This window comes from Azolla caroliniana, unplaced genomic scaffold (genome assembly GCF_043228905.1).
Source record: "Azolla caroliniana isolate FFs.n. ecotype wild unplaced genomic scaffold, voAzoCaro1.0.p SCAF_20, whole genome shotgun sequence".
Taxonomy (NCBI): Eukaryota; Viridiplantae; Streptophyta; class Polypodiopsida; order Salviniales; family Salviniaceae; genus Azolla; species Azolla caroliniana.
In genome coordinates, this window is record NW_028230455.1 from 12,727,937 (window position 1) to 12,872,115 (window position 144,179).

Here is a 144,179-nt window from a genome sequence, read left to right on the forward strand (position 1 = left end):
TGGTTTCACATATTCACATTCCACAACCTGATGACAACCTCAAGGGTAAGACAATCTAAATGAATTTTATATATTGTATTATTATATGGAGTACTAATAATATGTGGATAGGTTAAACAAATATTCGTTGTATAGTGATAATTACATTTCATAATGAGCATTGTACTTTGGTATGGTATTTTAAACTTCAAAAATCATAGCATTGAAACATGTTAATAAGATATGAATGTGATGCACTTTAGTCCCTAAGTTTAGCCCCAAATGTACAAGCTAACACATGTATTATGAACTATTAAACATGGGGCATTCAATATTGAACTTATGCATTGAGGTTACATATCCCCTCCAAAATATGAAGAATTTGGAATTTGATGTGATCATTCTAGTCAATTGTTTGTTATCGAATAGCAATTGTAAAAGAAAAGGCTTCAAATTACTCTAGGCTAAACTTTGGTGTTGTCATCATTAAGTTGTGGTAAATTGTCCGTAGTTTCACATTCTTTATTCTAACACTTTTGTTTGTCCTCAAGCTAAATGTGGTAAAATGTTGCCAAGTTGAAATACTATTGCTGCCATTTGACATAGATGAAATAATGTTTCTTTGTCAATGTTCAAATTATTGGGAGTGAATGTCAACAGAACACATTAAAGGTGGTTACAAAACAAGTTGTGTTTGCATAAGAGATATTGGAAGATTGAATCCCAAGTCTCAATATTATTGACTAGGTAAATAGAAAATATCATAAATGTAGATGAATTGTGAAGAAGATAAAGCCATCGTATGTGTGGATACCTGAAAAAGAACGCATAGATATGTCCATGCACATACCATATTAATGATGTCTCAGTTTAGTGAAGGACAAGTCATAATGTGTGAGATCATTGGCTAGTAAAGGGGAAACGAACATTCAATTGCAATTCTTTAGGGAATATGATATACATTCTTTTACCATACCTATTACCAAATGACATTTCATGTGTGAATAAAACGAATGTTACATAGTCAACTCACATCAACATCCAACTATGCGTGCAAGTATTCATTCACCATGCTAAATTCAAAATGTGGTTGTCATGTGATAGGTCACTCCAACCTTCTACGAAATTATCCATGTAATAAGAATGAGGTAGTAGAACACTAACAACTATTTGTTCAAATTTCTTGGAAACAATGCATGAAATGATATCCTCTAACATGCATATTCAAAAGGAAATTAGACTTGTGATTGGAGGACATTGAATCATTATAATGTTGAGGAGTTTCTAATACACACTATGAAGGTAAAGCCATGGTATGACATGTGTAGCCTTTGAGAAGGAAGAGAAAATGTTTTGAGAGAAAGTCACTCAAAGGGGTCATAAGAACAATGGTAGAAAATGTACACCTCAATGCCTATCTCTTAAGGTTGCAATGTTTTACCACTCTACAAAAGGTTAATTCTTTTTAGAATATGCAAGTGAAGTTTTACCTTTGAATCTTGAACTTGCCCCTTCCACACACAACATGAAGTAATGTAATGTCTAACTGAGTTGGGCTTGTAGTCACATTGTGTGGTTTTCCAAGTATCAAAGCATCACAACATGCAACACATTACTACTTGCTAAGTTTTGAGGCTAAATTAAACTTTTAATCGGGGAAGTATCTCATGTAGTAGTGGAGGTCGTGGCTCTCACAAATGAACACGGGAATGATATCTCTCTCCAAGTTAAGAAAGTGTACATGTATGGTTCGATTGCCAATCTTGCTTGGGCTCCATGTGATGGTAACCTTTCATTTTCCGATATAAGATTGTTGCTCATGTTCAATCTGAACTAGATGAATCAACCGTTAAAAAAGAAAAACAAATCGACAACCTTGTAAGATGATCATCAATACACCGTATTATACACCTTTCTATTTGTGCTTGTATTTGAGTAACGTGTTTGTGTGTGTGTACATAAGCTTAATTATGCTTTCTTATTGGACAACATCATTCATTATAGCATCTTTTCTTTAATGCTTTCTTCACCTTTTTTTTTCATGGCACTCATTTTCTTGACTTTTCTACTTATTTACTTTTCTGCTCCCCTTTTCCTTGCTTTTTGGGAAATTGTTGTGTTTTGTGCTGTTTTTAGCTCCAACATAGTTATTAAATGAAACCGTTTGCTGTCTTTAATAATAATGATGATGATTTCAATTTCACTCTCTAGACCCAATCTCTCTCCATTGAAAAAACAAAACCCCATGGCTTTGCTCTCTTTGAGAGACGCACACACACATACACACACTCTTGCGTCTCCTAAGGTTATCGTGCCTTATCAATCATTGATGTAGCATTTTGTAATTAGCCTTGACAAAAGCATTGTTGGCTTAGACATTCGAAACACTTGTAAATTCCTGTCCAGCCTTATACCTATTAGATTGACCAATTTACCCCGCCACATGTGTGTTGCCTTTTATTGAAGGCCTTACTCAACGAAATCATCACTCTATTGGCATCAGAATTGAAGTTCTTGATAAACTATTAATCCCCCCAAGCCCCCCTCCCAGAGTCCCATATACCCTATTGACCTCTTCACCATCATTCTTGAGAGTGTTGATGCATCGATTGGCAACACACTGGTGACTAACATTTTTCACCATTACCAAATTTGACATGCATAATTGCTCAAGGGGTAATGTAACTCAATGGTGTTCCATAGACTTTTTGCCATCGAAAGATTTGTTCATTTAGATGGCATGCAATAAATTGTACCAAATATGTTTTGGGTTAATTGGTAAAATACGAGAATAATATAAGGAAAGAGATGTCGATGACTTTTGATATAACAAGATGATTTGGGGTAATTGCACACCATGGATAAGCATGTTGGAATGTTGGATGGGCTAATTGCATATGTGGTCTCTTTGCAACGTGGTTTTTTTAAAAACTTGAAATAGTCCCAATTATGCAATTTCCATTCTCTAGCACACTAAAGAATTGTGTAGTTTTATAGAGTATGGTGTCAATGTGTTGAGCTATAATGAAGACACCTAATTCTTAGGGTGGACTTCATGACTCATTATTTCACCATTTACTCAAATACGTTAAAATGGGGAAATCATTAAACCCTAGACCGTTTCATTGTAGCCCCAAAGACCCCTTCTCGGCCTAGGCCCTGTACATGGTAGAAATCTCTTTACTTTATGATTAAATTTGACATCTTTAACATTATTTCTAGTTTTGCATTGAGGATTATTAAAGCGAAAAGGTAAAAAATTTTAAATTTTGCTTTTAAACGCTAAATTGAGAATAAACAAACTTGTCATGTTTATATATTGTTGGTAAGGGTATAGACCTAATCAACTAACTAGCCGCAATATTAAAACTCCTTTATATTATGAAACCAATGTATTAATACTTTACATCCATACACCTAGACCTAGCTATGGAATATATGTGAAGAACCGCCACATTGGTGAGTGTAAACAACATTGATAACTATAAAATGAAGTTCTTTTATAAACGGTGGCCCCAAGTCAACAATGTCAAGCCGAGTCTTGCTCTTACCATATAACTCATGGAGTTAACATAATATTATGAAATGTGGTCATGTCATTGTTATTTACCAAATGTAGTATATAATCATGCTCTTGAGTCTACTTCATGCTAACAAAGTTAAAATCATGTTCTATATCTCGAGGCTTAGTCGTCATCATAGTTCCCTAGTATTATGATGATATTTATACTTCACAGATAAAACTCTACAATCCTTAAATCCATTTCCTCAACTTAACTCTTGGATCATCATTGGGCCAATATATACATCTTAATACTTCGAAATATCAAAACCAACCTCATGCCAACGGAACCTAGATTTTGGGGTTTCTTGAATTAGAACTGTTTGAACAATATTGCATAAGAAACTTGATTTCTTGGTACATAGAGGACATCAAAAGAAGATCTATGTGAGAAAGAGACCATCTATTATCTTAGCAATTTAGTTACATTCCATAAAGGATCTAGTGAAGTAGTGCAACTAGTGAAATTTGAACCCAAATATTGGTTGTATGGATCGTAAACAAAATTCAATCCAAAGTGTAGAATATCTAATGAGGGCATGTTTAGGATTCAAACAAAAATGTCGATTTCTTTCTTATCCTCATCCTATCTCTTTCCTAAGAATTCCCAAAATCCCAATTTTGATTTTTTAGAAATGTCTAAAGGTACATTCTATATTCGAGAACATTAAAGGTTGGATACTTTTTATGTTTTCATATAATCTATAATCCATTGGAAAATTTGATTGCATGTCCTTTTGGTTTTCTCAATTCTATTAGAACATTGTAATTTAGTTTGAACTCCATTGTGAAAAAGGTTGCATATGATTAACCGTTGGATGTGAGCTTGTTTTAGTGTGCACGATTCTAGTATAGCATCTATGTAAGCCCCATGCATAACCTTGTCCATCTCATAACTTTACATCCCCCGAATCACTCTCTCAAATGTCAACGCCACCTTTTTCAAATATGTTCATCCATCTACTCCAAATATTGTTTCAATTATTGTCTTTGCATTACACTTCTGCCAAATTGCACTCTATGCTTTAGTCTCTAGATAACTTATGCATCTTATTATGTGTACATTTAGGATGTTGAAGGTGAATATTGTTGAATAAACTCAAATTTAACTTTAGTTTATTAATTTTTGAAGTGTGCATGCGTCTTTGACATCTGTTATTTGCCTATCATGGCTACAACCTTTACAATGTTTTCAGATTAATCATTTCGTCATGTATGTAGAAATTCTACTAATGAAGAATATTTTTTTGGAAAAATAAAATAAAATCCTTGAAGTGTGCCTCGTACATTCCTAGAAATCTAGGATGTTTCATATACACTTTTTATTATCATGTTTGTATTCTCGTTGTCATATTTTAGACTTTATAAACATTGAACCTCTATATTTTGGTCAAAGACTAAAGGCCTTTATCATATGCACACACATACCTAAAAACCCGATGATGTTATTTAGTTTTATGTATAAATATGATCGATGAATACAAATTGTGGGCTCTTTGTCTAGAAGCTATCATTTCATCCAACAAAACGAATCTATCAAGTTAAACTATATTTGATAAGTCAAACATATACGATGTCATTATGTAGGCGATGCGAGTGTTCAATGCACACACTTCACGTCGTAAATGATAGGGCCTACAACTGTCATTGTATTATGCTCTCTGAGGGAGCAACAATTTCCTAATCTAGAGGCGTCAAATAGAAGTATCAAGGGTTCTTGCGGCTAGATAATCTTGATCTACGGTAGAACTAGAAAGGACCACCACTCCTCCCAAACTTAGCATTAGTTTATTAATCCTTGAAGTGTGCCTCGTACATTCCTAGAAATCTAGGATGTTTCATATGTACACTTTTTATTATCATGTTTGTATTCTCGTTGCCATATTTTAGACTTTATAAACATTGAACCTTTATATGTTGGTCAAAGACTAAAGGCCTTTATCATATGCACACACATACGGTCATACCTAAAAACTAGAGGATGTTTTTTAGTTTTATGTATAAATATGATCAATGAATACAAATTGTGGGCTCTTTGTCTAGAAACTATCATTTCATCCAACAAAACGAATCTATCATGGGAAACTATATTCGATAAGTCAAACATATACAAGGTCATTACGTAGGCAATGTGAGTGTCCAATGCACACACTTCACGTCGTAAATGATAGGAGTAGACGATAGCACATAGTGTGAAGATAACTATAATAAAATACATGAAATTACGTAAGAGTTTATTACCCGAGAATCCTTTCTAGAGTGTGATAAAGGTATAGAGCTACGAGGACCACCTGAAAGTGATGTTTTTCTCCATCATCCAAAGGACTACTTGCATTATGTTATTAAAGACATCTCCTTCTAGTGATGTTTTTTCCGAAAAATGCGAATAGTTGTTACAAGATTGAGAGGGAAAATTTTGACGTACTTGCATTAAATTGATGATTACCTAAACACATTAAATTATTATAGTAGCGCTTGTGTCTTAATGTGTGTGCATGAGTTTAAGTAACAAGACTTGAAACATTGATAACATCAAAAGCATTGGATGTGCATTGTGTACTTACGACAATCGAGTTGTTCAATGTCAGTCCTTGTTGAAAGGGAATCCTAAGTTAGGTTAAATAAATCAATTCTATGGTTTATACGTTAAACTATTGAAAACCCCATGCTTATGAAACATGGAATACTCTTTATGGATACTGATGCATGTGCAAGTATATGCTTGGATAATAACGAAGTTTAGAATCCAAGAAGTCAGATAGAATCATAAGCGAGTTCATAAACGTAGTTGAATAAGTCTTAGGGACATTGTATAGACTATTTGTGATTCCATTGTCACCAAATATATTATTTAGTAGGCAAACTTTAGACACCACAATGGTTTCTTCCCGAAGGCAATCAACTTCGTAGCTATGGAATTTTAACATTGAATCTTGATTGGCTACAATAAGCATGCCACAACATGGTCACAAATTCTTGGAGCTATTTAGTTGCCTCTTGTATTAGTTAATATTTCCATTTTATTCAAGGACATCCTCTCTTTGCACCATATATTAATGTTGGTTTCTGAATCTCCAATAGTACATTGAATATGTTACTTGGCTAGTAAAAGAAAAATAAACTTGAGGTTGTGGTGTAACGATAGTGAGCCTTGACAGAGAATATATGTTGCTCACGCCTAAACAAGAACTTTTCAGTAAATTGTAAGTAATAGTAGAACTAAGATTGAAATTTGACATCCATAAAAAAGTTGATAAGACAGTTTTCAGAGGATGCAGTCGAGTTGCATTGTTGTAGTGAGGAGTAGCGTTAACATTTACAATTGTCATTGTTTCATATACCAGCCCCTAGACATTGAAGGACACAATTCTCATATTATGTGTACTCATAGAATTATATGTTATTGCATATCCAAATCTTTAAACATCTTCTAGACAAACCATTTGATAGGAATTGAACTTTATGTTTTAGCATGTATCTAAAATACGTCATTCAAAAATTGAAATATTTTAAAGGTTTATATAATTTGTTAAGGTTTTTTGATTATGCAGTAAACTTACATACCAAAGCTCAACAATCAAATGTTTACAAAAGAAATCTTACTCTTTAATTGTTCATAAGCTTACAACTTAATATTTCATACAACTAACAATCGGCGATGGTTCGGTTCGGTTTGAGAGTGTCAAAACTGAACCGTTTTAAAATTTTGAAACTTGAACTGAGCTGAACCGAACCACGAAAACTGTTAAACTGAACCGTTAAAATTTTTTCAAACCATTAAAACCGTGGTTTCGTGGTTCGGTTTCGGTTTTCAACTTAGGTCAAAATTCAAATTTTAAGTTTAAAAATTTGTAAAATTTAAAATATTTCATTATTTTAAATTTTAAATTTTCGAAATTTTAAAGATTTTCCTAAAATGTGAGAATAAGGCTTGAAAATGAAAAGATTGTTTAAAAACAATTTTAAAAAAATTTAATTAAACCCCCCCCCCCCCCTGCTAAACCGCGGTTTCTAACGGTTGAAACTAAACCGTTAAGCCACAATTTTGTGGTTCGGTTTGGTTCAAACTGAACCATTGCCGACTGTTACCTACAACTCACAAAATGTGCTACTTAAACTTAATGAACAAATTGTGGTTTCAAGTAACTTAAGGCTTGGCAATGGTATCTTATGTCTATAACCTTGCCATGCTAAACCATGCATGTAGGCACTGTTACTCGAGAGACAAAAGTTTATAGTAGTTCATACCTTTCCTTTAAGGTGTTTTGAGGATGTCCTTCCAGGGGTTTACATTATTCAGTTGAAGTATAATTTAGGGGAAGGGGAAAGCAAAACACATGGAAATTTCAAATAGATTGAAAAATGTCAAGGGTTGTGGTTTGAGAAGTCTTTCGATATCTACCATAAGATTAAAGTGGGGTGCTTGTAATATATATGAGGTCAAAGTTAGGATAAAGTCGTCTATCTTAAGAGGTACTTTCATATTGAGTAGAAATAATTTATTTGTTTGTGCACACTTGCATGGAAAAGCTGACTTTGAAAGATGGTTTAGAAAAGGGCGGAAATTTACCAAAATACCACAACTATAGGAATTTACTGAAAAAAACATTCAACATATGAGAAACACCAAAATCCCCCAATGATACAAAACTATACCTAATTATACAAAATATGATATGATGATAGTAGTTGTACTAGCTATAAGACGTTAATGGTGGCTTGCTAATAATTTTACATCAGTTCACCTTGTGAAAAAGGTATATTTATTTGGTAGTTTTAAAAACACTAGATGGTAATTTTTGTTGGTAACTTGTGCAAGTATCTTGGTATGTTGGTAAATTTCCCTTGAGAACAAAGGAGGGGTGGGGGTGTTACTTGAGTTGTCGTGGTATCTACCATAAGGTTTTAGGAGGTTCTAGTGGAATTCAAAGTGTCAACCTTGGGAATTGATAGTCTATTTGGTACAACAAATTTCGGAGGTAGTGACGTGTGATGTGTGTGTGTGGGTCCAATGCGCATCGACGACGTATCATTAAAGTTTGGGCCAACATTCTGTTTACAGGAAGGTGGTGATGTGTGTCTGTGCGCCAAGTCTAGAATGCGCAACAAAGAAGTTTCAAAGTCAAGACATAAAAAAAGGGGGGGGGGGGGGTGAGGGGGGATTCTAAGTGAGGTTTTACTGAGACGTTAATATAGGAGATGATAACGAAGAACAAAGAAAGAGCTTGTATATGAAGAATATGTGTGCATGTGGGGGGGAGGATACATGGATTGGATGGACAAGCATGAACACGTTTTTCGCACGTGTGGATTATTACATCTTCTTCTCATGTGCCATTACTCCTCGGATTATCTTTCTAGATGCCTCCTTCTTCTCCTTCTTCTTCATTAGATTTGTGTACTTCTTTAAATAGAGTGTTGAGTTCCTTAATCTCGAAAAAAAACAAAAAGCAAAATAAAAAACAAAAAACTTCTTGAAGAGTTTTTTTTACTTCCAAATTTGTTAGATGAATGTCATAACAAATGCACCATTTTTCATGCCCACACACGCAACATGCATGTCCACGTTCCCCATATTCATACATACATACACATACGTACTTACATTCATATATGCATGCATTCATACATACATATGTAGTTACATTTCGTACTTACATATTTGTCCGCCTCTTCATCACAATCTACATGCATGTGGAATGAGAAATACACATGCTCGGCCACTCATAGTTGTGTTAAACCCACAAATGTGCCTCATCACACCCACATTCATATCCACACATATAATATAGTGGTCTCTATGCCTCCACTCTTCACTCCCATGCGCATGCTTAATTTCATGGATGTGTCTTGTCCACATCTATCTCAAATGTCATCATGTCAAGCTCGTCACTTTCATGGGCTTTCAATCAAAGTATTTGCCCCCCTATATTTCATATATACATGATAGATATCAATGTAGCAATTTGTAGATAGCATTATGACTCACATATGAAATTTGTTTTGTATTATTTTCTACATTTGTATTATATACATGCATGTGCACACACATGCACAATTACCCTTTGCCTGGGGTTTATCCAATTTACCTTCATGTGTAGAGAAAAGGCATGCACTTAAAACTTACATGGAGCAACACCCCATTAGAAAATACTTGTCAAATGATAAAAAAGAAATAATTATATGAAGGATCAGGGTAATTCACAAGCGAAACCAAGTTCATCGATCGATTATGATGAAACGGGCCACACAAACTTTTGGAGGATGAAATCACATCCAATGGTTGTTAGTTTCTTTTGTCTATTTGTGTTTTTCTTTTTTTTTTGGGGGGGGGGGGGGGGGAGGGGGGGCAAGATGCTTCCAGAACTATATGAACTACGTACGTGGCTTTCTAAACATGTGTCCCTCCCATCTGGTTTGTTTTTATACTTATGTTTACGTAACATCCTTCATGGCATTAATTACTTGTGTATTGGAGTTCTCAAAGATGCTACATTGACATTATTGTTATTATTGAACATTAGTGCTCATATCTCCATTCAAGAAACATGAAATATGTAATTGACACTAACGTGAAACTCAATTATACATTCAAACTTTATAAAGTTTGTGTTCTAACAAGACCTAAAAGTGGAATTGACCTCTTGCACTCCAATATTAAAGTGATAAGGCTACGTTGACGAGGAATTCGGATTATTGCCGATCTATACAAAGTACTAAAGATATATTAACACTAGAGAGCAAGTTATTGTGAGGAGATGTTTTTATTAAGAGACACACTCACTTACTCTTACAATGTTATTATTACCATTTGGATGCATAAGAGACACATATTTATGGTGATTATGATTGTCTTCTTCTACAAATAGAAATCTCTCCTCTCTTTAGATGTAGATGCTATCATTAGAGAGAGGAAGCTCAAGAACTGCCATCATTTATTACATTATTAGAGAGAGTGACATTGATAATAAAAAAACATGGACATTGTTATTATTGTCGTACTTCAATGAGAGAAATCTAGACTAGTTTATCACCTCATGAACAAATCCTCTTGGTTTGAAAATTTTATACCAAATTAAGGTTGAAATTAGTACGATGTAATATACAAATAATGTCAATAAAATTGTATTCAAATAACAAAAGTGGATCATTGAAATTCAATCAAAGGTATGTAAACAACCTTAATGCCTCTTGGAAAGTTCTCCGACGTGAAATGGTGAGCTTTTTTTGTTTGCATTTGACGGTGAAGTTTCTCCCGTGGCTTATTAACATATGATAGGGTGACAAGTCTACAAAATTAGTGATAAACCTAGAAGCACATTCTTAATGTTTGCATACTCAATGTTTTGTAGAAGTGACAAATATGCTCAAATTGTTTATGTGGGATTGTAAATTTACCCAGCCCACTAAAGAAGAGGAGGAACTTGGAAGGAGAAAACCCATGCTAACCTTGACCTTGAGCATTCATGACTTTGATGGAATTTTCAAATACATTAGGTCCAATTTGAGACTTTAGAATAGAAGGTAAGTTTCACTACTAATGAATATGTGATCTCCAAACTAACATATAGTAAAACTACTCATTGAGGCTAACTTAGATTATATCTTATGTTTTATATGAATAACCTAGCAAGTATGTACCCATTTAAAGTTTTTCTAGGGCTTTACATAACTAAAGAGGTGTATAGGAGGCCCAAAAGATAGATAACAAAAACCATCTCGGATGATGTACACATTGCACCACGAAGTGATCATGCAACTTTGTCTTCCAATGAGGGGTGAGCTTGAACACAAGTTCACCAAGTTAGTGAAAACATGACTTTATGAATAAGATACAAGTCTTGAGATAGAGACCACTTGCCAATTTAATTGGATAGTTCATATAGTCGTGTCAATAATTTGGAGATTCGATGCACTGATGTTTGTAATTAAGTGGTATATGGTGTAACAAATGTGTCTGAAAGTAGGGAGACTCGAATACACAACCTTATGATGAGAGAGCACTCCTAGACGCTTGGCAGCCACACATAATCTACATTGGCAATCTTTGCCATTATGTGAAATGGAGAGAGAGAGGGATTGAACCACGGAGGGAGACCAATTGGTAAAGGTTCTAGTTAGAGACTAGCTAGAAAGTGTGTGTGTGTGTGTGTGAAAGAGAGAGAGAGAGAGAGAGAGAGAGAGAGTGATAAGGTTGCTCGTCGGAGACTAGAAACTCATGTACTAAGTCTTGTAATAGTGTTGTAAGCAAAAGTTGGGCCAAGGTGCAAGGGGTACAGTAAAAACATGGGTTGCAAGGGAGTTAGCGAGAAGTTCCAGGCCGAGGTGCATGTGTTACCAAACAAAGTATGGCTTACAACAAAAGAAGACACTCCTAACAATAAGAAGTAAATTGTGTGTGTGGCCATTGTTATGATGAGGAGAGAGAATGTGTATGTCTTTTACTCATCACTAAACTCACAATCTCTCTCTATATGTATGTATGTATGATATGTATGCATGCATGTATATATATACATATATACATACATACATATATATATATATATATGTATATCTTTCTCAATCATATGTGTGTGTGTGTATATATATATATATATATATATATATATATATATATATATATATATATGACCTTTGTCTTTATTATAACTTCTTTGTATCCAAGGTATTTTTTGTTCACTAACATTGTCTCATTAGTTTTTTTACATAAAATTCTCCTAGCCATGTTTCTTGAGCTCCTTCATAATAACAAGGGCAATTTCTATAATGCTATTACTAATACTAACAATGATGATGGATATGGCTATACCCATGATTATGATCCTCAAGCCCTAATGTATGTTGTTGATCAATTGGATCTCTCTAATTATAGTAGTAATATCCATTCCTCATCCCTAGATTCAGCTAATTCAAGTAGCTATATCAATTCCTCCTCCTTCAATCCTACTAATCTCATCCTTAATTCTAATAATCCTATCCTTAATCCCAACCCTAATCCTCCTCCTCTTAATAACTATGTCACAAGCCAGGAGGCATCCACCATGAGCCATTTGCCGCGCTCAGTACAAGGAGAGCCTCATGGAATATTAATCAAGCGAGAGGCCATTAACAATGATGAGGATTCCTTATTATTATCCCCTGAAAAATCTGGAAGGAATTACAATGGGGAGGCTTGTATGATGATGACTCATGGAGGAAAGATTCATGAGGCTCCATTGATCCTTCATGTGCATGAGGACGATGAGGAGCAAATCAGAGTAGTAATCAGCAGAGATTCATGTAAGGATGATAATGATAGTAGTGATGAAGGATTAATTAGCTACAGAAGTAGTGATTGGGAGCAATTGGGCGATCAAAATAACTCCTCCTCTGTTTCTAATTCTGAGCTAAACCCACACTCAAGCACAACTACTACCACATCATCAATGGAGCATAGCAACAATGACACTACTAATTATGGCAGTAATTGTGGGCCTCATGGTTCCAATTTGGGGGGTGAGCCAAATAGAGCCAATTTGCCCATTATCAAATGTGGTGCCTATCATTCTAGTCATAGAGACAATATTAGGGCCAAATCATCACGTCCGGACATTAAGTGTGAAACGGAGCCCTTCCTCGGGGACATAGACACGCGCGACTTAAGGGAGTCCATGGGCTCGACTCAACATGTGCCCATGCCAAGTATACCAATGCCAATGGCTATGCCTAAGACCCGAACCCGCAAGAGAGGCCGTACGAGCTCGACTAGAAATAGTGAGGACTTGGAGAACCAACGAATGACCCACATTGCAGTCGAGCGCAACCGACGGAAACAAATGAATGATCATCTCAACATCCTCCGCTCGCTCATGCCCTCGTCTTACATCCAAAGGGTAATCAATCTAGTCTCTCCATGATTGTATTTTTTTTTTTGTTTTGATTTTGGTCGGGGGGGGGTGTCCTCGTGGTATATATTAAGGCCACATTCTTGTTTCATTTTATCATTTTAAAACCAAACTTAGACTTAGCTATAGGCTCGACATTAAACCTTCGGAATCATCCAAAACCTTTGGGCCTTAGGCCCCAAAGGCTCTAACAATGATGCCTCCGTTATTAATGCCATTCTTACAAGGCTTGCACTTCTTGTCCTGACATTTTCACTTTGGTCCCGAAGTATTATATTACTTAAAGTTATCTATCTAATATGTATTTGTTTCTAGGTTCCTAACCTACTTTCAAACCCGTGCTTTTTTCTACTTCACTAGATGGCCCAAGGTGTGTCTCATTCCCTCACGAAGTTACACACCCCCCCTCTCTAACTAAGTTAAGCTCCAATAGTTAGTTGTGCCACCTTTCTATTTCAATGGCAACCATTCTAATTGGAACAACATGCTCCTCATCTTTGTTTCTTAAACTCACCTATTTCTTTTGAAGGTTAGAGCTTAGCTAACCACCCTTTACCTATCCCATTATTAGTGTGTCCAATTGATCCCATTCATTTCGCGAAAGGTTGGTTGGGGAACATTCTAATTTGATTCAAGGATACATAGGCTTCGGCACAATTCTCTCTCTCTCTCTCTCACCCACAAACAAATATGCCACATGCATTCCACAATTTCATTAACTACAGTATATAATGCCTTATGATATCACCATCTCCACATTTATTATTACCCAAGTCCATCACTCTCTTGCAAATGTACTTATCCACAAGCCCAAAAGTTGAATTCCTTATGTGGCCAAAAGGTGCATGTATGTTTGACTTAGTTTCTTGACACTCTTCTCACGATTCTAATCTCTAAGGGAATTTCTAAGTTATCAATGTGTGATGTTGTTAGGGTGATCAAGCGTCCATCATTGGAGGTGCCATTGAATTTGTTAAAGAACTCGAGCAAATATTGAGCTCATTGAAACTCCAAAAAGAGAGAAACGAATTTCGAGATTCTATATCTTTGCATCAAGGAGACGTGTTGGTGGGAGACTTCAAAATGTCCAAAGAATTGGCATGTGAATCAAACAATATGGAGTGTACTGTGACAAGCGATTCTTGTGAAATGGATTCTAATGTAGAAGTAAATTTGGTTGGGAGAGTGGCTATAATAAAGGTTTTGGCTCAAAGGAAGCCACATCAACTTTTGAATGTGCTTTCTATGATCGAAAGCCTTCACCTGAAGATCATGCAAGTTAATATAACCACCATCGAAAATAGTATATTGTATTATCTCAATGTCGAGGTGAGTTACCATTCTTAACATGGATTTATATAACTATACCAAGTTTAAGAGAATGTTACTAATCACCAATGTTTATATTTGTAGGTGGAGGAGTCGTCTCAATTGACCCTTAGTGCCATCAACATAGCCAAATCCATTGAAAGTCTATTTAGGCTATTTTAGCTACTTGACTTATATATAGTTCTCAAAGTTGACTCAACTCTAAGAGTTACTAAATAGTTCTTATAGTTGAGTGAACAATGATGAACTTGTTCTATTTCTCTATTCGTTATCCTATGGCTAGTAATTTGTTGACGATTGTTTGTTGTGCATATATTAATCTAAAACAATTTGTTCAATGAATATACAAGGTATAGTGTGAGGATAAGAAGCTATACCATTAGCAATACTCACATAATATAGAATTTTTGACTTCATAAAATGTGCTCCTTGCCCATGAAATTGCAACCTTTATGCTTTTATTAATAACTAAGAGTAAATTTCATAACTAGTTAAGCATTGAATTGCACAATATATGAATGAAGCATTCATAGATTGAGTCGAACAATACTCATTCTACCAATCGTTAATTTAATTTTGTTGATAAACTTCTATTGATAGTATACTTTAACCAAGAAAGTTATGGGCCACAATGCGAATGAAAATGATGGGGACGCTTGACTTCTTTCAAGTAGCACACAAAGTAGCAAACGAACTTTCTTTAGAAAGCAAACCTAGAAAGTTGCCTTCGCTACTTCGACGTTCCTTCGTATATCTCCGGATTTTTATCCCAAACCGTTTTATAAATCCATCAATTCCAGAAAAGATTATTCTGTATATCAGTTCCCACCTATCTAACTACGAGTGGTGCTACAAGTTTATTTACTTGCCATACTTTAAATACTTCTTAAAATATTAAGTTGTTTTTTATAAAATAAAATTTAAACTTTTTTGAAATGTTAAATACTTGTTAAATACGTAGAATACGTCGACCACATCAAATTCATAGAGTACGTAGAATCCGTGAAGATTTGGAAAATGGCAGTTCTAAAACGTAGAATACTTTAGAGTATTCTAGAATGTATTCTAAATGTAGAATATGCGTTTTTCAACAACTATGTGAATCTTGTATGAGGTCTCTCTCAAAAAATGAATAAATTAGCACGGGGCATGACGGAAGGGTGGGTGGTATTCACCCCACGCATGACACGATAGTACCTCAGGGATTGGTTCTCTTTCTCGAACTTTTCCCTACCAAAAGACAAACAAATATTTTTGGAAAAAAAGGACAAGCAAACAATATAAAACAAGCTAGTTATTTGGGATTCGAGGGAGTTCGACCCGACTCAACGTGTCATGATATCACAGCCTAATAAAACTGTTGGATGGTTGCAACTAGGAATCAACATCGGTTTAGATTAAGCTTAATTGTTTTGGTCTTGTCCAAACCAAATCGGTTTAGCCTTAACAGATTTGAGAGTTTCCAAACTTGAATTGAATCGATTTCTAAACCAGTTAAAGGTAACCAGTTTAGCCATAATTGATTAAACCTAAATCGATTCCTACATCGGTTTAGCCAAGCCGATTAAGCCTTAATTGGTTTGAACCAAATCGGTTCGGTTCAGGTTGAGCCAGGCCAAACCGAGCTCAAACAGGTTAAAGAAGCTCAAGACCAAACTGAACCGAACAAAACCATCCAACCATTTCAAACCATTTAAAATGGTTTGACGGTTCGGTTCTAGCTTGAGCGGAGCCATTGTCGATTCCTACACCCCGAGGGACAAGGTATGAATAACCGTCTATACCAGGTATCGGCAATTGTTCAGTTTTAGCTCACCGGTTTGGCCATGTCCAAACCAAACCGGTTAAGCCTTAACCGGTTTGGTAGTTTTCAAAATTGAACCAAATCCGTCCCTAAATCGAGGAACTGGTTTGGACAAATCGTTTTGCCTTAACCGGTTTTGGCCCAATCTGGTTTGGTTCGGCTTCAGCCTTGCCAAACCGAGCTCAAACCGGTTTATGAAGCTCACGCCTGAACTGAACCGCCAAACCGTTTAAAACAGTTTGATTGATCGGTTTAGGCTTGAACCGAGCCATTGCCGACTCCTTGAGAGTCTGTACTATGTAGGAAGCTGGTTTTGAATAGCTCCCAAAGGCGTGCTGAAAAGAGTAGTAGTAAGTTCATTTCTAGACTACTCGCATGGGTTCGGTTCGAGCCGAACAGAGTGTGTCTGTCATATGGGACTGGAGTTCAGAACGGGGAAAAAAATGGACAGGCATCTCTCTCTTTGGCCGTTTAGAGCTCGACATCGAGATAAAGATTACTACAATTCCATTCATCAGAACATCCCTAACAGGTTCTTCATGCCGGGAAAGGAAAGAATGAGGCTTGTGGCAGCAGCCCCTTTCCTTTCTTGATTTTGTTTTTTATTTCTTACATTTAGATATAAATTTGGATTTTGATTTGGTTATGGTTGGATTCTTTTGTATTTTTCTGATGTGGTAATCTCGATATATTGAATTCGATCGTGGTTTAGCAATGTGTCTGACCAAAAAGAGCTAGAATCTAATGTCAATGATTCCTAAGATATTATTGGCATGCAGGCCTAACAAACATAGGCTAAAATTGTTCAGGACTGTCTGTCAAGAGACACTTGAATTGGTACCTAATCATATCTTGTATGTATTGGAAGCGATAGCACATGGAATTGGCCAAGTAGACAGACCTATAGACCAGAAATCAGAAAGATGAACAACAAACACGATGAGAAACTCATAAGGATTTATACAAGTCTTGATAGGAAGAAGAGGATTTGCATATACTCTACATCAACTTTCAGGGAAGTGAAAATGTTCTCTTTGCCCATCCAATATGTTCTCATTCGATCGAATCAACAAAGAATAGAACCCATTCGTGTCTCTCAATCCTCGTCAAATGTTATTTTTGACCAAGGATGAGAAGAGCTCTTTGTGCAGAACCCCCCATAACCAGCGAAAAAGAATGATCACTGCAATCTTTGCTGTACTATGAGTCTTCATGAAGGCCCCATTTCTATTCACTCGGCTCACATCCTTCTAAAGAAGTATATAATCACCAAAGACATAATATCAGGTAGAAATCTTTACTCTCTCATCACAAAATCAGGGTTGCAAACCAATACATTTTTGGGTAGCCATTTCATCAGATTGTTTTCATTTTCTGAGAGTTCGTATGAATCAGAGCTCGTATTCAGTAGGCTTATAGAGCCAAATGTGTTCAGTTATACAGCTATAATAGCAGCTTTCAATGAGCATGGCGAAGGAGAGAAATCTATTCCAATGTTTCATAGAATGCAAGAAGCAAATGTTGGACAGGATGAATATGTGTATGTCCTTGCCCTCAACTCATGTGCTATGATGTCCTCTTTATCTTTGGGAAAACAAATTCATGCCCAAATTCTTGGAAACGATGCTAAATCAGATGTATTTGTATGCAATGCTCTTATTGATATGTACGCCAAATGTGGTGACTTTAAAGGTGCACTTACTATGTTTGGGAAAATGCCAAGACGTGATTTGATAAGCTGGAATGCCATCATTGGTGCTTGTACACGAAATGATCTTAACGAGAAAGCTCTTTGCTTTTTCTACAACATGCAAAAAGAGGCATTTGAGCCGAGCCCTGTGACTCTTGTCAATGTTTTAAAAGCTTGCTCTGCTTTAGAGTTCTTGGATAATGGAAGGGTGATCCATGCTTTGGTTGTGGAAGAAGGGTTTGAGTTTGGCACTATCATTGGGAGTGCTCTTACCAACATGTATGCGAAATGTGGAGAACTCACCGATGCTTCTTGTGTGTTAGAAAGGCAACCAAATCGACATATAGGAATATGGAATGCATTAATAACTGGCTATACTCAACATGGAAGTGGTGAGAAAGCACTCAAGCTTTTTCAAAAGATGAGTAACAATGGATTTATGCCTAATGAGGTCACGTTCGTTTGCATTTTGAAGGCTTGCACTGGCATGGCATCATTTGATGATGGAAAGCTAGTCCACATCCTCATTATTGAAAATGGTCTTGAACAAGATTGTTTTATCACGAGCTCACTTATCGATATGTATACCGCAATTGGGAGCTTAAATGATGCAAGGAGGGTTTTTGATATGGTTTTAGAGCGTAATGAACTTTCCTGGAGTGCAATGGTGATAGGGTATGCTCAGCATGGTTGCAGTGAGGAGGCACTTCACCTGTTTCAAAAAATGCAGCTTGAGGATGCAAGGGGCGATCTCTTTACATTTGTTTACATTTTGAAATCCTGCACTGACATTATAGCCTTGGAACAAGGCCTGTTAATCCATTTTATTATAATTGAAATGGGAATCAAGCTAGATTCTTGCCTTGGAAGTACCTTGATTGATTTCTATGCCAAATGTAGTAGTGTCAAAGATGCAGCGAATGTGTTTGTCCACTTGCCAAAGCAAAATGTTGTAACATGGAGTGCTATGATTGGTGGATACACATTACAAGGGAATCACGAAGCCGCTCTACAGTCTTTTAAAGACATGAAGCATCAAGGCTTGGAGCCAGATGATGTAATGTTTATATCCCTTCTATCTACATGTGCTCAGATGGGATTAGTCAATGAAGGGAAAGATCTCTTTGATGTAATGACAAATGAATTTGGTCTCGTGCCCTCGGGTGAGCATTACAACTGCTTGGTTGACTTACTTGGTCGTGTAGGGAGGTTGGAGGAAGCTGAAGCTTTAATGAAGCTTGCACCAGCTGAATCCTCTTTTGTAGGATGGATGACATTGCTTTCACACTGTAGAGCACATGGCAGAGTTGCTTTGGCAAATAGATGTTTTCAACACATTATAGCATTGGATTGTGGTCATGGTTCAGCCTATGTGCTTATGTCAGATATTTACACTGGTGCAGGAATGTGGGATGATGCAGCTAGGGTATGTAAAATGAAAAACTTCATTCAAGCATGGAAGAAACCAGGGAAAGCTACTATAGAGATAAACAAGACAGTACATACATTTGTTGTTGGAGATAGAAGTCATCCACAACAAGAAGACATTTATTCAAAGCTTAGCAACTTGAACTTTCAACTACTGATGGGAGGGTATGTACCACATGCAACAACAGTAACCTCAGATGCTCACAATACATTTATGCAGTAAGCATTGAACTCATGGGGGAAATGCTAAATAGCAAAAACTGCGTTTGAAAGGTTCATTGAAGGTAGTGTCTCAAAGAGTGGGGTTGATGACAACCCCTACGAATCCCCATATATACGCAAATAAAGAACCTCTAAAATGACAAAACAATAAGCCATAGCTCAAATGATAAGATCTTGTCACCGGAACAATAAGGTTAAGAGTTCAAAGCCCCGTAAAGATAACGGAGAGAAAAATCAGCCATAATGCATAAGCAACAACAATGAAGATCAAAATATTGTGAACAAACATTGTAAAAGTATGCCTCATGGGTGATGAAGAATCTATTTTACATGTGTGGTCTCCTATTTGTGCCTCTAATGCTTAATCCCATTTTCGTATTCTATATACTCCAACCACGTGCTAGAATAATCGACACCTCAATGGTCTCTTATATGTGCCTCTAATGCTTAATCCTATGTTGGTCTTGTATATACTCTTGCCGCGTGTTAAGAGTAACCGACACCTCAATGTTCATACATGTCAATGACATTTTCTCTACACTTGCCTGCAATGCTTTAAAGCATTCCTAGTTTACTGCCATGACTATTTCTCATTTTTATTATACCAAGGATGCCTAATATGGTAATGTACCACAATCTTTCCTTGGACATGGGTACCAAGTTGAAAAAGGGAAATCTAGTTTGATTTCACAACAAATTTTCATTGGTACTTAGTAGAGGTGTCTAATAATTGTTACTCTATCACAAGATGTCTAAAATAACGATCTCCTATTCAATATGCAACTTGTTTGTCAATTGTCATGTTCATCATCTTTAACAACCCTTTGCTTTCTTTATTTTTACCATCCTTGTCTAACAAACTTAGGGACAGACACATGCAAATCATTAGCCACTCGTGGTTTGGAATTCTAGTGGAAATAGCTAAGTGAGACCTTTATCCATACCATCAACATGTTATTTTCATACATTGAGTAGAATCTGAATACACCCAAACAATAAGAGATGCCATCTCGTAACCAATAGGGATGGCTCGTTTATGGGAATGTGTTGTGCATTGCATGCAATTAAGTGAAGGGGCAACTTGAACAAGGGCTCATTACTAAGGACAAATGGACGGACGGACAAGCTACTACTAATAACAAGTGACAAAATAAAACAAGGAGAATAAAAAATGAAATCTTTGTTTTTGATATTTTGCTTATTTATTTGTTCCTTGGATGTAATTCTGTGTTATTTATTTATTTTGTTTGTAAATTAACTTCAATTTGAATGTTTTGTTTTTAGTTGTTCCTTGATGTTGTATAATTCTTTTATTTTTATCATGAGTTCGTTAACTAATATAATTTTCTCTTTGCTCCTTTATTTTATGTATAATTCTTGGGGTTTTTTCATTTTCTTTGTTTTTGTATGAACGACTAATTGTACAACATAAAGTGAATGTATGTATGTATCGGATGGAGTTCCTTTTTTGGTATTTTACATAAAATCGAAATTTAATAAATTATAGACACAAGTACCTCGGACAATGGACACGTGTCCAATGTTATTTTCTTTTAATTCCTTAATTTTCATTAGTCCAACGACGGAGAGAACTATTTACTCAAGTATTGGAGTCTCCTTTGCTCACATGAAACAATAGGGACTGGTAGAAAGAACATAAGAACTTCGAAGAAACTCCACATGTTTCAATCAAATTTCAATTCCCTATTACAAATGTGTTTCCGTTTGTATGGTTGAAATAGTCGAATCAACAACATGAGTGAACAAAGATGTCCTTACGATCCCGAACTCTTAAAAAGGTCGCGGATGAGGCGAAAGGCACAATCTCTGAGAGCCGGAAGCAAGCAAGGATGGGTCGGAGTTTGAGGCCATAATGGCATATGTCGCATGTTACTTATACGGGAGAACCAGGCTAAAAAGGAGGTGCAGAGCGACTACGAATTGGGTTGATCTGCACACGTCAATGACACCAACATGACTCATGAGACAAAAACCAAGAGACAAGTTTTTTATGAGATAATAAGTCGAGAGGGCATGATACGTCGACATGAAGTGCGTGCGTGCGTGCGTGTGTGCGTGCGTGTGTGAACAGGAACCGAGAGAGGGGGTGCATGGTCATGGATGTAGAGCCGGACAGGTGTGAAACCAAACGAAATATCAAAGGATGCCAGAAGAAACCAAAAAGAACAAAAATGTCATGGGCACCATGAAAAAAAACACAAAAAAATGAACGGTTTAGTTAGTTGGAATGAAAACCTTTTGCTTTCTCTCTTGTTATCCTATCTCTGTCTCTGTCTCTCTCTTTGTGGACCATCTCTGTACATAGAGACAATCTCTGTGGTCCATATCTCTGTGGACCATCTCCATCTCAGATCCATTTTTGTGAGAACCTTGAATTTTGCTCCACCATGCAGATGCATCACAAGTTCAAGCCCCCATCCAACCAAGACCGGCTCCTGAAGCAGCGGGTATACGAGGACGAGATCCGGGACCGGCTCGCCAACATCCACAACTATGACCACCTCATGCGGTGCGCGGAGTTCGAGATCTCCAACGAGCCCAAGATGTCGTACCGCACGCTCTCCGAGAAGCTCAGGGCCATCCGCGAGAGGCGGGACACGGACGTCCTTGGGAGGCGGGCCAAGCTCTCAGAGCTCCTTGGCCACGAGGAGGCGCGATTCGAGGAGGAGATGAAACGGGGCAGCCGCGTGAGCTTGTCCGGGCGCCGGGATTGGCTCGAGTCCGAGGCCCGTAGGATGAAGGCTGAGAGGCTGGGCCGCGAGCGGGAGGTCGCGGACACGCAGCTCGAGAGGGCCTTCCGGGACAGTTCCGATGATGTCAGGGTCCACTGCTCAAAGCAGGCCGTGCTCCGGGCTGAGGCCGAGAGGCAACGGCAGCGCGCGAGCAACCTCCAGAGGAAGGCCCGGCACGAGGAAGAGGAGAAGGGCCTCTACAAGAAGATGGAGATGGAATGGGAGAGGCAAGATGAGGTGGCCCGAGAGGAGTTGGGGCGGCAAAATGCCCGGAAACAAGAGGCAATCGACATCCTTTGTGATCAAGTTTTCATGGTCCGGAAGCTCCGGGAAGAGGAGCGAGCCGCGGTCGAAGACGACATGATCAAGCTGAACAAGAGGTGGAAACAAGAGGAAGAGGATCTGAAGAAGAAGCAATACGAGAAGAGGTGCCTCGAGGGCAGAAAGGCGCGGGAGATGCTGCTCTACAACGAGCACAACCGGGCGAAGAAGGCAGCCGTGGTCCAAGAAGAGAAGAGATACGATGCCCACATGATTGCAATGGTGTCGGAGAGAGAGGCTGAAGAAGAAAGGCAAGAGAGCATGCTCCGGGAGGCCCAGCGGAGAGAGGCGAAAGCTTATGCAGATCAGCTCAGGGCTGTGGTAGAGCAGCAGAAATGCGAGGATGATGAGCTCGAGGCGATCATCAAAGCCGAAGTTGAGGACTCGTGGCGGAAGCAAGACGAACAAACCAAGAAACAAGATGACTCTAGGAAAGCACTCCTTGATCAAGTTCATCAAGGACGCCAAGATCAAATCCAATTCAAGGGTACACTTGCTTGTTAAGAAGCATAATATTTCATTCATGGGTGTTAATCTTAATTAGTTTATTAGTCGGGTCTTAAGGTCAGATGCATACAAAATAAAAAAAGACACCCTTCTTGCTTTGTCTCTTGATAGAGTTCTTGCTGAAGGACCAAGAAGAGCAGAAAAGGGCTGAATTTGAAAAGGATCAAGCTGATGCCATATTGGCAAAGCTAGAGGATGAGAGAAAAGTCGAACAAGCGAGACTGGTAAGCACTTTGCGTACACGGATCTTCCTTGTCGTATTAATTGTGACGGTTGAAGAGATGTTTTTTTTAGCGATGAAAAAAGCATCGCTTCGATTGCTAGGATTTGATGTTTCATTGGCCGATTCTTGACACATTTAGCTTATCTTCTGCATTCCCCCATTGATCAGTCTAAACAAGAAGTTAAGGATTATTTACAAGCACAAGTGAGGCACAAAAAGGCAGAAGAGCATGTCATCCAGCAGAACAAAAGAGCCGACTTTGAAGGTTCGATACTTAAAATCTTTCATTATCAATTTTGAATTTTGAGTGTTAAGCTTATTTAAGCATCAGGAGCTGGTGGGTTTCAAACAATTAGGAGCTCTCATTATGTTGGTTTATAACATACTAAGTGTTGCTTCTTGGTTTCATTTGTTTCCCCCTTGAATGCCTACCTTAGATGCAAAAGTGGCAGAAAGTAAATATGAAGCTAGAGTGAATAAAACATTAACAGATTTGCCTCATCGGGAGCCCTACTATGGAAGAAAAGCAGTAAGATGGTATGAATAAAGTCTATTCAGCACAAAATTTTGAGACTCGAGAGATGTCACATAGTTTTGCTCGTGAGAAATATGACCTAACAAGGTTGTTTCCATTATGACAATCAAATTATTGAAATTGTAGATAACTTTGTCTTCAATATGATTGATTCACTTCTTAGCACTATGTCCAGTGAATCCAAATTTTGTTTAGCCATATACACATGAAAAAGGTTTTATAGAAGTAATATTGATAGAGGCCTGTTGCATACCCCATTGTCACTCTAAATCATAAATGCTACAAGTGAAATTCTCAAATATATAACAATTCTTTCATGCATTAAAAATGATGGTGCATGAGAGAGGTTGCCATTAAATTTAGCTTCAGAAAACAAGCTAGCAAGGATATCTCACACCATATCATTTTAATTTAATCATACAATTTTTTCAGAGCACAAACAATCTGTAATCGGAAGTAACACAATGCCTGATTGTAGAAAAACAAACAAATACAATTAATTGATCATTCTCAATGAAACACAGACAATAACCCTGTTCCACTAGAGAAACGCAAGCAAGTATCACTAATTGATCATGTAGTCTAAAAAATCATGACATTGTAGTTGTAAGCCACAAATCAAATGACTCACAATTGTAATTGAAATCATGCATAAATCAAATAAGACAAGATTGATTATGGATACAACATACAATTCTCATTTATTATTATGATACAGCTCAAAACCAAGAACCCCAAAGGCAAATAATGTAAAAAAAAAAGCAAAATCCAATTTTAAATTTATATACATTCTTTACAATTGTGTATTGTAGTAATTTTTTCATGGGTTCCCAGCATTGCTTGAAGGACCACCAATGTCGGCAACAACAACTATCACTGAAACCCTTTTTTGGAAAAAATATAAAAAAATTCACTAAAAACCCCAAAAGACAGAAATTTCCTCCAAGTAGAATTCACACTTATTCATAATGTCCATGTGCAATGTTAATATCATTCTACAAAACCATGTCTCGAGTTCAAGGGCCAATATACACATTATTTTGCTTCATCGAGTAAATCAAATTTGTCTGCATTAGGCTTCGCAACCTCAGTACCGAGGACTTGAACCTTGATTATGCTTCCAAGATCTCCTAGATTTCAAGTAAATGTGGTGGCATCATCCTCCCTTTCATCCTTATACGATTCCCTTATTCATGTTTTTCAATTTTCCCCTCAAGTTCCAAATCGTTTTTACAAACCAAGGCATGTAACAATCTGTTATGCATCATGTACCCATCCATAGTACCTCTCCATGCCTTCAAGGCACAAAACAATGTCTTTTCTCCAAAGAAATACCTTCATCAGTTTATATGCTCAACATAATGTAAGTATTTCTCCCCATGAAAATGCAAGTTTAGACTATAAAAGTTTGAGAATCCTTTGGATTCTTAATTTGAATATGGACAAAAAACAGCTAAGTTCTCAAGAAAAACTAATGAAACTTAAAACTTCGATCAATGTCACCTTCAAGAAAAGTTTTAAACCTATATTTTACATGATTTCAAGATTGAAATTCGATTCAGAATATCTAGATCATATGCTTATAAGGGCAACTCCATTAACGAGATCCTTTTCTAGGATGAGTTATATGTTTGAGAATCAATGAAACCGAAGTGATACTCAAAGAAGGGAAATGTCATTGATTTTATTCAATGTTTTGGTGGTCTGAGTGTTGCTATATGGTGCAGGTGTGTTGGGTGGCACTATCTCACTTAGTGCATTGAATGGAATAAAGATTATTCAAAAGTTGTTCCCATGTAGAATATATTATACTATTAGAAATGAGTGCACAGCCCATAGAGGCGCAAGCAATGCAAAGATTATATCACAATGGACAAGAATATGCGCAGTCACAAATGGCCAAAACAGGTGTGGAACCTAGGATGCAAGGTACAAAAGCTAATAAGAGCAAAATCCTCTCATTTGGCTGGGTGCTTGACATTATGAAATGGTCTAAAAGTTGGGGTGTAACAGATATATTAGAGCTCTCATAAGATGCTATGAAGTATTTGATGATAATAGGTGCACCAAGGATGAGGTGGCAAGAAACATTATAAATGTTAACCCTCAATGTTGGAATGTTGGGCCCAATACAAGGTAAAAATGCCAAAACTTACTTCTTGCATGCTCAGCAAATAAGCTAATTCGTGAGAAGTGTGATGATTTGTTAGACGTGCATAATAATTTAAGCATCATACTCAAAACGGCACCACGAAGGGTGAGCACATATGTGTGTGCATTATTTTTCACATAGAGGGTTTTTACTACAAAGTAGTAACCCCCATTCTTAAGGAGTCACATACAAGATGATATGTTGATTTGGCAATGATCTTACACACATTCGCATTGACTCATCAAAAAGTTGTCTTCACCCTATCAGGAGGGCAGGTTGAAGTAGTAGATTCCTATGTATATCTAGGAGTCACATTTACAAGCATGAGTGGGTGCTTCTCAGTGTCTAAAGCCACTAAAAATTGACTAACTCAAGGATATGCAGTTTTAGCATGCTAGAATGGCAAGTAGAAGCAGTATTCCAAAAATCAACCTCATCAACTAGTTTGAACCATGCTATTTTAAAGAATCACATGTAAGGCGTTTGAAGCATCAGAGCAAATGGAAACAACAAAACACACAGAAGGATCATGGTACTCACAGGTGATGGAGTCTACATGGACTCCACACCATTCTAAAAACAATGGAGAAGGCTGGCCCACGACAATTTGGCCAAGTCCCGTTCGAGCTTCAAAAGCATCGGGAAGCAAACCCTTAGATGCACGCAGGATGCAATGACAATCGCAACTTGTTTAGCTTCATGATAACCTCGTTTCCATGCACCAATCAACATCAGGTACAAAATCCGGTCACCACTATTCGCATACATATTAGTTATGCACTTCATGCTTGTAAATTATCTCAAACAAACCGTTCCACCACATGCATTGAGATCATGAGCATGGAGATTCAAGAAAAATTGAGAGTTTATTTTTATTTCAGTATGGATGACATGAATTCACCCATATTTGACTTGTCTCATACATCAATCATGGCGTCTAATTAATAATTAAACTAAAGAGACTAATTTTTGGAAATCTAGGAGAAATTTATTTTGATAAGGAATTATATATAAAGAAAATAGTGGATTAAGGGTAGTTCATAGTCGGCGATAGTCCATCTACCTTGTGCATTGCTCAACCCCTCTTTCATGAACAAATGGAAAAAGTGATGGCAGACATGACACTTACGGGATAATAAAATGGAGAGAAACATTTCCACGTAGTATTTGGTAAGTATCACTCGATCTTCATGAATTTCATTAATGATCATTGAGAGTGCACAGAACTGTAGTACATTGGGTTTCACAGACATGTGGATGGTCAACACTCGACATATCGAATCAACGGTAGCTTAATTTCTTAACTGATGAGAAAAACTTTCAGCTTCAAGCGTGAATAAAAAGCAAAGTAAAGATGTAACCATGATTCATCACCCAAAGCCCTCAATATAGAAACAGCGTATTGACAATCTTTTACATATAATTAACTTATACATTACATATATTCATTGATACATAAATACATGCATACATTCATTCATTCATACATTGAATATATGCTGTCATACACATATACACACAACACATTACATACATTCATTCATTTATATATACAATCCTAAATTACATACATACGTTCATTTAACCCTCTAACCTGCATATATACATACATCCACACATACATTCATTTTACCCTAACATGCATACATACATTCATTCATTCATTATATACATAATACATTCATGCATTAAGTATACAGTCATCCAATCCTACATTATCTACATACATTCATCGATCACATGTACAAATGTCGTTCTCCACATATGCATTCATTCATACGTTATATGTATGTGTGTGTGTATATATATATATATATATATATATATTTGGTGGAAGAAAAAAATGTGTCCTTTGTGAGTAGTTCAGAATTGATACAGTACCTTCTTAGAGAGACCGTGGAAGAGGAAACAGGAAACGGTGGCAGCACAAGAACCTGTGGAGAAGAAGAATAAAACGAAGTGGCTTCGCCTAAACAAAAAGGATGCCGAGAAACAGAAGGTTGTTGGAAGACCAGGGAAGGCGAGTGAAGACAGAAGCTCGCCATTGAAGCAGGAACACAAAAAGAAATGAAGGAAGAAGGGAGCGTATATATATATATATATATATATATATATGTATAATGTATGCATAGTACGTAAAATTCGTGTTCGTCTAGCATAACATTTTGCGAATGCGAATGTTATTCAAACATTCTTGTGTTTTTTTTTCCCCCATTTTTTTAAAGATTTGTTTTTTGTTTTTTTTCTTTTGTTTTAGGTTTTTATTTACCTCAATAATAAATAGTAAATTCAAAAGTATGATATTTATCATTCGTTGAGGGCGTTTATCATACACGAATGGTTGAAACATGCTCGAATGCGAATGCACGTGTGGTACGTATGGTTAATACTATGTATGTATATATATACATTATCATATGTATGTACTATGAATCCGAGTCTTTTTTGTGAGATTTGTTGTTTGTGGGCCATATGTATGTATGTATGTATGTACGTATAGATCGACACATTCGTGATATTCGCATTCGAGAATATGAAAATGGCCCTAACAATATTATAAAACCATTCGTTTTATAAAATAAATACTAATTTGGACATAGGGGTAGTTTGGTAAATTTAGAACTTCCAAGGGCATTCTGATAAATAGGCGAACTTCCAGGGGTATCATGGTACTTTTCCCTTAATTTAAATAAATAAATAAATTTAATTCACTAAAAAAAGAACAATCACTCATTAATAGATTATAAAAATATGATTACTATTAACTTTCTTTTATAGTGTCAAATAAAAAAAGGGAGAGTTTAACTAGCATTATTATTTACGGAGCAGCGATGGCGGGAGCAAACGTAGCGGAACAGGGCGCGCAGACATGGCGTGCAGGCGCAGGAGCAGGTGCACGCTGAGGAACGCGCGCGCTGCCCAACAGAGCAAGAGGCGCCTCTTGCTGTCCAGGCCGTCACACTGGAGAACTGCAGGTAATAAGCAGTAGAGCGTTGGCGGGAGCAAATGCAGCAGAGCGCGGAGTGGGAGCAGCAGAAAAAGGCGAGCAGGAGCAGGAGTAGGTGCACGCTGAGGAACACGCGCGTTGTCCAACAGAGCAAGAGGAGGAGCACAACGCCAACTGCTGTCCAGGTACTCTCACACACAGTCCTCCCTCCCTCCCCCAACCAGAAAACGCAAAGTAACACATTAACAAAAACACAAAAGAAAGGGGGAAAGGTAGAACAACACATACAACCTAGGCTCGCAAGACACATATCTCGTTAGGATGGGAGGAATCGAGCTTCCACCAGCGCCCAGTTTGCTTGATGAAGAAGGTGGATCAGATCTCGCCATTACCCTGTCCCTAGAGGCTAACCGTGTCTTAGCGGAAGAAATCGAACGCCTACGGCGTACCTGCTTCGTATGTAGGTTTCTGGCAGGTAGACCAAGTCGGGGCATGGTTCGGGACATGTTTCAGGTGGCTGTGTTGGAGAACATGCCGGTAATCAAGAGTGTCAGGGGTTTAGGGAAAAACTTCTTCCACATTGAATTAGGTAATGACTCGCTGGCGCAACCATTGGTCGAGCTCAAGGTACTCGAACTGAAGTACGGCAAGGTGTTGCTCCAACCATGGTCACCAGGGTTCAATCCGATCGAAGAGTTACAGAAACTCAACAACCCTAGGGTGATCACCGCAACATTTCCTGGCCTCCCTCCACATTTGTACCATCTGCTCCCTCTTTTTGGCGAACAAGTAGGGATGATATGCCCTCAAAAAGTGTCAATGGCAGACACAGTCGCGGAGGTGCCCAAGTTGCGTATCTTGGTGCCTTCCCTCCATGGACTTCCATCAAGGATTAGACTCTACTCTGAGGAGTTAGGCCTCACAGTGGTAAAAGTGGTTTATGAGGGACTCCCGGGGCAATGTTTCATTTGCAAACAGACAGGACACCTAGCTAAGGAGTGTCCTCGTAAGATTGGAAAAGGAAGCTCGGGACCACGACCCTCGGACAAAGTCGGGACAACCAAGGGTGAAGAGGCTCCTTGGCTACCCGTTAAGAAGAAGGGGAAACTTGGAGGGCTAGGTGCCTCCTCTCCCGCCCTTTTTCATGACCACCCCTTTGAAAGAAGTCCCGCCACCTTGTCACCAGCAAGCGTGGATGAGCAACCCTTGAAGCGAGTAAAGATCCTCTCCGGGAGTGCCAAGGCACCCGACCTACAGGTGAGAGCTACCAACAGATTTACACTTCTTCAAGGGTTAGGGGATGGCGACCCAGCAGTGTTGGCAGCAATGTTGTCCCCGTGCGACTCCTCACGCCTTCCCCCGCGGGAGCCCGAACTCGTGTTCTCCACCCCGATGGAGATGCAACCCCAACTTGTACCGTCCACCCCGGAAGAGAAGTTGGCACAACCCCCCCTCCTGTTGGAACGTGAATGTGGTAGTGGCCTCAGATTAGTGAAATCGTGGATCCGGACGGGCAAGCTCAAGGACAAAGAAAAGGGTAAGATAGGAAGACCAACACCTGGTTTGGCGACGACTCTGTTAGATAGAGGGATGCAAGTTGTGCCACCGCTTCGGAGCACAAATGTATCGCGGGATCTATTCGAAGCGGGTCGGGAACGACCGGCTGAGAATCTTGTAGGGGATTTGCAGCTTGCAGTGGAGACCATACCCCCCGAAACAGGTGTTAGTTTGCCCCATGACATGGGGATCGGCCCGAACATGAGCGCCAACGTCACCGTTTTCGGATGAGGATCCTAACGTGGAATGTACAGGGCCTTGGTGGAGGCCGACAACACCAAGAGTGTAGAAGACTTCAGGAGGAGCTGAATCCCCTTAATATAGGGGGCCATATTGACATATTGCTTTTGCAGGAACACCACCTCTCGCAAGAGTGAACTCAGAGCTTAGTAAACCCCTTGTCGGGTGGGTGGACCACATGGTGGTCGGCTGCGCAGGGTGACCTCCACCGAAGAGGAGGGGTCTGCATCTCGATCAGCGATAAGGCCCGATACGAAGTAACATCATATGGCACGCTGGTGGAGGGTCGGGCCTTATACGTGCTTCTGAAATGGAATCGCCTACAGATTGGGGTGCTAAACATTTATGCCCCTAACTCAGCCCCCGAGAGAGCAATCTTTTGGAGGATGCTAGCGACAACATTACCTAATGTCGAGGCTTGGGTAATGGCAGGTGATTTCAACATGACTAAACACCTGGGAGATAGGAAAGGAGGGACCCAGAGGCCTATTTATGGTGCGGAGCTGGATTCATGGGCTTTCCTAATTGGCAAAATCGGGGTGAAGGATACATAGGGCTCTTCCCTTAGGCGAAGCTCACATTCGCTGCACTTTTCTAGAGCCGCCGGGAATGCTAGGGGCGGTAGTCTTGCACGGCTAGACCGCATATACATCAGCTCATCCCTCGAAGAGCTCGGGGGCTCCTTTGCTATCTTGGCAGGTCTTACCTTTTCAGATCATCAGCCGGTGAGACTAGACCTTAACCCACCCAACGATAGCAAGGGCAGTCTCAATGTAGAGATCCCCATAAAGATCATGAAGAGTGAAGCGGTGAAGGCCGGTTTACAGAGTATATGGCAGGACACCATGGGCAATAAATCAGCCAGTGAAGATCTGCAGAAAAAATTGGCCCTCTCCTCCTCCTTTTTACAACAAGAGACCAAGCGCGCCCTCCAACAGGTTAGAGCCATCGAAACAAAATTAAGGAAGGCCGTTGCGGCAGCGCAACGGCTGTTACAGGTAGACCCTGGTTGCAAATGTTCTAGAGCTAAGCTAGAGGAAGCAAAGATGAAGGTACAGGAAAGGACTTTGGAGAAGAACCGAATGCTGTTTCGAAGAAACGCAACATGGTGGGCTAGAAAAGACGACAAGGTCAACCGACATTTCTTTCACTACAAGGCACCCAAGGGTGGTGGTGGACGTATACACGGGCTGCGCAAACCAGACGGCTCAATAACGGAGGACAAGACTGAGGTTCTGGAAATGGCAACACAATACTATCGTGACCTCCTCGCACCTATGCATGTGAGGCAAAACTTGGAGCTGGCTGATCGAATGATGTCTTGCATTCACCCCAAGGTAACCCAAGAGATGGAAGTTGTGCTCGATAGTCCCATCTCTCGTTTAGAGCTCTCGGAGGCACTTAGGGGATTGCGAAGGGGTGCATGCCCCGGCCCTGATGGTCTCTCACGAGATTTCTTCGAGATTCACTAGGAATGTGTTATCCCGTCCTTGGAAGCCGGGTTCCAAGAGATTTGGTCCTCAGGAAAGATGCCGATTGGTCTGGCTGAGGGGATGATATATCTCATCCCCAAATCCCAAGAGCGAAGCCTAGAGTTGCGCCAATGGCGTCCAATCACGATCCTTAACACGGCATACAAGATACTCGCTAAAGTCCTAGCTCAGCGATTAGCAAGCTTCTTACCGGACATCATACACGACAATCAAACTGGGTTTGTCAAGAACGGGTGTATCTTTGATAATGTGTTGCTTCTTTGGGAAGCTATGGCATTGGCCAGTCGCTCCGTATCGAGCTCGGCTATTCTGATGCTAGACTTCGAGAAGGCCTACGATAGGGTGTTATGGCCCTTTTTGGAAAATGTGATGAGAGCTTTGGGCCTACCTCAAAAATGGAGGAATTGTACTTCTGCACTCTATCGGACAGCTACGAGTAGCGTGCTGATGGCTGGATCTAGGGGACCCGCCTTCCAACTACAACGCTCAGTGAGGCAAGGTTGTCCCCTAGCCCCATATCTCTATCTCTTTGTAACCGAGGCTTTCTCCGCCTACTTACAAGCACCAACTAGCGGGCTGCGGGGATTGCCCATCCCCAATGCGACTGAAGATTTGTTGTTATCTGAATATGCCGACGATACGGTTCTTTTCTTGCAAGGTGATGAGGAGAATTTACAGCGGGCTGAACATCTTGTTGAGGACTTTTGTCAGGCGGCTAGTGCCAAGATCAATTGGAATAAAACCCAAGGTCTATGGTTCAGCGAACAGGAGACACCAAAATGGCAACCCCATGCTGATTTTACGTGGGTCCCTAGTGGGACGACTTTCAAGTACCTTGGATTTACGATGGGGAGGTCAATCCCCAAGGGAGCGCAATTGGCCCACGTACAAGCCAAAATAAGTAAGAAGCTGAACCAGTGGAGTAGATCTAAATTGTCCTTCGCTGGTAGGGTCCTTGTGGCAAACCAAGTGCTGCTCGCTACCATGTGGCACTCAGTCTCATGCTGGATTATGGACCCTGCAGGTTTGCACGCGATTAAGGCTGCCACTAGGGGGTTTATATGGCCAGGTAAGGACAACCCAAGGGCTGCCGCCAGAGTCTCATGGTGTTGGTTAACGCAACCACGGGCCAAAGGGGGGCTTGGCCTCATAGACCCCTTAATGCAGAGTCGTGCATTGCTGGCTAAAATGGTGGTTCGTTGCCTCCTGCCAGGTAAGGGGTGCTGGAAGGTACTTCTTCGCAACAGGCTGCAAGTAGGGACTCCCAAGTATGGTAGGCCTTGGCCCGACTCCTTGAATTGGTGCTGCATGAGCGGAGTCCCACCCAGGCTGGCTTGCCATTCGGAGGACAGGGTCACGAACTCCATCTTGCGGGCATGGTGCCATATACGACAGCATTTGGTCAAGCACACCCAGGAGACATTGACCGAATGGACTAGACAGCCACTATTCTGGAATCCTCATGTGCGAACGAATGACAACGCGATGCTAGGGCAACTTAAGGGCCTAGCATGGGGAAAGTTGGCACAAACAGGCCTCCTATCTATAGACGATTGGAGACGCATGGCTGATTCAGGAAGAGCCCAAGAGGACCTTTTCCCTCCCCTCAAGGGAGCTACGAAAATCCGGAGACTGATAGTTGAGGCAGTTGACAAGGTTCCGATGGGGGAGGCGAGAGAACATGCATGGTTCGGTCTCTTTGACGAGGCTGGAATGGTCAAGTCGCTAAAGGGCATGAGCGGATCGGGGAGTGATACAGTTTTTGGGGACAGCCAGAGCAGCGGCTCTTGGCACCCAATCCGAGTGGTGGCACAGATTGATAACATTTGGAAGACAGACCCGGATGTTGCTAAGGTGGAACCCCATTGGAGGCTAAGGGTATACGGTTGTCGCCCCCTTGTCGATCTGGATTGGGACCCCGGGGATTTCAGATGGAAACATGATGATAGACTCCACCACTTCTTCGATTACACCACTAAATTGGGTCGGACTTTGCAGCTGCAGCCAGGGCGGCCCCCTTCGCAACGGCTGGCAAACATTGGGCATCCCCGATGAGGCGCTCACTGCCTTCTGGAAGGGTCTTTGACGTCTCCACATGCCTGAAAAGATTAAGCTCTTTTGGTGGCAGATCGGTCATAATGTGGTGCCCGTTGGCGAATGGTTAGATAAACGTGGCGGCCCGTTAGGCTGCCCACTGTGCTCTCTACCTATTGAGTCTCTGAGACATTGTTTGTGGGATTGCCCTCAAGCTCAAAAGGTATGGGATAGAGTGACTCGCCTCCTTGTGGCATGTGAAGTTGAAGGAACAGCCTCGTGGAGCGCTGCGGCATGGATTGATCACTCGGTCGAAGGGTGGACGGACGCCGTCAATGCGGATAGTTGGTGCTATGTATGCACGAGAGGCAAAATCGTCAAGATCCGTTTTGAAAGAGGCTTGCAACCCGCATCCCCTAGGTTTCCGGAAATCTGGATGTTGATCGCAGGTTTCACCTTGTGGTATATATGGAAAGCGCGTTGCCTCAAGGTCTTCCAAGGTACGGTACGACCCCCAGAGGAAATGATCATGGACATATGGTTCGCGCTTATCAGCTGCCTACGAGGGCAACTGGAAGAGGTTTGCAGCCACTCCAACGACATGACCACTGCCCGTTTGCGCTTTTGGCAGAAATGGCGGAACACACCTATGGTGATGCAAGGCGGGAATGGCCCGAGGTGGAACTACCAGCCCCCACGTTGGTTGTTTCCTACTCACCTGCCACCCTCTCTTCGGTGTAGGCCCCAAGAGCCGACTCGTACTAGGCAACATTGAAGGGAATCGCCTTGGATACAGGTAGCTTCTTACATTAAGTTAGGCCGCAAGGCAATGTAAGTGGCTCATCTTCTTTGGCTTGATCGGAGGAAGTCTCCCCGATGTGTGTATAAGTCTCCTTATAGACTCTATGTAATAATCCTTCCTAACTAATGGGAAAGTAGCTTTACTTTGGAAAAAAAAAAAAAAAAAAGGGAGAGTTTATCGACCTTTATTTTATTTTATTTATTTATTTATGTATTTATTAAAAACGAATATTTTTATATTTATTATAGAAATATGATTAGTGTGAATTCTCATTTTTAATGACAGATAAAAATATCCATAAATTTTGGGAGAGAAGAGAAAATGAGGAATTACAATGAACCTTTATTTTATTTTATTTATTTATTAAAAACAAAACGAATACTTTTACACTTATTATAAAAATTTATTAATGTCAAGTCCCTCTTTTATTGTCCCCTTTTTATTGTCAAGTCCTTTTTTTATATCCTAGGAAACGGAAAAGGAGGATACTTGACCATGCATTCGAATACATATTGGTTTGCATTCTAATGAGAAACCCCACGAATGCGAATATGTCAATCCATAGAATGTAAAATTCGGTGTTCGTCTAGCATAGCATTTGTTTTCCTACGTTGGAAAATAAATGCGAATATTATTCAAACATTCTTATGTGTTTTTTTTGTTTTTTCCCCCTTTTTTAAGGTTTTTCTTTTTGCTTTTTTCCTTTTTTTAGGTTAATTTACCTCATAATAAATAGTTGATCCAAAAATATGGTATTTACCATTCTTCGAGGGTGGTTACCATAATCAAATGATTGAAACATTCGCGAATGCGAATGCATGTATGGTTCATACTATGTGTCAATCTATGTATGTATGCATGCATGTATGTAGTATGTCATCATGGCATGGTGGCCATATGAATATATTCTCTTCATATGACCTTTGGCTGCCTGCCCGCCCATTTGCCCATCCGAGAAATGGAAATCAAAGATCATCCAGTCATAGAATTGAGAGGAGCAGAGCTTGACTGGGTGTTTTATTCTTCAACCTGGAATTATACACGTGATGCTTCTCCCATCGATAACTCTTCAAATGAAGAAATGAAATATGTAAATGCTCGATGCGTAACGATTATATCCTATGTTTAATATGTCTAGCATTGACAATTCTCTTCCGTATTCGCTAATCTTGTATACATTTGGCACACGACCAATATTGAAAATTGGAGATATTACACCTCATAGGGATATTAAAACCAAATATTATGACATTATTTACGTTAGCATACCATGATAGATACTTGCTTTACGATGATTGGTACCAATTTTTTCCACAAAATTGGTGAGATTATTGAAGGTTTGTATGATACAATCGTCACATGTGGAAGTCTAAGAGGAACTATCCATGTGGTAGAATATTAACTATGGGTTTAGTGTATAACCTAACTTGAGTGATGAGTTAGTGTTAATAATAACAAAGGGAGCTAGTAAAAAGCAAGCCAAAAGTTATATATATGAGTGTTGGGATGTAGTTATTAGTCACGACACTCTCTTACCAATGGGTTCTTATGTATGGAAATTTCATTGACCACATGCATTGGCACTACACGAGGCTACATTTTATTTACCCCATTGCAATCAAATCATAATGTCTTTATATTCAACCCTCTTCATATAGTATAAAAAAGAACAGAACCTCGTATTACTATTTTCAGCAAACACATGAAAGAAAGAGTTTGAAGAGAAATAGATAGAGTAGCATGCAATGTGAAAGGACTCTTTCCATTTATTACTTATTTCATAATTCATTTACCCATGTAGAATTCGTAAAGTCATTCTTTTAGAGAAAGGTGTTAGTTAGTTGTTTGTGTCACAGTCTTAGATTTTGAAATATTATTGCAAAGATTTCGAATCAAAGCACAAATATTTTTTACAATGAGCATAATAGTAGGCTATTGATTTATACTTAAATTCATAAACTTTAATGCACATTCCTTTTCTTGGCTTTACCACTGTATCTGCACATCTAATCCTTTTTTTGTGATTATTATTTCCCATGAACATAGAGGCGCTTCCAAATTATGTCGTAGCATGGAATGTCTTGTTGTACATATAATGACACAATGGCACTAAAAAGACATCAATTTGGTGGCAATAAAGCACTAGAGATCATTGATTCATTATCTATGATAGCTAGGGATATATATTTGAATCACAATGTCTAGAAATAGCCAAGCTTTAATGCTAGGCTAGTTCCTTTCCCCTTGGCACAAGCGTTACATCAATAACATTTTTTGAAGATGCATTAGCAACTACAAAACAAACGAAATATCCCAACTTTCTTATGATATTGTCACCCAATAACAACCACCATTAAAATTTCCATAACATGGCTATGTGTGGTGCAAAGGGAGAAAATGATGATTCCATTCATGAAGTTGTCATGCATAGTGGTTTAATTCATTGTTGACACATATTAGTATGCCTAGAATTGGCTACACATGTACCCATAAAGCACCATTTGTCTTGGCATACTAGTGTGTTTACAGTTAGCTACACTTGTACCCATAAAGCATCATTTGTCCGAACATACTAGTATGTTTATAGTTGCCTACTTATGTACCCAAAAAGCAAGTTTAAATCTATGAACGTGAGTATGCCTTGTAAGTTGTTACTATTTGTTCATTGATATTTTGTTATTTTAGTAATTACTTTACCTAGTCCTTCGACATGTTCTCCCCATGATAGGCAATTGGGGAGATAAATGTAGACAGGCTGTCAATTGAATGAGAATCATGGGTAAATGGTGATGAAATTGTACCATTCTGATTGGGAGTTCATACATGTATTAATAATGACTCGACATTTATACTCATACGTGGATATATAGTTAATAAAGGGTTCAAACCATAGGATTCTAGAGTGCGATTGAATCTATTTATGTTCATCATTGTACCATTGCAACTAAAACAAAATGTGATAGATTGGAACGTAGTGTAGACTCTAGAGTATGGGTTTCATACTTTTTAAAAGGATATAAATTGAGGAGCATGATTGACCTACACAAAACTAATATATGCATTAAAAAATACACTACACTACACAAACCATGATTGATACCTAGAGGTCATGTTTCCATGTTGAACCCATCGCGACATGTTTCCTATTAATCTACAAAATGATAACAAGTTAAACAAACATTGAAACATTAACCAAGAGTTTATGTACTACATGTAGACATAAATGATTGCTGTGTTCATCATTGCAAACATGCATTAAGCTTGTTTTTTATAATGAAGTCGAGTGATTTCCAACATAGTGTTGTCCAAGACAAATATATCTCTAGTGTGACAAAAGTGCATTCAATAACAACAACATTAGAGGCTTACTAAAATGTACGTTTGCCTACACTGTTTAAATTATATTCTTTGAAATGTTTTGTATTAGATGATATTAACTTTCTTACCTATGATAGGTTCACATTTGCTTGTTAGCAATGGGTTGGAAAAAGGTTCTCTAATGGGTCATGACTTTCACATTCATCAATAACAAAGTAAACAAAGCATAACTTATATTTAATGACGATAAAAAATCTCCTTGATTGGTTGAACTCCGTACATATTTTTGACACGAAGTTGTGGGAGTGGGGGTTGATAGTTTTTATTTGGAGCCAAAATGAAAAAACTCTTAGAGAAGGTGTTTATTTCTTCAATTACATAACACCCTGACATTTGTCCCTTGTGATGATACATTGTTGTTAATTGAACCTCGTCACAAATGCTCTTTCCCAAAGGAATAGTATCCATGTACAAGAAGCCAACATTCTTGCATATATATCTACGCAGTGTTAGAGAAGTTCCTTGAAAGTTTGTTCTACAAAAAGTTTGCTTTGTAGGCTTTTCTTAGAGAATGTAGAATTTTCTTTTAAAAGATGATAAAATATAAAAAGTTCCTATCAAACTACCATCCAAAACTACTTGTCGTTGTTTAATATATAATTGTGATATTTTTTGTTGTGGTAAACCACATGCATCTAGACTTGTGTTACATCAACATACTCTCATAGATATACCCCATTGGCAAGCATATACACCTAAAGCAAGTCCTAAGAGAAACCATAACTTCACATATGTATGCATAATAAAAGTTTGAATATATGAATGAAAGAAGGTGAAATGTTGAACCTTGTTTATTGTATTTATATGACTTCACAAAACAAGCGTTAAGATAATTTATGATTATATACATTTGCGCACTAGAAGCCAGTGTGCAAGGGCATAATCCAAGGTCCCATAACAATAATATTGACCCTCTAGATTGATAGTCAAATAGGAAGTTAAGGTAGCAAACATGTTTTCCATGCTTCCCAACACATTAAAGTAACTAAAGATATATACTATTTGGTACTAACATGTACATAATACAAGCTTTTCAACCAATTGTGTTAAGTACATTGGCTAGATCTTCAAAAGGAGTAAAGAAATATGAAGAGTAAGTGATAAAGATTTTACTTAGGATTGACTAATTGTTAGGAGAATGATGTTAGGAGTGGTGCTACCTTAGTTATTTTATCCAAGCTACACAAAGTCAACAACTTAGTAGGCATTTAGAGAACACTGGTATGGATAATTACTCCGTTGAAAGGCTTTGCATGATGATGATAAACATGTATCTAATACTTGTCCCATATTCACCGTGAAATACCTTATTGACTTTAACTTGCTCCTCTATCTACCATTTGCATGCAATTGAGTAAGGTTTGCTCTCTCTGCATATGCTCTTCAAATCGGAAGATGAATAAGTCTGCTCGACATCGTAGTTCATCTAGGGGAATAGCGCGGTCTGATTTTGTAACACTTATCTTTGCATCTTTATGAGTATTGTTGTCATCACGTGAAGTGTTGTTGTCATGCTCGTGAGACAGAGGAAATTTGTCATTCATGACCTCCATATTATATGCTTGAAATTGTTGATGAAATGGGCTACAAGATTGTCTTGACTTCTTTTCACAAATCTCCTTCCATATAGCATCTAAGGTATCACCTTTCTTAGCACATGGTTTAGAGACAATACCACTAGGACTAATGGACCTTGATTGATATTCATTATCTTGCCTCAATACTTCGAGAGGAGATGACAACCTTGATTGTTCGATGCTTAGCGTTGAGATTGCAAGAGGAGTCGAACTAGACATTGACATCATGTGATCATGATCATGAACCTTGTTGGATGCCTTCTTTCTCTTCACTTTTTTGGTACGATCCTTTTTGAAGCACAATGATGGCATTTGTTCTTGAGGCTTTTCTTCGAATATCACCACCCCCTCATTCTCTACCACCATGGAACCAAGATTGCTATGATGATAAACCTGATTAGCTACTAATGGTACAATTGTATTGATATTGTTCAGATTAGGATAATGATTAACATTGTCGTTAGCCGCTAATAGCGAGAAAGCTTCCATACTCCCTTGAATTGGGACGTGATTAACATGACCATTAGCTACCAATGCTGAGATTGAACCAATATTGGCATGATTAGCATCGTCATTACTCGTTAATGATGGGGTGACAACAAGTGGGGCACAATTAACATGATCATTACCCGTGAATGGCAAGATGGGACCAAGAGAGGTATTATCGGGGGAGTGTTGAGCATGGCTATCAACAACTGATGGTAGGACAATGTCAATCGCGTCATGATAATCATGGGAGCATAGCTCATCAACATCATTGTCGGGGTGAACACGATGAGGTCCGTGAATAGTGGTGTAAAGAGAATCATCGGATGATTCATCATTATTGAGAAACTCGTGAAGGACAAGAGGGTTTCCATGGTCAATGGAGTTGGTTATCAGAATGAAGAGGTCTAGGACACTACCTCCCTCCTTGGTCGTGCGGTCATGATGAGTTTTCTCTTGTTTGTGGAAATGTGAGGAAGCAAAGAGGAGGAGGATGAGGGAATTCAAGATGAGAAAAAGGTCTAGTCTTTTGTTACTACCATTTTCATTGTGGGTCAAGAAGAAGAAAAAGAAGAAAAAGAAGAAGAATAAGACACTAGACATGGTGAAGATGATGGCCATAGCCATGCCCATTACCTTCACATCTTCATCACCTCTCATCTTCATCAAAACCCTAATCCCTACCCTAACCCCCAACCCTAAATATGACGAAAAAACACCCAATATCTGACGAAATCCCTATGAATCCCTACCCCTAAACCAACCACCTAACCCTAACCACATCATAAGAAACCAACATCTGGCCAAAGCCCTTAGTTTGCTGCTATTGGCGAAACCCTAACCCTAGTATTGCTTATGAAAGAAAGCCCCAGTGTAATCCTAATCCAATTCTAAACCCTAATTCAACCCAAAAGCCCCGTAAAAACCCTGATCCAAGCCTAAACTCTAATTCTGATTATCAAACCACTCAACCTTAACCATAATTATAAACAAACCTGAGCCAAAAAGGTGCCTAGATTTTATCCAAATACAATGAATATAGTGAAAGAAATGCACACCCAAGCCATCATCATTAACGAAAAAACAAAAACAAGAAACCCTAATCCTAAACCCTAAGATAACTAAAACATGTTAGGAATCATTAGAAAATGTGTTGAAAACTCTAGAAAAAAGAAGTGCAAATTTTGATACACAAAGATACCACGGCTAACAATAGTGATGGAAAAAGAAGAAGAAAATCTTTAGGCCATGAAAATGAACTCTAAAACTCCATAACCAAGTTTAGACACTCTCCATGCATCATGATCCTAATGACCCACTTAAATCTACTTGTGCATTGCAAGACTCTTGGGAATTCTCTTGTGTGAACACAAACCTTGGGCTCATCATTTGAACACAATTGTGTTGGCTCATGTTCCGTGGAGCCTTCTGGTGGATAGATACCGTTATCGGAAACACACAAATACTTGATTGCGTAATGCGCATCAAGAGAAACTATGCCATAAACATATAGAGAGATATATATATGTAGATAGATAGCTAGACAAGCACACAAGTTGTGACCTTGTTTTCTTGATAAAACATGGGGGGGAAATATCTCTATTTGTAGGCACAAGATGACACATGGTTTCAGTGAAGCTTGTGGCACACACACACACACACACACCCTTTTGGGTGGATTGCTAGAACCTAGAAAAGACACAACTTTAATTTCATGACAAATGGACAATAGAATCCAACATTAAGCTCATTCGCCTAACTCGGTAAAACCTTTGAAGTGTACACCTCTTGTGTTGTTCTTTGGGGGGGGGACTAGGCTGATGATATTTCCATTTTATTGAATTTCCTCTCTTTTTCCATTTTACACTTTTATCTTGATACATGTCGTGTATTCTGTCTTTCTTTATTATTCTCGGCACATCAAAGGATGAGTGGCTACTCCCCTGCTCAAGCAATTGGTGTCTTTTATGTAAGGCTACACTTCGCGACATTATCAAACACGCAATACAGTCTTTATCTAGGCTTTAAGTATAGTTACGTGTATGGTTCAGCTCGTCTTTTTGTCCATCACAACTTAAAGTAAGTCGATGCTCCACATCCAATGAGATCGACAACACCAAATGATTTGTGTATAGATCATTAGGGCCCTATACTAAGCATAAACTCAAATAGCTTCATTGGAGCTAGTCACCATCACTAAGGGGACATACTTTAATCTTAATCACTATAGCAAGCAAGTGGCCATACTTGGATGTTTTTTGTGACGATGTAAAGGATGACATGTATCTACCCAATTTTGGTATTATAATTTGAAAATAACCCTTATCCATTTAAGTGGTCTTCAACGACTCTCTAAAAAAGCTGCACACTATAAACTATTGTTCCCTATCTCCCTCGATGATCAAATGATTGGACACCATTGTTGAAGTATCATAGTTTATTGTACAAATCGATCTTTTGTTGATGCTTCTCTTTCATGACACCGAACAAACTCATTTCGACGATTTGGCACAATTCGCTTAAATGTTAAGATATATGATATTCTTCTAGGTTGCAAGTTGAATGTTTTGTTTTATGTTTCATAGTCTTTTGATGTGCAAAGGTCCAAACCAAATAATAATCAGAAGTTGCGCTTGCTCTTGTATATTGTCCGCCTCTTTGCTGACTTCTCACCTAATCCGGCTCCTTTCAATTCATTGCACTATTACTTAGTTGTAGATGCATACATAGGGCTCTTTTTTAACAATTTTAACAAGCACACATTGGATGCCACAAAGGATGACTTGATAATTTAATTATGTTTTGTATTGTATGAATGGAATGAATATTCAAGTTTAGGTTACATACTTGAAAACCATCATGTACAAAAATATTGTTATATTTAAAGGTTTAGAAGACGAGATAGATGATGTGATAAGTTAAAGTGACCAAAACACATTTGCCAAATATATAATGCATTTCATATGGCACTTGTGCTTAAACCTAATCGCATAGAATCCATGCTAATCGATCACAGTGTTTGGTCTAAATGTTCGTGTATTTTATAAGGCAATAGTTTTAAAAATGAATCTATGGAATCCATGCTACATAGTCAGCAATTATCAAATCAATTGTTACACATTCATTACAAATGAAAATGCCAAACATGAAAAACTTGAAGGGTCCTATGGTGTTTAATGGCCCAATAAACAAAATAATTCTAAGCAATTAGCTCTTTAAGTGAAAAAATGGAAAAGTGAACATATTCTAAAGACCATTCATACCTTTGTTTCAACAAAGTTCATACGACATGATGTATAACACAAGAAGACTTTGTAATAAAGTTTTACCTCAATATTGACATCAAACAATTATATATATATATATATATATATATATATATATATATCGCGTGGGGGGGGGGGGGGGGGGTATGTAGTGGCGCAACCATAGTTAATGGTATTAGTTTCACATAAATTTTTATTTTTATTTTTCCCTCTAAAGAGACACACCTTCGTATTTATTTATTTATTTTTTCACATAAAAATTTATTAATCACATGAACATTTTTATACAAACAATGTAACGACATTCATTACCACAATTACATGGCTCACTATGCATTTTTGCTAGCTTACAATAAAACATTCAAATAATATGGATGTATGCTTGCTTGCCAACCTGCATGTGGGTGTTTAATAGTACCTAATCTAATATTGTGATTGTTAACGACAAGTTTTGCATTTTTTAATATTTAGGAAGCCAATATAGGTGTATTGGCATAGCCTTGCTAAAAGGCATGTTATGTATTGTTTGAGAAGCCTAGTCTGAAAAGTTTGTGTTAGAGGTTGACTTTTAGAGAATAGTTTTACCTTTTTTATCGATACAAATGACATGTGTGTTAACCAAATCCAAACTTGAACATTATAGTCTTGCAAATCATTTGGCAGAGTTACCATTACAAAACGACCATCGTATAAGAACACATATGCATGTAAAGTTTTAGGCAATGGTTTCAAATTGTGTTTCAATAATACGACAATATATTTGACCTCACTTGATATTATGACATAAATAATTGAGAACAATAATGAAATCGCAAGAAAGGATAATTCCAATTAACATGGTAATCATGATTAAGAGAGAACTAGGGGTCAATGAAATTGAATGTCCAAATTGAGAAGAAACAATTTAATATAAATTGTCATAATCTCCATAAGTTGTTATACAATGACATTATTAATCAAAGATACGGAAAGACATATCTTCATATCATGCTCGTTCTTGTTTACGCCAAGATCGTGATATGTTGATGTGTTATTCTATCCATTGCATTTGTGAAGCCTTTGTTGCCTTCTTAGTGTTACCTTTTAAACCTTCTTAGCGTTGCCTTTTAAAGGCTTGGGCTACCACATACTTAATTCTGCACGTGCACAAGTTTTTATCCATGCCCTATCATCTGTTTATATATTTGAAATATGGAATTCTTGTAGGGTAATCTTAGGAATCTATAAGCAACAATGTGTGCAGATGCATAACGTATCTTATATGGCATATAAAGGCAATGATTTCACATTGAAAATTCTTGTCATAATCTTTATAATTGATATTCTACTCGTTTCTTCAACCACATTTTTGTAAAGAGTTACATGAGCTGAAATTATGTTTATCATGCATGAAAGCACACTTTCTTGCATGCACGTGCTATTCTGTGCCAAGTTCTACTTAAGAGGATATAGATACCTTGTATGGAGAAAAAATATGTGGCGGAATAAGGAATTTGGTGCAAAAGGTTTCCATGAAGTTCTATTAATGGATAAAGAATATAAAACCACTTTGGGTTATCATTCATCTTGCTTGATTATCCCGTGAATTGGTAATAAAAGAGGTGGTTCCGTTGAAAGTGTTGACGTAGATCCTCACACCTAATAATCCAACAAGCATTAAGCAAGAAAGAGGCGATTCCATCTAGCATGTTCCCAAAATTCCTCTTGCCTAATAACCTCACATGCATTAGCCAATAGCAAGAATGATGTTGTTTCCATGTTATATAAGGGGAGCCTTCAGGCACCAATATAAGATTCTCTCTAGGTAAATGTTGATTGCACATCTATGTTGTGATTTTCTCCCATTATGTTGCTCTATTAATGCCATTGTACACATAATGCTTTCCATATGAAGGATACTATGTTGAACAAGGAGGCTATGGCGGTGTTATTGCAAAAAGTAGGCCGACTTGCAAATTTTGCAAGAGAGTTGAAGTTCGAAATAGTGGTTATCACAAATTGCCTCATACATTTCTTTGAGTAATACTCTTTCCACGATTGTTTTCAAGAGGGTTTCGAAATGATGTCAAAGACATATTGTTTATTTTAGATGATCTCAAAACCCTATTAGAGGTATTAAATATGTAGTCCAATAATTGCCTACTTAGGTATAAACATGATCATCAACGGTTCTATACTAGTTTCAATCCTTCAAACACCTATAACTCTTTTTACTCCTATTGTAATCACATTTTTTAGGGATAATTGGTCCAATATAAAGTTTTTTGGAGTCATTTTATCCCCTCGAAAAACATCATAAAAAGGGGATAATCTAATCTATGTTTGTATGTGGATGTTCACGTCCCATGGTTTGTGAATACCCAATCAAACTATCTAGGATGTTGCGAAACTGTGAATGACGTGGATGCAACACTAATGAAAGCATGCTACATTTCTTGTGGAGCCTTCCATGATTACAACATTGCTTACAACTAAGGTTTGTTGGCCATAGTTTTGGCGAGCCCTTCAGGGTTACTTACTTGCAATGACTTTTTAGTTCATAAGTATAGGAGATCTCTAGGTTCATATATCTTGTTTCCACTACTTGTGTGTTATTATGTCATCTTGAGGTTTCCCACATGTAGTGTAATGCATTATAATTGATAAGAAAAGCACGTGTGCCCTAGTTCAATTTAGTCTCTCAATCGACATTCCAAAATCACTAGACAAAGTTATACTAACAAGTTCTCATATGATGAAGGTAAGTGTTCCATGGAGGCCAAAGCTCTAGCTTCACAATTCAGATGTTAAATTCTAAGTATTTCCTTAATTGTTAACAAAAGAGCTTCACAATTGAGCTTATCCTAGTGGTAAGTTTCTATTACTGCATACATATCCTCTTAATTTGCTATGTCTTCTTCTTCTCTCTCTGGGAGGCATCCCAATATTGGGAACTCTACCATATGCTCATGAGTAGCAATTGCGTCACTGTGTGGAAGAGACTACGAGAACCAAGACCACAAACACCCATCAAGAATCCCAACACTTGGCACACATATACAGAGAAACTTTACCAAGTCCCAAACCAACCACCCATTCCAATGCCTTCTACACCTCGACCTACCATGGGGACACTTTTCACGACCTCTGGGATCACAAAGGTCATAAAGAAATTACAACATAGGAAGTCCATGGACCACACAAGATTGCAAGCAGAACAAATCATATATGCGCGAGAGTGCCTAGCTCCCTTTCTAACTCAAATATTAAATTGTGCCCTCGCCGAGGGTTTTCTACCACAATGGACTATGAACATAGTGCCCCCCATACATAAAGGAGGAGACCCCATGGACCCAAATACATATAGGACCATTATGATAGGTCATACACTCGCTAAATTATATGGTGCAGTAATGGAAGCAGAGCTTAGTGATTATATGGAGACCTTAAATCTTCGCGTACTTGAACAGGTTGGCTTTAGACGAGCCTTCTCTACTATTGATCATATCTTCACACTTAGATGCTTAATTGACCAGACAAAGGCTCACAAGAAGAAATTATATTGTTGTTTTGTGGACTTCCGCAAAGCCTTTGACACAGTCCTTAGAGAGTGGTTGTTTGATAGACTTAAAAGCTTGAAGATACCAAATGACATGATTTGGGCCATCTACGCACTATATGAGCAAGTCTTCGGGTGTGTACGATGCCCATGTGGCCTATCCAACTTCTTCACTAGCACTATTGGTGTAAAACAAGGTTGCCCCCTATCACCAACTCTTTTTGGGATCTACATTGATGAGATCATGGATTTTATTGCTCGTAAGGGAGGCAACGGAGTAGTCCTTGGGGGTACACAGGTTCGTATCTTGCTCTATGTAGACGACATAGTTTTGCTCTTTGAGTCTGAACACAACCTACAAAGGCACCTTAATGCCTTAGATGACTTTTGCGCACAACGAGGATTGATAGTGAACCTAGGGAAAACTAAAGTCCTTATCTTCCACACATTGGCTCAAGTTAGAACTAAGTATCACCTAACCATCTCCCATAGCCCAATTGAGGTAGTTGGATCATAAGTATATCTCGCAGTCACTTTCAGTGCCAGCTCAGGTAAATTTTCTATGACACAGGCAACGAAGGATAGACTTATGAGAGGACATGCATCCCTCTCACTTTTAGAGAGACAATGCCACCATGCATACTTTCAAGAGCCACAGACTAAGGGGTGGCTCTTCGACTCATTAGTGACCCCCTCCCTCATGTATGCATCAGTAGTATGGGCTCCAGGTTTACCATCTTTCATGTGGATGCAATTAGAGAGACATTTGGTGATGATGCTATCACGTCAACTTCGAAGCAAATCGGCAGTACCACATGACATTATTAGAGCAAAGTTCAGTTTGCTGCTGATGTTAGAAACACTTTTCCAAGTGGTAGATTTTATTCATCGGATACATAGACAACCACAAGATAGTATATCCCGTCAAGCTTTTGAGCCATCCTAATCCCTAATGTGTCCAGATACACTAGCTCTTGGTATATCATTGTAGTGAGTTAGTTACTTGCAGTTGCAAATGGTATAAACATTAATAACCTACCTCCCCTTAAGTACAACCATGAGACTTATCAAACTTTAATATCACATGAAGACCGTAATAAAGTAATACGCCAAGAAATATGGCAAATTTACACCCGATTTAAATGGATCCACTCGCATCTAAAATGTTGTAATATAAGGACCATTTCTTGCACTTCTCTAAGTTAGGTTTTATAACACGACCGAAATATCTAGATACATTCTTATAAAATGCACTAAGGGTGGGGGGTGGCCATTGGACAACTTAGGATATCATCTCACCAACTTGAGATTGAAAATGATCATGCTAATAGAGTTCCTAGAGAGGAAAGGCTATGTAGGTTATGTCACATAGAGATAGACTCGGATGAGTATCACTTTACATGCAAGTGTCCAAGATAAGGGTGAAATACAAAGACATACTAGGACCCTCTCCCACCCTCTCCAGACTATTAGATACCCCGGATATAAAGAGACTAGGTAGGTATATCTTAGAGCTAAAACAACATAGGGAGAATAGATTACAAAGTGTTAACCATAACCCATTTAGTATTCACCAACATGTAACTAATGTAAATTTTCAGGAACAAAGGGGAGGCAATGAATGTGGACACACCTACATCACTCGGCCTCTCTCTTGGAAGACGCAGAAATGCAAAGAACAACCAAACGCTCTCAGATGTTGGGCTTCAAAGTTGCTCGATGTGGAATAGAAACGATTAAGAAGATACGGGAACGTGAGCTACGCCGCCGCCACGTAGAAGCTATGGTTGGGGTACCTTTTACATTGGGACCATGGGCCACATCCAAATCGAAACTCTTTGACCTCCCGCTTCTTCTTTTCGAGAGACTTGGATGGAAATGAAACCCGGGCTAGTATAAAGCCATTTCCTTTCTAGAACATGTTCTTTTTTTTTTTTTACTAGAAGTGTTTTAGCTTAAGCTCTATTTTATGAATGGGTAAATACCCCATTATTATTATTTATTTATTTATTTATCTATCCCCAGTTTGGTCTTAGAACACATTAATATGTATACATATATCTTTGTTTCTTTCTTTTCTCTCTCTCTCTCTCTCTCTCTCTCTGTGTTTTTTCTCCTTGGCTCTTCTTCAGTATGGCAGCATCCATGGCTGGCGAAGCTATCCTCGATAGTCTAAGTCCTTCTTCTTCCTCGACAGTATCCCATCATCCCTCCGCTTCCTGTAAGTATTATCCATTCCCTGCTCTTTTAACGGAAATGTATACATGGACAGCAGCTCTGATGATGATGATGATAAGTTCCTTCCTTTTTCTTCTTCGCAACAAAATAAAGAGAATGGACAGATTTGATGTTAATGGTATACGTTTCTTCTTCTTATTTTTCCTGTTTTTTTTCCGTGTCTTTATTTGTGCAGTGTCGGATGATCAACTCTCCATGTGAGATCTCTTTCCTTTCACCTTCCATTCCCGAAAGGTTTCTATTTTCTTTCTTCTGCGAAACTTTTCTTGCTTCTTTTTTCTGGCTCCCCTCCCCTCTCCATTTCCATAATTTCATTTCGCAAAACCTTTTTTGGATTCCATATCACTATTTCCGAACGTTTCTTTAAATTTTCGTTTGCTTTCTTTCTTACCTTCTATTCCATCTCTCCATTCACAAAGGCAAAGAATACTCTCTCTCTCTCTCTCTCTCTCTCTGTACCCTCTCCGTCTTTCGTCCGTTTTTATTCAATTCAATCTCTCTCCTTTTGCAAAGTTTTTCTGCAAACCAGTTCCTTTCATTTATTTTTTCCTAGGCGTCTGACACTGCATTATCTCTTTCTCCCTATCAATTTTTATTTTTTGCAGATATTCTCAATTATTCATTGTTTGGATTTGCTGTCGCTGAATAAAAAACCTCACCCGACTCTTGCTGTAAATGCCAGGCTCTATTTTCTATTTAGTAAAAATTTGGAGAGAGCTCTGCGGATATTGGATCAGAAGGGAGTTTATCGCATTGTTGGAGAGCCAAGCAAACGTGTAACTTTCCAGGTAATTGTTTCCTAAAAATTGTTTTCTTCATTTTTCTTTAGAAATCTATATGTAATCCTCTTTTGATGCATTGTCTGAGAGACAATTATGAAAGGTTAACTTCAGTTTCCCATAAAGGGAATGACCTCTATGAAGGTCAAATTTCTATGTAAATTATGAACAGGCGTGGAGGATGAAATCTATCAATGAATTCTACCTTTGCAAGAAAGAGTATTAACCGTTGCTATGAAACTCTATGGAGCTCAATTTGCCTTGAAAATGATAGGGAAAATATGATAAGAGGTTGAAAGATGTGTTGTGTAATGTGTGATAAAGTCTTTTGATTATTATCATTATATCTTTTATTAAAGGTGTGATCTTTTGACACAACATAATAGGTTAGTCAAGAGAAATATACTTGGTGATATAAAAGGAGACAAATCTTGGTGAAATTCTGTAGTGACTATGGAAATGAATCCCATTCAAGGTTAGGGGATATATGCCTATTCTGTATATGTAAGTATATATCTTGAAAGGATAAAGAACGTTGAATTTGATCTCTTGATGCCAGTATACACTGTAAGGTGTTTGTACAAATGCATAGTTTTTCTATGCAATTGTAGAAACATCATAAATTTTTATAGATGTATTTGTCGTCCTTGTGTGGATAAATGATATAGATAGCAGAGAACAAATTTTCATGTCACTGTATGAACCTGAAATCCCTCTTTTAGAGTATGGAGTAATGTAACATACTAAGTCATTTCATGGTCATGGATTATGTATTCAAAGTTTCGGAATCTCTATTTAGAGGACGTGGAAATAAAATCAATCATTGACTGGAACTTTTGTTGCCATCATTTATGAACGAAGTGTTTTGTTATCCAGATACCTGATTAAATCTTATACATTTGTGTTTGTATATATATATATATATATGCGAAAGACCTGTATATTTTATTACATGTTTCATATGTATGTGTTTTGTATATTTTATGGTGCATTCCTTTGATCAACTTTTACGAGCCTTTTATGACTTATAAATATATGCATCTCAGCTTGAACTGGCTTTTCTTGTTTTTCAGGTTGCTGGTGAATCCAAAGGCAATGACAAGTATCTCTGCTTTCCTAGACACTTTTGCTCATGCCATTCATTTTTCTTTGATGTTGTTGGTCGTGGTGAACAGCTTTGTGTAAGAAACACTTTTTAACATACTTTTTTTTTAAAGTTATTTGAGAAGATCTTTTATGCATTCTTTAGACCTATTTGTATGCTGGATGATGAGCTTGGAAGTTGTCTTTTATAATTGTTTGCAATGCAGTGTAAACATGGATTATAAAGGTTCACAAGCATGAGAAGAATTTCTATAATTTCTCATTTAGACCTATTTGAATGCTGGATGATGAACTTGGATGTTGACTATCGTAATTGATTGCAAGACAGTTTAAACTTCAGTTATAAGTGTTTTTCGAGTTGTATAAAAAACGTCTGTACTTTTCTCTTTTAGACCTATGGTAGTGTTGGATGGTGAACTTGGAAGTTGAAGTCTATTATAATTGTTTGCAATGTAGTGTAAACATCAATTAGCAGCAAGGATTGGTGATGCTCTGGGAATATGTCAACAGGTTACATTGTCAGATGAAGAGCTTGCTGTTTTGTTGTTGCAGTAATATCATTTAAGGTATTGCTTATTGATGCAAAATTTGTGTTTAAAAGTAGACATTATTCAGTAAATATGTAAGTAAAATATTTAACGCCATAGTGAAATGTAGGAAATTGTTCTTCCCCAGATGAACCTATTACAATCAGAAATATGAGTAATCACACCTTGATGTTTATCTTCATGCAGGAAAGTATGAAATATATTTGATGGAACTCAAGATGCATCAACATTTTATGCTGTCTTTGTCAAAAAAATTATCCCGGTTCTGCAGAGGCAGCAGCCCGCATTAAACATGTCAAAAGAACTCATACATCCTTGCTACAATGTGATAGTGTAACAAGTGTTTTCTACTTGACAATTATATATATAATTATATGCAAACAGAATTATGCATGCAATGATTAGATTTGAGACAATGAACTAATGGTTCATGTGGTTTCTAGGACATGAAAAGCAGCAGCTCAAGTATATCTGCTACCATTTTCATTTTGACGGTGTTAGAACTTGTTTCTATTTACCGTGGTGTATTTATTTCAAAAAGCACACACTATGAGGATTAGTGTAAATCATAGCTAGCTATGTCACATGCAAAGTGTCACGAAGCTCAAGTATATTTCATACTGTCTTCATTTTGCTGGTGGTATAGATTTATCATTGTATATTTATGTCAGAAAGCACGCCTTATGAGGAAAGGATTTATAATTCACAGTAAGATATTGACATCACATGCAAAGTGCTTTGAATATTTTGTGAAACAAACTAAGATCCAAATTTCCTGAAGCCCTTGCGTCTTTGCACAAATTCACTGTTACTAAACATTTATATCTTGTTTTAGCGAAGTTACATATATTAGAGATCTTGTGGTAATGAAAAACATGTGTTACTGCCATTGTTATGCAATACACCATTCTGTATTTTGAGAAATTTTTAGAATGATTTAACCTGAACTTGTCATATATCTGAGGTAAACTTTGTCATAGTTTGAAGGCAGTCCGTTCATTTGACATGTCTAGTGCATAGTGCACAGAGTGCTGCCATATTTAGTACACAGTGTAGTACACTATGCTATGCAAACTCCACTTCCATTATGTAAATTGAACTTCCATTGCAATGGATTGAAAGAAAGCACAAGCATAAAATGCTTGATTCACTCCTTGAAAGTAGTAAAAACCAATAGAATACAAGGCAATGTAGTTGAATCAAAACTCCCATTTAATGTGTTTACACAGTGAAGTACACTATGCTATGCAAACTCCGCTTCCATTATGTAAATTGAACTTCCATTGCAATGGATTGAAAGAAAGCACAAGCATTTTATGCAATGAATCAAGGTAATTTGTTACTAGTATCATCCCATAAAATATTTATTACAAATGTAATTAAGGTAATTTAGCTAGAATCTCTTGATATGCGTATATACTGGGTTTATGTATTGATCTACACAGCAGATACTTAATCAGAACCGAACCTATGTATATACAATGATGACACAAGCAATTTAATGCACATTCCACATAATATTCCATCTAAAAATCAGAGGGGTTGTTTGTAGCTTGAGATCCACCATCATACCATATAAGACCTCCAACAAATGTGCAACAATTAATTACACCAGCTGATTTTTTATTTTTACTGTACCAATAAGGATGTGTAAGAATAATAGAAAAAATGATCAAAACGAACAAGTGGTTGCAACAAACTTGCAATCAGTTAATTATCAAGATTGAGCCCATTCATTTTGCCAATGAGACAACCCTGCCTTGGATCATCTTTCTCTAGCTGCACACCGCGAGGATCCTCAACAACACATAGAGCTAACACCCCTTGTGCACTCCATTCCTCTTCCACCGAAGCACGGGCAGCATCACTAAGAGTAATTGCAAACACGGCATCATATCCACCGGCACCAGGAACCCCTGCAAATAAAACCCCCTTCATATTCATGGTTGCATCAAGCAATGTTGTCTGTGGGGGTGGTTCAACCTGTGAAAATGACAAGTTATACTGGTAAGTTAATTATATGAGAAAAATGGCAGAGAGATATAAATGCGTTTATAGTGAAAGTTATAAAGGAAATTGTCTATGAGGAAGATTCAATCTGAGAAAATACAATTGAAAGTCAAATTACTGAAGGTTAGAAGTAAAAAATGGGAGTTGAATGGATTGATGGTTTATGAAAATCATATGAGAAAGAGATTGGGATGATCTTATGGTGAAAGCTATGATAGAACTTACAGGAACTCCAGCAGCCTGACCCATTTGCTGTAAGAGTGATCGCACTTTTTGGAATGCATGCCTTGTTCCAGACAATGCTTCAGCTACTTTAGCATGTATACCTTCAGTTGCTTGCTCCTTCCACTATGTGAATAAGAAAGATAAGACTAATGATTGAAATAAATCATAGTTGCCTAAAGGAAACCATGATTGAAAAGGTCACAGAAAGACTCCCAAATTCAATGTGCTATCTTATTCTTTACATACATCTCCACATGCACATATGGACATGTCAACATATGTATATATGTGCATGTACATGCATACACAGGTGTGTGTTATTTCACATAGAAACTACACAAGGTGCCACGTTTCATTATTACTTCCAAGTATTTAAAGGTCATCAATATTGTATCACTGTGAGTTCCAATGCTCTCGTGGACTCTGATTTCATAATAGAATTCTCATCCTAAAACTATCACTTCATTAAAAGCTTACTCTAAAGCTCTGGACTCCCCAAACACATGAAGATCCTCATTTCAGTTAAAAGCAATTGTGTCATTAAAGCATACAGTACACAGAAGATATACACATGGTTATCCAGATTCCAAGAAATTAGCATTAGTACCTGTTCTGCTGATTCCTTTTCACGAACTTCTATAGCAGACTTGTATTCACAAAAATGTTCTTTCGCAATCGTCTTTAACAGTAGGAGTCCACTTTCCACATCCGTATTAGATTGCTGCAGTTTTGACCACAAAAGTTCAGCTTCTTGTGGTCGAGTCTTGCGCCAGCTCTGTATTGCCCCTACCATTGATGGTGTATGCGAACCACCAAATCCAGGTTCACCAATAATCTGTAAACCAGTACTAATAAAGCATGTTAAAATACAAATTTGGACACACAAGCAGTATGGACACTCTTTTCCATTTGCATGACTTGTAGGTGCACACTTCTAATTGTTTTGATATTATGGCAGATGATATAATGACAATTCATAATGGCAGATGATAAAGAATGCAATGTGGAAACCTAAACGTAAACAAACTTTCAACCATCAATAGGAACATTCTGTTGAAATGCCGAAGAAGATGTGAATAAAGAATTCATTCAAACCTTTCACAGGCTTCGTGAGGATCACTATACTAATGGTCAAGTAAAATCATTCTTATTCGAATAACTCCCATGATGACCTTGGTTATTTAAAGGCTGAGATAAGCTTGACAATACCTTTCTTAGAAAACAATATATTTTATGATTTTAATGTCAATGTGTTAAATAAATGTTAAAATAGCTTACCAATTGTAGTAGTGGAGGAAGTGCATATTCTTGTCTTTCAGCATCCCATTTTCCATTTATCATGGTCCGTACAACATCAGGTAACGATACATTCTTGGTACCTTCCTATTCATGGAAAAAACACAACGCATCTAAATCAGGCCAAGTTCAACATACAAAAAAAAGGAAAGGAAATGCTCAGGTCAAATGCATTAGTAAACATTGAATGCATTTATACAGGATGAAGATTATTTCAAATTATGATAATCCATCTTGTAATATGTTGCTTGAGGTTGTTAAAAAAAATAGACGAGAGTTAATTTACCTTTACAGAAGACAAAAGGGATGGAGAGAATCGCACATATCGTTGACTACCAAAAACTGCTGCACTAACATCAAAGCCACTGCCTATCTTTCCTTGTGCAAGACTATGTGCAGCTTGTGATATAGCATGCACAAGGTCAAGATCCTCCTTTTTTGATTTATGTATAAAATTTTCATAACTACAAGGAAGTTGTACAATTTGAAGGTAGTGAAGTAGTGCAGCCACAACAGCTGATGTCATAGCAGCAGAAGACCCTAAGCCAGTTTTGGCCACTTCTGGAAGAATCAAACCACTCAAATCATTTGTGCTGTTGAAGGTGATTGGGGAGAAACGAGGCAATGAAGCAAGCGTTGAGCTTGTCAATGGTAGCCCATTTGCCTCAATCTAGAGAGGAAAAATCGGAATGAGCAATATAATATAGCTCCATATGAATGAAAACAGAAACTCATAATAATCCTTCCAAAAAAATAAATATTTATAGCTCAACTTATCCACACACTATACTTATATAATATATGTGATCTTAAATAGAGATGCCTCATTGTTCTGTGAATATCTAAACAATGTTCTAGTCCTTGTATGTTGAGATCTTTGATTCTGCAAAGTCAATATATTTACACACAAGAAAGAATAGATACTATATCCATCATTCTCATCAAATTTTTATTGAAGTTCATCCTTCTCATGAAACACTCCATATATTTGTTTCAATACAGGGAAAAAAAAGCTTACATGTTTTCGATACGAATAGAAATCATTGCTCCCAAGTATTGATATCTGCAGGCCTAAGAACAATGATCGATTTAATTGTAATGTTCTATTAAGTATAGAATTTATGCCCCACTACAAATAATATAATTATTTTAACATCAAATTCTATCTTCAAAAATTGTAGTTGACATGGAGCCCAGCCAGATTGCTTGGCTCTTATTATGTAGCAGGGATAGGTTTCTGAAAAAATCTCTCAATAGGATCACTCTTTCATTAATAGAGCAGAACATGTACTGTAAGTTGGACATTTTTGTTAATAAGTCACAGGAGAATGAGGTAATCAACTGTCATATAGTAGCTTCCCTTGTTGGAAATCTTGAATGTTATCCTTTTTAGATCCATAGGGAAGGGCCTCCCTGATCTTATTCCCCATGATCTCAAATTCATTTAGTAGCATTTTCTTCTTCAAAGATGACATCTTCCTCATGCGGGTCCTATTCCTTGATATTTGATATTAATTCTATATTCCTTGATATTTGATATTAACTCTATTGAAAGATGTATTCTGCTTTTTCTCCACGATCTGCTCTTAAACTGCTTCAACCAGGTCTTTCCCGCAAGGTAGGCCAACTAGGTTTGATTTCAGTGAGCTGATCCTTGACCTTGCCATTCTCTTCCTAAGCTTACAGTTCTCTTGTATTAAACTCGTCTTTCATAGGCGGCCTCGACTTGTAGTGGTTTGGTTGGTGTGACGAGATCACAGACACAAAACATCTTGAGGAAACGTATCATGTCAGGTCTTTACATCAAAGACTAATAACCAGCCACTATAGCTATGAAAAGAAGGGGAATGTTTTATTATTATGTTCTTGACTAAGCTTATGCTTACAAATAGCAGATTTGTTGATCATAGCATTTCTTTCATGCACAGAAACTTTGAAAGAGGATTTAAGATTGAGATTACACAGTATTAGGCCATTTCTTGGAACCTCATAACATCATATACGTATTTTCTACCTTACTGATGCAACCGACTCCTCAAGCTATTTTATTGTTCTTGTATATGAGTGCAGACAATCTAAATGATTAAGATTGAGTGATATTTCCTAAGTCACTGGTTCTGTAATGTTTTTCACTACTATGCATATACAACTTCTTAACAAAGTGAATTAAAATAGTTTCATCAGAATCCTGTCCATTTAGTAAGGCGGATTTGAAATTTTTAAATATATAGAATTTATTCTGGAAGAGTTCTAATTCAATCAAGCCTTACAATTTGATTCAAAGGAAATAACCAGCGTCACATGTTTCCAGCTAAGGAAAAATATGAAAATACAATTGCAGCCCCAAAACAACTTCAACTTATGACATGATGATCTGAATTGTGTACCTTGCAATAAAAGTTCTTTAAATTCGTTTTGTTTCCCACTTTCCACATGAGTAATATAAGCAGCTACAACAGCTAATTGCAAGGATTTCTCCACAAAGGAATTCCCTTCTTCACTGCAATAAAAGTTGAACTTTTATGCCAAACAAAGCAAAGATGGAACAAATGCAAAAAGTCATTTCAGGCCACTGCTGGTCAAAAAGTCATTTCTGTGCTACACATATTACTTGTTTCCCCCTTACATATTGTCTACTTGCTGCAAATAGGCAGACTTGCTAATTCTTTAATCTTCGATACCTCCAGATGTGAGGCATCCTTACTTTCTGTGGGATAGGCTGCTTTTTGTCTGGCCCAAAACATGTTTGTGGAGATCAAAAGCATGCAGGGGGCACTTGTGTATGTGTCTTGGATTGATATAGTAGGCATTGTATACCATTTGAAAGACAAGAAACGAATGGTTCATAAAAACAATATTTCATCATAGTGCATCATAAACTTCATACTTACTTTAAAGGAGAGACTTTTCGTAATGAGAAATCTTTTAATGACAATTTATAAGTGGACTCCTTAGAAAGCTGAGGCGATATAACCGTCACATCTACCCAGGACTGCAATGTATAACAAATTATTAATAAAATTTGCATTAATCAAAGAGGAAGTGTTTTAACCTATTCTAAAAATGCTTACCCATGCCCAACTACCCTCAGAAAGTGTTGAGTAAATAGGTTTCACTATGGCAAAAAACCTGGCAGAGGTGGTGAGAACCAGGCCCGCATTTGGTCGTTCCAGAACTAAATAAGCACCTGTAAGTAGTACTTTCCCAGGGGCAGATGCAACCCTGCCAATTTTGGAAACAGACTAAGAGCATTAAATATGTTGGCACATTTCTTTTGACTTAAAAATAGAAGTTTGTAGAGGTCTTCTGTCTTATAGAACTTTAGACATTAGTAATAAAAAAAATATACATTATATTAGTGGCAGTAAAAATAGTTGTGGTATAAGACAACATTGCAAAGACATAGTTAACTGGTGGGGGCATTGGGCAAGATCATTAATAGTAAACCATTCAGGGTCACTTTCAGTCAACAATTACGACATAGACAAAAAATAGCTTTTCTTCCTTACTTTTAATGCATTTCCAATCCTACAAGTTTTGTATGTGTGCTGAATTACTTTCCAAAAATACATACTATAGCAGAATAAAAATACGTTTTAAAAAGATAGAGAGGACATACACAGCCATGTAGGATATCAATTTTCTTTTAGCATAAAAATTATCCCTGTTACAAGTGGAAAACACAAGGCAATGTCAAAGTTAGTTGCTTTACATCAACAAGTAGACAACCCAAACATTATTTCCACATTTAAAGTCAGTATTAAATAATACTCTTTAATAGAAAAGTTTGTATCTATGATATGGTGTGTGTGGGTAAGATATGAACACCCCATCACAGGATCGTACATTACTCATTACTACATAACTGTTAAAAGATAAATTTTGTTACCAAACCAAATTTTGATTTAGGATATTCTTCCTAAATCTTTTCCCACTTTAACTCTTAATCGTTACTGCTCACCTGCATGATCCAAACAAGTCCAGTTTAGTGCTAAAAAAATAGGGTATGAATGTTTTCACATATCTGTACAGGGAAAAGCAATTTAAAAACCCATATATCCACAGTTATCGAAGATTAGAGGATTTTAGACAATCTTACATAGTGATTAATATTATAATGCACGTACAAACTTATAGAATTTAAAACTTAAACTAAATGTAGTTGTCAAGAATGTTAGTATCAGACGAAACAAGTAAAGCTCTGTGGGTGGACAAGGTACCTTGGATCTGGAACTGAACAAGAATGAAAATCGCATTAAAGTTGATTTAGCTGTCAGGAATGGACACAGCAGAGGAATCAAGAGAAGCTCAATAAGCTAAGAAAACAACCTGGAGGGTAGTACTGAGCAAAACTATGAAAAAGAGTTGTGTGATACAGAATACAACACACAATCTAGGGAGTCTAATAATGCCAGAGCATCCCTACGTGCTTCTGAGATCTCTCCATTCTGGATCAACGTATGTTACAAGATCTTTCGAAAACGAAAAGTACAATCTATGTGACTTGAGAATCTTATGTTCATAGCAGGATTCTTTAGTCACTTTCATTTTTATTTACCTTTTTACTTGGTTACATTTATTTTGTTTTGTTATTCTCAAAGACAAGACAATATTTTAAGATGTAATCTCTTATTCGGTCTTATAGGCCTTTAGCCTCATAAAAGACATTAATATATCTTTCTTTTCCTTTCACGACTTTCTAGTCATTATTTATCTCTCTCAAGATATCTGAGAATGAAGAGGGCGAAGTTGGACCTAAACTAGGGAGCATCAAAGATGAGTTACAAAAAGGGTGGGCAGGAGTCGTTAAAGTGGAAGTAAAGGCAGAACTCATCCAAGACAAAGAAATTGAAGTAACAACCTAGCAATATCAAAGCTGAACTAAAGAACAAATTGGCTACAGTACTCAAAGAAGAAGTAAAAATGGAAATTGAAGCAAAAGAGTCAAGATAGATGGAGGTTGCTACGAAACAGATGCAATGACACGGAAAGGAACTTGTGTAGAATACAATTGAAGAAGAGTGGAAGAGACATGAAAGATGACTCAATGTGCGAGTTGCAGACATCCTCAAGTCACCAAATGCCACCATTTCTTTGTTTGACTAAGAATGGACACCAAAAAGCAAATCATACTACGGGGGATTGATACCCCATATTTTCCTTGATGAACTGATGAAGATGCAAATTGACCATAGAAACAATGTACATGACAATCATACATGTGCAAGGAAGGCAAGGACGATGGAGCACTCTGGACAACCTGGTAAGAATGGATGAGGTCAAAGTAGGACAAGACATGCTCCTTATTACAAAGACGCACCAAAGCTATGGGAGTTGGTAGTCGGTATACAGTTGAACCACTACACAAGTCTGGAGCATGCTCTTAGAGACACAAGTCTTATTCATTGTACTATGCTACTCCCAAAAGATCACAATATGAAGTGATTTACAACAATAAAGGAGCCAAGAGAAACAAATAAATTGAATCGCCCTACAGGGTCCAATTTAAGGACATTATGTGATACTCAAGTCTAGACAAATTATTCCTCACAGGAGACTTCAGCACCAAGATGCAAAAAAAAGTGAACTATGACAATAAAGGAATCAAGAGAGATGAAGAAATTGAATCACCTTAACAGGGTCCTATCTGAGGACATTATACAATACTCAAGTCTAGACCAATTAATCCTCACAGGAGACTTCAACACCAAGATGCAAAAGAGATAAACCTATGACATGGAAACCTAGAGATGATGCACTTGATATCTTGGGACGGTGGAGTCCAGCTGTCTCAGGATCACACAACACAGGGTATGGAAAACATCTATAAGGGCCAGCATCTTAACACCACCTAGTTATCTATGACAACATGAACTGAAGGCAAGACTCTAACGGTTGTACACATTTTTCAATGGAGGCAGCAGGTGCATAATGGATTGTATCCTCAGGATAAGGGAAGACACCCAAACCATAAAAATGTCACCATCCCACCCCACTATATCAGCACCGGTCACACTTACTTTCTATAACCCTTGCCAACACACCATCACAACCACTTCCTCCCTCACCACCGGCCTCACCCTATGCACAAACATCCTCTTTATCCACGCGCTAGCACAAACATATAGTGAACATGTCCAACTGACTCTACATCTAGATCCAACCACATCATTCAATCCTCTCACCTCCCGCCTCTCAAATTTACTCCATACCTTTGCCATCAATAGATTTCCTTACCGCAGCATCCAAAGTTTTAGTTAATTTGAAGGTTTCTCTTCTAGATTTCCTCAAAATCAGCAAGTCTGTTCAACACTTGGAAAGGCCTCAATCCAAATAATTGGTTATATCCCACACTAGAATAAAAAAACTGCATGAGGTGTCAAAGTTCTTTTTTCCTCCTAATCATCATCACAATGAAGGATATCACTCACACTTGGTCTACGTTAAGTAAGTTTTGTTGACACGAAAAAGTCTATAGATTTTCTTCCAAGTTTATAGTAGAAAAGTACCTGTTTCAATCATTGCTTGATGGAGAAGAAAATAGTTGCTGACGGTTCCATGGATCCACGCACCTTTATACACAAAGATCATCAATTTATGCAATCATACACATAGATACATATATATATCCATCTCGATTCAATAATATGTAGAGGCTAAGATGGAAATCCAAAACGATGTACAACTTGAGAAAAGAGCCAGGAAAAAAACAGAAGGAAGTCAAAACAAAGAACATCAGAAATTCCAAGAGAAGTGAAAAAGATTGATTAACTTACCGGTACAAAGAGAGAGAGAGAGAGAGAGAGAGAGAGAGAGAGAGAGAGAGAGAGAGAGAGATGGTTCTGCAAATCAGAGATTTTGAAAGAAGAAATACAAACATACATACATACATACATATATGCATGTATCCGAAATCTCCGAAACCCCCACAAGCATACACATACACACATAGACATTTATGTGTATGTATGTATGTATGTATGGAAGGATGGATCACACTTCATGCCTGGATCCTCGTTGCAACGCCTTCATCAAGTACATAATTAAATACACAATCAAAAGCAGCAGCTGGGAGATCACCTTATTTCTTCCTGTCAGCTCACAATCGTTGCTTGCATCTAGGCGTGTCTGGAGATTGCAGACAAGGAATCAAAGGAAAGCAAATCCTTCAAACTCTTCTTCCGCCATGCCGCAGAGATCAAAATCGGCAGTGCTTGCTTTGTGTAAACCCTAAACCGTGATTCTAATGTATGTTTAAGAGCCTGACAGTTCGTTGAAACCCTAAACCGTGATTCAAATGTATCGTTTACAGCCTGAAAGTACTAAATCTCTGAGTCCTTGATGCATTTTTTTTTATTTTTTTATTTTTATTTTTTATTATTAATTATTATTATTATTATTATTTTATTTTATTTTTATTATTTATTATTATGTCAGCATTTTGTTTGTCTTTTTCTATCTTGTGTGCAAATAATTTCTACGAATTTTAACGCCCCAAGTTGTGTGTAACTTCATTTTGTGTAGATATGAGCCCAGTTTCACCTCAAACCGAACCGAACCAAACCGGTAAGCAATGGTTTAATGGTTCCAAAATAAATATTTGGTTTGGTTTGGATTATTAGCCCTACAGGCCTTATTCGTTCGTTCATTGGCCAAGTTAATCAAGTTCAAGAGAAGAACGGTTTGGTTTGGTTCTAAAACTCAGATTTATCGGTTTATAAGTTTAAGTAGTTTGGTTTAAAGGTTTATTGGTTTTTGGTTAACTTTATTTTCCTTAATGCTTATTTAATTTAATGGTTTAGTTAATATTTTTTATTTTATTAACTTAACTTAAATGCTTATTTAATTTAATGTAGTTTTGTTTATTTAGTTTTTAATTAGTTTAACTTAAATGGTTCGGTTTAAATGGCTTGACAATTCATTAACGGTTTGGTTTGGTTTGGTTCGATTTCAAGGCAAAGAAACCGAATTGGCTTCATATCTAATTTTGTGTGCAAACTTTGATGAATTTTGTTGTCTTTATCTTATGAAAATTTGAAAATTGGAGGGTGGGTGCGACTTAATGGAAAAGGAATAAGCTTATCAAGCGTAGTTTTCAAAGCAAATATTGGTGGAGAACATGAGAACTCAACATGATTTTCATTTATCGATCATGTAGGGTCACGACCAAATGGGAACTTGTTTGGGTACTACTAAGCCATGCTAGTTTGTTATGAAAAAGGTCATAAGCTTCCTTCCATATATAATTGCATGTCACTTGCAATAAATGTGACATGGTATTGCTAGAAATGAGATGTCTTTCAATGACATTTGCATGCATTTTGTGATGGTTCATTGTGGCTCAAACCCCACTAACATACATATGTGAGAGTGTTGGAGTCCTAAAGCATAGGATTCAACACTACATCATCATGGTTATATGTATTTAAATTCTAAAAAATTGTGAAGATACTTGCATGACGCTATATAAGCAATACTTTGCTAGACATAATGCCTTCACATTGGGCTCGAACACAATGTCTTTTTTAAGTTACAATGTTGGAATAAAGAAAAAAAGTCTATGATAGCCCACAATCTATTAAGAGCCACAACCCAATACATTTACTACCTTTACGAATTTAAAAACCTACACTTTATTAAGAGCCACAACCAGTGTTGGGCAAAGTCTCTAGCCCCTACCGGAAATTTTCTTGGTTTTTAGGATCTTAACCGAAATTGAAAATTTTTAACCGGCCACTTTCCTACAAACGATAATGTCAACCGGAACACGTTGAAAAAAACTTTTTAGCGCATACCAAATCAAATAAAAAAATGTTTAGAACATACCAAATCAAATAAATTGCAAAATTATGGATCCAAATATATATATATATATATATATATATATATATTTCAAAAAATGTTTACAAACTTTGTAAACTCGCATAAGCAACATTTTAGATCAAATCCATGTATCAAATCTATTAAAAAATAAAGAAGAAAGCGGAAGGCTCACACACACATGCAAATCCATGTATGTAAATGTAAAAGAAATTGAGGGAACAAATATATTGCAAACAATATTGAAGGAAAAGATCAAGAGAAAAAAAGCGACGTCTATATTAAAACAATATAACAATACAAATGCAAGGTAATAATGCAATATACATGCATCCTTGTGATTTATTCTTGTCTATTTTCATCATCTTTTTGTGCTTTTTTTGTGCTGAGATAATTTGTTGTACATAATTTCCGCCCATTTTTCAACCTATCCTCCACTACATGTGTTTGAAATACATGTTAATTCTCATCTCAAATTTGTTGATTCATCTAGTTATGTTGTTGTTAGTAAATAGTATGCCAGATTTGTCTAATTTGAAAGGGCATCATTTCACTTTGGAATTCAAAGATGTTTTGTACCAATGTTTGTAGATGGTTCTCCATACTCAAATACATTTATGGAGTCACTTTGGAAGCAGTATTATACATACAATTGAATGCAACTTTCATTGCTCCTCTGGTATACTTCCGTGTACATGTACCATGGTACCATGGAGGTCTTGAATAATCAACATTCTATCAAGGTTTACAGATAAACCTTAGTCTGCAAAAAAGAACTTTAAAGCATCTCGATTTCCTGGTTATTCCTCGAAAGGGATGGAAATCAACACAATGTTATCAACAAACATATATAGTGCATCATCAGCAAGCACCCAATATCCTATATAAAGATTGAAGAGAGTATGTGATAATGGGCTCTCAAGATTCGAGCAATTGGACGTCACATTGTGTTGGTGTTTCTCCAACAATCCTAGAAACACCATCATGCAATAATGTTACAACTAGCCCGACCCATGGAAATAACGAAACCCACATGAAAATTCCTCTTTCAAGAGTATATCAACATGACCTTCACACCTCAACAACGTTAAAGTCGATGAAATATCATAGTAACCCCCTGATGATGACGAAGAAGAGCAAATCTCTTTCCACACCTAGTTCCCTTACATCTTCACAACTTCATGTTCACCCACTAAAAAGAATCGCGAAGATTCAACCCTCTTCTCCAATGCACATACTTTGTGATGATCCCACATCCATGAATACCTTTGACCAATTGTTCCCATTGGCCAAGCCCAATAATGTCTCATCAAGAAGGATTAAGTTATTAGATTACATGGGGTGTTCACCTGGTTTGTCTAGGTTAGAACGACAATATTTATGTGATGAATATCAAGATAAGGTCCCGAAGGAACATTTATCTTATAAATCACCTTTGGGCCAAATTAGCACACTACAACCTTTTCAAGGTTGGGAAAATGTCAAGGAGGTTAATGAACTTGATTTAGATGCACTTAACACAAGCTTTGGCGATCATCTGTTAGAAAAAGATAGCAGTGTTGGTACTCAAAAATCAATGTGTTACACATGAGAAACCAAGAGAAAATGAGGACATAACTAATGTGGAGCCAATTGTGATCGAGGCTTTAATGTTAGTCAATGGTGGGCTTAAGAATGAGATCTATGCATTAAAGGAAACAATTCACACTAAAAAAGATGATGGAGGTTTGGTGTTGGATGAAAATATGGCTCATGTGAATGAGCCCCAAAAAGTTTCAATAATATTATTCGATATCGATTGTAAGAAGGAGAAACAACATCCAACTTCTTGTGTGCAGGTACTAGAGTATATTTATGTCTTTATTTCTAATAACGTATCCTTTCTTTTTGTTAATTTCATAAATTTTAATATATAGGGGTGCTAGCCAATGTTGGGCAAAGTCTCTAGCCCCTACCGGAAGTTTTCCTGCTTCTTATGATCCTAACCGGAATTTAAAAATTTTAACCACCACTTTCCTACAAGCAATAATTTCAACCGGAGCATGTTGATTTTTTTTTTGCACATACAAAATCAAAAAATAAAAATCAGCACATACCAAATCAAATAAATCAACCAGAACAACTATGTCAATCACTCTAGTAAAATGCATATCAAGTTTAAAGAATTAAACAATGGACGAGAAGTTGTTTGGCCCATGTCAATGATTATATTTGGAATTCTATATGTAGCATCCAAACTCATGAGTTCATTGTCAGACAAAGGAATATAAACCCACTTTCGTTGGAACTAACCATAATGAAATATACTATGGGAGCATAATTTTTGGGATCTCTATATGCCATGACAATTATTCTCTTCCATAAACCACTTGACTAAGTTTGCTGATTAACAAGATTCATAACATTTAGGTAATTGAATGCGGATATGGATATACAAATGCTTGTTAACAATCTTCCACGTCCACCAAATTTTTTTTAACTCCAGGGTTCTCCCTAACCCAGATTTTCATTCTCAGTCTCTTGTGCAACATTATGATGGGGAAGAAGGGTGTCGTGGTATTTGCCAGGAATGCCATGACCATTACCAATGATAATTTAAATTTTAAATAATAATGGTGGAGAGTACTGGTCATTAAATAATAATCATACTAGTAATCCATAGATTCATTGATTCATCTACTACCCACTACAAATTATGTGTTCCTTCTAGTCATTGCAGGTCAGATGTTTCTACTTCCAATACCACCACCACCACTAATACTAATACTAATACTAATACTAATACTAATACTAATATTGACCCTCACTACAGAGTCGATAAACGATTGGTTCCAACAGGTCTCAACCCTCTCTATAAACTAATTCTCATATCTAACCCAACCTCATCCTTATACAGTCTCCTCCCTAAAATGCATCAATCATATCCTCTCCTAATGCATATCATCATCGATTGGCAGATTATTATCTTGACATTGGCTACCATGACCACAAAGCTCTGTCTCTCTCTTCTTTTTCTCAGAGGAGTTTGAAGATGATATGCATGTTATTGATCAAATCCCACAACATCGTGTCAAGATGACCACCATTGGGTTTTTTTTAATGTCTTGGGTGCTGAAGCATATACGATGGGGATCAGATAGAAAAACAATGAACAGAGAAAAGATTCAAACACAGAGAAAAACACATAGAAAACAGAGAAATAAAAACAGAGAGAATTCATAAGCAGAGAAAGAAAAACAGACAAGATACTTACTTCAGAAGCGAACAGCAGATTGTGGTGTAATCAGTCAGAAGCGAAGCGACAAGGAGCAACGAAGAATGAGGAGGAAAAGAAAAGCTTTGTATGGTTTTTCTAATCTATATAAATAGCCGGTTCATAATATATGAACCGCCTAAGCCGGTAAACCGGTCCCGGGATCAATTCCGGCTTTTTTGTCTCACACTTGGTGCTCATCATTATAATTAATTTAGACGTTCTTTTTTGTTAGATTGGAAAAATTCTCAATGGGAGCTATGCTACTAGTGTTAAAAACGGTTTGAAGGCAATTCTATTTTATCATAATCATCTCATTTTCTAGAAATCATCCGTCAATGAAACTCCCTTTCTTGATCCATTTCTGTCTTTCATATTCCCGATTCATTCTCACTATCAAAGAGAGTAAAATCGACATAATAACATCTAATCCTATCAAATCTCACTATGTGCCTCTAAGGTATTATTGTCCACGAATTTTTATTTTATTTTATCTCATTCACTAAAACATACAAAGTTTCAAGCTTGCCAATTGGAAATATTTATGGAGGAAACAATATCTTCTCAAACTATACCGAAATTTTGGTGGCTCTATGTAAACTCACTCGTGTGCTCCTAGAATTTCCTATATATTCCAAAACGTTGTAGAAGAATACTCTTAAGGTGAGTGCAACTAAAAGTATTTCCATATCATCTTTTGATGAATCCAACGGAACATTTCAAATTGATACGACAATAAACACCCCAATGTTTTTTGTAGTACTCACACATAACCAATTATTGTTTTTTTGAGCTTGTCTTCCACCTAGAACTTAATATGAAAATGAAACTTAACATATTAGTAAAGAAAATCAAAGCCATTGATAGCTTTGTTGGGTTACATGTCCTCAATGTACACATTAAATTATCAAGCTACAAATGTTTGAGAAAGCTATTGATGAAAGTCAGAATTATTTTTTATCAATGGAGTAGATTACAATTACTTTGTGGATTCTTGTTATGCTAGACTACCCATACCAAACACATGGATAGCACCATAATCTTCTCATTAAGGACTTTATGTCAATGTAATCTTCTCAAGAAATTGTTACCATTGTCACTACTTTAAGGACATTCATTGCAATCTTCTTGTTAAGGACTACTTGCCAATCTACTTGTATCGATGTAGCCTCCTCAAACTCTTCTTACCAATGTAATCTTCTCAAGGCCTACTCATCAATCTATGCTTATTAAGGACTATGTTTCAATGTAATATTCTCAAGAACTTCTTAGTAATGTAATCTTTTGCATGACTTTGTGTCGACGTGGTCTTCTTAAGTAAAACTTATCATTGTAATCTCTTCATGACTTCTTATCAATGCAATCATTTGAAGTACTCCTTACTAGTGTTATCTTCGTAGGGACAAGTTATCAATGTTTCTTATTAAGGAATTCATATCAATACAGTCTTCTTATGACAAACTTTGTACCAATGCCATCTTCTTATTAAGGGCTTTGTGTTGATGGTATCTTCTTATTGAGAACTTCGTATCAATGTAATATCAATGTAATCTTATTCTTAAGGACTTTATATCAAAATAATCTTCTTACTAAGTACTTCTAATCAACGTAATCTTCTTAAGAATTTCAAAACGCGTGTAATCTTCTATATGACATCTTATCCATGTAATTGTCGTGAAGGACTTATTCAATGGAATCTTCTTGAAGAGCTAACTTATCAATGAAATGTTATTTAAGGACTTCTTAGGGATGCAATCTTCTCAAGTTCTTGCACATACTAGCGAGGTTAACTCTATGGCCTCTTGTTATACACACGCTCTTCAAAACTTCCGAAGGTTTGCTCAACAAGTGGAAAAGACCTCCTCGTTCTTGCTTAGCAAACCCATCTCCCGAGCTTTGCAAAGAAGGGTACCTAATTGAAGAAAACTAGAATTGAAATATCTCAAACATAAACCAATTTGACTACATATTTATATTTATTATACTTGGGGAGAAAAACACCAAAACTTCCAACCAAGGGCATTTGGGGAGATAACGGAAATTCTAGAAGGGCATCCCGGGAAATATGAAATAATCGAGAACTCGGAAGTTTCTCGCCTTATAGATCAAACGAACAGTGACAACTTGGGTCTCGAATATGAGGCGAGAAACCTCTCAATAATATATCACTTACCGTGTTGCCTCTCCATTTGCATCTCTCTCCATGCCAGAGAATGAGAATAAGTTCTGAAAACAAGATGCAATTTGAAGGATTGAGATTGTGATAACAGATGAATCATGCAAAAAGATCAGCTTTTTCTTTATTATATCAGGATTCATAACATCCCTACCGTCGAGATCGATACGAGAATTAACAACCAAGTGGTGAAAGACCATCATCTTCACTATGATGAATCCTTTGGTGCTCTAAAACAAATGAATGGAATTTACAAATAACAAGAGGGGAGGTACCCCTCCTTGTGACTGCAGTGTTTGTATATATATATACATACAAGAGTGGCTCTAGGTTTACAATGTGCTGAAAGTTCCTAGGTATGTCAAGCAAACCAGTAGATAAGACCTAATTAATGGCATGTAAGCAATCGAAATGACATTGAATTGACAAATGCAAGGAATGCAGCAAAATAAACCAACAAACTTAACAAGATATGGAGACTTCACCTTGAAGATTGAGGAAAATAAAGGCTGCCGTCTTCGTTGTTGTCCCTGCTCTTCCATTTTATCTCTTCTTCTAGCATTTCCCTTGATGTCTCGCGAATGTTGACCTATTTCTTGCAATAATTTCAAGTCTCTATTCTCTTTCCTCAAAGAATCCATGACTTGTTCCATGGTTACCCTTTCTTCTTCAAGTGCCTTGAGTCTTTCCTTAAGTTGATATATATTATTAACTCCATCATCAACAATATTGTAGCATTTGATCTGTGAGCATTTCGCTGAATCGATTGCTGCAGAACTATAATCTATGAGTGGGCGATTTTTGTGGGGTAATAGGATTGCTTCCAGTTCTTCCTCTTCAAATCCTTTATCCGTTGTAATTTGTACTAGGCCATTACCATCCTTTTCCCTCCTCATGATCAATCGATCTTCTTCAACATTCGAATTAGACTGGTGATCAACAAATGAGGTCAAGTTAGATGCTCCATTCTGAATTTCATATACATCGTGGACACCTTCGCTAACATTCTCTTCCGCACGATCAAAACCTTTGGCACCAATATCCATACTATAATATCCTCCAATATAACTATACATATACTCATTGCTTGGGTCACGATTAGTTTCTTCATCAATTGAAGGACATGATGACCGATGTTGTTCCATTACATTCTTTTCCACATCCTTATTTATCATCACCCTCTCATTATAATTAGAATAGGGTGGTGAGCAATTTGACAAATCTTGTGGATGTAATCCAAGTTGGTATAGCTTCCCATTGAAAGAATGGTTTTGCAATAACTCTTCTTCTTCTTCACAACTTGATGAATTGGTGGTCCATCTTATTAATGGATCAATATCATTACAGCATTGATCCCTTTCAGAGTTCATCCAATTAAGGATTATCTGCTCATGATCGAGAGCTTGATTGTGTTGTTGCCAATAGTGAACAAATCTCTCCTCAAGTTGTTTCAGACGATCTAAAATCATCGATACAGTAGAATTACTCGGCTCAATCTCCTTTGCACCATTTTGCATTAAACCATGAGAATCCACATACTTTTCATGTGATTTCTGTCCTAACTTCTCCATAAGAAGACGAAGAAGAAGAAGAAGAAGAAGCTCATTTCCCCTTCTTATGCTATCTTCCTCATTCCCTTCCATGAGCAACATTTCTACTAGTTCTCTGCTTCCCTCGATCTTCTCTGCAGATCCATCGCAATATTCCGACATCATCATGAAGTGCGAGATTCTTCGATACAATGCCTCGATATGTTCCCGCAAGCCTCTGGATTCCTCTTCTTTCTCGAGAAGCACATGTTTCAGGAGATCCATAGCTTCCCGTGCGTGTGTTTCTCTCTCTTCGGCATCACATCGGCACCGCCAAGCTTCCATTAGAGCTGTCGCTTTCTCTTCCTGGAGCCGTGAGATCATCGCCATCGCTTCGATTGCAGCGGTCGAGGATGCCGCCCTCTCTTCTGCGAGCATGGTCTCAAAGTAGAGCCTGTGAGGGCTTTCTTCTTGCACAGACAAGTTATGAGCTCTGTCAGGAGGAAGGTTCTCTTCACACCCTGGTAATGTCTGAGCTTGTTTGTGAAGTTCTTCTTCTTGCTCTGATCGACAGGCTTCTTCCCAATCTCTCCTTGCAACTCCTTCTCTCTTATACTTTCTTCTTCTTCTTCTTTCTTCTTCTTCCTCTTCTCCTCCTCCTTCATGAGCAGAAACATCATCATAATTATTGCTCATATGCTTTATCCCATCCTCCATCCTCCTCCTTCAGACGACTCTGTGTTCTTTATTTCCATGGAGATAATGCTCTCGACATTATTAATCTGTGAGAAAAAGACAAAAAAAGAAGAAGGAAAACATCCTCTATGTCATCCATCACTCATAACATGAAATCTTTGAAAAAAGGCGAGGAAATTTTTAACAGAGGATAATTCAAGAAGAGGGTTTCTTTATAAAATGAAGAAGAGGCAGCATCAGAGCAGGTCCTGATGAATAAATAAAATAGAATAAAATTAAATTCAAATACCCCAAATGCGTTATACTGGAATTTTATTAATAAAACCAGATTGTGTAACGGAGAAGACTAATGTTAAGCAGAGGATTAGAATGCAGAGAAAGAGAATGAAAAAGAAGATGATAATGCATTGATCGGAAGCAAAGAAAATGTGGACCAAAATAATTTAAAACAAATTAATTAGCCGACAAAATCCAAAATACAAAAGATTTAGGTCAGCAGAGAAAACAAACAAGATCGCCCAAACAATATTTTATACCTGTGGAAAATTTAACCAATGGAATTATGGGTTTGCTTTGACATGATTCTTTCAATACTGAGCCAGAAAAAAAGAATGAAGGAAATAAGTAATGGTATATAAGTATGTCATAGGTCAGATAAGGTTCTGGCTATTGAAAAGCTCGGAAATGAGAAAGCAAGGAATGAATCGAATAAAGAAAGTGTCGCAGAGAAGAATTTCGAAGAATAAGCAGAGTGTGTGTGTTCTCGAACCGTTTTTTGTTTTGTTTTATACGAACCAACAAAAATGAGAGACAGAGGAATTATGAAGAGGAAGGAGAAGGCGCCTCTTTGGAGATGAAATGAAAGGCTTCTTATTTATTCATCTTCTTTTATACACACAAAACTTACATATATACATATCTCTTATTATTTATACATATACATACATATACATATACATATGTACATATATATGTATTATGTATACATATATAAACCCCTCTCTCTTCTTCACACATAGATAGATGTCTTACTACTACTATCATTAGCCCTACTTTATCCTCACCCAATGAGACGACGACAACAAACAAACAAACAAGAGCATCTCGATTGGTGGTCTCTCCGAATTGTTGGCGCAGATTGTCCACCCTCTGTCTCCATCTATGTCTCTGTCTCTGTCTATGTTTATGTCCATGTCCATGTCTTTGTCTATGTCTATATGTAGATTCATTCTCACTCACAACTACTGCTGGTGGCGACGTTACCATCATCATCATTGTTATTGTTTACCTTCTTCTTGTGTTCGTCATTTGCCAGTTCTCTCGAGACTTGACCCACCAAACCACTCTGCCCTATCTCTCCTTTAATATATACTTGTAAGCACCCTTGTCTAGCCATCGAAAAGTATATCAATCATCTACCTTGTTGGTTGATAGATTCTATCGACGCCAATGTATCTATATTTCTTGTCTTTATCACCCATGGAAAATCATTATCATTGCTTGTTTCTTCATTTTTGTATCCCATAATTGGCTTCAATTGTTGGCATCCTTGATGTGAATATTTAAGGTTGTAAGAGACTTCAATTGTTTTGCTCATACACAAACCTTTTGTGTATTTTCGCAATATGTGACATGTTACATGAAGTTGAAGAAGGTCTTTACACCTTCGATTTACAAAGCATTTTCTGAATATGCCACATGTACATGAAATTGAAGGTCGTTACATTTTTATGATGTTTCACATTCAATCGGCTACCTCATCCAGCTTGATATTCCACATGTTGCTAGATGTTGGCAAGGCTAAGCCATGCATGCCACATCACAACATTGCTCCTTGAAACTTCGCCCAATCATATATGATTTCAAGTCTCGACAAGAGGGTCATAACTATCTTCAATAGTGCAACCTCACTAACCTGATTGTACATTGACACCCATGTAACATGTCATCATTGGTACATTAGTTGGATTTGGATTTGAGCATTTTCCTATAGTAATATTAGAACAAGTGTTTACTTTGAAATGGTGATCATATCTTATGCTATGCATCAAATGCTACATATATTTCCCATGTGTGAAGCTATGAATTCTTTGTGCAAGTTGCTTGCTTAACATGTAAGCGAAACTTCTATTCTATCAATTTGAATTGAAACATAGGGGTGACTGGAATGAATGTTAAGACTCAAGCTAACTTATTTGCTAGCATAGCAAATGCTACTACCTAGACTAAACAAATTGATCATATTTATGTTAATAATAATGTGCATGCCAATGATATTGAACATATAATGAGCAATGACAATATAAACTTTGATTCTTTATATCTAATTGCATATGATCATGCTCTTGCATGATAGGGTTCTAGGTTGATTAATAAACATAATCTTAGGCAAAAATACAAACAAAACTTGTACATTTGCAAGATCTTTTTAAGGGTGGAATTTGTGAGACTTAGTTGTGTTGCATAAACCATTAAGTGTTGAAGAGAATGCATGCTATACATAATAGTCTTTCCATTTGCACATGAAAAGTCACTAGAGTGACCATTTTCTACAACTTAACTACCATAGGTTAACTTAGAGAAAATGAGATTTTTATTCAACATTAACATCCACAACATGGTTAGGTTGGGCTTAAATATATGCACATAAATTTCGTTTTGTTCTCAAACAACGTTAGTGCTCCTATAATGGCCACTTTCTCAACCATAGAAACCCTTTCTATTCAACGATACCTTTAGTCTTCACAGTCACAACATTTGGTATAAAGAGCACCATACAACTACGTTGATGTTGATTATTGTCCATGTGGTTTCCATTCTCAAACCCATGAAACATGGTCATGTGTCTAACAAGGGAGAAGAAAGGTCTAACTAGCCTTTATCCTCATGAACAAGAATGTGATCACCAAATTCCTTGTTTTTGTTGCTCATTTAGGATGTACTACCAATTGTTAAGGAGTTGTACTCTTGTTAGCATTACTTCCATATGAGTAGGTCATGCAATATTTATGAAGTTCCCTAAAAACTTATCATTTTTTTGTCATTGGCTAAACTTATTTGGCTTTTTCAATTGCCTAGTTAATGTTCTGTTACTTTTAAATAAACAAGTCAAAATCATGTTGTTCCATTGAAAAACATGTTTTCTACCAACATTAAAGAGCTCATCATCGTTGTGGACCCTAGAACAATAATTCCTAAATTACGTATCAAATCTTGTTCTATTAGTAAAAGAATTGTGTGTATTGCATCAACATGTATGTGACAACAATCCATTTGAATGTGTGATCTATGACTCCATTCTGATCGTAAAGTTCATGCATGCCACATCTGCAAACTGTCCTCCAAGGAAAGATTCCTTATCATCAACCTATTTCTCGCATGTGCATGTATACTTCCATAAAGGAAACATCAACCTATTTCTCGCATGTATTGCATCGACAAATAGGTGCAAATCATGTTTGTAATCGTAAATATTCATGAAGTTAATTTCAAATCCATATGTATAGTGCAAGTTCAATGTGTGAGTCAAATTGATCATGCCGGTGTTGGTGTTTTAAAATGCATACTATGTTAGTTTGATATTGGGTGTACACGGTTGGGTTTGAACACCTTGATGTTCTTTTTGTAGAATGGGTGAGGCCAGGTTTCATTTGACATTTGGTATTATGCTTGATGAGTCAAGATCACCCCCTCTTGCAAATTAAATAAGTTTGTTTATCTAAGGTGACTCTAATCCTCTTCCATTGGCAAAAACCCATCACAAGGCCTCAAAAACTTGACATATTATGATGTGTATGCATAGTACAATATTGTGATTTGCATATAATGGCTTGATTGTATGCATAGGGTGTAAACAAGATACAATTTACACAACAAAGGCACGCACAACACATAAAATATAAAATAATGATCATGTTTATATGACATGAATCATGACGCAAAAGTAAGAAAAGTTTTCGTCACTAAGAGGGGGATACATTTTTATGTTAACAAACACTTAATTCTAACTCTAATACTTCTATGAGTTTCCACCCTTATCATGTATGAATCACGCACACAATCCTTATACAAGGATGTTCAAGAATAATTAAAACTTAAGGAAGTGCCATAGCACTAAACCGTGAAGCCATTTAAAGCATTTAATTCATTAAGCTTTTTAAATTGTGGCTAAAAACTAAACCAAAATGTTAACTTGTTAAGCTCTTAAGCCAGGTTTTATGCGATTTGATTTGGCTCAAACTGAACCTTTCCCCGATTGCTAAAGCTCACCTAACAATAGCTTCCCAAAGTAAAAGATAAGCACAGTACATGAGAAAACACATGTCTATTACTCATAAAACCATTTAAGGTTCCATAGCCAAACCACTAACACCACAAGACAAAACTTGTAATCTTGCATAATAAGCTTTAGTCAATCAATGTAACACCACCACCTGCACTATATGACACATACCTTGCCAAGCACAAAAAAGGTATCATACCCTCCAAGAATATACCCACTTTAAAATAGTTTCTACAGAGCTTTGTGAAACACGTGTCCATAGCTTGCCAATATTCACCATAGTACCTTTTTATAATTCAATACATTTTACAATATTTGACACTTACACTAATCCTCATGATATTTTTTAAAGGTTATAACCATTGACACCTATATGACATTCAATTTAATTTGCCCCCATTCTTTCAATTATGCAAGAAACAACTTATAATATAATAATATGCAATTATATTCTTTGCCGGCACTTCAGTTGAGCGTGCACAATGTGGTCATATATCACACATGCACAACAACTCCCGTAGAAAATATTTGAGGTTCAATATTCCCAACTTATTGAACAAATTCATAGTTCCAAACAAGATGGATATTTCTCAAATGAGGTATCAAAGCAACTTGCTCGAGGAGAATCATAAGAATCCAATGATGTTATAAGGTATTACAACTTTCTCAATTTGGGATACCATGATGGTACAACAATTAGCATGTACAAGACATCAAAGAGGGATTGCTTCTCAATTGAGAGCACTAGGGTGTTACAGCAATCAAGCTTGTACAAAATGCGTAAGAATAAGAATTAAATATAAGAATGGCAATGATCAAACCTTTCTCTATTGACAGTACCAAAAATAAGCTTGGAGGACATTTTTGTTGCAAACATTAGGTTGTATAAGAAATGCCCTTCTCCTTACGTCAATTTAGAGCATCTCTCAAATTTTGAGATCTATCATTGGCAATACAGTACTCCTTTAGAATTTGTGGAGTTGATGTACGAGCAGAATCTGAGGCTAGAACCATCAAGAGATTTTCATCGAGCTCAAATCTCATGTACTGGCTGCTACAAGCTGAAAAACATGTTGAAAACAGCAACTTAACAAGGGCTAGTATGAGTGATATTTTATCAAATAAACAATTTGGATTTAGATCTTACAAAATAACTAACTTGGACGAGTATTTTAAACACAACTAATAAGCATCACCTTATAAAACAGCCAACTTGGTTGAGTACTTTCTCAAACATCAAATTAGGACGAGGTCTAATGTATGACAACTACTTTCAATGGGTATCTTATAGAAATAGCTAAGTTTGATGAAATGTTATAAAACAAAAAATAGCTAGCTTGGATGGATGCAATAAAACAAATAACAGGGATGAGTTTTTAGAAAACTAATTTGGGTGTCATATTATAAGAAAACCAACCCCGATGAGATATTATAAAATAACTAATTTGGATGAGGAATATGGAGCAAGATATCAGAATATAAACGGATCTGCATACATACAATCTACCAGTTGAGCCAAATGCTTCACATTTTGAATCTTCACACCATTGAAGCTCAAAACCTGTGGCAAGAAATATACATACTCTATTACATTATTCGTTAGGACTATTTGCAATAAATAAACATATTCTCTTTAGACAATAGAGCCTTTACCTGTAGGTGGCTTACATCTTCATAGCCAATATTTACAGCATGTGCAAGCACCTGGTGAAACAGGTGTTTCAGACTAAAAATGTTGGAGAAAGGATGATACAAGCCACTTCACATACCTGTGAGAGTAGAACAATCTCTTGCCCTTCAAAATCCGCCATATTAAACCTTGCGGATGCACGGATTCTTGCCTGGTTGTGAGCAAACAATTGAACTCAAGTGATTACCTATATGCTATAAACACGTAGCCTAAAGCAAAAATATGTATATCATGTAAAAGTATGGTACGCATAAAAAAACTCATTTTTAACAGTAGTATTATTAAAGTCAGAAACTACAATGGACTGGAATGGCAAAACCTATAAAGAGTTACAAAAGTTCATGATATCTTTTCACTATAGCCCTCAAAGAAAAGAGCAAGTATAGCAAAAATGTAAATTGTCTTGAAACTAGAATCTAATCAAAGTAGCATGACTGGTTTTGAGATATAAATAATGCCTATAAAGCACAGAATATGCAATGTAAATGCAATACCTAGCATCCATGCAATCAAATAGGCAAAAGAACTTGTTCAATCAAAGTGGACAACAATCTTGCTTCGTCTAAAGTGACATAAATCATAACTTAAGAGTCAAAAGAGGTCTTGGCAATAATTTACTAAAGATGTAAGACCACTTTTCCTACATAGATGGATTCATTGTTCAGTCCAGAAAAGTACAAAAGATTATAGTAGTTTAAAAATACATACCCCTATATGTAAATTTTCGTCAACATACTCCTGTCTGTAGCACAAACAGTAAAACATAAAACTATTTAACTCTTCTCATAAAAATCAAGGCACTTTATTATTTGCTAAAATATAATGGCAGGAATTATAGTACTGTAAGTTACAATATGTTCACAAACTTCTTCATATCTGTTAGACATTGAGATAGATCGATATGCATGAATACCTCTTGACGAAAGAATTTGCCAATTGTGTCATCATGAAGTGGGAATGTGAAGAACATTATGTTTGTCTCTTATGAAATAAGAGGGAGATATCATTGCCTCTTTAAGCAAGGCTTTGGCCCATTACACAAGGTAATGGAATATGAGGTCCAACAGTGCTTTGGACTTTTCTTGCTAGAACTCAAGAGACACCATCTTACATGTACCAATGACAAGATTATTTAGCCACTTTTTATGTTATTTACTTTATTTATTTTGATTTGCTGTTCTCAAAGACAAGAGAAAACTTAAGATGTAATTTATTGCTCAGTAATACAGGCCATTTTGGCCTCTTAAAAGATGTTAATGTATCCTTCTTTCTTTCTTTCTTTCTTTTCTCCCCATATACATACATAAATATATATAAAGAGGAAGAGAATGAGGCAAAACAAGAAATACACATACAAACACACATACAGACATCAATAACTTAGAGATGTTTGTAATTATTTCAACAAATCAAGAAATACACATACAAACTCACATACAGACATCAATAACTTAAGAGATGTTTGTAATTATTTCAGAACTTGGTTATGTACAGTGAGGAGGATTCATACTGTAGCAATGCTTCACTGACAACTGTAAAGACCAACCCAGCAATAATAAAGTAAGATGGTTGTCGACTCCTAATATGAATTGGCATCTGCATATGTCCAGTGTCCATCATTAAGATGATAAATTCCACAGAAAAACGAAATGGAAATTACTAAATGAATATTGATGTACCAATTGATATGCTGGTTTCAACGTGGTAATTAATTTGATTTTATGCCCATCCCGAAGTACACCAAGAGCGGCTTCATCACCCATAAATCTGCACAATTGAACACATAAATTTGTTAGCACGGACAGAGAATTTTCAGATTTATTAACCCATGGTAACTTAAAAAATTAGGGAAAGAGTTGAGTGTATAAGCTGAGCTATCAACTGTCTCCATTCAATAAATAAAAAGAATTTTATTTCCTGTAATTTAACTTCATCTATGATCTATCGATAAATTGAGAACCAAACTTCAGAATATAAATATAAGACGATACTATAATGCAAGGGAAGGACTCCAGGACTGTAACACAGCACTTCCCCACCAGGTGACCAGGGCTTCAATTCAGGAAAATAATTAAGTACTAGCATGTAGAACTTTCACCCTCGTGTACTTTTTACCTGGCACATTTTTCTATGCAGATCTTCTATTGAAAACGAAAACTAAATTGATGATTGCCTCAACTCAAGCACCTTGCTGACATGAAATGGGCCAGATATGTGTTGATGTAAACATATATTGAATTCAGCATTTGCACAACTTCACATTAAGCCAATAAATGCCATCTAAAATGTACCAGCAAGTGAGCAAAAGTTCACGTTCAGTCCATTATTGCCAAGAATTAAAGACTCAAGAACATGGTCAAGAATCAAGTTACTTTTGACTGACAAGGAAACTTAATGCAATCCTCTCTCCTCTTCTCAATGGAACTGTTGCTTCATTTGATATAGGAACTCCATCGAAGCTGAATAACACATCCCCCTTTAATGACATAAACAAGAAAATAGATTTACTATAATATTTCAGTTCCTCCAGATACCATAAAATGAAATGTGTTCTTCTAAACCTCTCTCAATATGTTTCTTGATGGTGAAGTTGGGTCGATCTTTCGAATTAAAATACCCTGTATATGATTAGATAATCAGACCATAACTTTTTGTTAAACCTCTGAATCTAAAATCAACCAATACATAAATCAGTCTTAAGCTATCACATGGAAATTTGTGAAATTCATACAAGGTTAAGGATAGGGAGAAGGGAGGAAGAAAAGAGTAAAAAGGAGGAAGGTGAGAACTAAGCACAGGTAGGAGTAAAGAGGTGAGAAGAAGCATGCCCTTGATTCAACCCTTGAGGAAAAAATGATATATGCTAGTCCTATGGTTCTTACAACAGATGTAATATATTAGTGTGACATTTCCTCCAGTGAACCATTTTATGTGAGAAGCTTCTGATGACTTTATCCATATCTTTTCCCAAAGAAATAATCCTCTCATATTTAGCACCACGTTTGATACAATATCTGATAGATGTTGAAAAGGCAAGAAAATGAAGATAGAAAATTTACAGATACTTGTAATATGCATATCTATTGGATTCGTATTTGCATGTGTACTTATGTCATAAGTTCCAATGCACCTCTATGTCAAGTTTACTATTTAGTATACAAGTGTTCAGCTTTGTGCTACACTTCGTGGTGGAATTTCTCTCATCTCCGATTCCCATGTAGCAAAGAAGTATTGAATTTCATAGCTATAGAGCAGTCTATTCCTGTTATATATAATATTACAGACTCTAAACACTAAACACTATAGAGTACTCAACTAAACCAAAACTACCTAGGAATCAGGATGGGTTAGTTTTTTGAATGAATAAGTGAACAACAGATGCAAAGAGCTTTAGAGAGTACTAAGAACGAACAGCGAACAACAGGATGGAAGAATATAGTAAAAGAACTTTAGACAGTACACAGCTTCATCTTTACCTTTGGCTCATAAGTAATAACATTCACAGTTACAAATTCAAGATGTATGATGACTAGAAAAATTGTAGATGCAGAATATGTATAATATGCAAGTCTGAAAGTTACATATCATCTTAATAGTTCAGATGGTATACCATATGATATCCCAAGAAGCATCTCACTCAGAATTACCATCCTCTTCTCAAATGCTGGCATGTGATAACCAGGGCTTATACCCATTGACCAATGCAAATAAAAATAGTCCTAATATAAAAATATAGAACAAATCAATCAAAATAGGTAAAACTAACCTTTTGCTTGGAAGACATTTTTAAGGATGCTCTCAAGTGAGGGTTTTCTAGCTTCTGAAAGATAATACCCAGCGATGGAAATCCTGTAACAATTTGCAATTGGTTAAATAAGCTGCATGGGATATTATGGACGTTAAATATTGTACAGCAGTTTGCATAAGCTTGCATATACAATTTGAATGCTGCGGATGTTCATTAAATAATACATGTTTAAAAAATGTCGATCCAACCTGTGTATTTCCCATGCATATTGTAATCTCTCAGGAAATGGTGAATAATTGGGGTTGGGATGATATATCCAATATTTTCTGCAGAAGAATTCACCTGCCATATCCATTTCAGGTAAGAACAAATGAAAAACCAACTCTTGATCGAAACAGTGACACTTACTTGGAATGCAATACCGACACAATCTCCATCATCGTCGAATGCAGGACCACCACTATTTCCTAAATAGAACATGACAGAATGAGTACTTTGTTGGTTTATTTGAGTTAAATTCCTAGATACCCATAAGAAGAGGTTTGTTTCCTCAAGGGAAATAGCTGAAAGAATTCTCAAGAGGTGCAATCCATCACATTTCAGAAATACATAATGCTAATCTCATTTATGAGTGATAGGTTCCTTAATCACCAGAAGACATTGTTAATGAAATCAGTTTTTTTGTCTTAGAAAACTCTATTAACTGCTCTACAAATCAGTTTCACAATATTTGGAAGTACGGATTGAAAAAATACATACTCTAGTGGGAACCAAATAAAAGGCAACTGTAATTAGAAACATATACATGCGGCATGGCATACACAGGATCGACACGGTTGCATATGAAATCCAAATGTCTACACTTAGTTCTAATTACTCCTAACTACACTTAGAATCAAGATCAATGGGGCCAGGACAACGTCTACTCTATGGTTGGTTGGATGAGTAGGAGAGGGTGTCAAAGCACTTCCACGTTTAACCCTAATACCTTAATTTGCACACAAGCAATTAACTTAACCTATCACACTTAACCACGTAACAATTACTTATTAAAGCACTTAACATTATAGCAAGGAAAGACACGAGAAAGAACAACAATGCAAACAAATAGAATTAAGGAAGCTTGTCAAGATTTACAACTGGCCCAAGCACATAACATGAGAGCTAAGTTTTGGCCCTTAGATTGGGTTACAACTAATGAGAAGATAAGGGAGAATTAAGCTCTAGCTCAAGTTCTCTAAAAGTGAAGAGGAAACTTAAAACACTGATAAAAGTATCTTTTATAGTTTTACAATGTTTGGGCCGTTTCACATTATCACATTAGCTTCTCTTCCTTTACCTCTTTTCCTAGAGCCATACTTATTCCTTCTCTTTTGACCAATGTCCTGGTGAATAGAAATAGTTAACATCCCTCAGGTTTATTGACAGCACATGCTTGGGTGCAGTGGTCTACAGGTAGGCGGTGAAGACATCAATCAAGTAGGATGGTGTCTAAGATGTTGATTGGGGCAGGTGCAGAGGAGAGAGGTTGGAGGGGAGGAGCAATTCGTGGACTCCTCTCGCAGATCTACTTTGTGTTATCACTTAGTGCAATTCCTTGGCAGATTGCCATCATGTAATCACTTCAAGCAATCCCATTGTGTAATGGCTTCGAAGATTGTTCTCATGGACTGGCCCTCATGGAATTTCTTCGGGAAATTCTTATTGTGGAATGGCCCTCCTGGAATTCTCTTCATAGATTTCCTTTGGGGAATTATTATTGTGAATTGGTCCTCATGGAAGCTTCTTAGCAGATTTCCTTTGTGGAATCGGCTCTCATGGATTGAAGGGTCTCTCGTGCAATGAATGGGTGCTCATGTAAAGGAAGCCCACTCGTGAACCCGATCTATTATAGCCCCTTTCTTATGTCTTGGTTGGGAGCCCATTTGTGTATCCCATCATTGACTTGTAGCATTAGTAGGAGTGATGAGGCTAAAGAAAGTTGTGACTGTTCTTTGTGGATGAGCTTGTGTGGCTGTATTATTGTCCTTCAACAACTTTTCCCTATGTCTCTTGAGTTCTAGCAAGAAAAGTCCTAGGCACTGTTGGTCCTCATCATATTCCATTACCTTGCATAGCAAGCCAAAGCCTTGTTTAAAGAGGATATGGTATCTCCCTCTGATTTCATAAAAGACATTACATTGACAAACATAGTGTTCTTTGATTCACTCCTTGATGACACAATTCGCAAATTCTTTCTTCTAGAGGTATTCGTGTATATCTGCCTACCTTACTCTCTAATTGATGTGATGAAGTTCGCAGCTGCCTTATCACATTGTGCAGAGCATAGGATAGATGTATGTCCATATAAGGTGGCCTAATGATGAATCCATCCTCTGATGTGTGTAGAAAGTGATATTTTGGGGCTGATCTATGTTATGTTGTTTTCCAAGTTAATAATATCAGTTCGGATCACTCTATTCTTTTCCACTTTGCTCATATTTAGATGGGGAGAGTCCAAGCTATATTGGAACAGGGGTAGTGCATTTATACTTATGCCATGTGACTTGAACCATTGCTGCATTTCAGCATACCAACAATGCATGTCTCCATTTTCAGCCAATTGTCTTGATGATAGAAGTGCCAACCTTGGGTAACTTCATTTAGGGGGCTCCCAAAGATGGGAACAATGTCTCGATGATTATAGGTGCTACTCCTATCTCTACCCGGATTATATCATGGGCCACCGATGCTTTGCTCCTTATCATGTGGGCAATCATTGATGTTGAGAATCAAGCTCAACTTGGTCTAGTGTGTGAACTCACCTTGAGAGTGAATAGACACTTCAACGGTCAAGAGTCACCATTATGTCACCACTTTGTATTCTAGCATTTAGTATGAGTCATAGAATCATATTCTATGACACATAACTTATGAGCTTTCACATTCTCCATGCTCCATGAGTCTTGTAGTTAATGAAGAGAGAGGGTGACTATATAAAGCACCCTCCTCCCACCTTGTATAATGTTGAGTCTTTCTCCTTTGTTAATATACTTTACCTTGCGTATTCTCTGTGTCTTACTCCTTGTCTCTCTCTCTCTCATACACACACACTGTTCATATCTATTCCGCTGCACAGAATCCATCTCTTGATTCTTTACATGGTATCAGAGCAATAGCTCGATCTGGCCCATCCGCGTGTGCTGTGTCTTACGCCGACGACCAAGAACCGACTCATCACTATCGTAGCTTCGCTACATAGCTCGCATTCGAAGAGAGAAGAATCGACATAATGAATACTCAAATAAGGAGCGTTCTCCCTACCGAGAAGTTGGATCGAAACAACTTCGCATCTTGGGAGTACAAGATGCACCAATACCTTGTCGGACAAGGCTATTGGAGCTACATCAAAGGAGCGCACGAAGACCAACCAGTCGACACCTCCCGGATACACGACATGGGAGCAAGCCGCAAGCCGTAAGCCGCGTGATGTATTGCTTGGCGACATGTGTTCACGATCACATGCTCGGCTACATTTGCGAAGCCAAGACGCCGAAGGAGGCATGGGAAAATCTACGAAAGATTTTTGCGACGAACACAACCGCAAGAAGGCTTCAACTCCGCCAAGAGTTGAACAACATTCAACAAAGGGACATGTCCATCACGACATATACCTTGAAGAATAAGGAGCTTTGCGACTCGCTCGGTTCGATAAGTGTAAATATCGATGATGATGAGATGGTGCAAATATGCCTCGGCAGCCTCGCACCACGGTTCGGCGCGATGCGAACTGCCGTTCTAGCAAGGGAGAAATCTCCCTCCTTCTTCGAGCTCCAATCAATGCTATTGGTCGAAGAAAACCATGTGCGTACAAGGAGAAATGAGTCGGACGGCCAAATGCTCTACACGCACTCGAATGGAGGAAGAGGACGTGGACGAGCGAGAGGCCGATTCGGCCAAGGACAAGGCAAATGAGGTCCGACCTATGACAACAACTCCCAATTTCAGCCGCAAAACGAAAGCCAACGAGGAACCTTCGCAAGAAGGGGGAGCTTCCACTCCGGCCCGAGCCGTCAAAATGCAACCGAATGCGGATATTGCGGAAAGCTCGGCTACCACGAAGAAGAGTGCTAAAAGAAGATGCGCGACAACTCACGAATTACACGCACAATTCCTACTACGAAGAGTATAGCGGAATGTACAAGCACAACTCCGACTACGAAGATCGTGGCGGAATGTATACACACAACTCTGACCGTGGCGAAATGTTCATGATGAAACATAGAGCAAACTCTATGTCAGCCTCTACCTCAACTAGTGCCCTCAATCCGGAGGATGTATGGTTTGTTGATTCCGGAGCCTCAAACCATATGACATCTCATAAAGAATGGTTTCTCGAACTTCGAGAGCCAGAGCGACCCGGTTATGTCAAAACCGGAGATGATACTACGCACTCGATTCGGCACATCGGCAATGTTCCGTTCGGCAAAAGAGGTAAGCAAACATACATTAAAAATGTCTTGCATGTTCCCACCATCACGAAGAATTTGGTCTCCGTTGGCCAAATGGTTGAGCAAGGGATGCAAGTACGATTCGACCAAGAAGGGTGCTTCATCGAAAAAGAGGGCCGAATCATCGCGCGCGGAAGAAGAGGGCTGGATGTTCATTCTCGATTCACACGAGATGAAATCCGCCATGTTCGCAAAAGGCACGAAAGCCGACTTCGACATAGAACTATGGCACAAGCGAATCGGCCACATCAATCTCAACAAACTCAAAGCAATGAAATCGAAAGGAGTCATCATCGGACTCCCAACATTCAAAGAGAAGGAGATTGAAGGTGTATGCGAAGCGTGCCAATTCGGCAAGCAACACCGACACCCATTCCCGAAAGAGTGGAACGTGAGCAAAGGTCTACTCGACGTAGTCCATTCCGACGTATGGGGACCGACGCAAACGACTACATTCGGCAGATGCCGATATTACGTGCTCTTCATCGACGACTTCTCCAGGCACACGTGGTTCTATCCGATGCAGCAAAAGAGCGAAGTGTTCAAACACTTCCAAAGGTTTAAAAACGAAGTCAAAAATGCCATTGGTCGTCATGTACGATGCCTTCGATCGGATGGCAGCAAGGAGTACTTCTCAGACGATTTCACGACGTACCTCTGAAAGGAAGGAATTCGACGAGAATTCCCTTGTCGACACACTCCGCAACAAAACGGAGTAGCCGAGCGCAAAAATCAGCACATCCTCGAAGTAGAGCGGGCCATGATGAACCAAAAGCATATGCCCAAGTCATATTGGGCCGAAGCTGCAAATACGGCCGTTTACCTGATGAACCGGTGCACAACATCCGGAGTGCACGAGGTAACTCCACACAAAAAATACTTCGGAAAGAAGCTGGACTTATCACACACCTGGATATTCGGCGCAATAGCATACGTGCACATACCCGACGAAAAGCGGCAAAAGCTAGATCCAAAGTCGGAGAAATGTATCCTCGTAGGATACTCACTCGAACAAAAGGGGTACAAGTGCTACAACCCCTCAACTCGAAAATCTCGAGTAAGTCGAGACGTCGTTTTTGACGAGTTCACATCCTGGTACGCACCAGAGAAGATTCCAACTTCGACCCCAATCGACGCAGAACTAGCCGAACAAGAGTGAGAAGGTGGAGATCGCCTCGAAGACATGTTCGAAGATAGCCCGATTACCACAAGGCTAAGTGGGCCACAAGAGCCCCCGAGCGATCAAAGCACATCACGGCCTAGCCCGAAGATGGACAAAGGCAAGGCAAAAATGTCGGAATACGAAGACGATCGCTTCGACGATGATGAGTCGACTCACTCACTCGATCATCACCAAGCAAAGATGGAAGATAAGAGTGGCAACGCAAGCCACTAAGAACCGATCATCACCACAGTCAAAAGCTCATTAGAGTCGAAAACCTCATTTCTCTTCTCACTCTCATGTAGGACAATGATTAACACACAAGGTTAGGTTAAAGACAAACAAAAAATGTATTGAACTCGGGACTTTGAAAGAATTAAACTTATGAGACCGAAAGAAAGGGATATGTGCATACATCGCACCCTCCATTTTTTTTTAAATAAGTAACACATGGTTAGGCAAAAAGTTAAATTAAGGAAGAACCCTTTATAAAATAGGGTGTACAACGGTGGTTACCAAGAGTTAACCACTAATACAAAACTGGAAAAGCGAAAGTAGGGTAGGGTGTCACGGATAGAGTGACATAGGGTTGATGCTTTCAATAATGGGGAGTCTAGTGGACCATCAACCACGACTACTTCCAACAGCTACAATGTCTCGAATCGGACTAGTGTTCTCGATCACTCCATCCTCCCTTTGAAAACCCTCCTTGATGCCGCCACGTAACGAGCTCGGTGATGTCGAAGACCACGACGACCCCCTAAGAAGAAGAGGAGACCGAAAAGGAGAAACAAAGGAACGATATACCTTCACACCAAAATGTCGAAACCCGAATGTCCGAAATGGGGGGCCTCCTCAAGAAGTCGAAAACCCTAAACAAAAAAACTAGAAGCCAATGTCGCTGAAGGAAACCTCCAAAAGTGAAAACTCAAAGAAGAGCAAATTGTGCCCTCTTCCCCTCCTTTTATAGGGGGAGGGCGCCTTATTTGCATTTAATGCAACTATTCCTCTTTTTCTTCAAAAAGAAATAGGGGAATAAATGCTCCTTAAATCGCGCCGCACTGACAAAGAATCGAACTTTGTACCCGCTTGAACCAAGTGAATGGCTCTAACCACTAGGGCATTCACTTTTAGTTATTACTCTTACATCTCATAAATATGTATGTACATATTGTTGCCCCTTTTTGTTTTCTATTTTCCCACATTTTACACCCTTTCTTTTTCTTCCTTTTTATCCACATTTCCACCTTTTCTTTTCCCCTCTTTCCTTACATTCCCACCTTTGGGCATGCCACATCATAACAATGGCAGCTCTAATGGAGACAATCATGTTGGACAATGGATCAGCATATGCAAGGGTAAAGAGCCAAGACAAGAGACGGTTGGTCCAATTCCTGACGGTTAGACAAAACCATCAGCACAACAAGGATTCCCTCAAACATGGAGCCGGGAAGATTTTTGTGGGCTATTAAAGCATGGGACTGCAATAGCCGGGGGCATATTTAAGCCCCCAAAATTTTTTAATAGATTTTGTCATCCCAAGAATATTAAAAAACAAGGAGATGGAAGGAAAATTCAGAGTTTATGTACCATGCTAAATACGAGATTGGGAGAATCTATATATTTCATAGCCAGCGGGCCACCATATGCTTCAAGCAACTGTAGAATTTTTCTGTCTCTATTAAGACAACTGATCTTGGATGATTCTCTGGAGAATCATTTTTAACTTTTTCTTTTTGGAAACCTGTGTAAACTGGAAAACAGAAACAGTAACATCACCTACTCTCAACTAGCATAAACCAAGGCTTTTCATGGTATAAATTTAAGTAAAAACTCAGGTTGAAAACTTTAATAGCCTTCAAGGCTGAAATTTATTCTAATGTTTCAATTATCGCTGGTTACAGATTGTGAATCAAGGAATAGCATAATATATCGAACTACCACAAGGCATTTGGATACAAACTTAAATAAAATGTATGCTGTGAACGAAAGCGTGCTCATGTCAATGAGACAAGTGCCGTCAATTATTACTGAATGGCTAAGAAGCGTTCATGTCATAAAACAAGTTACGTGAACAACATTGCAGTTGTATTTTGTGGAAAACCAAAGGGTGAAGTAGGAAACCTGGATTGATTGCAGCATCAATTTGGACAGCCAATAACTCTGAATCTCCATGTGCATAAGGAGTTACCTGTTATAAAATCAGTTTCCCTGTCAAGAGTTTGTCCAAAATCAGGCAAACTTAGAAAGATTATGGAAGTAACATCATACAAACCTCAACCCGAGAAACAACACCTTTTGTAACTGATACTGTATCCCCACCCAATGGGTATCCCACAACTGTTACTGCATCCTGTAAAATAGATGCATTTGAGGATTTCAAATCCATCTTTAATGGTACAAAATATGTAGTTGCAACTACATAGAGACATCTTTGCCATGGGAAAGAGAATTTACATAAAAAAGAGCTTAGGAAACCAGAGATTTTTTCAGTAAATTAATAAGATGATCCAAAAAAAATTGTTTTTTTATGTAAAGAGCTCTTAGCTTTCTTAGTTGGGCTCTTTAATCTAGCATTTGTCCTAGGAGATGTGCATGCAATGGTGGCAGATTGGCTCTCTCCAGCTTTCCAGCATTTTCATTTCTGTTGAGTACATTTGAGAAATACATATGCCATGTTTCAGACAAAATATGTTGTGGAGCATGGCATTCTATCATTTTCTTGTTTTCTACATGTCATTCTCTTGCAATCACAGGGGCTCCCTCGCTTCGGAGACCTCTCCATTCTTGATCGACCTATGCTAGCGATCTTTCGAAGACAAAAACTACAATCTATCTGACTTAAGAATCTTACACATACCAATAACAAGATTCTTTAGTCGCTTTTTTCTTATTTACTTTCATTCTCTCTTTTTTTACTTGGGAACATTTTGGTTTGTTGTCCTCAAGGACAAGACAACACTTAATATGTAATCTTTTGTTTGGTCTTATGGGCCATTTTGGTCTCTTGATAGACGTTAACATATCTTTCAAATATGTAGTTTGTGAATTTGGAATGCCAACTCCTCCTACTGCTGCAGTTAAGCTGATATATCAAACTCATCCATTTACAAAACATGGATTTCTGTGAACAATATATTGATTTAAACATTATACTTTTCTCAGTTTCCATCTATTTACTATATTATTAATTTTAGCCTTCTTTATGATTCGCCATCCTGGAAATAAAGGGTAGCAAGTAGCATTTTCCTATCTATTAAGCAATCCTTTTAAACCATGCATTGAACTAGAAACTAAAAAATTTACTTTAGCAATATAAGACACTCTTGAGTTCTGTAACACTATTTTAGTTTAGTAAACTGTCAGATAGGAACAGAAATCTAGATATCATTTCATAATTCTTCTTCCTCATGCATCATGAGTCATTAGTATGTGCATAGCCAACATGAACTTTACTCTTTAACTTCTCTCTGTAAACCAACACAAGTTACTTTTTAAGTTCAAAAGGTCATAATTGATTGGTGAGGCCATATGAAAGAAACTGTTATCCTACAAGACATCAACTAGTAAACACTAACTGATTTCATTGAGTATGAACTTCAAAGTTCTTCTGACTAGAGAATCAACAAGTTTGATGAGGTGACCACAAAATTAAGTTCAACTTGAGACAACTTTTTTGTGCTCAACACCACCATAGACATACTAAAATTCTTATAAAGGGAGAAATTCACTCCAGAATCCAGCAAACGTATGTGCATCATTCATTCCCTCCCTAGACATTAATATATCTTTCTTTCTTTCTTTCTTTCTTTCCTTGACTCCTCCTTTTCCTCAGAACTCAGAATCTAATACCCAGTCTCACAGAAATGGGAAGCACATAAAATCCACCTTTACACATGAAGAGTTATGGTGCTGCTATTCATTTTTCCTGTCCTTTGGAGGCTCTAATCATAGGACTACAGCTTAACTCATTGTTTATTTCACCCCTGCTCCCACCCTTGGCATAGTTTAGTATATAACATCTTGTAGAAACAACAGAATCAGACACATATAAGGCAGCCTATGGAATCTAGTATCAACTTTGACTTACAATGATATGCTGATTTTCATTTTGGAAAAAGGGAATATCTTAAGAGCATTAGTTACCAAGATCACCAGATGGAGGGTTATTGATATTATCATTACTTTGCATATAAAATTTGATTAATAAGATCGCCATTCATAATGGGAACTGGGGCACTGTCAGAAATGGAAGGTTATTAATAGCCTAATTGTTTGGCATATGGGCAGAAAATGATATTTAATAGATAGATAGATAGATATTTTTGGCGTCCATAGAGAGGCCAACATTGACCCATAGGACCCATAAGAACATCAGAGGATGGATTCATCATCAGGACATCTTATACAGACATACATCTATACTATTCACTGTGCAAGCTGATAGGGCATTCTAGAGGTATTCGTGCATATCTGCCGGCCATGCAAATTTGATTGTTGCATCTCAATATTATTGTGAATAAGATAGTGCCACTGTTGGTTGTTTTTAGCTGCCATGAAAAACAATATCTAGAAACTGATTTTCTGGAATCGCTATCTCAAGCCCTTTTGGAGACAGAAAACCCACAACTGTCAGCTGCTGAATTGACTTAACACACCGACCAAAAACCAAATATTTGCCCTAGTGTTGCACAGGAAAATTAAAGTCCCCACCTGTACAACCATATGTCAACCATCTTTGACGGGTATCCTTGGGATAGCTTGTAGTTCGACTTCATTGGAGTCAACTTCAACTTGCAGCAGATCATCCCAAAGGTCTTCAAGATTTCTGTTGAATACTTTCGTTGTGACATGAAGATGCCAAACCTCGATCCCAAGGAAATAGTGTAAATTTCCCAAGTTCATCATTTCGAACTCAGTTTTCAAACACTTGTGTTTGGCCAATGCACTCTTCATGGTCACCTGTAAGTACTAGATCATCCACAGATATGATGATGATTACTTGTTTCCCATCCTTCGTTTGACATACATACTTGCATCAGAAGCACATTGCTTCAAGTCGATCAATTGTAAGAAACTATCTATCCGCTTGTTCCAAGCTCTCAATGCTTGTTTTAGACCATGCAATGCCTTCTTCAGCTTGCAAACTTTGTTTTCGAAATTTGGCATGTCAAACCCTGGTGGTTACTTCACGTTTACATCCTCCTTGGGATGCCCATTCAAAAATGCTGATTTGACATCCATTTGATAAATTGACCATCCTCTTGAAACAGCCAAAGCTATGACCATTTGAATTGCCCTCATGCTAGCTATCAGGGCAAAGGTTCCTTGTACATCGAACCCTTTGATTTGGGAGTACCCTTGCGCTATAGGTCTGGCCTTGAGCTTCTCCAAAGAACCATCGGCTTTACACTTTGCTTTCCACACCCACTTGGTGCCTATCACTTTGTGCCTAACACTTTCTTCATTTGTTGGTCTTTCTACCAACTCCCACATGTCATTCTTCATGGTGTAGTCATATTTTGATAGCATTGCCTCTTTCCACTTTGGGTCGGACATGGCTTCCTCCACCAAGGTCAACTCACTCATAGAGCCTATGCAGTTCACCATCAAAGCCATGTTGATGATGTGATCAGAGGTTCTTCCTTGCTCCTCTATTCTTCTTGGTCTTCATTGTTCATCGGTTGGAGTTTCGGGAACTCAACTTGAGGATTACAATGGCCAAAGAGTTGTTGAATTGTGTGTGTGGAATATGAAGAAAATTAAGTTGGTCACTGTAGTGTATTTTATGAAATAAGAGGGAGATACCATTCCTCTTTAAGTCAAGCTTTCGCCCACTATACAAGGTAATGGAATATGAGGACCAACTGTGCTTGGGGCTTTTCTTGTGAAAACTCAAGACACAAAGAAAAGTTGTTGAAGGACAACAATACAACCACATAAGCTCATCAACAAAGAACAATCACAACTTTCTCTAGCCCCATCACTCTTACTCGTGCTACCAATCAATCAAGAGCTACTCAAGTGGGCTCCCAATCAGGACATAAAAAAGTGTTTACAATAGATCGGGTAATAAAAATTTGCATCGCACTTAGGCCCTGGCCTCATGGACCACGCACCACCCTTGTCATCGATAAATGCCATCATCTCCCACGATCACAAGTGCTTCCCTCGTTTTGGAAACTTGTACATTCTGGATCGACCTATGGTAGAGATCTTTCAAAGATAAAAATTACAATATATCTGACATGAGAATCTTATTATCTTACATGTACCGATAACAAGATTCTTTACTCACTTTTTATCTTATTTACTTTTTTTTTACTTAGTAACATGTATTTTGGTTTGTTCTTCTCAATGACAAGACAACAGTTAAGATGTGATCACTTGTTTGGTCTTGTAGGCCATTTTGGCCTCTTAAAAGACGTTAATATATCTTTCTTCTATTCATTCTTTCTTGAATTACGCTTTGACAGAAAAATCTTAGCAAGTTTCCCATGATTAACCATGACTGCACTTCCTGTATGCTTGAAACTGCAGCCAATGTAAGTATCTATATTTGATTCGTGAATGTATTCCGTCTATTGTTAATCTATAATATAATATTGGCATCTTAGTTGTTAGGAAAACATAAGCCTCCACAAATTCTGCTCCACATATGCGCTAAGTTACATCAATGAAAAATATGTGAGGCTTCTACCCATCAAGGACACAGTTGACTGGTTATCTTGTTTGAGATATTATTCCCCACCCAGCATGGTCCGTTCTATGATATTCAAGAATCCTAAAGGCAAAGAAGCTGAAGAGCAAGATGACTCCTCGCTTGTGCTCTGAAATATAAAGACCTATGAAATTTGATTTTTCATATTATTGTTACCTGAAGACTTGGAAGACCTCCAAATTCCAAAGGCTCAACATCCTTCCAGAACTCATTATCTTCTACTGTTAAGAGTGCCAGATCACACTCTGCCCCAACAGATAGCACCTAGAAAAGAAAAGCATGTGGCATCATCCAGAATTGTACCAAATAATTTGTACTAGTATTAAGATTATTTCTTACAGTAGCAATATACTTGGTATCATCACCTGTCTTCTTCACGGTAACCTAAACAAATGCAATACACATTTTGATGATTATAACACTGCTTTTCTTAAGATATGTATAATGAATTTAGAAAATGATCATCCACCTGAGTGTAATGTTCTACACAATGAGCATTTGTGAGAATTCTTCTGCCTGAAATCACAAAACCACTGTTGAATAACTTCTAGTTAGTTCTGTCCTGCAAATACTTGCATCACAGGAACAATTGAAATGTGTAGCAACTCATATAAAAGAAAAATATCTAGTTCGGAATGTTAAAATTCTTTCACGACATCCACACATCAACAATGCATTCTAATACGAACATCCACCATTGCTACATCGAATTAACATCATACCTTCCAGTGGTGGCATATTGCCTTTGTAATTGCCATGGCAACGAATAGTCTGGTTCAGCTGATATGCAAAAGACCTGCAAATCAAATCATACTAACTATTAGGTTGGAAACCACTAACGTAACTCAGTAGAAGTACAAAAGTGGGCACCTCATCACACAAGATATGATTTGGTTATGAACTAGGAACATATGATAGCTACTATGGATGGACTGCACCCTATATGTACAAAATGTTGCGATGAAGAAGACTTTTTTATATGAGCACTTTGCCTGACATTACTCTCATTGCCGTGAAAGAATCGTCGCCACTCCCCCTCCTGAGTTTCACAAAGAATCAGTGGTTCCAATACGCAAAAGTGAAGTCAGGTGTAAAGGAACTTTTCCTGCCCAAAGCCTTCGACCTTTATTAGATCTGAATGACCCCTAACAGAATTGGTAGAACATATTGATATCGACTTTCCCGCTCATTTCTAGCTATATAAGCAAGGTCCTTGCATAGTTTTTTTTCTCAGGGAAACCAAGAAGACATTAGCCCCTGGGATCACTTTCAATAGCCCCGGACAAGTCAAAGAGGTCAACTTAGTCGAGGAGAACGACTCCAAGCCAGTGGGCAACCTCACTCGAGAGGACAAAACTACCAGTAATAGCCTTCTTTGAGAGTTCAAAGATGTTTTCTGTTGGAGCCATGCAGATGTGAAAGGTGTTCCACTAAAAGTGACAATGCACACAATTTCTATGCCAGAAGACGCGTCCAATCCTGATTAACCCTCCACACTGGATGCAATTAGTGAGTGCAACAGTTGACTGATTTACTCATTATAGAATTTCGAAAGCCTATTATAATGTACAAGTTCAAAAGAGATATTTTTTACATTCAATAATCAAGGGGGGCGTTCTTGGATAGTCCCCAAAATAAGAAGCACACCCCTAAGTTGAATTCTGAGAACTGCATATCTTCTCCCAGATAGGGGAACCAAGGTACTAGCAAGTGAAGCGATAGTTTCATGTGCTTAAGTTGAGTCTTTGTTATCCTTTGTTAGACCTATCCAGTGAAACAATGGAGTAGAGTTGTGGTCTACTTTGACAATTTACAGTACAAAACTAGGATTATTTAGAGAGATATAGAAAAAAGATAGAGAAAAGAAGAGGAAGAGAAAAGAATACTTCAATATACTATTAGGAAAATAATGTCATCTTCTTAGACTCTAAGAATAACAACCCCAAATAACTACTTTAATCTCAATACACTAGTTCATAACATAGTCTTTCTTTCTTTCTTCATCCTTCTTCCTTCTACTAAGCATCTTCTCACTTCTTCTAATCTTCTTATTCTTCCGTACTGCTTCTTGTAGATATTGTATTCTTCCTCCTTGTAGATATTCTATTCCTCCTTCCCAATTACTAGGAATACCCTCATATTTATAGGCTTTTAGTTGCATTATTTTTGCTTTTTTCTTTTCTTTTTACATATGCTCGAGTTTATGTGATGTGTTTTTCATATCATTATTTATGCTTTGTCATCCCAAACTTGTTATATAAGAAAGCTTTCTTTGTCAGCTTTCTTATGAATCTTTTCTTTTGAAATTTGGATATGAGATGAAGAAGTTATAAGCTTTTTTATCTAGCTTGCTTTTTCTGCCTTTTTTCGCGTTTTTTTCTTTTTTCTTTTTTCCTGCTTTTTCTACTTTTGAAAAACGCCTCTAACTTTATATCCCTTTAAGTTCCTTTTTCTTTTAACTCTTGAGACTTTCATTTCGTGCTTTACTCTTATACACCTTGGCATCCAATGTATTTGCCACAGTCTTTTCCTATGAGCAAAAATCGACTTCACACATACCATATAGCCCCATTGACCTCAATTGATCCAATAATCACTAAAACTCCATGCAATAAATGGCAAACCTCATTATGAGCTTCTTGAGGGTGTCACAAAAGGTAATTAATGCAAACTTTTTTCTGTTTGTAAAACAATACATTACCTTTTGCAACCATGTTTAAATTTTCTAAATTACTATCACTTAATAGTACTTAACTGCAAAGATGCATGAGTCAAAAGTTAAAGAGTATCTCCATCTCACCTTCACAACAGCCTTTAGTAGTTGCCTGTCTTGCAAATGCTCTTCATCCTAAAATTTAATTCACCAGGAAAATCATAGTTATCGCAAATCAAAGTATATGACAATCTTTTTAAATGTAGTGTAGCATTGGCAATCCTATCAATGTAAACTAAAAAGTGTATGGGACGTCCTTTTAGAAAAATGATTAAAGAACACTTACAATATCATTATTTGTGCCATAAAAGAATGTTCCACTATCCACAGATAGTTCCTTTTCTAATGAGCTGATATTTTCATACTTTCCCGTGCAGTTGCATTTGTGCGTCCACTTTGAAGTTAAAAGTGAGCTTGCCAATTGACCTCTGTCCCCGACAATTGACTGATTCGATCGCAAGCTAGAACTGGATAGAATTACCTTACGTTTTTGTAATTCAGCAACCTCTCCCTGATCATGAAAAAAACAACTTATTAATTTCCAGTATAACAAATAAATTAGTAAAGGGAGTTTTAACAATGAGAATGGATGAGACGGAAACATTAGACAATTTGCAGTTGCATGAAACTTTTACTAGTAGAAGAACAAACTATACAATTTAATTTGTAATTGACACTGATGGAGACATCTCTTGGTGCAAGAGACAACTGGATTGACCGAGAGAATCAAAGTGTCATTGCCTTCTAGGATTGTAACCAAATAGGTTTGCCTACTCTTAATTGACATAACAAAGAGCCATCAAGAGAAGACAAGGTTAACAGCCCTCTTAATTGGATTTCCCAACAGAGAAATTACCCTAGATCCCCTCTTTGCATGATGGCAGGAAATCCAATTATTATTACTCAAACAAGCCTGAAATATATGCTAGTCTATACTTCTACAAGAAAAATTGGAAACATCCTGAAAACAATTATGCAAGTGCAATAACTTAAATGGTCCTGCATATTCTGTCTTGCATATATGGTGTTGTAAAATACAATACAAAAAGATACACAAATACCTGCAGTGACACATGTCTATTACATATTTCTCTATGGATCATCAAGCAAACAAGAAACAAGTAAATGTAGTATATGTGCCTTATGTGATGAATCACAAGATTATATATGGGCTTCTCTTTCAGTGGGTTGGAGATATCTAGAAGATTGCATTGATACAAGTGAAAAAGAATATGTCTTTCAACCAGCAATGTGTCCAGCAATACTGCCTGTACATCAAAATGGAATGCATTTTTGTATTTGCCAGCTATGCCACCAACCATATAAATATGTCAATTATATGGTCTTCATATAGTCATGAATCTTGAATCACAAGATTATATATGGACTTCTCTTTCAGTGGGTTGGAGATATCTAGAAGATTGCATTGATACAAGTGAAAAAGAATATGTCTTTCAACCAACAATACTGGCTGTACATCAAAATGGAATGCATTTTTGTATTTGCCAGCTATGCCACCAACCATATAAATATGTCAATTATATGGTCTTCATATAGTCATGAATCTTGAATCACAAGATTATATATGGACTTCTCTTTCAGTGGGTTGGAGATATCTAGAAGATTGCATTGATACAAGTGAAAAAGAATATGTCTTTCAACCAACAATACTGGCTGTACATCAAAATGGAATGCATTTTTGTATTTGCCAGCTATGCCACCAACCATATAAATATGTCAATTATATGGTCTTCATATAGTCAACATCCAGTTCAGTTTGTGAACTGATAATTCCTAAATGTGCAAAAAGGACATGGCTTAAGCATGAATTATTGACATTCAAAACAGCAATAATTGGCAGTTGTTTACATTCTTTTTTGCCAAAAATGGATATTAAAATTTACATTAGCTTATTTATTGTACTTAGAATACTTTCATTTCCAGGATTAATATTCTTCATTTTGCCATAGCTGATACTGATGAAGATGGTAATGTTTCTAGACCGAAACATTGCAACTTAGAATGCTTAATTTTCTAGTAGCTCTAAAACTACTAATTTTCTTTACTGCTTTAGCTAATATAAATAAAAACATAACATAATATTACGTGAGCAGCACACAATTGTAGATTGAAATTCTTATACTTTCTCAACCTTTGTTTGAAATTCTTATAGTTTCTTAATCTTTGTTCGAAATTCTTATAGTTTCTCAATCTTTGTTCAAAATTCTTATAGTTTCTCGATCATTGTCATCTTTGTTACACCATATATCACCTTGCAAACAACATCTCGAATTGGTTTCCAAAAAGTTGATTTCTTATCTTTTTTCTCATGGTTTCAAAAAAGTCGATTCCTGCTACACCATGAGTCGTGACATTATCATAATCCACAAGCTTGAGGCTTCATTATAATAATTAAGCTCGAGGCACGCATTCTAGCCATCTCAACTATGGCTCAATCGACTCTCTTTCTCTCCCTCAGTTCATGTTTCCTAGACTTTCTAGTACATTAAAACGGCACCGATAACAGCAAAGACATCATCGCGGAGACTTACCGGAAGGTGAAACTGGTTTCTGATCAGAGAACAGGGGGTGCAGGAGGAAGGAACGAAGCCACAGAAGAGCATCTGCGAAGGAGCATTTGCGGAGGGACGAAGCACAGACACCATTTGCTAGCTCTCGCCTCTCCTCTCCTCTCCTCTCCTCTCCTCTCCTCTCCTCTCCTCTCCTCTCTCCTTCGGAGGTAGTCCAAATACCACTCATTCATTCTTCACATTGATAATCGTCTCTCTCTCTCTCTCTCTCTCCATTGCATCAGAACCTTTCGTCTTGTCCGGTTTCACACTTGATCGACCCCACCCCAACTTGTCCGGTGTCACACTCATGGACCTGACCCTGACTTTTCCGGTTTCACACTTGACCGACCCGACTCCTACTCTTCCGCAGGTTATTGATCGAATTCTTCGGTTCGAGCCCCACGCTCGTCGAGAACATTATATTTTACACTCACAAGGCCCGGTTTGATCTAACAATCGGCGTTTACAAATGTTGAAACTTTAACCGAACCGCGAAACTGTTAAACCGAACCATTAAACATTTTTCAAACTATTAAACCATTAAACCGTAAAAACCGCGGTTTCGTGGTTCGGTTTCGGTTTTCAACATAGGTCTATTTTTTATTTTTTATAATATTTCATTTTTTGAAATTTTTGAAATTTTTAAGATGTTCCTAAAAGGTGAGAATAAGGTCTAAAAATGCAAAGATTGTTTAAAAACAATTTTTTAAAATTTGTTTTAAAATTTTAAAAATTTTAAAAACAATAATAATAAACCGTTAAACCATGGTTTTTGACTGTTGAAATCGAACCGAACCGAACCATTGAAACCGTTAAATCGTGGTTTCGCAGTTCGGTTCGGTTCAAACCATTGTCGATTGTTAGTTCGATCCCCACAAACAATCACGACCTTCTCATTTTTTGCGTCGTAATTGTCAGCCTAAGCCTCGTTCGTTGGGTTATAGCTGACCAAAAACCCTTTACTGTCATGCATTGATTGTGTCGCCCGAGTTGGTTCCCCTTGAGCTCCTCGATTTCTCCTGTCATGCCACCTGTTTGCCTCACCTTAACAACCATGACCCACAATACATAATGCAATCAATGCATTGCATTTTGCAAATTCTTGAATGCTAGTTCGACTATGCTCTTTGCATGTTCTGCTTCCTATTTTGCAATGTCCAAGTTCAACGGACTTTTCCTTTGAATCGGAAAGAAAAGTATCCATTGTCTGTTTTTATGAACAAATTATCAAAATGTAGTGAATAAAAGAACATGAAATACTCATCAAATAATGAATAATTACATGGATGATATGTACTTGCCATGAAATGGGTGCAATGGAATCGAGTAAACTTAACAAGGGTTCCTTTATATGGTGTGGTAATTGTCAAATTCATGGATCAATAGAAAGTGTTCTAGATGTGACATCCACTTTCATGCATATCCATGTAGGAAAATTTTGGATAATTCTAGATGGAATGGCCACTTTCCACATGGGATAGTTGAGCAAGATAAATGACCACCACATACAATTGGTATTTTATGGTCATCATGAATATCGAGGATTTTAGGACATTAGCCAACCATAAATTGTCAAAGTAAAAATGAAAATGTTTATTTTAATCCATTATTCTCATTATGTATACTCTAATCCTATTGTTTACGAGAGTATAATTTTAAATACTTGAATGTATCTAGTGGACCTTGTCTCTTAGATTTTCGTGAGTATGAACTATTTAAAAACATTTAACCAATCAAAATTACATATAAAGTAGAACTTTCTTGTTAATGCAGTTGTAGTTTTATATCATACTTGTGAAGCATATGTCCTTTTTTTAAGAAAAATATACTATATTAGTATAGAGGTAATTATACCCGTTTTTAAACAAATAACCACTCCACCTTGTCAAAAAACCTCCTATAAAATATATACATTTGTCCCATATGGCATGAAAGTCAAAGCGTTTTAATTTTGCCTCTTGAGTGTCACCCTTTATGTTATCCAAAGAACTTATTAGTTTACACACAATTTTTGTCCAAATCCTTGTGATTGTTTGAGGTGGCATTTCCATCACATTTCAGGATATCTTCAAGCCCTTTCTTCACCTTCCAAATATGTATCAGTTCCAACAAACAACAAATGATTACAATATAACTTGTAGCATTTCCAATTGATTCTTCTTTTCCAAAGCCATCTACTCTCCATAATTGCTTGATCACTATTATCGGTCATTTTGGTGCAACTTGCAAAAACAAATTCTTGTTTACTCATTCTCCTACTTGTGTCTATTTTGAAATAAAAGCTCAATATTGCTTAATTCCCGTTTCCCATTGTGCTTAACATTTGGTCCATTCACACGATGGATCCCTTTCCTAGAAATGTGACAATAATGTTGAAGCACAGTGCATATTGATCATTTTCTATCTATAACTTCCTTTTTATCCATTTGCCCAAGAGTGTACATTATCTTCCGCATTATTGATTCGCAATAAAGCTTGCCTCCATATATGCATCACATGTTTAGTAACCAAGTTCTCTATAAACAATTACAGTGGAACCCTCATCCTCCCCTACTACTATAGTTTATTTCGATCATTAACTTGGAACATAATTGGGGCATTATCGAAAAAAATCATTCTTGGATAAATGACAACATTCCCATCTAACTTAACAACAAAATCATCACCATAAATCTTGTCAATTGTTGACATATTTACCTAGTTGTTTAAACTTCTGTCAAACCTAGAAAATGCAAAGGAATTATGCATTTTTCCAAAAGATGAGAAGTGCTAAAGAGTTATGCAATGTCCCAAAAGATGACAAATGTCAAGCATCCAACAACCCTTTTTTTTCTTTGAAAGCTACTCCTTGGTATTATAAAAACACAAGAAAGAGGTACAAAAGTTGGAGAAACAAAGACAACATCCAAATCCCATAGACCCATATGATGGTCGATGTAATGTTTATAAATGTAAAGAAAAGAGAGTGATTATGTGCAGCGGAAGAGATGTGTGTGTGTGTGTGTGTGTGTGTGAGAGAGAGAGAGAGAGAGAGAGAGAGAGAGACCTCGACGTATATAGAAAACAAACAAAGACTATATTATCAAAATCGACATTACAAGAATGACCAACAATACAAATAAGGTGGGGAGGTGCTTATATAGTCACCTTCTCTCTATATTCTCTTTCTACAACAACCTCTTAACTAAAGGGAGGTGGAGACTTAACTACACTATGTTGAGAAACAACACACTGAAGATGTGTAATAGAACTATAAGATTCTATGACACACTAGTTACTAAAGTAGGTGGTGGGGTGTTCACACACTAGGGTTTGTTCCCATATTAGGGAAGTTGAGTTTGATTCTCAACATGCCCCTTCAAACGCAACTTCCGGACGCCGAAAAGTTGGTTTGGTTTTGTCTTCGATTTGGTCAAATCGACTTCAGCTTTTTGTTTTCGAATTATTTCGGCTTGGCTGAAACCGGCTTCCGTCTGTCGGCTGCTTTTTGCTGCTCCATGATATGGTGCCGCTGCCAACAAGTGTGAATACAAACCCGGGCATCGATCATCTGTCTGCTTTATAACCAGCCCAATCGGCATTGGTATATCCTTCGAGTTGAATCAAAGTGCTCGATTTGTAAAGAATGCCGAAATCCATCGTCCCACTCACATTGCGTAACACAGTCCTGATGAATGTTTCGAGGTGCCTGCATAAACTAGCTAACGAGGCCGACGGGGTAACTGAGGTTGGGTTGAGTAATGTTGAGGTAAATTAAACTGTCGACCAGTTGACAGTACTGAGTTGGCTCACACTCTTCGGTTCCTGAGTCAGCATCGAGCTTAAGGTTACGATCGAGAGGGGTAGCCACGGGCTTACACTTTGTCATCCCAAATTTGAATAGAAGATTGAGAATGCAATGTCTTTGGGAGATTAGGATGTCGTTGCGAGTCAGAATTGCTTCTATTCCTAGAAAGAAATGGAGCTCGTTCATTTCGAATCGGTCGGAGAGTAGTTGTTTAGTATTTTCGATGTCCTCGAGATGCTCCCCTCCAATGATCAAGTCGTCTACATAAATTATAATGATCAACTGTCCTCTGGAATCATTCCGGACGGACAGGGAATTATCGATCAATTTGGTGAAGATACTGTGTTATCTTCGAGTGCCATGCTCTCGATGCTTGCTTGAGACCGTAGAGAGGCATTTTGAGTCGGCAGATAGCAGTCGGATGCGTACTCGACTCAAAACCAGGTGGTTGCACCATGTACACTTCCTCGTCTAATTCGCCTTGGAGAAACCTATTCTTTACATCCATTTGGTGGAGGTGCCACCCTTTTGCTATTGCAAGCACGATCACGATTCAAATGGTAGTCATCACTGGGGCAAAGGTATCTTCGTAATCGATCCTGTGTGCTTTTGCCACGAATTGAGCCTTAAATCAATTGATGGTGCCGTTGGCATTATGCTTCACCTTGAATATCCATCGACAACCAATCGCCTTTTGGTGGGGTGAAGAAGGGACGAGACCCCAGGTCTCGTTTTTGGAGAGCGCTTGCATCTCCACATTCATCGCTTCGACCCATCACGGGTCCTTCACGGCTTCGGAAAACATTTCCGGCTCTCGAACTGTTACCACTTTCATCATAAAGGCATAATGATAGTGACGGGAACTCAACGCTCCTTATGTCCAACGCTCGGCCACAACCGAGATTCTTCTCATACACAGAAAACGGGAAACAAATGCACGACACAAAGGAGAGAAAAATACATAGGAGGTTTACGTGGAAAACCCCAAACTAGGGGAAAAACCACGACAGCCCACAGGCTGCAAACTGTCACTATGTAAGAATGTACAAACAATGAGTTCACGGAGGCAACGACCTCGTGCTAACGATCTTCGCCACAGGCGGCGGTTACAACAGAGGCAACGACCTCGTTCTCTCTCTCTCTCTCTCTCTGTACAGTTACACACACTGATCTCGTGCAAAACAGACAATGACAACACTAACAAAAAGTTTGCCCTAAGTCATATTTATACTAATATGACTTTTCGGCTATTTACAAATATAGCCTCGATGGACTCTCAGAAACATATTTAGGAATATGTCTCTTCATCCGGTTCATACCGGGTCTGCGCCATCCGGCTCTCCGTAGCCGGGTACTCCTCATCCGGTTCATACCGGGTCTGCACCATCCGGCTCTCCGTAGCCGGGTACTCCTCATCCGGTCTTCACCGGGTCTGTATCATCCGGCTCTCCGTAGCCGGGTACTCCTCATCCGGTTCATACCGGGTCTGCACCATCCGGCTCTCCGTAGCCGGGTACTCCTCATCTGGTCTTCACCGGGTCTGTATCATCCGGCTCTCCGTAGCCGGGTACTCCTCATCCGGTTTCGGCCGAGGCCTATCGGCCTCGGCCGAGTTTGTTCATCGGCACTATTCTTCTCCCTTCCCATCCGGAGGGACTTGTCTCCCAACAGATAGGGTCTGTCGTCATTGTAGCCAAATCAGCTTACCACATTCTTTTCTCAGGTGGAACGACGCAGTGATTCATTGGTCTTAGTGTGCACTTTCTCGGCTCCTGGTGCGACCGAAAAATCTAAACCACTAAACTCATTGTCGACTAAGTGTTCCAATTCGATTCCTTCCGAGTCATTGTACTCATGCATTTTGGCCTTCCCTTTGTCCATCTTCAGACTCGGTTGCGACGTGCTTTGGTCACTCGAGGGCTCCTTTGGTCCACTAAACCTGGTTGAGACTGGAATCTCTTCGAATGTGAGCCTTAGTCGGTTGTCCTCCTCCGAGTCTATATCAAAATTGGTTTTGATTGGATGATCGGATGGAGCCGAGTCGACCGAATACCAAGATGTCGATTCATCGAATACGACATCCGTACTCACTCATATCTTTTTGGTGGATGGGTTGAAGCACTTGTACCCTTTCTGTTCGAGCAAGTACCCCACGAGGATACACTTATCCAATTTTGGGTCAAGATTTTGCGGCTTTCCATCGGGAATGTGTACGAATGTGATCAAGCCGAATATCCGAACATGGGACAAGTTCGGCTTCTTTCCGTAGAACTTTTCGATTTCGTCCACTAAACCTAGTTGAGATTGGAATCTCTTCGGATGTGAGCCTTAGTCGGTTGTCCTCCTCCGAGTCTATATCGAAATTGGTTTCGATTGGATGATCGAATGGAGCCGAGTCGACCGAATACCAGGATGTCAATTTGTCGAATACGACATCCTTACTCACTCGTATATTTTTGGTGGATGGGTTGAAGCACTTGTACCCTTTCTGTTCGAGCAAGTACCCCATGAGGATACACATCTCCAATTTCGGATCAAGCTTTTGTTGCTTTCCATTGGGAATGTGTATGAATGTGATCAAGCCAAATATCCGAACGTGGGACAAGTTCAACTTCTTTCCATAGAACTTTTCATGGGGGGTGAGATCCTGCACTCTGAATGTTGTGCACTGGTTCATTAGGTAGACAACCGTTGTCATGAAGATCCGTCACTACGCGCGGATCGTGAGGCGGAACCACCGGGGTTCTGGACCAGAAGGATTTAGAGTCGATACAAGCTTTGGCGAGAAAGTACTTAAGATAGATTGGGAAAGAGAGAAGTTGAGATTAAACGATTGAGAAAGATCGATTGAACTTTTTTTATCTTTGGATTTAAGAAACAAGTTACACCATCAATTTGATAACGAATTCCTTCTTCTTAATTTCATAATAAAAAAAACCGTGTTTTTTCTCCTCCCCCTTTCCTCTTTTATAGATGCTCTCATGCATATGATGCATGTGAGGGTACAAGACATGCATAAATTGTATGTTTGCCATTTGGCGCTTAAGTATTACATGTGGTGTATGATAACCATGTCACTCATTTTAGCTCTCATGTATGAGAATTTACATGTAAAAGTACAATGATAGAAATATAATTTCAACTAAATAGCATGGCTTAATGGTAAGCCAATTGACTCCTAACTTGGAGGTGCAAGGTTTGAATCCTTACTTGCCCTCCTTGTATATGTAAATATGTATATATATTTATTTATCTAGTCGCCGGATACCGGCTCCATCGCCGGTCCGGTTTTGGTTGGCCAAAACCCTTTACGAGTAGCTAGCCCACCTCCACTCTTAGTTCTAGTTACCTTGAACTCTCTATGCTCCACACATAGACACAAAGATAATATTTTTTGCTCCACCTTATATATGATGAGAGCTGTATTTGTCGTGCCTATGTGGGATATCTCACAATTTTCTCTTTTCCTTTCACAAACTTTATACCCTCATATCTTGACATTTAGTTGTCCGTTTCTCGTGTAATAAAGTGCATTCAAAACCTCCATCATTTTGTACTTAGATATTAAATCTATTTAAAATGTTATCTTCACAATTATTGTACTATGTGATTCATACTCGATTTCGTACGTTTTATGGGATTTTCACACTATTGCCGAAAATCTTCACGACATCCCACCCCCACCAAACCGCACGTCCTCCGGTACGTGCCAAGAAGAGAAGAAGTGAGATTTCGGCTACGATGATCAATTAGATTCCTCCATGTCTTCATTTTCATCCGGTCTATTATGTTCATCGTCGAGGTAATCGAGGTCAGGATCCTTGTCTTGTCTTTTCTTGAAAAGCTTTACTCTTTTTCCCGCAATGGGTACAGCCAACCTTGATCCATCTAGTTCCGCAAGGTAGTATGTGGCATTATCGTTGGCACTTGTCACCACATACGGCCCGAACCATCTTCTTGCGAACTTCCTTGTTGTACTGTGTTGATTGTCAAGGGTGCTGTCGTAAACCAAAACCCAATCCCCTTCTTCAATCTTCTTGGGACGAAGTCGATGCGTGTTGTCGAACCGAACTTTGTTCTTTACTCGGGCTGCCTTCATCATCTTTCGCGCTTTTTCTAAATCTTCAGGTCTTCTTTCAAGTTGCCTTATCCGCGCCGCTAATAACTCTTCTCGGCTCATCTCGTTCTCCCACGGTATCGCTACCCATGAGGCGATCGTCCTTTCGATGGGCATAATCGACTTTTGTCCATACATAAGCTCCGTCGGCATATACCCTGTCACCGAGCTATGTGTCGTTCTATCGGCCCACAAGGCATAGGGTAATAGTCGTGGCCAATTCCCGACTCGACCGTTGCATGCCCGTACGATGGCTTTAACGATAGGTCCATGCCCTCGCTCGATCTTCCCATTTACTTCCAGATTGTAGGCAGTCGTGAGAGAGAGCTTCACGCCTAGTCTTTCGAAGAGCTCCGTCGCTTCGTGCGCGTCCAACTCCCCTCGGTCGGCCACTATCTTCCCTACACATCCAAATCAGCAAACAACATCTTCAAGTAGAAATTTGCAAACGGCTGAAGTCATCTTATTTGTCAAGGCTCGTCCTTCCACTTGATTTGTCAAGTCTTCCCTTGCCAGCGGTAAGTACTTCATTTGTCCCACTCCCATTGGCATCGAGACCAGATCCACCATCCATTTGAAGTGTATGGTGAGTGGGTATGTCGGCTTTAACTCATCACGATGACGTATATTTGAATATACTTGGCAAGTTTCGCATGTGGACACGAAATGGAGTACATCTTTGTACATGCTTGGCCACCAGTACTTCTCCTTCAACTTTTCGAACGTCGCCCATGTTCCTCTATGAACTGCCCAAGCACTCTTGTGGAATTCGGTCATCAGCGTCTCTTGCTCTTCTTTCTTTACCACCACTCGACGTGGTATTCCTATCCTTCTTTTTGGATGTCGCCAAAGGAATCCTCCCTTCAAGAAGTATCGGTAAGCTTTCTTTCGGATTCGTAGGGCCTCCTCCTTTGTCAACGAAGCATCTGCCGTCAATGTTCTTAGGAATCTACCGATGAGTAATCACTCTCCTTCGTACTCGTTCTCGTTGAAGGTGTGGAGGGTTTGCGTGTCCTGGTCTTCCGCCGACAATCGAGCCATCTTGAAAAAGTCGAGGGCGACATCTTCATCTTCCGAAACCATGTTACTTTCATTTGAAAATATTGCCCTTGACAGCATGTCAGCCATGGCATTCTTCTTCCCTGCAATGTGACGGATCTCTGGGTTTAAAGACTTGATGTAGGCGATCCACCTTAGCATAGCAAGATCTGGGGTCGCACATCCCGAGACCATTCCGAGAATTGGGAGACAATCTGTCTCTATTATCACTTCTGACCCGATCAGGTAATCTTTGTCCGTCTTCACTGCCGACACAATACCCCAAAGTTCCCGCTTGACTTGGGCATATCTTTGTTGCCGTTTGCTGAGAACCTTTGCTCCGAACCGGATGGCATATCGCGCATTATCTTCACCTTCTTGATTGATGACCCACCCGATTCCGGTTGGGCTCGTATCTACGGTCACGTAAATTGGTTTCCCTTCGGCATAGTCGGCCTTCCTTAGTGCCGGAGCTTCAAGAAACAGTTTCTTTAATCTTCACATCGCCTCTGTGTGCTCGTCTCGCCATTTGAACTTTATTCTTTTCTTTAGTAGTCCATATAACGGTTCGGCAACATGAGCGTAGTGAGGAATCCATATATGATAAAACGCGCACGCTCCAAGGAACCTTCGAACCTCTATTTGGTTTTCGCATTCTTCTTTCATGTCTTGGATTGCGTTCACTTTGGATGGCAAGGGCTTCCGACCGTATGCTCCACACAAGTGACCTACCACCAAGATCTCCGGTTGTCCGAATGCGGATTTTTCTCCCGAAAATGTCAAATTCGCATCTTCGAGCCTTTGAAGCACCTTCTCGCAATCTTTCATATGATCCGCAACGAACTTTCTACAACCTTCCTTATCTTTCGATTCATCTTTCTCCTCATCCGAACATCCTTTTATCGGAATATCATCCAAGAATGGCATTGTGATGTCCGGAATGCAATCCTTCAATACTTTATTCATGGCATTCACCATATGAGCCACCGAGTTCATTGCGCCTTGGGGTAAGGTACACATCCGCACAAGCCTGATCGGAGTCCTCATGGTTGTAATGTCCCGACTGTCGATCGCCAATTGGAATTGGTCATATCCAGAGTAGAGATCGCCAATGGAGTAGATGGACCGGCCCGCAAACGCTTCGGCAAATTCGTCCACACTCAGACCGATTCCGACATTTTGAATTGTCACCTTGTTGACGGGTTGAAGATCTTGGATCAATTGCAATGATCCATTCTTCTTCGGCACCGTGAACCACCTATTGGAATAAGGAGCATTCGACGGTTCTAGAATTCCCATACTCACCTTCTCCTTTAAGAGCTCGATCAGCTTCGGAAGGTGTGCTCTCGGAACCGGTATCGGTTTCAAATTCCAAGGCACATGAGGCACCGTGAAGATCACCATCGGCTCTATAACCTTTGGGTCGGCGCATCCGATTTCTTGTGGGAAGAATGCGAAAGCCTTCCCATGTCTCTCAAGCATATCGCGAAACATTCGCTCCTCTTCAGGGAGAAGGAAATCCTCCTTTCCAACTCGTGGCTTCCCCTTCGTCTCTTTGGTGAAGACATGACCTATCTTCTTCAGATCTCTTAAGCTTGGATCATTAGTGACTTCCTTCATCTTTTGCCAGCTATCTTCCGGTAGCGGAACCGCAACTGACTTGATCTTCTTATCCACCGTTTTATATTTCATGTTGATGTCAGCTTCCTTCATCGAGATGCCACGACGGTATTCATCGATGATAGTGTACATGTTGACGGAGTTAACCGAAATCACGCGTTGGTTGTGAAGATAGCTCAAGTCCACGACGTCCTCGATTTCGCCGATGGTGTCGTTAAATGAGGCTTCTTCCATAATATGAGTCACAAACTCTCCTTCTTCTATTATGTTCTCTTCTTTCAACATCTTCTCGAATTCTTGTATCCGGCGCTTGTGCTTCTTGTCGGGTAGTACTAGTTTACATGCGCCACTACGTGTGACACATGTTGCTTCTCCTTGCAATCCACGCACTCTTCTTTCTTGTGGGGTCTTGTGATTGCTCGGACTATTTGTGCCCCATGCTTCAATAGTCCGCTCTAAAAATCCGAGGATTCGCCTCCGAGACTATCTCGATTCCTTTCATGATTGGCTCGCACCGTTAGGAATTGGACTGATCTTTGGTTGTCAAGACTCTTTATTCGTGCGAAGGCTGCTCCATTATCGAACACTTTGGTCTCCATCCGAGATGATGTGATATAAGGTTGCCCTAGGATGACAAGATGCGACGCCGATTCTTGTACGAAGAAGTGTTGATCCATCTCCACATCCCCGATCGTGACTTTGACATTGGGACAAGCTCCATACAAATCCTCCGTAGACTTTGTTGCCGCGCGAATCTTCCATCCGTGGTTTGTATTGATTGGCCATCTTCCTTTTTTGTAGAAGTCGGCTGACATGAGGTTGATCTCCGAGCCGTGGTCGATCAAGGCTACCACGATCTCTTTCTTCTCCCCGATCTTCACCGGCGTCTCCGTTGTCGCTCGTGCCCAATGAGGTCGAGTGTAGTGGCTGTCCACCATATCTTCATCGATTTCGTCTCTTGCCATCGTTATGGCATTCGTTTTTGCTTTTTGCGGCTTCTCTTCTTCCTCGTCCGATTGTTGTCTCTTTCTCTTTACAAGGTCCACGATCGTGTCATGGAACTCCTTCTTGGTAATGCCAAGCAATTCCCTCAAGGACAAAGTTACGTGGCTATCAAGAACTCGTTCTTCGAGAATCTTCTTTAGGTCCATCGTCTGCTCTATGTCGGACCTTAGCTTATAGGTAGGTATAGTCCTTGTCCTTCGAGCGGGGTCTTCGACACCAACCTTCACGGGCCAAACCGTTTCTTCAACTTATATGCTTGGCTCCCCTTTTCGGCTTGATTCTCATTCCTCCGTTTGTAAAGGTCGACTCGTCTCCGTATCGTCCTTCTTTTTCGCGTTCCTTGTTTCATGTCTTTTTGATGGGCCTTGCTCTTCTATTCTCTTTCTCTTTTCTTCGACGAACACCTCGTGGTTGTCGCACATCACCTCTGCGAGTATGGTGTTGTCGTCCACCGGATCCGACCACCCGGTTATGCTTTGCACGTTTCGGTCCGCAAGCTCTACCTCGTTCGATGTGACTTTTCCCTTCTTCTCATATTCGAGAACGGAAGTCCAAAACTTTGCTCCCGCTCTAGCAGCTTCAGTCTTGTCTTTCCCGACTCTTATTCCGGCCAACGCAGCATAGTGCATCGCATCCACATGAGTCGCATCGGCATCCTCCATAGATTTCTTCATTCCTCCTCTTCCGAAATTCACCCGTAGGGGTCTTCTAGTCTCGCTTGAGCAGATCATGTTGTCCTCTATGTATACGATATTTTGTCGAATCGCCTCTCGAAGGCTCGCACAATCCCTTCTCTTGTGGTCCATGCTATCACACCACACGCATATAAAGGGTTCTTTTCCTTTAGGGCCCCGACGATTCATGTTGGCTAGTGTGACCTTCTCGAACTTCTTCGCTAGCTCTTCAATGATGTCGTCATCAATCTTGTTTTCTTCCACGTTACTTTTTCTCAGCGGCTCATCTACTTTCGGCGGTCTTGCTTTCTCCGTGGTAGTCGGTCCCGTCAAGTCGGTGTCATCAACCCATTGGCGACGCTTGTCGAGCCTATTGCATGCCCGCTTCACCGCGATCCAGTCCACTACGAGCCCATCTGCTTGGGTATCATCTTCGAGAAGAGTACCCAACTCCCGTCTATCCTTTATGTCCACGGCCTTCAAGAAGTACAAAGTCTTGTCCTCTTCAAGCAACACTTGGTCTGTATTGGGGAGACGACTAAACATCTGGTCGAATTCGTCGTACACCCTCGAGACGCTCATCTTCTTATTCTTCTTCTCTATCCACTTCATCAGGGCATGTCGAGTCATCCTCGTTGAGTCTTCAGTCACGAACTCTGCTAGTATCGTTTTCTCGAACTCGGACCATGTTGTCTTACCTTCTTGAAGCTCGATGACGCGTCTTTGGATGTTGTTGGTGACAACTCTCTTGAAGCTTACAATTTGACGTGCCTCGGACACGTCCCTCTGATTCATCTCCCTTCTATATGCATCAAGGAACTTCGTAACGTTCCTTCCATCGAATTGGCCCTCGAGCTCCACGACACGATCGACAGCCTTCTCCACGCTCGCGTCGTTGTCTCGAGATCTCATCATTTGCTCGACGATTAGCATCATCCTTTCGAGCTCTCCTGCTTGGTTGCTTGAGGACGCCATCTCCAAGTATTAATCTCGACTTGATCCTTCCTACCGCCTCTTTCACGTCTGGTTCACCACTTAATTATGTCATGAAGATCCGTCACTACGCGCGGATCGTGAGGCGGAACCACCGGGGTTCTGGACCGGAAAGATTTAGAGTCGATACAAGCTTTGGCGAGAAAGTACTTAAGATAGATTGGGAAAGAGAGAAGTTGAGATTAAACGATTAAGAAAGATCGATTGAACTTTTTTTATCTTTGGATTTAAGAAACAAGTTACACCATCAATTTGATAACGAATTCCTTCTTCTTAATTTCATAATAAAAAAAACCGTGTTTTTTCTCCTCCCCCCTTCCTCTTTTATAGATGCTCTCATGCATATGATGCATGTGAGGGTACAAGACATGCATAAATTGTATGTTTGCCATTTGGCGCTTAAGTATTACATGTGGTGCATGATAACCATGTCACTCATTTTAGCTCTCATACATGTAAATTCTCACACACATAGACACAAAGATAATATCTTTTGCTCCACCTTATATATGATGAGAGCTGTATTTGTCGTGCCTATGTGGGATATCTCACAATTTTCTCTTTTCCTTTCACAAACTTTATACCCTCATATCTTGACATTTAGTTGTCCGTTTCTCGTGTAATAAAGTGCATTCAAAACCTCCATCATTTTGTACTTAGATATTAAATCTATTTAAAATGTTATCTTCACAATTATTGTACTATGTGATTCATACTCGATTTCGTACGTTTTATGGGATTTTCACACTATTGCCGAAAATCTTCACGACACCGTGTTTGCCACCTCAGCCCAATACGATTTCGACAGGTTCTTTTCATTCATCATTACTCTTGCCACCTCCAATATATGCCGATTTTTACATTTGGCTACTCCGTTTTGTTGAGGTGTGTGTCAACATGAGAATTCTCGGCGAATTCCTTACTTTCGGAGGTATGCTATAAATTCGCCCAAGAAATATGCCTTGCTCCCATCCAATTGAAGGCATTGAACATGCCAACCGGTTGCCTTTTTCAACTTCATTCTTGAACTTTTGGAAGTGTCTGAACACTTCGCTCTTTTGCAGCACAGGGTAAATGCAAGTATGCATGGAGAAGTCATCGATGAACGTCACATAGTAACGACAACCACCAAATGTTGCCTTCTGGACCGGTCCCCATACATCTAAATGAACTACATCCATAATCCCTTTGCTCACGTTCCTCTCTTTCGGGAACGATTGTCGATGTTGTTTGCTGAATAGACAGGCTTCGCATACACTTACCATCTCCTTCTCAGTAAAAGTCGGGAGTCCGATGACAACTCCTTTTGACTGCATCCCTTTAAGTTTTTGGAGATTGATGTGGCCGATTCGTTTGTGCCACAATTCGATGTCAGTGTCGGCTTTCCGACCCTTGGCATACATAGCCGATTTCATCTCGTGAGAATCGAAGATGAACATTCGGCCTTCTCTTCGATCACGAGCAATAATTCGGCCTTCCTTTTCGATGACACACCCTCCATTGTTGAACCGAACTTGCATGCCTTGTTCGACGATCTGGCCGACCGAGACCAAATTCTTCGTTATTGTCGGAACCTGCAAGACATTTTTTTATGTAGGTCTCATTCCGCTCTTTGCCAAATGGGACATTGCCTACATATTGAATGAGGTGTATTGTGTCATTCCCTGTTTCACCATAGTCGGGTTGATCAGGTTTTTGGAGCTCTTGAAACCAATCTACATGGGATGTCATGTGATTTGACGCACCCGAATCAACAAACCAAACATCTTCAGGACTAGAGGTGTTGGTCGAGCACGATTCCGTCATCGAGTTCGCGCTCTATCGCATCAGGAACATTCCGCCACAATTGTCGTAGTCGGAATTCGAGGCGTAATTAGTGAGTTGTTGACTTGTGAATGTTGTCTCACTTTTCTTTTTTTGACAATTTGCCTCGTAGTGGCCGAATTTGCCACAATATTCGCACTGAATAGAGTTGTTATGTCGGTTGGGTCCCGCATGATTGCACCACCTTCTACCCGAGGCTCCGCCTCACGAGTTTGTGGCTTCTTGCCGACAGTAGAAGTTATGCTCATGGGACTGCCCTTTATTGTGTTGGCCTTGGCCGAATCGGCCTCTTCTGTCATGACCTTGTCCTCTTCCTCCATCTGAGTTCGAATAGAGCATGTGTCCCTTTTGCACATTGCTCCTCGCTTGAACATGATTCTCTTCAATTAGTAACATTGACTGAAGATCAAAGAAGGAGGGAGGATTCGCTCTCTCGAGAACGACCGATCTTATTGCACCAAACCGAGGTGCCAAGCCTCCGAGGCATATCTGCACCATTTCATCGTCATCAATGCTGACATTTATCGATCCGAGGGCGTCGCACAACTTCTCTGATTTTCAAGGTGTAGCTACCAATTGACATGTCCCTCTATTGAATATTGTTCAACTCCTGCCAAAGTTGAAGTTTGCGACCAACCGTAATTGCTATGAAGATTTTCTTGAGGTTCCCCTACGTCTCCTTCGGCATTTTTGCCTCTTGAATGTAGCCGAGCATGTGGTCATGTACGCACGACGCAAGGCAGTACAAGTACAACACACTGCTAGGTAGTCGGTGTGTGTCAAGTTGGGTTGCGTTTCTTGCACTCCTTCGATGTAGCCCCAATAGCCTTGGGCGATAAGGTATTGGTGCATCTTGTACTCCCAAGATTCAAAGTTGTTTCTGTCGAGCTTTTCGGTAGGAAGAGCGCTTCCCATCTAGGTGTTCATGTTGACTCTTCTCTATGATATGGATTGTGCAGAGGCTACTACAACAATCGGCCGGTTCTTCGTGAACGTAGGCTTTAACGCAACACACGTGAATAGGCTTGGATCATAATACCAATCGCTATGATACCAATCTCCAAGACTACGATGCTCTACTCCTTCCAAACTGCAGATCATCACGGAATGTTGCCTATACCACCAACAATTGTATGAATAAAAACTAACAAAGTTAGCACACATCATTTCCCAAAATGATGGGAAGAGTATGCATCCATCTTATCTTATCCCATCTTCCCTAAATATAAGCATTGAATCCCACAACCTTTTAAAATGCACTTGCTTCCTAAAAATAGCATGAGAATTCCCTGTAAAACTTTCATATTGGCCATGTAATGTATGGCCATGTAATGTATGAATGTATTGGCCATGTAAAACAATTACTATAGAAACATTGTGAGGAACATTGTCAAAAATAATGCACATCGCGCCTTCCAAATCACCCAAATCAAGGTAGATGAAACTGTCTTCCAAATAATATCATCCCTAATTTGCAACCTATCAATCACAAATGGTTGAACCATTTGTACAAGGGGGGAACTATATGAAAAGCTTTCACCATATCCTCCTTTTCATACAACAACAATTGTCCCTCTAGAATGCCCAACTTGACAACACCCCAAATGATGGCAAATGATCACACAATTAACTTGTATCAATACCAGGAGACATAAAACTCTCTTCCATACTTGCTTAATTTTAGGACAAGACCACACAACATGCTTAATTGATTCCATCATACATCCACAACCAAACCCACACGAATTAAAATCTATTTGTTGTAACGAGGCCCGAACAAGTAATGCATAATGCATTACCAACCAATGGAAAAACATCATCTTCTTGGGAATATTCATACTCCATATCTAGTAAAGAGGCCCCATTTACCAACCACAAATTTGTAGCAAATGGCAGATGCAATTTCTTACTTAAGAGCAATTTTCGTCCCAACTTAACATAATATTGAAAAAATTAGATAAGTTTATTTTGAGATGAAGAAGAGGGGTCGTTTCCATAGATAATCTAATGGATCCCAATGCATGTCCAACAATGACTTTTTTTAAAATATCCATAACTGTCAAAATAACATACTATTAGAACTTAGAAGGAGGAGGATCTAAAACCCAAGTTTTACTTGACTTCCTAACCACTCTCATCGGAAATTGCATTGTTGTTGGCCATATTGGAGATTCAACATCAATAATCTTCCTTCCTCAGATACATCAAAATAATAACATCCTCATTAAGATGTTATTCATTTTACTCCTTTAATAACACCAAACGGTGTAAAGTATCCAAAACAAACATGCATAATAGAAGGTGACCAATTAGAGAGAAAAATCCCTAAAGATGACTGAATAACATCAAACATAGAAACTAAAACCCCTACAAATGGAACCATCGATTTCAGAACTATGAAGATGAAAACGTAATTTTCCCAAGAAGCAACTATGGCAGTTATATCATTATCCAATGCAACCTTGGTCGAGTTCCAAACAAAAAACCTCTTTCGTAAAAAAAAATAGAATTTCAAATCAAAGGTTGTTGCAACAGTTCTTCATTTGAAGATGGAAATCTACAGATCAATAAGAATTTAACAACATCCCATGCTCTACAAATATTGGCCGTAAAAGCATGTATCTAGCTTGTCTTAAATTTTGACAAAAATGTCCATCTTAGAGATGACTTCCAAGGGCCACCATTAGACGGTTTAATATCAACAAAACGGTTTAAAAGAAACTCCGACCATAGACCCTAAGTAGGCAACATAGCTCTAACAACAAATTTTGCCAAAGGAGCCTTACATTGACTATTTGGATCTACTAAACCTAGACATCCATCAGCCTTCTACTTAGAGTCCAAGCATCCAACAACCTTCTACTTAGAGTCCATGCATCATCACTCCACCTTCGTCACTCTCATCATTAGGATCCTCAACCATATCAAAGTTTCCTAATACACACAAATGATCAACGACCTGAAATGCACTATCAAACCTATTGGATCCCACATATGTAATTGGGAGTATCCAAATGCAAAAAGGCAACCTTTTTTTACCAACTTTGTCTGCAACATGAAGTTTTTAGAGACCCTGACAAGGGGCAAAGGAAGATGTGTTTCAGACGGTTCTAACTACATATGTGGTCTCATGGAATGCAATGATGATAGAGCTTATAGAACATGGATGTTTCGATGAAACACTAACTTGTTTTCACATGTTATAGATTGACGGTATGGTCCCCGATTCTAACACCTTTATATGTGGTCTCCTAGCTTGTCATAGCAAAGGTGTTATTGGCAAAGGTTGAGAGTTGTATTCATGGACTATAATTATCCTTATCTTGCCAAATATCATCGCTTATATTTGGTCCTTTCTTTGATGATATATACTTGTGGAGATGGAAATTATTATATACTATTTGTATAGTGCCTCTGGCCTTTTTAATTTTAATACTATGGAGCATATTTTTTATGGAAAAAAAGGCAACCTTTTTATTTCTATTGCTTAGTGAAGTGTAAGTCTTTGACTTTAATACATGCTATTAAGAATGATATCAACATCTATTAACCAAGCAAAATTATAAAAAAAATCCAACTCAATGCTTGAAGTAAGCAATGCAATTGAACATTGTCGTCAATGAAAAATGTGTCTATTATGATATGTTTTATGAACCATAAGTAACAAACATAATAATTTTGTTTACAAAATCATATCCCAATTGGTTTGATAAGTCTTGGATGTTCCCTAATCATCATCTCTTAATGCTAAAGGTCACAATCTTGATTGTCAACGCGAACTACTTTGAAATATTTTATGAACCCCATATTAAATGTGTCTTTTAACATTGTTTGGATTTGACCCCATTATAGTCATTTATTTATTCAAATCGAGTACGTCGAGTACATGAGCATCACTCTTGTCCACACCGCAACCTTCCTTTTTATACCGTTACTGTCCATCTTATGCATGTTTTTTTTCAATATTTAAGTCCATACGATGAAGATGATAGAGTAAAAGCATTTTAATAATATATGAAAATCAAGAATCATTTGAAAATTACAAAAAATGTATGGCAAAAGTTTTGAGTGAGAAATGCAAGATCTCCATACCCTAGAAGAAGCAGTGGGCCAAGGTAGACTCTCTTAAGAGAGAAAGACATGTTATTGTTGCACATATAGTAACACATATTAAAAATAAAAACTACAAGTTGGGTGCAAATCCGGTAGAAAAAGAAAAGATATAACCTTTGTTGCTTCAAGATATAAAAAACAAGATAACTTGTCACTATTTGTTGAAGAGGTGGTAGTATGTACACCTGAGGTCATGTTAAAAAGTGGAACACTTAGACAAGAATCTGCCATGGGCTCCCCTTCCTCCATTGGCAAAAGTGGAAGTATGGGATTGAGAGCAATGAAAGACTGGTTGCGTAATGGGAGGTGTCAAGAAAGCTCATCCATCACTCCTGAAATTCAAAAGTTGCAAGTGGTGGGACAAGGAAGTAAGGAGGCAAATGTTAGAGTTCCAATCAAATTTGTTAGGTCAAAAATATTGGAAGGGGACACGCTGGACAAGGGATATAGGTTTAGTTAGCAAGCTCTCACAAGACTGACTGATTTGTCACAAGTGGAAGCTCTAGGGCTAAGGGTTTATGTAGTTGTTGCTGAACGAAACAAGCTGCCAGCTATAGGCGTCTCTTTTGATCTAACAGACCTAGAGGTTACAACCAGTAACTTGCCACGGATCTCCAACTTTATAGAAGTTAAGGCACACAAATACTTCCACGGCTTGCCTATCACCTGGAATGGAGATAAATGGAGGTTGATGTGGCTGAATGCTGGAATGATATGTGGGATTTTTCATGAATCGCATTAAAAATCAAATTTTACTATGCCTAGAGGAGACGATAGACTCCCTCGATGAGGTGTTGCACTTCCACGAGGAGGAAATGGCAGAAGCTACAAGGCAAGATGTTGTTTTAGGATGGGAGAGGATCAAGGCAGGAGGTTGGGCATGGGCTTGTAGGGAGGGACTATGTCCGGCTTGGGAGACTTCACAATTGTTCTCATGAAATTAATCACGTGGAACATACAAGGTCTAGGCGGTAGCAAATGTATGTTGGAGAGGAAGAACCTCCGCCAAGAGTTCAAATCCCCTAGCTTTAGGGGTATCCCAGACATTTTGCTCTTGCAAGAGCACCATTTGAGTGCGAACAGAATCTCGAGTATTGGCAATCCTCTAGCGGGGATTGGCATACTTTTTGGTCCCCAGCACAAGGTGAGCATGGTAGAAAAGGGGGTGTCTGTACATCTATCAAGAATAATCCAGATATTATTGTTGTGGACCAAGGCACCATCGTGGAGGGACGTGCCATCTATGTGAGAGTCAGATGGCAACAACGTATCATTGGAATAATAAATGTGTACACGCCCAATTCGACAACGATGCAGGCCCTTTTTTGGAGGCAATTGGCCGATGGATTGCCGATGGCAGATGCATGGATCGTCGCAGGGGATTTTAACATGACTTTGCACACAGAGGACAAGGTGGGGGGCATGCATACGGCGGTGCAGGGGTCAGAGTTAGTTGCATGGGATTTGTTGATGGGCAGAATGGGAGTGAAAGATGCTTGGTATGTACTAAAAAAGCCTGGAGCTCGCTATGCTTCTCAAGAGCAGGCTGCAATATAAATGGCTATTGTATGTCTCGCATAGACAAAATATACATAAGCTCGGAACTGGAAAAATATGGCAGCAATGTTGAAATCATCGCAGGTTCAGCTTACTCTGATCACATGTCGGTTACGATTACGCTGGTCACTCAGAGGCTGAACAAAAGGGACTGCAACTTAAGGATTAGTGGTAAACTTTTTGAGGATGTGGAGGTGAGAAGTAAGATAAGGAGTATATGGGAAAATAATCTAGTTGGTTGCGGTGCTTTGGATAATCTTCGAGGAAAGATTATTGAAACTTCAAAGTATTTGCATGAAGAGACTAAAAATATATTTGAGAGGTCCAAGGAAAGAGAGGTGAGACTAAGAAGATCGATAGCGGCTGCCCAAAGAATGCTTCAGAAAAATCCCAAGTGTCTTTGGTCGAGATCAAGTCTGGAGGTTGCTAAAGAAACACTACAACGGATTGTGTCAAGAAATAAGATGGTATTCAGGAGTTCAGCAGCTTGGTGGAGCAGGAATGGGGACAAGGTGAACCAACAATTTTTTAAGTTTAAAAAACCGAGCACAAATGGTAACTTCAATCCTAAACTGATCAAGGAGGATGGTTCACTATCAGAAGATGTATTGGAGATCATGGAGGCAGTCACATCTCACTATAGTCGGCTACTATCAAATAGTTATAGTCTCCCAGCCCAGCCTTCGCTGGCAGAATTTGTATTGGAGGGAATGCAACCAAGAATTTTAGAGGTTGCACAAGTTAAGTTGTCAGGGCCATTATTGGAAGAAGAGGTGTCAGACGCTTTGGCAAGTATATGTAGTACATCTTGTCCAGGCAACGACGGATTATCAAAAGATTTTTATGAAAATTTTTGGGAACTAATTAAGGTTGACCTGATTGCTGGACTAAATGAGGCATGGGATGATGGGTACCTCCCTTAACATTTTAAAGAGGGACTAATATTTCTAATTCCTAAGGTAAAGGGTATAGTTACGGATGTGAGGCAATGGAGACCGATTACGTTGCTCAACATAATCTATACGATTTTTGCTAATATGCTGGCCAAGAGGGTCAAACCCCTCTTAAATGCGCTAATTAGTGTTGGACAAACAGGATTCATGGAAAATAGATGTATAATTGATAATGTGTTGACCTTTTGGGAAGCGATTGCCTTGGCGAAGAAAACCAATCAACATATTGCATGCCTCATGCTTGACTTTGAGAAGGCATATGACAGAGTACAGTGGCCTTTTTTAGACAAAGTCATGGAGCGGTTGGGACTACCCTCAAAATGGAGAGCAGTTGTGTTGGCCTTTTACAAAGGAAGCTTCAGTAGGGTGTTGGTATTAGGGCAACGGGGCCTGATGCCATTATGCAAGTCTGTCTGGCAGGGGTGCCCATTGGCCCCCTATCTTTATTTATTTATTTCAGAGGCATTCTCTTTCTTTCTAAATAGACCGGATGCAGTAATTCGGGGTTTGGTTGTCCCACATGCTTGCAAGGACTTGTTGGACTCCATGTATGCAGATGACACTATGCTCTATCTGCAAGGCAATGATGCTAATTTACAACAGGCTGAAAAACGGATTGAGTTGTTTTGTGAAGCATCAGGGGGGGAAATTAATTGGAACAAAAGTAGAGGGTTTTGGGTAAGTCCAAACTCCATGCCGCATTGGCAACCTAATGCTGATTTTCAATGGGTTCCTAATGGAAGGGCTGTTAAGTATTTGGGCTTTTTGGTGGGAGTAGAGATTCAGAAAAATCAGCAGCTTGAGCAAGTGAAAGAAAAAATTAGAAAAAAGCTTCGGTTATGGACATCAGTAAAGCTTTCCCTTGCAAATAGAGTGGTTGTGGTAAACCACATTTTGTTGGCCACCATGTGGCACTCGTTGGCATGTTGGATGTTAGATAAAGATTGCATAAAAAATATTAAGGCAATGGTGAGAGGGTTCCTTTGGTCGGGTAGAGACCATGAGACTGTCGAATACCTGTGTATAATGGACGTATTCACACCATCCCGTTTTGGCCATTTATGTAATTAGCATAAAGGGCAGTTGCCCTAAGTCGGTCACTATATATAGTGACCTTGTAACCTCTTTGTGAGGTTGGTTGTTGTATTGTTGTTTTATGAAATAAGAAACTCTTTTGTGTCTCTCTCTCTCTCTCTCTCTGTGCAACGACCTACATTCTGTCATACACAGGGAATAAACAGGAATCGAGTGCTTCAAGATCTTCCGCACAGACGACATTGCTTCCAACATCTGGTATCAGAGCCTGCACAGTAGTCGGTCCCTCAATCCGCTGTCGGCCGTCGTCTCTGCATTCGGTTTCCTGCGTCATTCGAAGAAGAGAGAAGAAGAAGAAAAACCAGGTTTGCATCTCATCGCGTTAGATCATCTTTGTTTGGAGTAAGCCAGCAGGTTGTACTCCGCTCCCCGTGATCGTAACCGCTCGAGGTGAAATCCCCTTGTGCAACTCTGACAACAACCCAAATTCGTGCTTCATCTGGCTGATCGACATTCGGGAGGATCAGTCGGATCCGTCTCTCTCGTCGCTGCAGTCAACCGAAGCAAAATCGGTTCAGATAATCGGTTTTAATAATCGGTATTCGGCATATATATCCGAAACGAACCAGGCTCCGACTCGGCAACATTCGGGAAGACCAGTCGGTTCTGTCCCTCAAGCTACCGAAGTCAATTCGAGCAAGTTCCGAAGCCGAACCGACTCGGGTTCAAATCTGACTAGAACGATATCGGGTGAGCCAACCGGCTGCACTCCAACAAGGTTCGTAGTCAACTTCGAACCGAGCCTCGTCAACTGAAACCGAATTTGATGGCATCAACATCCGGCTCGTCAGAAATGAGTCTACGAAAGTTCGATGGATCGAACTTCAACTTCTGGAAGGAACAAATGCAGGACTATCTCATAGTCAAGGGGCAGATCGATCCCATCGAACATGAAGAACCTCCAGAAGGATACAAACCAATTGAGTGGCAAAAGCTGGACAGAATCGTCCGCGCCACGATTCGGATGCACCTATCGGAATCAGTATACTTCACAGTGCAATCGTGTACGACAGCATTCGAACTGTGGAAAACACTGTCGGACACTTACGAAAAGAAGGTCGCCGCAACAAAGATGTTTCTGATCCGGCGCCTCTACAACTTGCGGATGAAAGAGTCCGATTCGGTTCAAGCACACCTCAATGAGTACGAAAGCATAAGCTCCCAAATCTCGTCACAGGGGACGGCAATCGAGGATGAACTCAGAGCAATGATACTCATGAGTAGCCTTCCCTCATCATGGGAAACTTTCGTCACAACCGTGTGCAACGCGTCAACCACGGCTGTCAAATACTCCGAAGTCACGAGCGCAATTCTGACCGAAGCAGCTCGGAGAAAGTCTTTTGCCAAAGACTCAACAGACGACGCTTACGTAGTACAAGGTTCGACAGACCGATCGAACATACGAGGAAGAGATTCCTCACGACCGCCGAACAATCAGCGAAGACGGAGCCAGTCACGGGATAACCGAATCTGCAACTATTGCAAGAAACCCGGACACATCAAAGCCGACTGCCGCGCACTCAAGAACAAGAACAACAAGAAGAGTGGCCGGCATGAGGAGGTCAACTACGTCAGCTTCTCAGCTGATGTGCTACCAGACGACCCGAATATACTATCAATCGAAAATCCAGTCGGATCAGAAGTTCTACTCACGACTGAAGAGTCGAGCACATGGCTCTTAGATTCGGGCGCGTCATTTCACGTGACTCCTCATCGATCCCAATTTCGGCAATATACGATCCGTCACTCCGACTCAGTTCGAGTCGGCAACTCACAACACTGTGACATCATCGGAATCGGCACAGTAGAGCTCAACCTTGCAGGTGGCTCTACACTTGTACTCCACAATGTCCGACATGTACCCGAGCTCTCAAGGCCTTTGATCTCAGTCGGACAACTAGATGAAGACGGCATTCGTGCCGGTTTTTCTTCGGGAGGGTGGACACTCCACAGGGGGAACCTCCTGCTTGCTAGAGGACCTAAGATACACTCCTTGTATCCGTTACATGTTACGCTCAGAGAGGGTAACCTGTTTTTGGTGGATATTCCTGTGTCATCACTATGGCACCGAAGACTAGGACACCTCAGCAAGGCCGGCATCACGCACCTATCCAGAGCCGGATACATCCCCAAACTCTCCTTCTCCGACCATCAATTCTGCGAGCATTGCCAGTATGGCAAACAAGCAGCCGCATCACACCCGACATCAGCACCCAGAGAAACGAGACCTCTTGATTTAGTCCATTCGGACGTCTGTGGCCCAATGCCGCATCAGTCTCTAGGCGGTGCCTCTTACTTCGTCACTTTTATTGACGACTCGACTCGAAAGGTGTGGGCGTATCCAATTCGCACCAAAGATCGGGTCTTCTCGATCTTCTCCGATTGGCTCGCTATGGTAGAAAATCAAACCGACCGAAAGCTGAAATGCCTTCGGACCGACAATGGGGGAGAGTTTAAATCCGAAGAATTCGTCAAATTCTGCCGACAACGCGGCATCCGACGTGAATTTACGGCACCACACAGTCCGGAGCAAAACGGGATCGCCGAACGAATGAATCGGACAATCCAAGAACGGATAGTTTCCATGCTCCAACACTCCGGACTGTCGGATGGCTTCTGGGCAGAGGCTCTACTCACGGCAGTACACATAATCAATATGTCGCCAAGTAGACCTCTAGGACTTCAAATTCCTCAGGAACTATGGATCGGCAGCAAGCCGAATTACGACAAGCTGAGGATCTTCGGATGCGAGGCGTACGCCCTTATTCCGAAAGATGATCGCCGAAAACTTGCACCTCGGTCCAGGAAATGCATTTTCCTTGGATATGGATCAGACGGCGAAATGGGATACCGACTCTGGGACCCCGAACGCAGACAAATCGTTCGAAGTTCGGACGTTGTGTTCAACGAGTCGGCTATGAATCCACCAGTCGAAAAACCGATCGAAGTCCGAAGGGTAACGTTCTCCGATGTGCCGACCCTTCAAGAAGGCCCTGCTCTTAACACACGGTCAGCTTCACGGGTAGCTGAACCTTATCCTACCGACTCGGACAACTCTGACTCGGCACAGCCGAATGATTCGGTTTCGGACCATCCGACCTCGATACCCGATGCGACCAGTCCAATCATACCTCGACGATCCGAGAGACTGTCGCAACCTCCGGAGAGGTATTCTCCTGGAATTTTCTTCACCGACGCCGGCGAACCGACGTCTTACGAAGAAGCATCGACATCTGTCGATTCGGCCACCTGGCATCTGGCGATGGAGTCGGAAATGCACTCCATCCGTGCAAACAAGACTTGGGATCTGGTCGAATTACCTAGGAACCGACGTGCTCTTCCTTGCAAGTGGGTTTATCGACTAAAAGAGACGTCTGATTCGACCACCCCAAAGTACAAGGCCAGATTAGTTGCGAAGGGCTTCCGACAAGAATATGGCGTCGACTTCGACGAGATTTTTTCACCAGTGGTGAAAATGACAACCCTTCGTTTTCTGCTCGGCGTCGTGGCAGCCGACAACTTGGAGCTGATTCAGCTAGATGTCAAAACAGCCTTCCTCCATGGTGATCTCGAGGAGGAAATTTATATGGAGCAGCCAAAAGGCTTCGTGGCAACTGGCCAAGAACATCTAGTCTGCCGACTCAGGAAGAGTCTATACGGCCTCAAACAGGCACCGCGACAATGGTACAAGAAGTTCGACGACTTCATCCAATCGATCGGCTTCTCCAAAAGCGATGAGGACCATTGTCTCTTCACCAATACAGCTCAAGATGGATCACCCATCTTCCTCATCATTTACGTGGACGACATGCTAATTTCTGGCCGCCACGCGGGCGACCTTGCCGATCTCGTTCGGCAACTGCGGTTGAAGTTTGCCATGAAGGACCTCGGTCCGGCACGACACATCCTTGGCATGAAGATTAGTCGGCATCGCGATAAACGACATCTTTTTTTGTCTCAGACCGACTATATCGGACGTGTCTTGGAACGCTTCAACATGCAATCAGCCAAATCTGCTTCAACCCCACTCCCTATGAATCTTCGGCTCTCTCAGCGAGACTGCCCGACATCCGGTTCGGAGGGGGAAGATATGAAGTCGGTACCGTATGCACCGGCAGTCGGCTCCCTTATGTACCTGATGGTCGCGACACGGCCTGACATCTCTCATGCCGTAGGAGTCGTTAGCAGATTTATGCACAATCCTGGCCGATCGCATTGGAACGCAGTCAAGCATGTGTTCAGATATCTGGCTGGCACAAAAGATCACGGCATTCTTTTCGGTCCGAACCGAACCTCAGGCGTAGTCGGTTACACCGACTCGGACTTCGCCGGCTGTATAGACAGTCGGAAATCAACAACCGGATACTGCTTCAAATTCGGCAATGGAGCAATCTCGTGGAAGTCGAAACTTCAGGAGTGCACAGCGACCTCAACGACCGAAGCAGAATATGTAGCTGCGTCCGACGCAGCAAAAGAAGCTTTGTGGCTCGGTCGGCTGGCGCACACGTTTCGACAAGTCGAACATGACTCGGCTCCAGTTGTCTACAGCGACAGTCAAGGTGCTGTTGCCTTGTCGAAAAATCCGGTTCACCACAACGCCTCCAAACATATCGATGTTCGATATCACTTCGTTCGGGACTGCGTCATTTCAGGGAAAATCGGTCTAGAGAAAATATCCACAACCGACAATGTCGCAGATGGAATGACCAAGTGTCTTTCGGCAGACCGTTTTCGGTCTCTTCGGCATCAGATGGGCGTAACGACAAACCAGTCCGGTTAGAGCCGGACACAGAGCAGGATGGTTCCCGACAACCGACATCAGTTCCTTAATGATCGGCTTCAACTGTTCCGACCCGACCAGTTCGGTCTTCTGCCTTCGGACCCTGCCGACTCGAACAAAGCTGATATGTCCGAGAACCTAAGTCTATATCTGTAACCTTAGATAACCCATGTATACGCCCATTACGGGGGAGTGTCGAATACCTGTGTATAATGGACGTATTCACACCATCCCGTTTTGGCCATTTATGTAATTAGCATAAAGGGCAGTTGCCCTAAGTCGGTCACTATATATAGTGACCTTGTAACCTCTTTGTGAGGTTGGTTGTTGTATTGTTGTTTTATGAAATAAGAAACTCTTTTGTGTCTCTCTCTCTCTCTCTCTCTGTGCAACGACCTACATTCTGTCATACACAGGGAATAAACAGGAATCGAGTGCTTCAAGATCTTCCGCACAGACGACATTGCTTCCAACAGAGACAACGTCAGCTAAAGTGGCCTGGAGTTGTTTGATCAAGGAAAAAAGTCAAGGTGGACTTGGGCTGGTGGATCCGGTTCACCAAAGTAAGGCTTTACTTGGTAAGCTCTTGGTGCGAAGTCTCCAACCTAGACCAGAATTGTGGAAATTGCTTCTTAGAGACAGAGCTAAACTCTGGTGTCCGAGGAATGGCGGCCCTTGGACGGCAAAGACGTGGTGGCTGTTTAGTCTAGGCCTAACGTTAAAAGAACCTACTAGCATGGAGGATAGGGTGGCCCGCTCCATAATGAGGGAATGGTCAAGTTTAAGAGAGGGGCTTGTCTTAATGCAGCCAAAAACAATGGAGGAACAACTCCGTCAACCTCTATGTTGGAACCCCAGGATTCGAAGTGATGACGGTATGATGCTTGGTCAGAAAAAATATTTGCCATGGGGAAAAATGGTAGAGTACAATCTTAGTTCAGTAAGAGACTGGGAGGAGTTCAAAAGGAGAAGAGGGGAGGGACTGGTTGGTAGCCCTAGATTTACTGGTAGGCTGGAAAAGATTACCCATTTGATAGATAAGGTTGTTGATGGTCTAGCTAGGCTAATGAAGAAGAGGGGGTCTGGTTTGGGTGGTTTGTGGGTGAGGACGATGCACAAATTATCCGAGGCAGGTGCCCATCTAATGAGTATCGGTGGTGGGGCAACCTAAGTGCTTTGGCAGACAATGGCCAGTGGTTGGCAGTACGAGTGGCAATGCTAGAAGGTAAGAAGTGGCAAGTAAACCCGGACCCAGGGAAGTTGCAATCTCATTGTAAGCTTTGGATAGTTGACAACAAGCCCATATGTGATCTGGATTGGGATCCACTAGAGGTGTGGTGGCAGAAACCGGGAACGAACAAACTTGAACGGTTTTTCGAGTACACAACCAAGCTAGGAAGGCAAATCATTGGATCTAAATCGATGGGTGTTTCCCTAACTCGCAATAGCTGGAGGGATAAAGGCATTTCTGATGGCTGGTTGAAGTCGTTTTGGAGGAGGCTATGGGCGTTCGATATGCCAGAAAAAATAAAGCTTTGGTTGTGGCTTCTTAGTCACAAAGCTGTACCAGTGGGGGAGTGACTTAGGTGTCGTGGTGGTGAGGCTGGATGCAAAATTTGTGGTCACCCTTTGGAATCAATTCCTCATTGTTTTTGGAATTGTAACGAGGCTATTAACATTTGGGGTAGAAGTCTCCGGATAGTGGCAGCATGCGGCGTGAATGGGAGAGTTGTATGGGGGTCCGTACAGGGGTTGAAGTTAACAGGGGAAGGTTGGGCTGAACAGTTAAACCCTCACGGACATGGATTTATAGTGCAGGGTGGCAAGGTGTTTCAACGGGCTGGAGTTTGACCTGGCACTAACTCAGAACTTTTTGAAGAGATATGGAGGATGGTGGCTTGTTTATCGGTCTGGCACATTTGGACCAACCGCTGTAAGTTTGTTTTTCAACAACAAAAGATCCCTAGTGATGAGGTATTAATAAATATCTGGTTTGAGTTGGTCTCTTGGCTGCGGGGACGATACGACTCGATTAAGGGGGAATCTGATGCAACTGAAAGATCTCGATCAAAGTTCTTGCTGAAATGGGGTAATTCTCCTATGGTCGGTAGATCATCATCAGGGCCTCAATGGCACTACCAAGCACCCCGATGGCTATTTCCCCCAATAGTTTCCAACAGCGTCTAGGTGCTGTAAATTTGTATAGTTATGGTACAAATAACTAGGTTATTGGAGTTGTTTGGATACGTTTGTTGAAAATGAGGTGGGGACTATGTCCGCTTTGGTGGGAAGGCCAGAGTGAGGGCTATTGAGAGGAATTTTGAGAGTTCTATGATGTAATTTTGTTTGCTAACTAATGCGAAGCAGTATTTTTTTGGGAAAAAAAAAAAAACAATGTATTATTGTTTATGTGTGAGAGGAGGATAAGTTTTTTTTTTTATTATAAAAGAAAGATACACCTTAGTACATATATTACTTGAGAAATGTACATATAGAAAACAGAAGGAGACATTTCATCTCATCTCCATTGTGATACAAAGGCTAATACCAACATTTGATCAAACAAATGATATCATATGAGAAACAAGTGGAGCAAAAACTACGAGTTATGCAACAAAAAAGAAGGTATGGCATAATTCCACCTCAGACCAGAAGTTGTATTTGAAAATAAGTGAAACCCTTTCCATCGTTTCTTAAAGTCCACTTGACATTGCCATAGAACATCAGTTGAACCCTACAGATCATCATATTGACCATATAGTGTATGGACAAATAACAACCAGAATTCAATAAGCATGGTGCGGAGATGTATGTGAGCATTATTAAAAACGACATCACATATCATTTTCCATATTATCCAAAGAGCTAATGACGTAATAGTGTGCCAAATAACCATATTTTCAATTCTAAACCGTGGAATAGAAGATGGAAATGAGGTGAGATAGAGGTGTCTCTGGGAAAAGTGAAAGACATGAGAAGCATGCCTACTTTCATACTTCAGAACATCTCCGTGAAGGACACCCCATAATATTGCACCCCACAAGCAATAACTGTAAGCCAAATAACCAAATTTTCAATTCTAAACCGTGGAATAGAAAATGGAAATGAGGTGAGATAGAGGTGTCCATGGGAAAAGTGAAAGACATGAGAAACATGCCTACTTTCATACTTCAGAACATCTCCATGAAGGACACCCCATAATACTACACCCCACGAGAAAATATAACGAGAATAATGTTGTCTCAGCAATAAAAACAACTTACTCCAAAATTGCTTGATCTTGGGACATAACCAAAACACATGCAAAATAGATTCCATCGATGCATAACAATGCATTCCACTGAGTGTGATACAAAAACCACATTGAGTACCAGAGGGTCCAAAAGTCGGAACCCATTCATAAATCCGACTACCACGTAGAAAATTTCTAATCAACGCTATCCTTCGCGAATTAAGATGGTGTTCTTGAAAACATAGCATATGAAGTCGACCTATAGAAGATGGAGATAATTCTTGGTTCAAGTAACATTTTACTCTATTACAACGACTCACACCTAATCCTTGAAGGTTCCAAGGTAAATGTTAAAATAATCCATATCAAGATTGAGATGGAGAAGACCTCTTAGCAATCAAAACTACTTGTCTCTCCTTTTGAGAGGATGTTACTGCTCTTGTTATTCTTTTTTCCACACGGGAATCCTTGAATAAAACATGATGGTCTTTATATACTCTATTTTTGCTATTCCCAAACGATTCTATAATATCCTTTGCAGATGTTAAAAACATAAGGTGGTTGCCCGATCCCTGTCTGTAAAACAGTTGAATATGATTGAGCATCTACCTTTGGATCGTTATGATAAAAAGAGGTTATCATTTTTTGAACTAACGTTTTAACTTTTGTTGGAGCTTGTTATGGCATTGGGTCAATGACTGGAACAATTTCCAAAGAGGAAATGGAAACCGGCATATCTACATATTTTTGCAAAGCGTCCATACTACATTCAAGCAATGTTAAGGGAGGAGGAATGACTGGAATAATCTCCATAGATGGAGCAGAAACTAACATTCCTATATCTTGCCTCAGAGTGTCCATGCTACATTCTGGTAGTGCAAATTGAGGGAGATTGGAGCAAAGCACATCAACAGTTTTCCCCTTGCCCACTTTATTTGAAGATGTATCAAAAACCTTTTTTTGTTGAGTTTCATGAGGCAACAAAGTAGTGACAACACTATTACTTTGATTATTCATAATAGCAATAGGTTTCACATGGGCAGTCAAACAATCTTTTGCCAAATGACCAATTTTTTTACAAGAAAAACAATGGTTGAGCAAACTAAAATAAAGCACCTTCTGAATTTTTTGAAACATATTACCTTACAACTTTGAAAGACGAATCTAATTAGGTAAATTTGCATCCTTTTTACAAAGTAACCTAAGTGATGGAGTTCCTCCTTTTTCTACAATGTCCCTAAATGTTGAGAATCAAGCTCAACTTGGTCTAGTGTGTGAACTCACCTTGAGAGTGAATAGACACTCCAACGGTCAAGAGTCACCATTATGTCACCACTTTGTATTCTAGCATTTAGTATGAGTCATAGAATCATATTCTATGACACATAACATATGAGCTTTCACATTCCCCATGCTCCATGAGGCTTGTAGTTAATGAAGAGAGAGGGTGACTACATAAAGCACCCTTCTCCCACCTTGTATAATGTTGAGTCTTTCTCCTTTGTTAATATACTTTTAACCTTGCGTATACCCTGTCTCTCTCTCTCTCTCTCTCTCTCTCACACACACACACACACACACACACACACAGTTCACACCTATTCCGCTTCACAAGAATCCATCTCTTGATTTTTTACATGGTATCAGAGCGATTTGGTAGCTCAATCTAGCCCATTCGCCTCATCATGATCGTGTGTTGTGCTCTACGCCGACGACCAAGAACCGGCTCATAGCTATCGTAGCGTCGCTACATAGCTCACATTCGAAGAGAAAAGAAGAAGAAGAAGAATCGACATAATGAATACTCAAATCGGGAGCGCTCTCCCTACCGAGAAGTTGGATCGAAACAACTTCGCATCTTGGGAGTACAAGATGCACCAATACCTTGTTGGACAAGGCTATTGGAGCTACATCAAAGGAGCGCATGAAGACCGACCCGCCGAAGCGGATCCCGGATACGCGACATGGGAGCAAGCCGCAAGCCACGTGATGTATTGCTTGGCGACATGTGTTCACGACCACATGCTCGGTTACATTCGAGAAGCCAAGACGCCGAAGGAAGCGTGGGAAAATCTACGAAAGATTTTCGCCGCCAACACAACCGCGAGGAAGCTTCAACTCCGGCAAGAGTTGAACAACATTCAACACAGAGACATGTCCATCACGACATACACCTTGAAGATCAAGGAGCTTTGCGACTCGCTCGGCTCAATAAGCGTAAGTATAGATGATGATGAGATGGTTCAAATATGCCTCGGCGGCCTCGCACCACGGTTCGGCGCAATGCGAACCGCCATTCTAGCACGGGAAAAATCTCCCTCCTTCTTCGAGCTCCAGTCAATGGTATCGGTCGAAGAAAACCATGTGCGTACGACGAGCAATGAGTCGGAAGGCCACATGCTCTACACGCACTCTAATGGAGGAAGAGGACGTGGATGAGCGAGAGGCCGATTCGGCCAAGGACAAGGCGGACGAGGTCCGACCTACGACAACTCCCAGTTTCGGCCGCAAAACGGAGGCCAACGAGGAACCTTCGCAAGAAGGGGGAGCTTCCACTCCGGCCCGAGCCATCAAAACGCAACCGAATGCGGATATTGCGGAAAGCTCGGCCACCACGAAGAAGAGTGCCGAAAGAAGATGCGTGAATCGGCTTCCACAAGCCAACAACTCACGAATTACGCGCACAATTCTGACTACGAAGAGTATAGCGGAATGTACGGGCACAACTCCGACCGTGGCGGAATGTTCATGATGAAACATAGAGCAAACTCTATGTCGGCCTCTACCTCAACTAGTGCCCTCAATCCGGAGGACGTATGGTTTGTTGACTCCGGAGCCTCAAACCATATGACATCCCACAAAGAATGGTTTCTCGAACTTCGAGAGCCGGAGCGACCCGACTATGTCGAAACCGGAGATGACACTACGCACCCGATTCGGCACATCGGCAATGTTCCGTTCGGCGAAAGAGGTAAGCAAACATACATTAAAAATGTCTTGCATGTTCCCACCATCACAAAGAATTTGGTCTCGGTCTGCCAAATGGTTGAGCAAGGGATGCAAGTACGATTCGACCAAGAAGGGTGCTTCATCGAAAAAGAAGGTTGAATCATCGCACGCGGAAGAAGAGAGGGCCGGATGTTCATTCTCGATTCGCACGAGATGAAATCTGCCATGTTCGCAAAAAGGACGAAAGCCGACTCCGACATAGAGCTATGGCACAAGCGAATCGGCCACATCAATCTCAACAAACTCAAAGCAATGAAATCGAAAGGAGTCGTCATCGGAATCCCGACATTCATAGAGAAGGAGATTGAAGGTGTATGCGAAGCGTGACAATTTGGCAAGCAACACCGACACCCATTTCCGAAGGAGCGGAATGTGAGCAAAGGCGTACTCGACATAATTCATTCCGATGTATGGGGTCCGGCTCAAATGGCGACATTCGGCGGATGCCGATATTACGTGCTCTTCATCGACGACTTTTCTAGGCACACTTGGATCTACCCGATGCGGCAAAAGAGCGAAGTGTTCGGACACTTCCAAAATTTCAAGAATGAAGTCGAGAAAGCCACGAGCCGACATGTACGATGCCTTCGATCAAATGGTGGCAAGGAGTACTTCTCGGACCATTTCACGGCGTATCTCCGAAAGGAAGGAATTTGGCGAGAATTCACTTGCCGACACACTCCGCAACAAAACGGAGTAGCCGAGCGCAAAAATCGGCACATCCTCGAAGTAGCGCGGGCCATGATGAACGAGAAGCATATGCCCAAGTCATATTGGGCCGAAGTGGCAATTACGGCCGTCTACCTAATGAACTAGTGCACAACATTTGGCGTGCACGAGGTCACTCCGCACGAAAGATTCTTCAGAAAGAAGCCGAACCTATCACATGTTCGGATATTTGGCTCTATTGTGTACGTGCACATCCCCGATGAGAAGCGTCAAAAGCTTGACCCGAAGTCGGAGAAATGTATCCTCGTAGGATACTCACTGGAGCAAAAGGGGTACAAGTGCTACAACCCCTCAACTCGAAAATCTCGGGAAAGTCGAGACGTCGTCTTTGACGAGTCCGCATCCTGGTACGCACCAGAGACAACTTCGACTCCGATCCCGCTCGACCCAGAATCCACCGAACAAGAGATAGAGGATGAAGATCACCTTACGTGCATGTTCGAAGAAAGTCCGATCACGACCCGACTGAGCGAACCACAAGAGCCTTTGAGCGATCAAAGCACATCACGGCCTAGCCCGAAGATGGACAAAGGCAAGGCGAAAATGGCGGAATATGAAGACGATCGCTTCGACGACGATGAATCGACTCACTCACTCGACAGTGAGTTCGGCGGTTTCGAGGTACCAATCAGAGCTAAGAAAGCCCTCATCTCTACAAATGAAAAACTTTGCCGATCCACCCGTGAAAAGAACACCGTAAGCCGATTCGGCTACAACGATTATATGGCGTACCATTACGCCTTTATGATGAAGGTAGCGACAGTACGGGAGCCGGAAACCTTTTCGGAAGCCGCGAAGGACCCACGATGGATCGAAGCAATGAACGAGGAGATGCAGGCACTACGGAAGAATGAGACGTGGGATCTCGTTTCCACCTCACCACACAAAAAGGCGATCGGATGCAGATGGATCTACAAGGTGAAGTATAACGCCGATGGCTCCGTAAACCGCTATAAAGCTCGACTCATAGTGAAAGGATACGCTCATACACATGGCGTCGACTACGAAGAGACCTTTGCCCCGGTGGCGAAGATGACGACGGTGTGGACCGTAATTGCGATTGCCGCGGCGAAAGGGTGGCACCTCCATCAAATGGACGTCAAGAATGCCTTTCTACAAGGCGAATTAGAAGAGGAGGTGTACATGATCCAACCACATGACTGCAACTTGAGCACCTATCCGAAAGCGGTATGCCGACCCAAGAAGCCACTCTACGGCCTCAAGCAAGCATCGCATGCTTGGCATTCGAAGATAACGCAATATCTTCATCAAATCGGCTTCCATATGTCAAAATCGGACAACTCCCTCTACATACGAAGCGATTCCGCAAGTCCGATCATCATCATTTTATATGTGGATGACCTAGTCATTGAGGTGAGCATCTCGTCGAAATCAATAAAGTCAAATCCCTCCTTTCTGACAAGTTCAAGATGATGGACATGAAGGAGCTCCACTACTTCCTCGGCATCGAGGTAATTCAGACTCCGGCCGGAATCATGATCTCTCAACGGCACTACATCCTCAACTTATTATACAAGTTCAGGATGGCTGAGTGCAAATCTGTGGCAACCCCGCTCGATCGTAATCTCAAACTAGATGCAAACTCCGGCACCAAAGCGTGTGAGTCGACTCAGTATCAGCAACTCATCGGGAGTCTCATCTACCTCACGATCACTCGACCCGATCTCAATTATCCGGTCGGTCTCCTTAGCCAATTCATGCAAACACCGCGTGATACTCACTTGGATTGCGCTAAGCGAGTTCTACGATACGTGAGCGGCACAATGGATTGCAGCATCCTCTACAAGACTGTGATGCCAATACGACTCGAGGGGTACACAGACGCCGATTGGGCCGGCTACAAAGCCGATAGAAGATCAACCTCCGGATTTGTTTTCTCCCTCGGCAGCGGAGCAATATCCTGGAGTAGCAAGAAGCAGCCTACCGTCTCTCTTTCGAGTACGAAGGCGGAATATAGGGGCGCAACCGTAGCTGCATGTGAAGCCGTATGGCTCAAGAGGATTTTGAAGGATCTGGGCGTACCCATCAAGGATCTGACTTCCCTTTACTACGACAACATGAGCAGTATCTATCTGGCTCGGAACCCGGTGTTCCACGCGCGGACAAAGCACATCGAAGTGCACTATCAGTTCATCCGAGAGTGCGTTCTGGCTGGCAATGTCGACCTACAACACATTAGCACCAATATTCAAACGACCAACATCTTCACTAAAGCCTTAGGAGCCGACAAACTATGGCAATTCATGACTGATCTCGGATTGACGATCCCTGACCTGCCAAGCTTGAGGGGGAGTACTAAAGACACTGCGCAATAACGCGTGGATTCCGCAACCATGCAACGAAGCAGCAAAGAGCCGATCTACCGCGCAAAGCCGCGAAGAAAGACGCAAGCCGAAGCACAGACTTTGTAACTATGCACAACGCAAGCTGGAGCACAGATCCCGTAACTCCGCAGAAACGCGAGTCAACGCGGACTCCGGAACGCAAGTTGAAGCGGATTTCGGATACCATCTGAAACCGAACCCGACTTGAGCTTGAGGGGGCGTGTTGAGAATCAAGCTCAACTTGGTCTAGTGTGTGAACTCACCTTGAGAGTGAAGAGACACTCCAACAGTCAAGAGTCACCATTATGTCACCACTTTGTATTCTAGCATTTAGTATGAGTCATAGAATCATATTCTATGACACATAACTTATGAGCTTTCACATTCTCCATGCTCCATGAGGCTTGTAGTTAATGAAGAGAGAGGGTGACTACATAAAGCACCCTCCTCCCACCTTGTATAATGTTGAGTCTTTCTCCTTTGTTAATATACTTTTAACCTTGCGTATACCCTCTCTCTCTCTCTCTCTCTCTCTCTCTCTCACACACACACACACACACAGTTCACACCTATTCCGCTTCACAAGAATCCATCTCTTGATTCTTTACACTAAACGTAGATGAGTTAACATGTAGAACTCTTCCGATTGTTGCCCCAATTTTTTGAAGAACCTCCCTCCACTCCTTATCTAGGCTGAGTGAATGGAAAGGAGATTGCGAACAGAAGAATGATCTACAAACTCCAATTGATAGCAACCACGGCCCATCAGATTATCAATAATCTTGTCGAATTTCTCCTGTAATGTTGCCTGAAGAAGATGATAGAGATCCCCTCTACGCAGTCGTCTTCCCAAGACTTGTGCAACAACCGAGCATTGCTCCAAGTGTTTGACTTCATTGAGGACAATGAGCTCATCCTCCGGTGCCAATTGGAAATCGATAGTATCGTCGATCGTAAGAGAAGCAAGAGCCAATTCACTAGATCGTTCCCTATTGGAACAGCTATTGCAAAGCAGCAGGGCAAATTTGCCGCCCAATGGTTGCTTTCCTTCTTCTGTTGCGTAGGTCGTGAGGCTTAGAGAAGGGAAGCAGTCGTTGTATAGGATGGCAAGGGACTGATGCACCAGAATGTTAACGGGAGAGGAGGATGAGTTTTGTGACAATTGTTGTAATATATGGCCATTAGGTCCTAAGATATTGTAAGGTCGTGCCAGTTGCTACAAAGGAAGAGGTAAATGTGTCGGCAAGAACCTTGCATGGTATAGAGTAGCATTAAGATACATTCCAATACAATGGATGGATGGGTTATGAGTCCATACATGAGGTGAATGGTAGTGTGGAACTTCGGGCATCACATCCACATGTGGTATATACATCATAGATGCAAAGTACCCAAGGATAGAACATATGATGAAAAAATCTTAAGACTACAAAAAAATACAAATTTTGAAATTGATGGTCGATGTTTAGACATTTGTGGCAGATTCTAGGTAGTCTTGTAAAATGTTCTTTCAAATGATTATCGGGTCTATGCTACATTCAGCCCCATTCTCGATACTTGAATAACTTTTAATCATCTATTCGATCCACAATTTTTTATAACAGTTTGTGTATATATTTGTTTCTATGTAATATGAAAACTCTAACAACATGTTCAAAACCATTTTTGTTATTAGAATAGTCAATAGAGCTTATCTCTTGCTTCAATGCATGTACAATATTGTTGTATACTGGATACAAGACATGCATATTTACACATATAATTTCTGCATATAATGCATGTATAAACAAGTTAGTAAACAAAGAACACTTCATTTATTTTGTTTAGTTTCTCATAATTGTAAATTGGATATTTATTTAAAAACTTGCTTCATGGTCTCTAGCAAAACTTGAAATCAAGGATTGTTGTTATGTGAATATATCAATGGATTATGAGTTTAGTTATAAGCGCGGGTGGAAGACGTAACCATTTGATGAATTTCGATAGACAAACACCACTACGTATAACCACTAAAATCACTCTATGTAGATTGTTGAAATCACATTGAAAAAAGATCCAACTATTCATAATTAAAACACCTCAACTATTTTTATTCAAACATCGAGTTATTTTTAATCGAAAAGCTCAATTTATTTCCATCATGAAATATAACTTTTATAGTAAATACTCGATGTCTCTTCTGAGGGAGTCAGTGCCTCTTTTGATCAAGGTATTGTCACCAAAGAGAAAGAAGAAAAAGACATCCTCAATTCTTGAGAAGTGATGAAATATGCTCGTTACTATTTAAACGAAGCTACATATCTACATATCGTCCACTCTACCCCTAGTAGTATTGTTGGCATCATTATATGTGGCTATTGTACAACCTATGACCGCATATATACTAGGATAAGGGTGAAGAGGAAATTCTACAATGTTGATAGATAAATATTAGTGTAGTCAACTTGAACTACATCTAGCTGACACTTGTATGAAAGAGTAAAGATAGACATGATGAGGATGCTAATTTTTTAGCACAAAGTTTAGGGAAAACCATAACATGTTAGGTAATTCCTCGATTAGTAGAGCATCAACTTTTTTTAAATCCTTGTTCATACCAAGCTTAATGATAGTATTCAATAAACACTAGAAAAAACGGTACATTCGATTAGAGCCTCATAGGAAATGGACATTTTAGTGCATAAACTTAAAACGTTCCGATATTTCTTAGTGAGACATTCATTTATTAGATAGTTATGCAATGCATGAACCCATCTAGTTTCTACTTCCATTAATGAAAACATAAGGGCATCAAGGAACATACCATATGAAGAAATGTTTGCTTGATTGTATTTCGTGAAAGAGTTTCTTTAAATATTTTGAGAATTTAAGATAGTTTTGAAACTTTTCATATATGTCATGAATCGTAATTCTTCATTTTAACTACTCTTTTGGGATAGAATAGCTCCATGTTCTGTTATAAATATATTCTTTATGAGAAAAGTGGTTTATAAAAGTGTTGATGTATGATAATCGATTAGACTTAAAAAACGACAAAAATTGTATAGGTTGTCCTATAAGTGACTATATTTTAGAAACCCTGACCAAAGCTATGCACAAGTTTTTTGGCCATTGTTTCGTTGTTCTTATCGGGCAATGGTCCTAATAGCTATATTTCTAGATTGCCAACCTAAATATCATGACCAATCATAGCCTACGAATTTTAATTTTAACTTATTCACATTTTAAAACTCTATTGGGATAAAATTATAACGGAGAGTTTTCTTGTGAGTTCTACTTTAAGGGAAAATATTGTTGTAAAGGTATTGACGCACGATAATTAATTATACTTGAGAAAAACAACATGAGAAGGTTGTATTGTCATGATTATTGTAGTTGTAAGAGTGACTAGATTTTAAAACCCTATGGCAAACCCATTAGAAGGGGGCCTTTTTTTGTGGAATTGTCCTAGCATTAATGTTGGCATCATTGTTTGTAGGCACAACTAGGTAGCATTTTAAATGCGTACACAATAGATGATTCTAGGGATAAGGCATTTTTGGACTAACTAAGGGGATGTTGAGTAAGACTTTATGATGTCAAGTCTATGGTCTAGTATGTAGTGAACACAAAAATGATGATGAATGATGGTAAGTTTTTCTTGTTCCATAATAAAGAGTCTTTTAGTTCTTGATACTACATATAGTGTGGGGGACTGGCCCTGGGGCCTATCTTCTCATTTTTAGAGTGAGAAGGGAGAGTTTATGTTATGCCTCCGTTTTCATAAAAGTCTCAAAATTCACAACAATATTCTTCTTGACAATTTCCTAAGATATATTACCATCAAAAAATGAGCCATGATTACATTCCAAGCACAGAAAACATTTCAAGAATCGTAGAGGAACCTCTCCTAACCGTATCGCTTTTTGCATGCTAGTTAATGCAAATGGGAAATTACCCTACTCTGCACTAGTGGTGATGATTTTGAAATTGAGAATGGAGTTTGTAAATGGCTGGCTAGAACAAAATGCATTTGCATACTCTTACATAACTAGTAGATCAAAAAAGAGAAGCATCTCAAGTTATGATGTTAAGCATTCACCGTGTCCATTTGCCAAGGTTTAATAATTATTATGTCCACCAAATTTGCTCAACTTTGCTCCAACAAACACTGACCTCAACCTCTTAGTCACACATGTACACTTTCTACTTAAGCATAGGACTGATCTTTAAACAAAACACATGCGATACAAGTTGTTACAGTGTCACCACTCATAAAGGAAAACGAACTTTCTTGTAACACACATTTTAGGGTTCCACATTGTTGAACTCTACACAATTGACAACCATTTCAATTTCGCCTACTTGAGAATAGATTGCTTTACATGCAGTCACCCCCCTCCATACTCATAATCATTGATATGGAAATTGAGTATGGAGCTTGGATGGATTAGCTAGAGCAAGTCACATTTGCACATTATACCATAATTAAGAAATCAAAGATGAGACGCATCTGTTATGTGCCATGTAACTATGTCTTGGACTATGAGGTTGTCCTCATCATGGGCTAGGCTGCTCGATCCATTGAATGCCATCAGTCTCTTCCCGATGTTAAAATATATGTCTCTCATGCATGTGATGCGAGAAGGGTAATCTCTCTCATTTGTATTCATAGTCACGATCTTGAAATCAAGAATGTAGATTGGGAAGGACTGCCTGTCTACTAGCAAAGTTTGCACACTTTACCCTAACTTGAATATTAGAGATGAGGAGCATCTTCCATCACTTTGTGAACCACCATTCACAATCATCCAATAACATTTATCACCAACAATCACCACATCCTTCTATCTCATACTTCTTGATGTCAAATGCACCAACTTCTCCTTTTAGAAACACATAATCCACACATAAACTCATATCTAGGAAGATCTGCCTTGTTGGCAAACTAGGAACACTTTTGTATGAACACATACACAATGCATCACAAGGAGCACCTCCCTTGTTGTATTTACGCCTTAGTTAAGCATATTGCCACCTCTCTCTTAACAATGAGGAATGTTCCAAAAATGAGAGAAATTCAGTAAATTTTAAATATATAATTTACATTAAAATAAGGACCGATCTGATTCACAAAAGTAAATAATTGGAATCTCCCCTCTTGCATGTTCTTATGAAGATCAACATAGTTCTCTTTAATCATGCAATGCCACTTTCTGTTTAGAATCATAATTAGTAAATAAAACTAATAATGCTCCAAATTAGTGTGTGGTCAGTTTGTAATTAGAATTTTAAGCTTTTGATATCGCCAATCATAGAGAAGTTACATATTATAACTAAAGCATAGCTCAAGTTTCATAATTATTGCTTGAGGATCGACTTTGACAAAATATATGTACACGCGCACACACATAATGTGTATATATACATTTGCAAATTTGTATGTAAGCAAGTTGCTTACCTTTCGAAATTTTATTACATGAAAACACCACTAGGACAAATGTAGGTCAATAAATTGCAAGGTCATGTGTACCATACATTCCAAGGTGTCATCTCGTAAATTATTGTGACTACCAAGATTCTGAACCCAGTTGGATGCGTTAACAAAGAGTGGGTCTTACAACCCCAAATACATAGGAAGGAAGAGATAGATTTAGGCACGACGACTGAACTTGGGTTCTCTCAATTTTATGACTTTTTGAGTCTACATTGTAAATGATGTTAATAAAGAGTAGGGCTTATAGTCCCAACAAGAAGGAAGAAATAGACAAGTAGAAGCTAGCCCCAAAAAGCAGAGTTATTGGACAAGTTGAAGCTAGATCCAAAGCGAAGAGACGGAGAAGTAGATTCGCTTTGGGCAATGGTCGAGGTTTGTCTCTCTTGATAGTACGACATTGTGATGCTAATCTATAGGCCACTATGCATCATGAGAGAGAGAGAGAGAGCATTGGGCGACGATCAAACTTTGCCAATTCGCTCAATGTTATGACTTTTTGATGCTATAGTGTAGACCACCATGTCATCAAGAGAGAGGGGTGGGGGGAGATACACGTGTATAATTTTAACGTCCACGAGGGATCAATTGCGATCTATGAGATGGGGCCTAACCCATGATGCGGATCAAACTTGGGTTCTCTGAATCTTATGACTTTTGATGATATAATGTAAACCACGAAAGAGAGAGCATTGGTCGATGATCGTCGAAGCGCAATGCTATAACTTTTCGATTCTACATGGTGGGCCACCATGCCATAGAGATAGATAGATAGATAGATAGATTTATATTAACGTCTTCGAAGGTAAAAAATATGACCTATGAGAGAGAGAGAGAGAGAGAGAGCATCACGTGACAATTGAGCTTGGGTTAGCTTGCTCGGTGTTACGACTTTTTGATGCTAAAGTGTAGGCCATCATCATGCCATGAGGTAGGGAGAGAGAGAGGGAGTACATGTCATGTTGGGGAGTGAGGGGGACAAAAGGAAGAGGGTAAGCCAAAACCTTTCCCATCACACCACAACTTCGAAATAATATAAAGAATAAAATGTGAATACGAATACAAATACAAATACAAATACAAATACAAATACAAATACAAATACAAATACAAATACAAATACGACATCTCTATAATGCAAGAAAGAAAGAAAGAAAGATATATTAACATCTTCTAAGGCCAAAATTGGCCCATGAGACAATTGGTTTAGAACGGAAAATATGAATACTAATACAGGCATCACGAAAATACAAGACTAACAACAACATAGGGCGTGACAAAAGAATACAAGAGAACTACGTTCTCGATTAATTAGTTAATTAATTAATTATATTAAAGGAGGAGGTAAATAAAGAAAAAGAAGAAAGAGGAGAAGGAAATATGTAAATAAATAAGTCGAGACGCATGGAAATAAATGAAGAAAATAAAAAAGCAAAGTATATATAATATAAGTAAAATAGTAGATAAATAAATAAATACATAGATAAAACAAAAAGAAGCTTCAAGCAAGTAAAAAAAAATTGGCAAATAAATAAATAAATAAGCGAAGGAATTAATTAATTAATTAATTTCTATAATTCTCGCCCTTCTATAAATATTTGGTGGCGTTTCTCTCTTTCTTTCTCTCCGCCCCACCGTAGAGCGTTGAAAAGTCAAACCTCTCTCTAGAAGAACCCCTCTCTCTCTCTCTCTCTCTAGGCTTCATTTCATCTTTGCCCGCCTCCTCCTCCTGCTCCTCTTTCTTCCCCGCCATCAATCAATCAATCAATCAATTTATCAATTAATTTTATCCATTTCATCAATCAATTTATCAATTAATCCATTAGTTTGATCCATTCATCAATCCACCGCTCAATCGATCACTCGGCCCGCCAATTCTCTCACAATTTGGCTAATCGTTAATCTCATCACCGTGGCCGCCGTAATCAGTGCCTAATTGTCAATCTGATCTCCGTAATTCCCTCTAATGTCTGCTAATTCCACGCCTCAGTTCCCTGGATAATTAATTCCTGCTCTTAATGACGATCCATTGAATGTTAATTCTGCAGTAATGCGAGCTCTCAGGAGATTGA

The 144,179-nt window shown here is 39.2% G+C and overlaps 8 protein-coding genes and 1 long non-coding RNA gene across 18 annotated transcripts; 4 read left to right on the top strand and 5 right to left on the bottom strand.

The window, feature by feature from the left end:
• Positions 1–12,219: 12,219 nt before the first annotated feature.
• Positions 12,220–15,190, top strand: LOC147851085 (uncharacterized). Its single transcript, XM_087335422.1, has 3 exons — positions 12,220–13,416; positions 14,362–14,757; positions 14,842–15,190. The coding sequence occupies exons 1-3, from the start codon at positions 12,268–12,270 to the stop codon at positions 14,917–14,919; spliced, it is 1,623 nt and encodes a 540-aa protein (XP_087191548.1). The 5' UTR covers positions 12,220–12,267; the 3' UTR covers positions 14,920–15,190.
• A 1,747-nt stretch (positions 15,191–16,937) lies between these two features.
• Positions 16,938–20,374, top strand: LOC147851086 (pentatricopeptide repeat-containing protein At3g57430, chloroplastic-like). The gene has a single exon (XM_087335911.1). The coding sequence runs from the start codon at positions 17,764–17,766 to the stop codon at positions 19,900–19,902; it is 2,139 nt and encodes a 712-aa protein (XP_087192037.1). The 5' UTR covers positions 16,938–17,763; the 3' UTR covers positions 19,903–20,374.
• Positions 20,375–22,309: 1,935 nt separating this feature from the next.
• Positions 22,310–24,404, top strand: LOC147851087 (cilia- and flagella-associated protein 53-like). Its single transcript, XM_087335833.1, has 4 exons — positions 22,310–23,462; positions 23,594–23,706; positions 23,874–23,970; positions 24,143–24,404. Exons 1-4 carry the CDS (start codon positions 22,310–22,312, stop codon positions 24,250–24,252), a joined length of 1,473 nt encoding a protein of 490 aa, XP_087191959.1. The 3' UTR covers positions 24,253–24,404.
• Positions 24,405–39,738: 15,334 nt separating this feature from the next.
• Positions 39,739–42,197, bottom strand: LOC147851088 (uncharacterized). Its single transcript, XM_087336067.1, has one exon. The coding sequence runs from the start codon at positions 41,570–41,572 to the stop codon at positions 40,160–40,162; it is 1,413 nt and encodes a 470-aa protein (XP_087192193.1). The 5' UTR covers positions 41,573–42,197; the 3' UTR covers positions 39,739–40,159.
• A 7,608-nt stretch (positions 42,198–49,805) lies between these two features.
• On the top strand, positions 49,806–52,505 carry SSN2 (zinc finger SWIM domain protein). 3 transcript variants are annotated; one of them, XM_087335453.1, is made up of 5 exons: positions 49,806–49,931; positions 50,124–50,145; positions 50,631–50,736; positions 51,801–51,918; positions 52,250–52,377. In XM_087335453.1, exons 1-5 carry the CDS (start codon positions 49,844–49,846, stop codon positions 52,258–52,260), a joined length of 345 nt encoding a protein of 114 aa, XP_087191579.1. In that variant the 5' UTR covers positions 49,806–49,843; the 3' UTR covers positions 52,261–52,377. The 3 variants fall into 3 exon arrangements, with proteins under 3 accessions (XP_087191579.1, XP_087191577.1, XP_087191578.1); XM_087335451.1 differs by having other exon boundaries at positions 49,813–49,931; positions 51,801–51,908; positions 52,288–52,505; XM_087335452.1 differs by having other exon boundaries at positions 49,819–49,931; positions 50,124–50,182; positions 51,801–51,908; positions 52,288–52,505.
• Positions 52,506–53,985: 1,480 nt separating this feature from the next.
• Positions 53,986–59,877, bottom strand: LOC147851090 (GHMP kinase family protein). Of its 2 annotated transcripts, none has more exons than XM_087335750.1 (11): positions 59,800–59,877; positions 59,530–59,574; positions 58,982–59,132; positions 58,802–58,902; positions 58,298–58,410; positions 56,929–56,981; positions 56,197–56,580; positions 55,893–55,997; positions 55,222–55,449; positions 54,615–54,737; positions 53,986–54,362 (listed from the first exon to the last, which is right to left on the bottom strand). In XM_087335750.1, the coding sequence occupies exons 2-11, from the start codon at positions 59,535–59,537 to the stop codon at positions 54,090–54,092; spliced, it is 1,539 nt and encodes a 512-aa protein (XP_087191876.1). In that variant the 5' UTR covers positions 59,538–59,574; positions 59,800–59,877; the 3' UTR covers positions 53,986–54,089. The 2 variants fall into 2 exon arrangements, with proteins under 2 accessions (XP_087191876.1, XP_087191877.1); XM_087335751.1 differs by lacking the exon at positions 59,800–59,877 and adding an exon at positions 59,777–59,797.
• Positions 59,878–61,669: 1,792 nt separating this feature from the next.
• LOC147851091 (uncharacterized) lies at positions 61,670–63,233 on the bottom strand. Its single transcript, XR_015531610.1, has 3 exons — positions 62,991–63,233; positions 62,420–62,482; positions 61,670–62,263 (listed from the first exon to the last, which is right to left on the bottom strand). It is a non-coding gene; the product is annotated as an uncharacterized LOC147851091 (long non-coding RNA).
• A 6,229-nt stretch (positions 63,234–69,462) lies between these two features.
• Positions 69,463–72,405, bottom strand: LOC147851092 (uncharacterized). Its single transcript, XM_087335559.1, has 3 exons — positions 70,645–72,405; positions 70,157–70,209; positions 69,463–69,895 (listed from the first exon to the last, which is right to left on the bottom strand). Exons 1-3 carry the CDS (start codon positions 72,403–72,405, stop codon positions 69,727–69,729), a joined length of 1,983 nt encoding a protein of 660 aa, XP_087191685.1. The 3' UTR covers positions 69,463–69,726.
• A 4,779-nt stretch (positions 72,406–77,184) lies between these two features.
• Positions 77,185–99,887, bottom strand: LOC147851093 (protease Do-like 2, chloroplastic). 7 transcript variants are annotated; one of them, XM_087335745.1, is made up of 21 exons: positions 99,743–99,887; positions 97,477–97,701; positions 97,278–97,325; positions 95,200–95,273; positions 94,947–95,010; positions 94,817–94,861; positions 94,634–94,741; positions 90,032–90,109; positions 89,881–89,947; positions 82,513–82,571; positions 82,353–82,446; positions 82,123–82,205; positions 80,918–80,974; positions 80,729–80,832; positions 80,036–80,123; positions 79,867–79,952; positions 79,065–79,098; positions 78,436–78,507; positions 78,320–78,370; positions 78,167–78,227; positions 77,185–77,727 (listed from the first exon to the last, which is right to left on the bottom strand). In XM_087335745.1, the coding sequence occupies exons 1-21, from the start codon at positions 99,854–99,856 to the stop codon at positions 77,576–77,578; spliced, it is 1,764 nt and encodes a 587-aa protein (XP_087191871.1). In that variant the 5' UTR covers positions 99,857–99,887; the 3' UTR covers positions 77,185–77,575. The 7 variants fall into 7 exon arrangements, 4 of the variants coding, with proteins under 4 accessions (XP_087191871.1, XP_087191875.1, XP_087191872.1 ...); XM_087335749.1 differs by lacking the exon at positions 99,743–99,887 and having other exon boundaries at positions 94,947–94,993; positions 97,477–97,566; XR_015531607.1 differs by lacking the exon at positions 79,065–79,098 and having other exon boundaries at positions 77,580–77,727.
• Between the last annotated feature and the right edge of the window lie 44,292 nt (positions 99,888–144,179).

Excerpts from the sequence above, each read along its gene's own strand:
- LOC147851088 (XM_087336067.1), bottom strand. The coding sequence starts at position 41,572 with ATGAAGATGAGAGGTGATGAAGATGTGAAGGTAATGGGCATGGCTATG.
- LOC147851087 (XM_087335833.1), top strand. The coding sequence starts at position 22,310 with ATGCAGATGCATCACAAGTTCAAGCCCCCATCCAACCAAGACCGGCTC. Across the intron at positions 23,463-23,593 it reads AGATCAAATCCAATTCAAGG|AGTTCTTGCTGAAGGACCAA; the intron begins GTACACTTGCTT and ends GTCTCTTGATAG. Across the intron at positions 23,707-23,873 it reads AAGTCGAACAAGCGAGACTG|TCTAAACAAGAAGTTAAGGA; the intron begins GTAAGCACTTTG and ends CCCATTGATCAG.
- LOC147851092 (XM_087335559.1), bottom strand. The coding sequence starts at position 72,405 with ATGGAGGATGGGATAAAGCATATGAGCAATAATTATGATGATGTTTCT. Across the intron at positions 70,210-70,644 it reads TATTTTCCTCAATCTTCAAG|AACTTATTCTCATTCTCTGG; the intron begins GTGAAGTCTCCA and ends TCTTGTTTTCAG. Across the intron at positions 69,896-70,156 it reads GCAAATGGAGAGGCAACACG|GTACCCTTCTTTGCAAAGCT; the intron begins GTAAGTGATATA and ends TTCTTCAATTAG.
- LOC147851090 (XM_087335750.1), bottom strand. Across the intron at positions 58,411-58,801 it reads CGAAAAGTCTCTCCTTTAAA|TGAAGAAGGGAATTCCTTTG; the intron begins GTAAGTATGAAG and ends CTTTTATTGCAG. Across the intron at positions 56,982-58,297 it reads TAAAGAACTTTTATTGCAAG|GCCTGCAGATATCAATACTT; the intron begins GTACACAATTCA and ends CATTGTTCTTAG.
- SSN2 (XM_087335451.1), top strand. The coding sequence starts at position 49,844 with ATGGCAGCATCCATGGCTGGCGAAGCTATCCTCGATAGTCTAAGTCCT. Across the intron at positions 49,932-50,123 it reads CCATCATCCCTCCGCTTCCT|TGTCGGATGATCAACTCTCC; the intron begins GTAAGTATTATC and ends TTATTTGTGCAG. Across the intron at positions 50,737-51,800 it reads GCAAACGTGTAACTTTCCAG|GTTGCTGGTGAATCCAAAGG; the intron begins GTAATTGTTTCC and ends CTTGTTTTTCAG.
- LOC147851086 (XM_087335911.1), top strand. The coding sequence starts at position 17,764 with ATGAGTCTTCATGAAGGCCCCATTTCTATTCACTCGGCTCACATCCTT.
- LOC147851085 (XM_087335422.1), top strand. The coding sequence starts at position 12,268 with ATGTTTCTTGAGCTCCTTCATAATAACAAGGGCAATTTCTATAATGCT. Across the intron at positions 13,417-14,361 it reads CCTCGTCTTACATCCAAAGG|GGTGATCAAGCGTCCATCAT; the intron begins GTAATCAATCTA and ends TGATGTTGTTAG. Across the intron at positions 14,758-14,841 it reads TGTATTATCTCAATGTCGAG|GTGGAGGAGTCGTCTCAATT; the intron begins GTGAGTTACCAT and ends TTATATTTGTAG.
- LOC147851093 (XM_087335745.1), bottom strand. The coding sequence starts at position 99,856 with ATGGTGTCTGTGCTTCGTCCCTCCGCAAATGCTCCTTCGCAGATGCTC. Across the intron at positions 95,011-95,199 it reads CAATATGCCACCACTGGAAG|TGGTTTTGTGATTTCAGGCA; the intron begins GTATGATGTTAA and ends GTTATTCAACAG. Across the intron at positions 78,508-79,064 it reads ACGAAAATTTACATATAGGG|GCAAGAATCCGTGCATCCGC; the intron begins GTATGTATTTTT and ends GCTCACAACCAG.